The sequence below is a fragment of the Rhododendron vialii genome, chromosome 6a (assembly GCF_030253575.1).
Source record: "Rhododendron vialii isolate Sample 1 chromosome 6a, ASM3025357v1".
NCBI classification, from domain to species: Eukaryota; Viridiplantae; Streptophyta; class Magnoliopsida; order Ericales; family Ericaceae; genus Rhododendron; species Rhododendron vialii.
The window spans coordinates 22,453,451-22,597,629 of record NC_080562.1 but is presented as its reverse complement, the minus strand read 5'-3'; the positions used below and the strand labels follow the sequence as shown (position 1 = coordinate 22,597,629).

The 144,179-nt window shown below is 37.1% G+C and overlaps 5 protein-coding genes and 2 long non-coding RNA genes across 16 annotated transcripts in view; 4 read left to right on the top strand and 3 right to left on the bottom strand.

Annotated features, from left to right (window-relative positions):
* Positions 1 to 2,352, bottom strand: part of LOC131329429 (uncharacterized) — an 8,314-nt gene extending 5,962 nt beyond the window's left edge. Inside the window, exon 1 of the long non-coding RNA XR_009200763.1 lies at positions 1,801 to 2,352. This is a non-coding gene — a long non-coding RNA (uncharacterized LOC131329429). The remainder of the gene's footprint in view (positions 1 to 1,800) is intronic.
* A 33,706-nt stretch (positions 2,353 to 36,058) lies between these two features.
* On the top strand, positions 36,059 to 51,466 carry LOC131328793 (fatty-acid-binding protein 2). 8 transcript variants are annotated; one of them, XM_058361696.1, is made up of 11 exons: positions 36,059 to 36,344; positions 37,441 to 38,056; positions 38,278 to 38,500; positions 44,031 to 44,106; positions 44,197 to 44,299; positions 48,735 to 48,803; positions 50,228 to 50,264; positions 50,347 to 50,421; positions 50,511 to 50,562; positions 50,992 to 51,036; positions 51,135 to 51,466. In XM_058361696.1, the coding sequence occupies exons 2-11, from the start codon at positions 37,539 to 37,541 to the stop codon at positions 51,230 to 51,232; spliced, it is 1,296 nt and encodes a 431-aa protein (XP_058217679.1). In that variant the 5' UTR covers positions 36,059 to 36,344; positions 37,441 to 37,538; the 3' UTR covers positions 51,233 to 51,466. The 8 variants fall into 8 exon arrangements, 5 of the variants coding, with proteins under 5 accessions (XP_058217679.1, XP_058217681.1, XP_058217682.1 ...); XM_058361697.1 differs by having other exon boundaries at positions 36,143 to 36,344; positions 37,545 to 38,056; XM_058361698.1 differs by lacking the exon at positions 50,347 to 50,421 and having other exon boundaries at positions 36,092 to 36,344.
* LOC131328795 (uncharacterized) lies at positions 45,504 to 48,454 on the top strand. Its single transcript, XR_009200515.1, has 2 exons — positions 45,504 to 46,573; positions 46,626 to 48,454. It is a non-coding gene; the product is annotated as an uncharacterized LOC131328795 (long non-coding RNA).
* An 18,272-nt stretch (positions 51,467 to 69,738) lies between the features above and the next one.
* Positions 69,739 to 87,757, top strand: LOC131330318 (GDSL esterase/lipase At1g29670-like). The gene is made up of 4 exons (XM_058363856.1): positions 69,739 to 70,377; positions 72,155 to 72,403; positions 84,663 to 84,924; positions 87,335 to 87,757. The coding sequence occupies exons 1-4, from the start codon at positions 69,907 to 69,909 to the stop codon at positions 87,550 to 87,552; spliced, it is 1,200 nt and encodes a 399-aa protein (XP_058219839.1). The 5' UTR covers positions 69,739 to 69,906; the 3' UTR covers positions 87,553 to 87,757.
* Positions 87,758 to 94,800: 7,043 nt separating this feature from the next.
* Positions 94,801 to 96,913, bottom strand: LOC131329278 (uncharacterized). Of its 2 annotated transcripts, XM_058362373.1 has the most exons (6): positions 96,791 to 96,913; positions 96,597 to 96,692; positions 96,415 to 96,519; positions 96,228 to 96,322; positions 95,436 to 95,945; positions 94,801 to 95,110 (listed from the first exon to the last, which is right to left on the bottom strand). In XM_058362373.1, the coding sequence occupies exons 1-5, from the start codon at positions 96,848 to 96,850 to the stop codon at positions 95,828 to 95,830; spliced, it is 474 nt and encodes a 157-aa protein (XP_058218356.1). In that variant the 5' UTR covers positions 96,851 to 96,913; the 3' UTR covers positions 94,801 to 95,110; positions 95,436 to 95,827. The 2 variants fall into 2 exon arrangements, with proteins under 2 accessions (XP_058218356.1, XP_058218357.1); XM_058362374.1 differs by having other exon boundaries at positions 95,436 to 96,322; positions 96,411 to 96,519.
* A 7-nt stretch (positions 96,914 to 96,920) lies between these two features.
* Positions 96,921 to 97,740, bottom strand: LOC131329277 (uncharacterized). Of its 2 annotated transcripts, none has more exons than XR_009200699.1 (3): positions 97,468 to 97,731; positions 97,068 to 97,319; positions 96,921 to 96,984 (listed from the first exon to the last, which is right to left on the bottom strand). XR_009200699.1 is itself a non-coding variant. In XM_058362372.1 (3 exons), exons 1-3 carry the CDS (start codon positions 97,625 to 97,627, stop codon positions 96,942 to 96,944), a joined length of 405 nt encoding a protein of 134 aa, XP_058218355.1. In that variant the 5' UTR covers positions 97,628 to 97,740; the 3' UTR covers positions 96,921 to 96,941. The 2 variants fall into 2 exon arrangements, 1 of the variants encoding a protein (XP_058218355.1); XM_058362372.1 differs by having other exon boundaries at positions 97,118 to 97,319; positions 97,468 to 97,740.
* Positions 97,741 to 111,203: 13,463 nt separating this feature from the next.
* Positions 111,204 to 114,002, top strand: LOC131329839 (G-type lectin S-receptor-like serine/threonine-protein kinase At1g34300). Its single transcript, XM_058363236.1, has one exon. The coding sequence runs from the start codon at positions 111,317 to 111,319 to the stop codon at positions 113,780 to 113,782; it is 2,466 nt and encodes an 821-aa protein (XP_058219219.1). The 5' UTR covers positions 111,204 to 111,316; the 3' UTR covers positions 113,783 to 114,002.
* The last annotated feature ends 30,177 nt before the right edge of the window (positions 114,003 to 144,179 follow it).

Genomic DNA, 144,179 nt, shown 5'->3' with positions numbered 1-144,179 from the left:
AGCTTGTAATGACAGTTCAACCAATCTGGACAGCTGTTTGTACCGGATACTAACCAGAATTTAAGGAGGTACAACCGACACTGGCCGATAAGGCAGAGACACACCGTTTCCGCAACGAATATGGATGTGTCAGACTGAACTGTACGGGATTACTAAAGCCGAGTGTATCAAACCTACCCAACGTAGCTTCGTATTTGGACCCTCAAGGCCCGATCATTGTAGCAATTGAGCCAAGAGGAATGAGCTGTTTGTTCCAAAGCATGGGACAAAGTTTTGAGGGTACGATCCTACCTGACAACATGCATATACACATAAGAGCTGTGTTGACCACTTTTGGCAAGCTGTCCCGCACTGCCACTCTATGTGATGTTCCCTACCTGTAAGTGTTGCTACAAAGGAAATGCTAAGAAAATTTGTCAACAATTGGTGTTCAAACTTCAATGCATAATTAAACACCCAATTCCCAATCTAATGCTAGACCTACACAAATCAAACTCAATTAAGAAAATTCACAAACTATATCTACAAGATTGATAGAAAATCCCATGCTATCAATCCAATCAAACAAAAGAAAAAAAAAAGCCACACAATAACGGAATGCTGAAAACCCCCGGACAAAATGCAAAAATTCAAGCAGTATAAAAATCAAGTTGATATAAGAGCCTCTTGCAAACCATTGGCGAAACCCCACTCCATGGACTTAAGCTTCCCCTGCCGAATCAAGTGTTTGTCAAACGCGATTTGCCTAAGTAAAATTTGGAAACTAGTACCCAAGACCAAACAATATGGTTGCCTCACTCTCCCCTCTCCACCTCCAGTAGTCCCACAGGCCTACAGCAACTCTACCTACCATAAATCCCACAGAACCCACTTACAATCAAGCAAAGAAACTCCATTAGGCTTCTAGAATTTTGTTGCCCCTCCAATGTTCTTCCAAACAACAACCAAATTTCTCCATCCAAAGAAAATTCCAGAAGTGGAGATTGTCTGGCTCGCAAATAGCTTGTGTTGTTGTGCCTGCTGTGATACTGCTTCGTTGTACCCATCGCCCACTATTGGTTGTTAGAAATGAGGCTCGATACACAGTGCCCATGTAGAGGACTTTCTCACCACTAAAACATAATCGTTTGCAGTCACATCCCTATGAGAAGAAAAAGAACTTAACAGATATCATCTACCGGCAGAAATAGCAATCCTATACATGAAGATGGAAAAATGCTCATTACAACAGCCGAAGTTCTTCCGAAAGGGCGTAGGAAACACTAAACTATTTTTTTTTTTTTTGGGTAAGGTTAAACTATTAATTGTTCCTTTTACCTTTTCTGCCCCTTTTTTTTAACCTCCAATTTGCTGCAACCAAATTGCGTTGAATAGCACGATTTGCTTGTTGCCCAGGCAACATATTGAAGGAGCAAAGGGTTTAGGAGCTAAATCGATTATGATAGATAGACAAAATACAGACAAATCCAATAAATTCTTGAAACTCTATAGTTCATAATTTTAGACTACATCCATGACCCAACTAACCATAGATCCTTGCAACAGAAACCAGCATCCTGAAACCACACACAGCCCAATCAAGAAGCGCAATTACCAATAAAGAATCTGTAAGCATAAATACCATATTCTGAAATTTTCGGAGAAACTAAGCAATGGGTTCGAAAGAAACCGGGTTCATCCACATCACAAAACCACACAAACAGAGACAAAAAATAAAAAATAAATAAATAAATATCGATAGAAATCTAGGATTTTCAATAAATGGCTCAAATTAAATAGAGTGAGATCGTAGAAACTAACCCCTTTGTGTGTTATGTTATTCTGTCTGTACGAGGAAGAACTGATGCTGAGACGTCTGATGAGTGTGTGATTATTCCTCGCACTCGGAGATTGGAATAAAGCAGGATCTTCGAAAGGAAAGGAAAGGAAAGACTTGACCTCTCCTTTTTTTTAACAGTACTTTTTAAAACTGCTAACCCGAATATGAGGATCTATGATTTTGCATTACCAGAAGAAACGGAGAGAAACAACTCCGAGTAAAACAGAAAACGGGGGGTTCTATGCGGATTTGTGATCCGAAACCGTCCGATAATTATTAATAGTAAAAAAAATTAAAAAAAAGAGGGGGTCATCTTTGACATAAAACAGAAAATGGAGAGTTGTATGCGTGTAGATAGATTTTGTGATCCGAAATCGTCCGATGCATTGATAATTGATATTGATAAAATAAAATAAAATGAAGAAGCTCATTGGATATCTTTGACTGTAGTATCATGTCCGTGTCTCGGATAGTCGGATTTATGAATTTTGGTACCTGATATCGATCAAAGGAAAACGGTAGAGGTCTATTCCATTTTGAGAAGTTCTAAAAATTGTTCTATAAGAAAGTCTAACAAAAATAGCAGCAATGTTACACACATAGCAAAAGTGCACAGATTTTGTGCACAGATTTTTTGTGGGGCCTACTACGGGTCCCACACAAATAATCCAAGCCGTTCATTAAAGTAAAACATTTTTTTAAGGGCCCTCGCGTAAAATCAGCTCAATCCGATACTCATAGGTGCTCGATTCAATCATTTAACTTTTCATTCGAATTTCAGGATAATGAAAAGTTAGATGATTGAATCGAGCACTTATAGGTGTTGGATTAAGCTGATTTTTTGTCGAGGCCCTTGAAAAAATGTTTTACATTTAATGAACGGCTTGAATTATTTGTGTGGGACCCGTAGTGGGCCCCACAAAAAATCTGTGCACTTTTGCTATGTGTGTAGCATTTCTGCAAAAATAGTGTAAACAAAATTATTTTTACAAGCAATGAAATGTAATTTAAAAAGTAGAGAACGAAGAGGAATTCCAAAAAAAAAATTTCCCAACCAGGGGGAATTAGTTAGTTTGTAACGCTCCGAATTTTGGGAACGTTAAATAGACATTTTCATTGAAAAACTAAATAGAGTCTGGCTTGATATTACACCATAATCTTAACAAAAGTACTTTTATACACAAAACAAGGGGAAACTAGGGTTTCTATCTACTGTTCTGCTTCTTCCTCCATCCTGGCCAGCTCCTCGGTCCCAAAAGCTTCCAAGGTATAGAGTTCACCCAGTTCGTCTATAAGATCTGACACATTATACCGGCATCGCCACCAATATAATATGTCAGGGTCACCAAAGGTAACACCGTGAGCTACAAAAGCTCAATAAAATAACTCATACCCACTAACCCTTAACTTACGAACAAACGATCATAAATTCAATGATTTCCACATAGTTTATACATATTCGACAAAACATTAACAATGACACATCCACATTCATTATCCAAACTAACATTGGTGTCCATTATTTTCCGAGTTTCTCCTACGCGACTCATCGTAGACCGTGTCACCATTTTCCACATTTCATAACCATATCACATTTCCAAAATCGTTTTTAACGCACCCAACCTCAATTCCGTCGCGCCGGTCTCCCGAGTATCATCACAATAGTTCCGCAGCGCTGGGTTTCCATTGGCACACAAAACTTTGCATTGGCTCCTCTCCGCGAATAACCAAGCTACACACCTAACCTCGGTTCCGCCGCGCCGGTCTCCCGAGTATCCTCACAATGGTTCCACCGCGCCGGATTCCCATTGGCACACAAAACACACACCACACAATGGGCTACCATGTCCGGCCACATTGCGGTTTTTCAAAACATTTCTCCTTTCCAAAACACGTCTTTTCATTAACTACACCCTAGGTGTCATGTTTCTACTTTCTCAATTTCCGTGTCTCGTTTTCATGCAACGACTCCGCGGTAGGACTCATACATCATTCATTGTGATTTGAAACTAACTAGTAAGATCATCCAACTCTATGTTACTAATCATGCTTAAATCACCACTTAAAGCATAACGCCACATGTACAGACGCCTTTGGAGTGAAAATCACTTATGCTTTACAATAAGACAGTAATACAAATAATTCATAATACATGCTCATAACCATCCTAAAGATCAAAATACGAATACTTCTATCAATAATAAGATCTTATCTTTCGAAAATCGTTCTTTCTTCCTTTGTGGGAAATTCAAAACAACACATGTTTATTAGAGTAAAAGTCGATTATTCCAACATGTTCATACTTTCATTAGCGAGAATAAGTTATTGACTATCATGCATTTCAAACCTTATAGGTGATAGATAACCTTATATACGGAAAATCTACTTATTCTTCCAACATATGGTTCTACGTTATACATTGAGTTTAGTGGACTAGGGACTCTACCTTTCTTCTTGGCGGTAGTGGCGACTACGGAGAGAATGTGTTCGTCGGGGGAGTAACTTCCTACGGTTGGCTTCCGGTAGCTTCGAAAGAGAAAGGTTTCTCTCGAAACTACTTTGTGACTAAAACTACTCAACTTTATAGATCGAATGGTGGTTTTAGGATGAGTTTCTTGAAGAACTTAGGAAGAACTCCAAGAACACTCAAGAACAAGAAGAACACAAGACTTTCTAGAGAGAAGTTGGAGGATTGGAAGGTGTGAGTTAAATGGTGAATGGGGGGTGCTATTTATAGCAAAAACTTGAGCTCTCTCCCTCCCTCTCTTGGCCGGCCCTCTCTCTCTCCCATTCTCCCTCGGATTTGTTCCATTGACTTGTCATTTCAAGCCTTCAATCAATGTCATAGCCTTCCCTCACTTGTCAATCCAATTTTAGGTCAAATCCTAGGTTATCATGAAGGGTTTTTGTCTAGTCTTGTCCTAGGTTGATGTTGCTTGCAAGAAAGAACATAATCAAAGGTTAGGTTTGTACTTTGGAAGGCTAGAAATGGGTTGCAAAGTTGTCAATAGGCCTATGGCTAACAAGGGTAGCTTGTGGAAGTGTACAAAGTCACATGCACACCACACACACACACACACACACACACACACTCTCTCTCTCTCTCTCTCTCTCTCTCTTGTACTACACACACACACACACACACACACACACACACATATATATGTAGGGAGGTATTCCCGAGCAGATACATTTAGTTGCCAAACACGTGATGTTTAGGAACACGTGGTAAATACGACCAGACTTATCGCCGAGCAGTTCGGTGAACAGTGATATGAGAAGTCATGGCTATAAATAGACTGTTCGGTTATGATACAGCCGAACAGATGATGTAAAGAACCTAGCACGTGATACGAGTGATCACGGGTTGAAAGCAATGCAATCAATATCCAAATAAATGGTACGTGGGACCATAGTTTGAATATAGACAGGACAGCCATCATGTTAAACAAGTGTTCGGCAATATGGACCAGTGACATGAGAAGTCAATGGTCCAGAAAGGTTGTACGGGCTCAAGGACCAGTTACATATGAGGTAGTTGGTCCAAGCCGTCTGTTCGGCCATGAGACGGCCGAACAAAGGTAGAGCTCCAATCGAGAGTAGGAGCAGAGGGAATACTCTGGAAGATTCCAGAATAGTCATGTCCCATATAGGGATAAAGATCCCAAGAATATAGGATCTGAGAAAGATACCCAACAAGTATGGGATGTTCGGCTCTTAATGGAAAAGAATCCTAAAAGGACTCTTTTCCATAAACTGATAAAGGAAACGAGACTCCTTGATATCCTGGGTTTCCTATACGAGTTAGGAATCCTATGGCAATAAGGATGCTTGGACAGCAAGCATCCATAAATCTATAAATATGAGGAAAACCTAGAGGTGAAAGGTACGCAATATTGCATTATTATTGCTTTCCTACTGATAATTAGGGCTGAGTTTTCTAGTACGTGATACTAACAAAAGCATCGGAGGGCCTTTGCCACGAGAGGCAAAGGTGCACTCACCCCCTGTCTATTTTGCAGATTAGGGTTCAGACGTCGAGCTAGGGTTCCGGTGAAGAGGCACGAATAAGCCGTTGCGATCCAGTTGATTCGAAGTACCAATTGTTTTCATCCCCCTACAATATATATATATATATATATATATATATATATATATATATCTATATCTACATATATGGTTATCTATAAGTAAAATAAATAGTTTTAGGTCTAGGTAGTCTTGTAACGCCCCTAATTTTGGGAACGTTAAATAGATAATTTCATTGAAAATCTAAATAAAGTCTGGTTCATTATTACATCATAATTCCCATAATTACATAAAAGGGAGGGAACTAAGGTTCCTAACTACAGCTTCGTCTGCTCTTCCATCCTAGCCAGCTCTTCGGCTCTAACGGCCTCCAAGGTGTACAACTCACCCTGTTCATCTACAGAGTCTGACACATTATACCCGTTACCACCGGTATAATATGTCAGGGTCACCAAAGGTAATACCATGAGCTACAGGAGCTCAATAGAATAATCCAAATCCACTAACCTTTAACTCTCAAATAATAGATCATAAATTAACAATTTCCAAATAGAACATGCATAATTGACCAAAACAGCTAACAATGAAACATCCACATTCACTATTCACTATCGTTGGTGTCTATGATTTTTTTGAGTTTCTCCTACGCGACATTTCGTAGATCGTGTCACTGGTTTCACCTTTCATTTACCAAATCAATATTTCCAAAATCGTCATTTTACACACCCAATCTCGGTTCCGCCGCGCCGGTCTTCCGAGTATCCTCACAATGGTTCCGCCGCGCCGGGTTCCCATTGGCACACAAAAACATTGAATTTGGCATTAGCTCCTCCCCACGGATAACCAATTCACAATTCAAAACCTTCGGTTCCGCCGCTCCAGGTTCCCGAGTATCTTCACGATGGTTCCACCGCTCCGGGTTTCCATGTGGGTTTTTGAAAATCATTAAACCAATTGTGTTGGCTCCTCTCCGCGGATAACCAAACCACAATTCATTGATGAGCACCCAATATTGTAGATAGTTGGTGCGCTTAGTCCCGTTTTATGTTGCATTAATCTGCATTTATGTAGCTTTTATTAAGGTTTTGCACGTAAGGTTCGTTTGAGGATGTTTCAGGTTTTACGTCCTATCAAGGGTGATTTTGATGCCTTGGACATGCCTCGAGGGAGTCCGAGCTTCCAAGACCAAATGGCGAAGTGCCACCATTCTCTAATGAGCAAGATACGAAGCATCGGGTGAAGTTCGGAAGCGTCGGGTGCCAAGCCTTGTAGCTAGAAGCCAATTCTGGAGTTAAGCTTCAGGTATCCATACAACCGTTTTGGTTGTATCCATACGGTGGCCTTATATTTTGGACAGATTCTTCCGTATCCATACACCATTCTGGTTGTATCCATACAGTTCTTCTACGGAGCATTTCCAGCACAGGCGTAACAGCCCGGTATCCATACAACCGTTTTGGTTGTATGGATACAGTTGGCTTTCCGACAGATTTTTCTGCTTTTTGAACTTTCCATTTATGGAATAGTTGCTACTTTTGGAAAGTGCTAGGATATTTGTTATGAGAGAGGGGTTGGATTGTATAAATATCACACACTCTCTCTCTCATTAAGGACCTAGATACATTTTACTTTAAGTCTTTTAGTTCCATAATTTCCTCCATAGCTTTTCAAGCTTTTTAAGCTTTAATTTCTCAAGAACACATTAAGGTATTTAGGTTACGTTAATTTCTCGTGTATTAAAGTTGTTCGTATGCTTTGGATCCTTTATAAAATCAAGTTTATTTCTGGTTCTATTGGTTAAAAAATGTTTGTCAATTCTAGCATGCTTTCTAGTCTTCTTAATATGCATGAGTAGTTGATTAGGCTTGGCTACGGAGTGATTAACGCCATGTGACTTATGTTAATCTTACCTTTCTCAACTAAATACTTGAGGTTTGGTATGGAAAATGAGCGTGGTTCACTTTTTATGTAACAAAACTTGTCGATGTTAACCTCCGGTGATCATATGCTTGCACATATGGTTCCGTGAGCTATGTCTCGCCTCGTGTTTGCCAAGAGAATAAAAGAGCTCGCTTGTTCTTCATACTTAATTTCTAGTCTTTAATGGTTTCATAGCAAAATCTTCCGGTTGATAGCCTATGCCGTGCGATTCAACCGTGTTTTCGTTGAGAATGGTTAGTTGGCCTAAGTTACGGGCGTTATGAACTTCTACGCCTTGTCGCTTGTTTAATCTAGTTAAAACTCATTTCTAGTCTTTTTCATAAGAGCATTAATCACCATTCAAAGCAAAACCAAAAGTTGGCCGTCTAAACGCCGCAAACCCTTACATCTAAAAATCCTAGCAAGCTATAAAGACCATCTCTGTGGGAACGATTCCGGACTTCCGGATATTATGCTGACAATGACCTAGCCCTACGCTCGGGGTAATTCAACCTATTTCAACGGTTAGGTTGAGACGAAGCATTCATCCATTGGTTCCGCCGCTCCGGGTTCCCGAGTATACCACAATGGTTCCGCCGCTCCGGGTTCCCATTGGTTTTTCGAAAATACTTTACACGCGCACTCCTCACAATGGGCTACCAAGTCCGGCCACATTGCAATTTCCAAAATATTTCTCTTTTGCAAATCACATCATTCCATTAACCATACCCTAGGTGTCATGTTTCTACTTTCTCGATTTCTGTGTCTCGTTTTCATGCAACGACTCTGCGGTAGGACTTTTCACATACGTAATCATAAATCATTCATTGTAATCTTGAAACTAAATTAGCAAGATCATCCAACTAAATCATGCTCACACGCCACTTAAAGCATAACGTCGCCTTTGGAGTGAAAATCACTTATGCTTTACAACAAGACAAGTAATACAAGCAATTCATGTATACATGCTCATAACCATCCTAAAGATCAAAATACGAATACTTCCGTGTATTTCGATATACAAACAACATACAATATACATAGAGTAAGTAAGTAGAGGTATTCTACGTATACTTAGAGTAAGCGGTTCGAAGTATTCTACCATTCTTTTTGGCGGTAAGGCGGCTACGGAAAAGTAGGTTGACGATCGGGCGGAGTGACTTCTGTGGGGGCATGATTTCCTCGTGAACCTTCTGGTGTGGCCGCCTCCGTGTGTGGAGCCGTGAATGCTAATGCTGGTCTTGATGTACCTGCAGAACCGGAGGGGGTTGTTCCTCCGGGAGAGAGCTCCGACGAACAAGTCAGTAGGTGGAGAGAGAAGAAATAGTTTAGTAAAAATATGCTGATGGACAGAAGAAAGTGCTCTCCTTTTTTCGAGTCAGAGGATCCCTCTCTCAGTGGTAGTGCTTCCCTATTTATAGGCAAGGGGGTAGTGTGCTGAGCAAGTTGGCTTTACTTTCCACGCGTCGCATTCTGCTCGGTTGGCGCCTTGCAGCAGCGCCATTTAATGAACACCCTTCCCTAAGTCTTATAGAGTCACATGGGCCGATGTCAGAAAGGTCACATCGTTCAGAGATGTCACTTCGAATATCAGAAAAGACAACCTACTTATCAGTAGATATTTATGGAAGGTTCCATGATCGCTCGCACTTGGCGGGATCCACTTCGGTCATATGAAATTATCCGAACGTCTGGTGCCTTTGCCGAAGAGAAATTTAACCGAACAGGCGGATGTTCCTTTCCGTGCGTTTACTGAGTTCCCCGAGCGAACTCAAGTGTACGTTCGTTCGGATACAGGTTATCACGTTCGGAGAAATACTCGTGGCTCCATCTATCCTTCGGATAATTATTGGCATACCAGGCCGAATCCCAAACTTTATTTACAAATGAATTGAGATAGTTTAAATGACGGATCAAACAGTGTGTGAACCTTCATTCCTCCCTTCTGGACCTTATGAACCTCGCGGTCCTTCAGATATTTCGGCCCCCTACAATAGCCCCTCAACTCCTTCTTTGCTTGCTCGGAACCGAAGGAGGAGTTGAATAAAAATTTGGCCGAACATCAACAAAAATCCGTAGAGCGAATGACTAGTCGAACTGTTGAAGTTGAACGGACAAAAAATATTTGAAAAGCTTCGAGATGTGCGTGCAGCCTTTCATTAAATGCTTCTGTAACCGTCGATTTGAAATGATGCCAGGTGTCACGATTTCATTGGGTAATTGTACGGCACGCTTCAAACCTGCCACGTGTCCTTCATCGAGCGGCACATCAGTCTCCCGCCCAAATCCAACGGCCAAGGTGAGAGACCGCCTCGAATTCTGCACTCTGTATAAAAGGGGCAAGGGGAGGAGAGAGAAAATCACTTTCTCTCTCTCTCTCGATCGTGTCTCTGTTCAAGCACCGTTTCAGACCAAAAATCGCCAGAAATCTGCAGATTTGAAGGCTTTGATCACAGATTTCTCTTGATTTTTTCAGGTATTTCTTGAACCCTTCCATTTCTTGATGCATTTTGAGTGTTTTTCGAATGTTTTTGCCCCTGCTAGGTTGGTTTTTTCCCTTTCGTTTGCGCTGAAACTGTCGTCTGGTTACCCAGGTGTTCATGTGTTCTTCCGAACACAAGAACACCTTCAAATCGCGTTCTTCCGAACACGATGGTGCGTTTAAGTAGGGGTTATTCCCAAAGGAATGTCCGTTCAACAAGCTTAGCGAACCGTCGTAGCTTCTTAGTCACTGTACCTATTTAGGGCTCCCGAACTTGTCCCCGAATGGTGGGAATCGAACATAGGCACCATATTCGTTCGGGAGGTAACCGAGCAGACCTGAGGTCTCTCGGAATTACATAGAACACCGAACATAGGCACTTTAGATTGCTGACCATGCAAATCGCTAACGGTCTCATCCCATGCACTGATTTGTTTCTAGGTATGGAGTCTTCAAAGTCAACCTCTTCGACTGAATCATATCGGTCGGTGGATTCCGGAGCTTTGGATTTTGGTAGATTTGATCCAGAGCTAGCCGAAGCTATTAGAGACTTTGCCAGGAACTACCGAACGGGGTCAAGTGGCAGGGATCCCGAGGGAGTAGAGGGAATCGACTACCTCGCCAGGGTGACGCCCCTCCGAATAATGGGGCCGGACCCCGATATTATAGATATAGGTGAGTCGTCGTCCGAAAGGGAGCTTCCTCATGACGAAGTAGAAGAGGAAGAAGAGGCCGAAGGAGCTGACGAAGCCGAGTCGGGACGAGGGACTCCAATCGCTTCGTTAAGCCGAGTGAGTGAGGGAGTAGGATTTGTCGGGGAATCCTCGTCACATCCGCCGAAGGCGAAGAGGAAGATCGTCCCAATGGACCCCGATGTGATTCCTGACCGAACGGGGAAGGACCCCTGCCCTTACTTGGAATGCTTCCAAGATAAGAAGAGCCTGGACGTCTTTCGAGCCGTATACGATGTCCCCGAAGATGTCGTTATCACTCCTGTACAAGGCCCCCGAATTAGATTCAGTGACGAACACGTCACCGTTCCTTTGATGGCGATAACGGAAGGGGGCCTTCGGTTCCCGATGCATAGGGTATTAAGGGAAATCCTTCACCATTTTAACCTTACCCCATGCCAGCTGAGCGTCAACTCCTACCGCCTTATCCACTCGGTAATCATCCTTGCTGAGGTAAAGATGTTCCGACTAGAAGCCTTTCATTTTTTCGAAAATTATATGATGTCGAGAAATGTTCGGTATTCTCGGTACTATCTCTGCTCCCGGAGGAAGATGCCAAAAATCATTCCCGAGGGCATGTATGATTCGGAGAAGTGGGCCTCTGACTACGTCGAGGTTCGGGGAAATTTCCAATTCCCCGAACAGGAATATGGCCAATTTGAAATAGCCACACGAAGGGGAACACCGAGTAAGAACACTCGTCCTTTATTTCAGATGTTTATTCTTTCTGTTGCTCTTATTTCGTTTATCAAAAATTTGACTAACGATGTCACGCTTTTCTTCGGCAGACACCACCAAGCTGAACAAGGTACTGTTAAGGGCGGCAAAAGGTTACGGTCTTGCCGACTCCCTGCTCACTATCCCAGCCGAGGAGAGAGACGCCCCAACAATCCTCAAATATAAAGCTACATACGGCGGTCGGATCCGAAGAAAGATAGCCGACGAACCTGAGCAGTCCGAGGAAATCCCAGAAGAGCTACAACCGAGCATCGACAAACCTCTCCGAGGGACAATCCGACTACCAACCGAAGAAGAACCTTTCCTTGAAAAAGAAGATATGCCTCCAAAGAATATCAAGGAAGTTCTCCAGAAGAGACTGGAGGAAAAAGAGAGAGAGAAGGCCTAGCTTCGAAAGGCTGGAGCCTCGGGTGCTTCGGGCTCGGCCCCAAGCAAGAAAACCCCACCTCCCCCACCCTCCAAAAAATGACCACTGAGCGCCCCTCCTTCCCTGAAGGAACCACCCGCGAGCAAGAAAACAAGGGCGGCCCCGAAGGGAAATGGCCAGGAAGTGGAGATGCCAAAGGAAGCCTTGGCAGAGGGAGAAGGGAAGGCGCCTGCTTCTGACCTTGACATCCCATGGATGCCAAACTTCATCACCTCTGGCAAGAAACAAATTCTCAAATCGGACAGCCTAAGGGAGGACCCCTCCCTGGCTTACACTTTTCACTCGGGGCTAGCTCTGCCGAGGGATGTACAGAGTCCCCCCACTCTGAAAGCAGCCCTGAGTGAATATTACTATCACGTCGGAAGGGTAAGTAAATTTTTTTTTTTTTTGCAATGATTTTTCTGTACATTTGCTCTATTTCGTCGGAATAACCTTCATTTTGTTTTGCTTACAGGCCACCCAGTCCATAATGAGTACCCAACTTCATCTTACCGAACATGACAAGAAGGCAAGACTGATGAAGCAGTCGGTTGAGTACAACAAGGGCCTGGCCGAGGATTACAAGAAGGGCTTGGAGCAATCCGAGCTCGTGAGGCAAAGCCTCGAGGTCCAGGTTGCTAATCAGAACGACCTCATCAAAGGGCTGCAGGAGTCGACCGAGCAAACCAGAGCCGAAGGAAAAGATGAAGGGCTGGCTAAGGGGAGAGCCTTCGGGAGAGAAGAAATGAAAAAAGAGATAGAGAAGGAGATGTAGGGGCAGTACGAGAAAGGGTATGCCCAGGTCGAGGAAGATGTGGCCGATCAAATCATCGAAGTGCAAGATGAGATCAAGGAGGGCCAGCACAAAGAGAGCTTCATGCTCGGCTACAACAGGGGCTGCGACGACGCAGGCGTTGAGCCTGACGACGAAAGGAGGAGTCTGGTGGAAGTACCACTGCTCGCCCCTATCGAAGCTGTAGAAGAAGAGACAACAGCTAACGCTGCCGACTCGACCACCCTACCAGCCCCTGCCGACGCTGCAGCAGATTAAATTTGTTCTCGTTTTGTTTTATTATTTTTTTTGTTGAATATGGTTGGCTCCGAACAATTGGAACCCTGCCAACCATTGGATGTAACTAAGATATGTTGGAGAATTTCTTTTTGAATGATAATCGTCTATTCGTTCGGTATGGATGTTGTTTCCAAGTATATAAATATTTGCCGAGTCTTTTTATTCGGTAGATACATCACAACTCAGAAATTTTCAAAGTCTTTTCATTCGGAAGAATTGAATATGTGATTTTGAAGTTACTAAGAGATGAACTCAGGTTTACCCATATAGTAGCCCCCTGCCCTATTGTATTACTGGAGGAATAGAATAAGGCAGTAGGATGGGTAAACTGAGCCGAACAAGTTATCATGGGTTTCGAGAGTTTCACCCGAACAAACAAATTATCATGGGCTTCGAGAATTTCACCCGAACAAACAAATTAGCATGGGCTTCGAGAATTTCACCCGAGCAAAAGACGTAACCGGAGCTAGATGAAATACCCCATGTATAAGAACAAAAACAAAAATAAAGCAGAATAGTGAAGACGAATTTGTATTAAGTACATGCGGGTCAAAGAGCTTAATCGCCGATCAAGGAATGTAGATACATGAGATGTAATAAAAAATGGGGAATGCCAACACTAGCCATGGAATTTTCTTAGTTTTTGAGCATTCCATGGATTGACGATTGGCGTTCCATCCATCTCAGCAAGCTTGTAGACACCATGCCCGATCTTCTCTACCACTCGGTAAGGGCCTTCATAGGGATCCTTCAGCTTGGTCAACTTTGACGCTTCGGTAACCATCCGAAGGACTAAGTCCCCGACGTTGAATAGTCGAGCGCGAACATTGCGGTTGTAGCCCCTTGCAACTTCTTGCTGGTACGCGGCGTGCCGAAGGTTAGCATTGTCACGTAGTTCTTCGGCTAAGTCTAACTCGGCACCCACAAGAGCACTGTTATCTACAGGGTTAAAATTCTCCGTGCGGGCTGTAGGGATCATAGTAGATAAAAGGAGGACAGCCTCCATACCGTAGGCCATAACAAACGGAGTACGGCCGGTGGACCGCCGAGGTGTTGTTCGATAGGCCCACAAGACGTGTGGAAGCTCTTCCACCCATTTACCGAGCTTCCGATCCAGACGGCGTTTCAGCCCCCGAGTGATGGTCTTGTTTGATGCTTCGGCTTGTCCATTACCTTGAGGATAGGCCACCGAGGAATTATGGATGGTGATGTGGCGCTTCACATAAAAAGCTTTGAGGGCGGACGCAACAAATTGAGAGCCATTATCGGAGAGAATGGCGTACGGTATGCCGAACCTCGAGATGATGTGCTTCCAAATAAAGCGTTCCACATCGCCTGCGGTCGTCTTGATCATGGGAGAAGCTTTAACCCATTTGGTGAATAAATCCGTGGCAGTGAGCATATACTCAAATCCCCCGGGTGCCTTCGGCATCTTGCCAACTATGTCAAAAGCCCAAACCGCGAACGGCCATGGACTAGTGATCATTTTAAGGGGGAAGGCAGGCTGGTGGATGAGTGATGCTTGCTTTTGGCACCGAACACACTTCTTCACATATTCTTCGGATTCCTTCACCATCTTCGGCCACCAATAGCCTTGCGTCAGAGCACGCTGTGCAAGGGACCGTCCACCCGAATGAGCCCCACAGCTGCCCGAATGGAGTTCCTCCAGAACGGCTGGCACAAGATCGTCGTGGACGACACGCAGATCGGGGCCAGTAAAAGTTCGTCGATAGAGATTGTCGTTCGGTCCCAAGAAGAAATTGGCCGCTCGGCAACGGAGTTTGTACGCTTCGCGCTTGTTCCGCGGCAGTACCTGGTTCTTCAAGTAATCAATCACTGGATCCAGTTGGCTCGGTCCGAGGGTGATTGCCATGACCTGTTCACACGGCTGTTCGAAGCTAGGTTTGGGGACCTCGTCAAAGGTGATTGTGCGACTGCCCGAGGCCTTGTAAACCGATGCAAGACCTGCCAGGGCGTCAGCATGTGCATTATGCTCCCGTGCGATCCATTCCACTTCGACTCGGCCAAATCTTCCGAACAGAGACAACACGTGGCTTACGTAAGCATTCATACGTGGATCTTTGGCTTGATAATCATCGTTTAAATGACCCACAATGAGTTGAGAGTCACAAAAGACATGAACCGAATCTGCATCCAGCCGAAGAGCAAGTTGGAGGCCTGCAATCAAAGCTTCATATTCTGCCTCGTTGTTCGTCGCCATGTATCCAATCGAGACCACGCTTTCATGCACTGTTCCGCTTGGTGACACGAGGACAATGCCCACTCCAGCCCCGTGAATGTTGGAGGCTCCATCAACGGTTAGTCGCCAAGCATCGCCGGAGAAGAGCTTCCATTGTCGTTTGGGTTTCTTTCGCCCCTGGGAGTACCGAGCACGGAGTGGCTCCGCAGGACGGCTGGATGGCCCTTCCAAAACCTCTTCTTCCTGAATCCGAGCTTCTTCAGCAACGGTGGCCAAGGCATTGGCCTCGTATTGTAAGCCAGGAGTGAGTTCGGCAAAGAAGTCGGCCAAGGCCTGACCTTTGATAGATGTCCGAGGCTCAAATTGGATGTCGAAGTTAGCCAAGTCCTGAGAGAATTTCAAGATCCGGCTCGATGTGTCCGTCTTCCGAAGGACAGCTTTGAGAGGAAACTCAGTGAGGACCACAATCCTATGGGACTGAAAGTAAGGCAAGAGGCTCGTTTTAGCTGAAACGAGAGCCAATGCCAACTTCTCCATAGGCAGATACCTCGTCTGAGAGTCCGTCATCGTTTTGCTGGAATAGAAGATTAGTTGATGCTCCATGCCCTCTTTCCGAACAAGAACCGCGCTCGTTGCATGATCGGAAACAGCGAGGTAAAGATACAGGTCTTCATCCGGTAGGGGCTTTACGAGCAGAGGAGTGTGGGACAGGTATTGCTTTAAAGATTGCAAAGCCTGCTCACACTCTTCAGTCCATACGAATCCGCGTCGGCTTGTAGCGATAGCCTGGAAGAACGGTCGGCAGAGGTCTCCTGAACGCCGGATGAAGTGGTTTAAGGCCGCCACCATCCCTGTAAGCCATTGTACTTCTTTGATAGTAGTGGGAGCTCTGAGATTTTGCACAGCCTGGATTTGTGAGGGATCAGCTTCAATTCCTCGGCGGCTTACTATGTGACCGAGGAACTTCCCGGAACTAACGCCGAACGCACACTTTTCGGCGTTGAGGCGTAACTTACGCCGCTTTAGAACAGCAAAGACCTCTCCCAAATCCCGAAGGTGATCCCGAGCAAACGTACTTCTGCAAACCAGATCATCGATATAAGCTTCCACTGTTTTGCCGAGCATGCCGGGGAACATCCTCGTGATGGAGCGTTGGAAGGTTGCTCCAGCATTCTTCAGGTCGAACGGAACGACCTTATAGCAATAAGTGCCCCGAGGAGAAATAAAAGCCGTCTTCTCCTGATCTTTTGGGTCCAACGCTATTTGGTGATAGCCTCGATAGGCATCCATAAAGCTCAGGCGTTCGCACCCAGCTGTGGCATCCACCATCTGCTCAATCCGAGGAAGGGGAAACCTATCCATCGGACAAGCGTCGTTGAGATTTGTGTAGTCGACACAAACCCTTAGTTTCCCGTTTTTCTTTGGAACGACCACTGGATTGGCGAGCCAAGAGGGATATAGGACTTCCCATAGGACTTCCCGAATGACGCCGGCCTCCAACAGTTGAACCACTTCGGCCATGACAGCTTCGATATGCGCGGCGGACGAGCGTCGGACTCTCTGCACCACCGGCCGCCTACTTGGGTCAACATTTAGTGAGTGCATGGCGAACGAAGAATCCACACCTGGCATATCTTGTGGAGTCCATGCAAAAACCTCGATATTCCTCATCAGGAAGTCGTACATCTCCTCACGTTCGGCCACGCTCATAGAACTCCCAATTAAAAAATATCTTCCCTCGCCCCCAGGGATTGAGAAGCGTGTTAATTCCTCGGTAGACCTTCGTTCGGCAGGCACTCCAACGTCTTCGATTATGGGATCAGGAGCTGCTTCCACGCATTGTACCTCCAAACAGCTCTGTTTGTTCGTGACAGTGCTGATGTAGCATTTCTTTGACTGGATCTGGTCTCCTCGGAGGCTTTCTTGTTGACCATTCCAGCCAATAAATTTGACCACCTGGTGATAAGTAAAAGCGACTGCTTTCTTTTCGTGTAGCCAGGTTCGGCCGAGTATGACGTTGTAGGGGCTCGGGGAAGCGACCACCACAAATTCAATTTCGATAACCCGTCACCCCGCCCGCACAGGGAGGGTGATCAAGCCGAGCGGCCAAGCCGGGGCTCTAGTGAAGCTAACTAGTGGAGTGGACGTTGTCCAAAGTTGAGCGGGAGAGAGTCCGAGGCTCTGAAATGTCGAATAAAACAGTACGTCCGCCGAGCTTCCTTGGTTTATCAACACCCGTTGTACGGTTGACCTTTCAATGGCGACGGTAACGACGAGTGCATCTGTATGAGGGAGTTGTACCCCTTTCAAGTCGTCAGATGAGAAAGTAATAGCGCCGCTGAAGCTCGGATCCTCCCACTTTCGCTTGCCGGAAGCGCCAATGTTGCAAACGGATAAAGAGGAGACGGCTCTGTCAATTTCTAAACGAAGCTCGGCCGCCCTCCCTTCGGAAACCAAGCCCTGTATTACACTCACGAGATTGCCGATGAGAGGGGGAGGCGGTGGGAGTGGGTTCCGCCGAACGTCGATCCATTGATTTAGATGCCCAGCCGCTGCCAGCTCCTCTAGATACCTTTTAAAAGGTGGGCATTGCGTAGTGTAATGGTCACACTCCTTATGGTACGTGCACATCCCTGGTCCGCTCCCGACGGTGCCTAAGAGTACAGTTGGCCAAACAAAGAATGGCAATTTGCCAATGATGTTAAGGGGCTTGTAAATTGGTTCAGTGAATACCCTATGCTCGGCAATGTACTCGTCTGGCCGTGGCTCTTTTTTCGTTTGCTGCCAAGGTTGCGGTTGAGAATGTAGTGGAGGTCGACCCCTGTTGATCGGCTTGTTGGTTGTTTGGCCTGAGCTGTTCTGGCCTCCATGCCCCTGTCGAACGTTTGATACTTGTTTCTTTGGCACAGTGGTTTTGGCGGGCTCCGAAGCCTTTGGGGGATTTCGCTCGGCCATAGCTTCTTCATGAACGCAATCCTTTTCGATTATGGCCATGAGCTCTCCCATCGTCTTAGGTGGATTATGTGAGAGGTCACGGAACATTGCCGAGGTCGGATCCAAGCCGTTCATAAAAGATTCTACCGCAACTCCTTGATCACAGTCAGGAATAAAATTGTAGACTTCCCAGTATCGCTCGGTATAAAGCCGTAAGGTCTCACCGGCACCTCTCCGCATGTTCACCAGCATAGATAGTGTCTTCGGTTGTATGTTGCTGGTTACAAAGCGTTTACTGAATTCCAACTCCAGCTCGTTGAAGCAAGAGATAGATTTGGGTTTCAACTGGTTGTACCACAACATGATCGGCTCGCTGAGAGTGAGTGGGAAGATCTTACACATAAGGGCATCAGAAAAGTTGTGGAGGCTCATGGTCTGTCGGAAGCAACAAACGAATGCGACTGCATCCTCCTTCGCCTCGTAACGTTTAAGCTTCGGCAAGACAAACCTGTTCGGCGGCCGCTCCTGTTGAATAGCGTCCACGAAGGGGGAAGCCTTTGCCTTCCCGAGCTTCGAATTATCTTCTTGAACTGGAGTTGGCGTAACAATAGGGAGAGGAAGTTCTGTTACCAGCTCAGGAGTTTTTCTTCGTTCACGACGATGATGCCGGCGATGCTCCTCTTTCTCCTTCGGCTGCCGAGTGGCTAAAACCAAAGGCTCGTGCACCGTTACTCTCGATCCCGTCAAGCGAGCATGCCAAGGCTGAAAACCTAGGTCGATGGGTTGGTATACGGTTGGTAAGCCCATGAACTGATCGTACAAGACAATCGTATTATCGTGTTCCGAACGATTTCCTTTGCTGTCCATTCGGTGGCGACTACCAGAGTTAACCGAACGCCTTTCTTCATGGCGTTCGGATTCATGTCGTGATTGAACCGAATATTCCCTGTTGCTGCTGGTACGTGTGCGCCGAGGTGGATCATTTAAATCCACGGGTCTTTTCCCACTTCTTGGATTTATTTGTTGTTCGAAACGGAATTGTGCTCGGGCTGACGCGCCCCCTTTATTGGTGCCGGCAGTGGAGCACGCAACCGAGGATCGCGAGTTCTCGGTACGAATAACACTTGTCAACCGAGGTCTTAGATCCCCTTGGTCAAGACGTTCAAATACAGTTCGCCGCTCGGATCCTACGGGTTCGGCTGTTTGGGCTGGACGAGAAGGTCTGCTTCGTTTGCGGAGTCTGCTCGGTCGACTGGGCTCGGCTGGATGTCCGAGCACAGGAGTTGTAGTCATCCCGCCATCCCGTTCCTACAGCCGTTGTTATAGCATGGCAATAACCGCCGCCTGACGCTTTTGTTCGGCTAAGGCTAAATCCAACTCGGTTGGTGGAAAAGTTAGCTGGCGGGCCACATGGGGAACCGTCCGAGCCATGGCACGAGGCTCAAGGCCGATAGACCCATAACCCTCCAACCCAAGGGTAAAATTTTTTGGAGCCGAAGGGGAAATACGTTGAGCCATTCGTTCTGTTGAGACTCGAGGAACAGACAGCTTGAGCTGAAGATCGTTTCAAGCCCTCAACTGGTGTTAGGATCACGAAGAACACAAAGAACACCCCAGAACTTTAAGTCAATAAATATTATCCCCAGCAGAGTCGCCAATTGTGGGGGCGTGATTTCCTCGTGAACCTTCTGGTGTGGCCGCCTCCTTGTGTGGAGCCGTGAATGCTAACGCCGGTCTTGATGTACCTGCAGAACCGGAGGGGGTTGTTCCTCCGGAGAGAGCTCCGACGAACAAGTCAGTAGGTGGAGAGAGAAGAAATAGTTTAGTAAAAATATGCTGATGGACAGAAGAAAGTGCTCTCCTTTTTTCGAGTCAGGGGATCCCCCTCTCAGCGGTAGTGCTTCCCTATTTATAGGCAAGGGGGTAGTGTGCTGAGCAAGTTGGCTTTACTTTCCACGCGTCGCATTCTGCTCGGTTGGCGCCTTGCAGCAGCGCCATTTAATGAACACCCTTCCCTAAGTCTTACAGAGTCACATGGGCCGATGTCAGAAAGGTCACATCGTTCAGAGATGTCACTTCGAATATTAGAAAAGACAGCCTACTTATCAGTAGATATTTATGGAAGGTTCCATGATCGCTCGCACTTGGCGGGATCCACTTCGGTCATATGAAATTATCCGAACGTCTGGTGCCCTTGCCGAAGAGAAATTTAACCGAACAGGCGGATGTTCCTTTCCGTGCGTTTACTGAGTTCCCCGAGCGAACTCAAGTGTACGTTCGTTCGGATACAAGTTATCACGTTCGGAGAAATACTCGTGGCTCCATCTATCCTTCGGATAATTATTGGCATACCGGGCCGAATCCCAAACTTTATTTACAAATGAATTGAGATAGTTTAAATGACGGATCAAACAGTGTGTGAACCTTCATTCCTCCCTTCTGGACCTTATGAACCCCGCGGTCCTTCGGATATTTCGGCCCCCTACAACTTCCTACGGTAAGCTTCCGGTAGTTTCGGAAGAGAAAAGTTTCTCTCGAAACTACTTCGTGACTAGAACTTCTAAACTTTATGGATCGAAAGGGTGGTTTAAGAATGAGTTTCTTGAGAATCTTAGGAAGAACTCAAGAACACTCAAGAACAAGGAAGAACACAAAGATTTTCTAGAGAGAAGTTGGAGGATTTGAAGGTGTGAGTTGAATGGTGAATGGGGGGGGTGCTATTTATAGCCAAACTAACTTCTATTACCCAATGAATAAAATTTTCCCTAGCAAATATTGTCCAATGGTTAAAAGGGCAAATCATGATTGAAAGCCTTCCATGACTTGTCAAATCCAATCTTTAGGCATAAGGCTATAAAATCAAGTAGGATCTTAGGCTTTCTAGGTAAATCTAGGTGATCATAGTCTAGGTTGGCAAGTCTTACAAGTCTAGGGTAGGGTTTGATAGGCTAAGGCATAGCCTTCCATGTTTAGTCATTCATAGGTCTAGGTTGTAGTCAATTTCTAGGATGATTAAAGGTTACTTTGGAATCAAATCTGGGATGATTAGGGCTAGGATTCTATGTTAGAAATTGACTAGAAATGGGTTGACAAATAGAAAATAGACTTATGGCTACATAGGACTAAAAATGTAGCTTGTATAAGTGTACAAGTCAAGGACACACATGCACACACATCTCTCTCTCTCTCTCTCCCCTCCCTCTCTCGGCCTCTCTCTTTCTCTCACACACACACTATGTACGTAGGTATGTATATATATACATATATATAAGTGTATATATATGTATCTAGGAAAGTAACCCTAGAATAATTAGGCTTATGGCTATAACCCTAGGTTTGCATGCATGGCATGGCTAGGCTTGCTTCTTTTGGAAGCAAAATGATGGCTATGATTTGTCTTGTCCAAGTCATACACACATTGGCAAGTCAAATGTCTATTATCCAAGGGATAAGAATTTTCCTAGCATTTATTAACCAATGGTTAAAAAGATAATGATGATAGGTATGGCTTTGAATGACTAGTCATGGGGTATAATGATTACCTCTAATGGCCTAATGGTTCAATTAGGATTAGGAGGGGTTCACAAGGTTCAAAGATGGTCAAAAGGGTCCAATTAGGGTTAGGGAAAAGTAACTAGGTGAATTGGTAGTCCGGTTCCTCCAACTAGTCGGTTAAAAACTAATTCTACATGTCACGTAGGATTTCTAGTCAAAAAATATAATTTTAAAGGACTAAAATCTAAGTATGACGGATTATAGAAATTAAGAAGGAATTTTAAAAGTAATATCGAGTAATTAAAATAAAATTTAAATATTTAACAAAATTTTTATTCACCAAAAATCAGGGTCGTTACAAGTCTTAAGTCTATTTGGAAGAGAAAAAGTCATGGAGAGTTTTCAAGTGACTACTCAATGGAGGGAAATTTCCTAGAAAGTGTACTTATGCAAGTATAGGCTTATATAGGCATGCTAACATAGCTTATAAAGTACATATATACATGTATATAAGTGTGTGTATATATATGTATATATAATATATATATATATCGGGACGGTTCAAGGGACACCCAAAAAAATACCTAAAAAAACACCTCAAATCTCAATCTTATAGTTCCTGATCGAATTTTGATGATCCGAACCGTTCAATGTGTGCAGAATGTGATTTTAAGGGTGCCCGCGAGAAATTAGCAAAAAGAATGACCGGGAAAGGATTGATTTGAGCAGTTTTTATTTGAACCGTTCAATAAAAAACTGTTCAAAACTGTTCGGATCAAGCCCTTCTCGGTCATTTTTTTTGCTGATTTCTCATGGATACCCTTAAGATCACGTTCTGATCACATTGAGCGGCTCGGATTATCAAAATTTGATCGAAAACTATGAGGTGTTTTTTTAGGTGTTTTTTTTAGTGTCCCCGGAACCGCCCCGTATATATATATATGCATCTAGGAAAGTAACTCTAGGATAATTAGACTTAAGGCTATACCTTAGGCTTGCATGCATGGCTTGCATAAGGATTGCCACATTTGGAAGTAAAATGATGGCCATGACTTGTCTTGTCCAAGTCATACATTCATTGGCAAATCAAAAGTTCATTAACCAAGGGATAATAATTCCCCTAGCATTTATTAACCAATGGTTAAAGAAATAATAATGGTAGGTATGAGCTTGAATGACCATTCATGGGGTATAATGATTACCCCTAAAGGTCTAAGGGTTCAATTAGGTTTGGGAGGGGTTCATAAGGCTCAAAGATGGTCAAAAAGGTCCAATTAGAGTTAGAAAAATGTAACTAGGCGAATTGTTAGTCCGGTTCCTCCAACTAATCGGTTGAAAATTAACTTTACTAGCCTTATAGGGCTTTTAATCAAGAAATGAAATTTAAAGGACTAAATTCTAATTATGACGGATTATAGAAATTAAAAAGAAATATTAAAAGCAATATTAAGTAATTAAAAAGAAATTCTGATAAATAAATGAAATTTTTATTCATTAAAAATTCCGAGTCGTTACATAGTTAGTCTACATAAGGTCTAAAAACTGTCCATTGCACTGAACCCCAAATATCTCTAGTGAGGCTTGAATCCTAGCCCCACTTATGGGAGCACCACGAGGTAACTGCTGGACTTGAAGCCCATTGGATGACTCATTTTTGTATTTTCATTTTTTAATTATTGGTGTTTAGGTGAAGTTAGGTACTAATAATGAGTTTTTGGGTTTTGGATTTTAGACCAGAGAAGCCAAAAACAGAGGTTGAGGACCTCATTTTCTACTTTTCTTTTTTATTGGAAATGAAAAGACCAAATTGCACCTATAGAAGAGAAGTTGAGGGAAAATAGGTTAAGGTGGTTTGAGCATGTTTACTGTAGATCAGGAAATGCAGTAGTTGAAAGAGTGGATAGGATAGCTTTTGGTAGCAATGCTACGGAGAGGGGTAGGCCTCAATTGACATTAGATGTTGTTGTGTGCAAAGATATGAATATAATGGGTTTGTGTAAACATGTGGTCATTGACAGAGTTCAATGGAGGAAAATGATTCATTTAGCCGACTCCAAGTGATTAGGACATAAAGCTAGGTTTGATTTGGTTTATGAAAAGACCAAATTGCCCTGCCCTTAACCGTTTGTTTCTCTTGTTGTTCAAAACTTTAAGGTGAATTAAATCATGGATTATTTTGTATCTTATCGTTGGTTCTAATGTGACCTTATGTAACAATTTGATCCCCATCCTCTATGATTTTATTTTTAATTTTCATAAGAAAATAATGATTCAAAATATATGGTAAAAAATGATAGTTTTGTGAAGTGGATAGATCAAACGAAATTTTAATTAGCAAATATATAAAAAAAATGTCTAAAAATGGTTATTTATATACATGTGGTACAGTAATTAATAACCAAGAGCAACAACATGGTAAAAAAACTAACCCATAATTCATTTTGATGGTTATAATTTCAAATATTATTCTGATTGCAAAATGCATTTTGCTCATCTCCCAAACACATAACAGATTTAAGATACACTCTGATCATAATTTAAAAAGCCAAAAATTACAAAAAGTAAAAAATATTGGGCTCCCAAACACCCACTCTCTTAATGCATGTAACCTTGAAAAGTTGTGAGGTACAATTATGAGCAATATTATAAACACAAACATGTTAGCATAACAAAAAGATGCGCGGTTTAGAAAATTGCTTGGTTAAAGTAAAATGTGACAAAAAAACAAGACAAATGAAATACGAAAATTTAGAAGGCAAATTGGGAATTGTAAGGAAAACCAAATAAAGCAGGTGGGCAAAGTTTAGGAAAAAAATCAATCCAAGATAGAAATTTATATTTTTGGTCACAAACAAACCAATCATTATGATGGGTTTATGGCCAATTCCAACCGGCTCAGGCTTGTTACAATTCCTCAATTCACACTTAGCTTCCCCAAAAAGCTTTTTTTTCTTCCTTATTCAATATTTTTATCACATTTAAGAGTTTTGCGTTAAACTTTTGGGAATTGTTGTTTGTCTCGACGAGAAGAATCGAAAAAGTAAAAAACTTATGACTTTTATCTAAAATTTGCGTCAAACTTTTAGCACTTTGGGCTAAAAGTGCTAAATTTTGGATATTTTTAAAAAAAAAATTAGACAAAGGAAGTCGATAATGCCACAACTTCTTATTTTAGTGTCATGACCATTTTTGTTCATCAGTCAATTGTACCCTCGTTCTGTATTATAGCTCATTACCTACTTTTCATTCTCTCTTTCCCCTCTATTTTCTCAAAACCAGAATTAGAAATGCTCTCCCTCTAATGTACACTACCCACGAAGAACTCTCTCTCTCTCTCCCTCGCTCCTATTGTTATGTTGTTCGGTCAGTCCATATGCCGAATCCAACAAGGGGTGTGGAGATTCAATTTTATTTGATTGATTGATTAATTTGTGCATGTTGCTTATTGTTGAGGGATCGCAAAATTGTATCAATATGTAGATATTTGACTTTATGTCATTTCTGTTGGAAAAAATTTCGGCATAACATATAATTTCAGAGAACAATTTCATTAATATTGTAACAATTACATAGTCGAAGCAAAAATACAAATGCAGAGCAGAATAAAACAGTCGAGATACAAACTGAATTTCCAGAAAAAAAAAATAAACTGAGTCCTATGTGATACCACAGTCTCCTTAAGAAAGATTCGCCGCCTACCGTCGGTGTTGTAGGTTCTTGTTCGGCGTCTTCCTCCCAGGGTTGGCTCGGCTAAACCGCAAGCCGCCGGAATACCGCCGTCGACCGCCTTGGCGAACTGACTACCGCCTGCCTCTCTCTCTCAAGAACGAATTTCAGAGTGTGCTAGAATGTTGTGAGTTTGCTGGTGACTTCTCCAAAAACGTGAGCCTCCTTTTATAGGCAAATGATGTGACAATTGTAACTCCAGGATGATGAATGCAGCCATGAATTCTCCAATGAATTCTGTCAATCAAATCTGCCAATGAATAGGGAGGTTACGGGATTTGAATTCACCATCATGGGGGAGTTTCGGGGGTTACAGAATCCACACATCAATACTTCTATTGATTGTGGTACGTCCAGATACAACGAATCCGGCACATGCTCGGTTGCCTCGAGAGACCCTCCGATAGTCCCGATTTTATTCATCTGAAATTCTGTAAAATTTCCAACAATTTCTGCCCAATTGATTGTAAAGATTATTTTTTGATACTGTAGCAATCCAAAACATATCGTTGGATTACGATTTTTACACCAAAGGGGTGGACTTGCTTAACAATGAAAATAAGCCAACTATAAGTCAATTACTTTTATTTTTCTCTTTTGAAGTTCTATTTTAAAGGGTTTTGTGAATCATGTTTCGATGAAAGGATAATGTTATCAACCCTTTTCAGTTCCATATTCTTATGCTATTAGTTTGTAATTCTCTTTCAATTATGTTATTAAGGTTGTAAAGCTCTGTAGACTTGTGGTTACAACAGCTCATAATAGAGCTCGGGCTGCTTTAACTTATGTATGTAATTAGTTTGTTATTTGAGAATTGATTTTTGCACTCCTTTTTTATATCTACATTCTTTGTTTGTTTTTTAACAAAAAAAATACATACACTTTCAACACTAACAAACAAAAAGGGGAATGTGAATATTAAAAAAGGGAGTTTTTAAATATTCATCCTCAAACATTATCCCACGTAAGAATTCATCCGATACTTTTTAAATAATTATGTTTTCATCCCTTCAGATGGTAAATTACCTATCTTACCATTTTAATAAGATATTCATATCACTACAAGAAAAATCACAATAGCTGACGAAAAATATGGTGACGAAATTTAATTTTTACTATAGGTGACAAAACAATAAGATTTTCATCACCAAAAGTTACTATAGGTGACGAAAAACAAGATTTTCGTCAACAAAAGGGACTTTCCTCGACAACTTATAGGTGACGAGGTTGTCTTCGAAAGTCACTTTCTTGTCACCTATAATTTGTTTTCGTCACCTATAGTAACTTTTGGTGACCATTTTTTTTTTTTTTGGTCTCGTTAGCTATTGTGATTTTTCTTATAGTGTATATATTTATTTCTAAATTAGTGGGATTGTAATAATTACAATTGCCTAAAATCATGGGATCATTAATGGATAATAATGGGGGAAATTTTGAATTCTCAATTTTTTAAATCCTTAATGGGTATATTCAAAACCATTCTATCTCCTTAATTTCATGATTTTTTTTTCAAATTGGTCGTATCATATTTTAAACACTTATGTGAATATGATTCGACAAATTCACAAAAATTCATGAAAATGTGATTTTTTGTAAATTGGCCGTATCATATTTTAAACACTTACGTTAATATGATTCGACAAATTTCACAAAAATTCATTTTTTCATGAATGATTTCTACAAAATTGTCATGAAACATATTTTTAATATGATGCATAGTAAAATATTCCATGTTTTTCATGAAGACACCATGATTTATTTAATTTTGAATCCAAAAAATGGAATACACCATGAGCCATAATTTCATGGACTAAATGGAATACACCATGATTTAATCGAAAAAAAATGAATAAACCATGAATACATAAACCATGAAATCGTGGAGAAACTTTTATGGAGAAATTTTATACGACTGGAGAAACTTTTTCAGGGCGGATAGCTCGTCCACCGCTATTGATCTGCTCCATTCGATTTTGAACTTGAAAGAGATTCCACGACCAATTCTGATCATCACATACTCACAAAAATAAAACCATCGCATACCCATTAAAATTGTCCAAAACCAAAATCAGAAAGCAAGTGATTAGATGGAGATTATGGGATATGGAGGAGTACCAATGATCATTAGGACTTTTGGCTAGTCCGTGACCGTGCGTCTTGAAGCGAACCCGACTTGTTCTCATATACTCCATATCTTGTCCACTGATTCGAGAAACCAACCATATTCTTCTCTGCTTTGGTGGGTTCTTGCTACCATTTTTTGCAAATGAAAAGGAAAAACAGAGCAAGTAATGGAAATGGAAAGGGGGAGGATTTCCAAAAAAAAATTTGAAACCGATAACGGAAGGGTGAATGATACTAGGATTGTTACTTGTGTATAAATCTTCAATACACACCCCTTTAAGGTGCATATCATATGCACCTATTATGTGGTCCATATTGTGTCACCTCATAAAAAATTACCTGCTGAACCGGTCATTCATAACATTTTAGGTCTATCATAACTTTTATATCAAAAATTCGTAACTTTTGATTCATAAAATTTTTCTTACAAATCATAACCTTTTAGTGCATATCGTAACTTTTACGAATGAATCGTAACTTTTTAGCAACAGATTCATAACATTGCAATAGATTTAAAAATCAATTGTTCTGAATAACACAAATAATTGATTACATGATAGATTATATTTCTTTGTTGTTTCAATTACGTAATTGATTGGTATTGATAACACTTGTAATCGATTACATTATCAAATACGAGTATTAGTTATTTGTAATTCGGATGCTTGCACTAATTCACAAAACACTAGTAGTACGTCTATTGACCAAAAAATAAATAGCACGTCCTAAATATTGTTATCTTTTACACATAACCTAAAATGTATTGGTAAATTTATCTCGTCACCATCACTCTCTTGATCACCCATTAACTTTTTTGTTAGTGTTTCCTACGTATTAATACAGATGATTGACTTTGCTATTCCTTTCAGTTGGACCATTTATGTGAAAGTTCACTATGCAATTAAAGATATTGTGAAAAATATTAAACATCATAATATTTCAAAAAAAAATTAAAAAAATTGGCTACAAATATGAAACACTTTAAAAATCCTATAAAAAATGCCTTAACTTGACTTTTTATTACATTATGATAATGATATTATCTTTTTCCTTTAGTAATTATTGAGAACCTATTTTAAAGAAGTGAATTATTTTCACTTGAAATAATTTTAGCTTCAAAGTTTTAAAAAATAAAATTATTATTTTTAACATAAATTAATTATCAAAACTAAAATTGGACCTAATTTTTCTTTCAGCCCAAATTTATGGCCCAACTATTAATTCACAAGGTTTACCTGTTGCACTGGTAATAGGTTTTTTTGTTAGTAACCTATCATAACATTTTAAAGGGTCCAGATCATTTTTCAAGCATCTAATGGTAATTAAAAAGGGTGCATATGATACACACCCAAATAAGGGGTGTGTATCCAAAATAATAGAAGAGGACTTCCAAGTTTAGATTCTGGTCTCAAAATTCTGTGCCTATATGGTGCTGTTTTAATCGTAGGGATGGGAGGATTAAATTTTGGTTCCTTTTTTGATATATATATATATAGACACACACACACACACCACGGATTTTATAAGGGATCCCTTATTTTAATAAAATGCGGACATCCACTTTCTCGATCAAATTTTAAGGTCCCTGCTAAAAATTAGCAAAAAATATGACCAGAAAGTGCTTGTTTTGAACAGTTTTAAATTGAACCGTTCAATGAAAACTACTCAAATCAAGCACTTTCCAGTCATATTTTTTGCTGATTTCACGCGAGGACCTTAAAATCACGTTCTAATCTATAACGACCCTGATTTTTTGTAAATAAAAATTTCGTTAAATATTTAAATTTTATTTTAATTACTTGGATTGCTTTTGAAATTCCTTTTTAAATTCTAATAATCCGTTATAATTAGATTTGAGACTTATAAAATTATATCTTTTCGCACCAAACAATCTAGTCATTTTCTAAAGACAAGTATGCTTATAGAAACACTTGTATATTTTCTTAATGAGTAAAATAAAATCTTAAAATTATATTTTTTGGCTAGAAATCCTACTTGGCAGGTAAAATTAGCTTCAAACCAATTAGTTATAGAAACCTAACTATCAATTCACTTAGTTACTTTTCCCTAACCCTAGATGAGCCCTTTCAACCCTCTTGAAAGCTTATGAACCCTTCCCAAACCCTAATTGAACCCTTTAAGCCTAAAGTAGTCATCATTATGCTTCCAAAAGAAATAATCATGTTGCTTCCAAAGGAAGTAAACCTAGACTCACCATGTAAGCAAGCCTATATACTTAGATGTACACTTTCTAGGAAAAGCCTTACCCATTGGACAATAATTAATAGGAAAAATTTTATCCATTGAGTAATAGAATAAGTCTTGCCAAATCCAAGGGGTACATATATATTTGACTAGACAAGTCAAAACCAAATCTCATCATTTTGCTTCCAATAGAAGCAAACTTAGCCTTACTCTTCATCTTCATTGAAAGGTCACTTTCAAAAATATTCCTTATCATTATTTTCCTCTTTAACCTTTCGGTAATAATTTGTAGGGAAATTATTATTCTACGGGTAATAAAAATAAGACTTCCTAATATCTAGAAATGGTACTACCATAGGCTTGTCTAAAGGCAAGTTTATTCTTCCAAGCAACCATGTTCATGATTTGTCACTTCAATCCCATACCTATCACCTTTATTTCTCTGACCATTGGTTAGTAAATGTTAGGAAAATCTTTATCCCTTGGATAATGGAAGCTAGACATGCCAAAGAATACAAAAATTTGACAAGACAAAAGAGAGCCATAATTTTTGCTTCCCAAAGAAGCAACCTTAGCCTTGTCATGCATGTCAACCTTAGACTTATAGCCCTAAACCTAATAATTACCCTCCAAGACTTACTTTCCTAGATTCTCTCTCTCTCTCTCTCTCTCTCTCTCTCTCTCTCTCTCTCTCTATATATATATATATATATATATATATATATATATATATATATATCGATGCGGTTCCGGGGACACTAAAAAACCCCCTTAAAAATCCTTCAAATCTTTATCTCATAGTTTTCAATCAAATTTTGATGATCCGAGCCGCTCAATGTGTTCAAAACGTGATTTTAAGGGTGCACGCGAGAAACTAGCAAAAAAACTAACAGGGAAGGGCTTGATTTGAACAATTTTTTATTGGATCGTTCAATAAAGTTTAATAAAAAACTGTTTGGATGAAGCCAATCCCGGTCCTTTTTTTTTGCTGATTTCTCACGAGTGCCCTTAAAATCACGTTCTGATTACATTAAGCGGCCCGGATCATCAAAATTCGATCAGAAACTTGGGGGGATTTTTTTAAATGTCCCCGGAACCGCCCTATATATATATATATATATATATATATATATATATATATATATGCATTGTACTAGGGAGAGAGAGAGAGAGAGAGGGAGAGAGAGAAGTGTGTGTGTGCATGTGTTTTGTACACTCCATTAAGCTACCTCTTTTAACCAACTTCACACTCAAGCTTGACAACTCATTTCTAGGCTTCTTTAATCATACCTAGCCCAAGATTTTGATCTTTCTTATAAGCAACCCCTCCTATGACAAGACAATACCATACCTATCATAATTACCCTTTTAACCATTAGACAATAATTGTTAGGAAAAATTTTATTCATTGTGTAATAGAAGTTAGTTTTGCTATAAATAGGACCCCTCACTTGCCATTCAACTCACACTTTGAAACCTTTCAACTTCTCTCTCTAGAAAGTCTTGTATTCGTGCCTTGTTCTTGTTTGTTCTTCTTTGTTCTTCTTTGTTCTTGAGTTCTTCAAGAAAATCATCTTAGGCCGCCGTCAAACCGCCACTCGACCACCCTTTCGATCCATAAAATTTAAGTAATTTAGTCAAAATGTAGTTTGGAGAGAAACCTTTTTCCTTCAAAGCTACCGGAAGCTCACCGTAGGAAGTTACTCCGTCCGACATACTTACTTTTTTCATAGCCGTACCTACTGCCAAGAAGAACGGTAGATTTTTCCGTCCTCACTATCTTTAAGTATACGTAGAATATCTTTACTTACTTTCTCCAAGTATATATAAAGTTGTATATTACTTATACGTTTGAAATGCATGATAGTTAGTAAACTTATTTTGCTAATGGAAGTATGAGCATGTTGAATAAGGGTCATCATAGGGTTGGGCCGGGCTGGCCCAGCCCGCCAAGTCGCTGTCCAAGCTCGCCCATGGGCCTGGCCGACCGGGCTTTTTCTTTTTGGCGGGCCGGATTACCTACCATAAATTGAAGCCCAAGCCCAGCCCATGGGCTAGCCCAATTGGCCGGCCAGCGGGCCAAAAGCCGGGTGGGCTTAAATTTTCTTAGGCAAAACTAAACCAAGGGAAAAAAAGAAAGAATTTTGTGGGATTTTGGGCTTATAGGCGAGCCCGTTGACGGGCTTTTGGGCGGGTACCACGAGCGGGCTCACGGGCCGGGCCTACGGGCGGGCCGAGTAAAAATTCATAGGCTCAAGCCCGCCCATTACAAACTATGGGCTCGGGCTGGGCGGGCTTTGGGTGGGTCGCGGGCCTTTGGGCTAAATGATGACCCTTAATGTTGAATAACCGACTTTTACTTCAATAAACATATGTTGTTTTGAACTTCCCACAAAAGAGGAAAAAAACGGATTTTGAAAGATAGAAACTTATCGCTTGTTTAGAAATATTCGTATTTTGATCTTATGATGGTTTTGAGCATGTATACATAATTGTTAGAATTACTTGTTTTGTGGTGTGCTAAAGCATAAGTGATTTTCACTTCAAAGGCGTCCGTACATGTGGCGTTATGCTTTAAGTTATGATTTGAGCATGATAAGTAATATGGAGTTGGATGATCTTGCTAGTTGAGTTTCATGATTACAATGAATGATTTATGTTTACTTTTGTGAAAAGTCCTACTGCAGAGTCTATGCATGAAAACGTGACTCAAAAATCGAGAAAGTTAGAAACATGACACCTAGGGTGTGGTTAATGAAAAGGCGTGTTTTAAAAATCGCAATGTGGCTGGACGTGGTAGCCCAGCCCATTATGTGGTGTGTGTTTTGTGTGCCAATGGGAACCCGGTACGGCAGAACCATTGTGAAGATTCTCGGGAGACCGGAACGGCGGAACCGAGGTTGGGTGTGTGGCTTGGTTATCCACAGAGAAGAGCCAATGCAAAGTTTGTGTGTTAATGGAAACCCGATGCGGGGGAACCATTGTGAGGATACTTGGGAGACCGGAACGGCGGAACCGAGGGTGGATGTGTTAAAACGATTTTGGAAATGGTAACTCGATAAAGGAAAGGCGAAATCAATGACACGGTCTACGAAATGTCGTGTAGAAGAAACTCAGAAAATCAATGACACTAACGTTAGTTTGGATAAATGAATGTGGATGTGTCATAGTTAACTGTTTTGTCGAATATGCATGTATTACGTGGAAATTGTTAGTATTATGATCTACGGCTTGTAAATTAAGGGTTAGTGGGTATGGATTATTCTATTGAGCCTTTATAGCTCACGGTGTTACCTTTAGTGACCCTGACATATTATATTGGTGGCGACACTGGTATAATATGTCAGACCTCATAGATGAACAAGGTGAACTTTACACCTTGGAAACTTTTGGAGCAGAAGAGTTGGCTAGGATGGAGGAGCAGGCGGAACTGTAGTTAGGAACCTTAGTTTCCCTCCCTTTTTGTAATGAAAGTACTCTTATGGAGGTTGTGATGTAATAATGAGCCAGACTCTATTTTGAAGTTCCAATAAAATTGTCTATTTAACGTACCCAAAATTCGGGGCGTTACATAATCACATTAAAACAGTTTGGATTATCCAAATTTGATTGGGGTTCATGAGGTCTGCATTTTATTAAAATGCGGAATCCCTTCTAGGATCCTGACTATACACACACACACACACACACCCCACTGATCCAGTAAGGGATTTCACATTTTGTTAAAATGCGGATCTCCCCATTTTCGATCAAATTTCAATGATTCGAATCGTTCAATGTAATCAGAACGTGATTTTAAAAGTTCTCACGAGAAATCAGCAAAAAATATGACCGAAAAGTGCTTGATTTGAGCAGTTTCATTGAGCGGTTCAATAAAAAACTATTCATATCAAGCACTTCCCCGTCATATTTTTTTTTGATTTCACGCGGAGACCCTTAAAATCACGTTTTGAATCATCGAAATTTGATCAGAAAAGGAGGAGAGGTCTGTATTTTAGCAAAATAGGGGATCCTTCATAGGATAAAGATTGATATACATAACATATAATGTAGGGGCAGTTTTGGTATTATGAAAAAATAAGGATGAAATCATAAGTGAAAAAAAAGTACCGGATAAAAACTTACGAAGAATGACACATGAGGACGGTTCTTTAAGTTTTTTGAATATCAATCCTCTTGTTTAATGCTATGACTTTGTTCGTCTAAAAAAGTTTGTAATTAAAAAGTACTTTTGTAACCTAATTGAGTTTTCATTGCTTTAAGATGTTGTGGAATTTGTATTAGAGTATAATAAAATCAAGTTGTAGACGCACAACAATTTTTTTTGAAAAATACATAAGAAACGGAGTCAGATGATATTTTCACGCTACGAAATGAAAAAAATAAAAAATTATTTTCTGTTCTAATAAGGTTTTTATTTTTTAAGTAAGTATTTTTCGATTTCCGAGAGATTTTGAGAGTGCGATTAATAATACGAGGAGTTCAAAAATCACTCTATTGTTTTTTTATTTTGAAAAGAAAACCAAAAGGAAGTTTGGAGAACGAGAATCTGGAAAGATTTTTTGCATTTAAACCATATTAAAGCTCCGTTCCGCAATTCAAAATAAGTACTTATTTTTTAAGAAGGTAATTTCAAACTAAAAAATAATGTGTTTACGCAAATAATTTTCCTACCAATATGGATCTTGTTTGATAGATCCCATTAAAATCTTTTATACGGTGCAAAAAAAATTAAAAAATTATTTTTCATTTATATTATTTTTAATTTTGAAAATGTGAAATGAGAAATTATAATGCCACGATACTTTCTTCTAGTGCCATGAAATTTACTGTGCATTGACCATCATACCCGGTTTGCTTTCTACGTAGAACACTTTTTCCCATCAAATCCACCTCTCTCTCTCTCTCTCTCTCTCTCTCTCTCTCCCTTCCAAAGATCAAACTCCTTGCACGAATGCAGCTAGAATACTTCTTCCTTTTATTTAAAAAGAAAATCAAGAAATTCCTCAAACAACAGGCAGCAATGAAGACATCTAGAATACCTCTTCCGTTAATTTAGAAAGAAAGTCAGAACCACTTCCTAAAAAAACCAGAAAATACATAGAGCGAAGAATGAAGGGAAATTGCTTAACAGAACCTAGGTGTCGTTCCAACTCTACAGTAAAAAGAACTTTTGAAAAAAGAAGGTTTTTTAAGTTCAAATATAATAAAAATGAAAAATAATTTTTAAATTATTTTTGCACCGTTTAAAAGATTTCGATGAGATCTATCAAACAAAATTCATATTGGTAGAATAATTATTTGCGTAATTACATGATTTTTGAACTTGAAAAACCTTCTTATTTAAAAAATTCTTTTTACTATTCATCCGGAACACCCCACTAGTTCTCTCATTTTTCCCTCTTCTCATGCTACAATTTATTCTATTTCCAAGACCAGCAACTGCGATTTAAGACGTCCTCCACCACTGGAAAAAGTTCTTGATGACATATGATTGCCTACGGGAGAAGAGTTCGAATCTGGATGACTGGATCCAGGAATGGCCACAAAAGTAGGTGCGAATCGATCGAAGAAGTGGTGGAGGACGATTGAAAATTTTGAATCGATTGAATAAGGAAATTAACAAGCGCAGAGGGTTCAGGGATAAGAAGTGGGTTTGTGGGTTTGAGTGGAGTTTGACTGTAGGCCAACAGGAGAAAAGGAGAAAAGCCGAATGCAGTACATGGGGGCAAACTTGTCAGACCCAAAGAAGTGGTCGTGGCATTAAAAGAATTGGCCGTGGCATTAGGGTCATCCATGTGAAATAAATTATTTATTTTTTTAAAAAGATTTTTGGAATAAATTGTTTATTTTTTTAAAAAAATTTCTGGAACGAAGCCTAAAGATTTTTTGTTTGGGGCACGTTTCACTGAACTTTTTCCTGATTTCCCAAAGAAGTGGTCGTGGCATTAAAAGAATTGGTCGTGGCATTAGGGTCACCTATGTGAAATAAATTACTTATTTTTTTAAAAAGATTTTTGGAATAAATTGTTTATTTTTTTAAATTTTTTTTTGGAACGGAGCCTAAAGATTTTTTGTTTGGGGCATGTTTCCCCGAACTTTTTCCTGATTTTTTTCAATCTCTTTTCTCGTTAAAACACAGAGAAAAGGACAAAAGAGAAAGAAAAAAAGTGACTTTTTCCGAGAAAGCCGACTTTCCACCCCTAATCAAACAAACGAACAACCTTAACTACGTACCTTCTCCCAACCAAAAAGCATATTCGGTTCCTCCTCCTCCACCACCACCACCACCACAGCTCTCTCTCTCTCTCTCTCTCTCTCTCTCTCTCTCTCTCTCAATCATCAATGCAAAAGAAAAACGAAACCCAAGAAAAACGAAACCCACCTGTTTCACATGTAATTTGGAGAAAGCCGCAATTGAAACCCTAATTGGCAACCTCCATCGGAACCTCCCTCATTTCAGGTTAATTTCATCATGTTGTTTTCCCTCAATTGATTTATATATGTTCTGTGTATGTTACAGGGTTGAATAACGTGTTTGCTTTGTTCATTTCAATGTTCATTTCAATGTTCAATTTGTGTGTGTGTGTGTGTGGTATTTCTTTAGCTTTCTTGGAGAAATTGACCCAATAAAGAAAGCATGACTCCAGTTTTGGTAGTATTCGTTAATGAAACGTTGTATAGTCAATGACCCATGACTAGAATTTTTAACCCAATCAGTTGTAAGTATCATCTTTTAATGAGTCGAATTGGGTAAAGTTCCTTTTGATTTTCTTTTTCTTTGATGATTGAATACCGGATAGCTTTATTGGCACCATCTCAGTACGAGATTCGATGGGCTGCATATTTGCGGGGCCTTCAGCAGTGACGGACGAAGGAAGTTAATAAAGAGAGAGCGAAATGCAAAATTGTTGAGTTTGGAGGAATTATGGTAGGAAAAGTTTGATTTTTTGATAAAATAATTAGAATTTTGAAGGGGCCAAAAATCTGAATTGTAATGGAAAGACCAAATATACGAAGAAAATGTCGTGGCCCAAAATAGCCATGGCCCCTAGCTGCACCCCCTTGGGTCTGCCATAGCCTTCATGTGGGATTAGGATACCTTAGTATTATGTGCGTGCATAGTAATTTTGTGTTAAATAAGGATAGGAGAGTGAACCACCAAATTCCAAATCAGTACAAGCTCTCTCCCCTTTTAAGCCGGTCTTCATTTGAGTTCTGCACTAGTTGAAGTGTCCATTTTGCTTTAAGCCGGTTTTCATTTGAGTTCTGCACTAGTTGAAGTGTCCATTTTGCTTTCATTGTTCTTTGACGATTCATACTCTCGTAAATTTATTTGACCGTCTTGATCTCAAGGATTTTTTAATCTCATTGTGCTTGCAGAATTTTTGTCCTTTATAGTATCCTCGCACAAATTAGAGCTTCCATTTTTATGTGAGTTTTGTTTCTTTTCAATTATTTCTTGTAGCTTATTGTGTTCTTATAAAGATTTCCCTTGCAAGTATTTGAATTTTCAGTAGATAACTTAATATTATTCCCTATGGGTGATACTTGTGCAGGTTCATCATAGTTTTGTTTGATTCTTATCCCACCACAGAAACTTCCAATAGATAAGTGTGAAGTCTCTGAATTGGGAATAACCTGTACATAATTGGACATGCAGAATAATTGGTTATTTTTCATGGATCCTGACTGGGGGTCGCCGTACATAGTCACAGTAGATTCACTGGGGCCCCAAAAATTTGGCGGTCATTTGTGGTCTCAGTTTAGTTCATTTCTCGACAATTCCCTTTACCCCTCCAGATACTTGTTTGTCCCTGAAAGTCTTGCTCTTGGGGAAGCTTTTAACTGCATTTCGGCGGCTACGGGTTCCTTACTATTTTGGTTTTCCGGTGGGTCAAATTCCAACATAACTGGCAAACTATCGGGAAATTCACACGCTTCAGATCCTAGAAGCTGGAAATATCCTGCACAAGTAAAACACACCACTGCAAGTAGACATAACCTTGCGGGATTTTCCTTCGGTTCTAGTTCAAAAGGGAAATCTGGTACCCCAAAGATTTTTGGTAAGATCTTGAGTTTCACTAGGAGACAACTGCTCAATGCAGCCGAGGAGCTTTTGTCATTTGCGTTGGTGTCATTGCCCGCTGCTCTGGCACCGCCGTTCAACAATTTGTAAGTCATTGACACCTTCGCCCAACACTCATCTTTTACGGAAGAAGAGTCACACTAAATCGCGTCTATTTACATTTGAATTTTTGTTTATTTGGAAACTATTTTTACATCTATTGGAGAAGTTGGTTTATGTGCATCAGCAATTCTTTTACAGGGCTTGGTGTCTTTACTTTTGCATATGTCTTGCTATCTAAGTTTCTTTCCTTATGTATGGTTATCAGGTCTACAACAGCTGTAGGTGCTCCTTTGGTGAGTAATGATATGAGAGTACAGAGATGCATGAATGAAAGCCCCTGTGAGGTCGAGCGTCATGGATGTGCTGATCTTTCTTTGCCTGACTTGAACTGGACTAGGCATGCAGTTGAGCCCAGAACTGGGATCAAGTTTCCTAAATTATTGGACAACATTTTAGCTGGAGGGAAAAATGCCAACAAAATGTCAGAGGTCTACATTGAAAACTTCATACTTGTTTTGTACGTGTTATGGATTGTGTTCTTGCAAACATAGAATAGTATTGTTGACATTGCATGGGCACATTGATCTTCATTCTACATCTGCATAACTGCTACATATTTTCTCGTTTTCAGCAGTAAAGTAGGTGTTCATCCTTACCCTTTTCTGGAGGGAGAAAATTTTCGTGCCTATGCTGTCATTTCTTTAACTTGAAATGGCTAGGATAAAACAAGCTTGTAAGATTCTCTATTGAACCAATATACAATTATATGGTATAATTCGTAGGAAAAGTTGTGGCAAAAATAGCTAAATAGCTCAAGTACACCTACGAAGATGCCTAAATTTTCTGACGCAACGTTCTTTTTTTTCTTTCGAACAAATCTGATGCAACATTCAATCCCTTGGATAGCATAGAAAACATGTTACTTAACTAGAACTGTATAGACCAAGGGGTTTGGCCCAATGGCCGTGTTGCCCTCTTGTGGAGCGTGATGTCTAGGGTTCGACTCCTATGGTCAAGAGGTTGGCTCTTGGTGTAATTTAACAAATACTAACATCTTATCGTCTGACAAAAGAAACTAGAATTGTATGCAGATGCTTATTGACGGTAATGGTTTGAAACGCAGGCGGTTGAACCGTTGAACGAAGAAGCGGCTTGGGGGACGGGTCACTGCTTCAACCGCAGTCGAAATGAAATGTCATAGACTCAAAATTATGTCCCAAATTATTAATAAGGGTAAAATATGTACTTGCCCCTTAAACTATCACAATTTTGTTTACTTTGTCCTTTAACTATCAATTGCACATAACTTACCCCTTAATCTAACCAAACATTACTTACTAATGTTAATTCTCACATCCCATCCATATCTTGGACGAAAATCCACAACTGAGGGTAATAAGTCTTTCCCCTACCTATATATCTATCTATATCTATATCCCTTCTTCTCCCTCACCAGTCATCCTCCCAACTCCCATTCTCGACCTTGAACCTGATTTGCATCAAGGATAGTCAAGTTAACAAAAAAACACAACTTCTATCAGAAAGTGTTGTTTCCGTGAGACCACAAGAGGTTGGTTAAACTTTGAGTTGCATCAAGAGAGGCTGCATTTCAAAGCCAATGTAATCAACCAGCAAGGTGGAGGGGTTTCCACGTTGACCGAAGCCAAGCATATCAGTCTATCAGAACTCAGAAGTATTTTGGACTTGAATCAAACAACTCTTTCATTTTGTTTAAGATATCAACATAATGCCATGGATCTCTTTGGCAGATTTGTCTCAAACTGCAAAGAAACAGCCATACCCTTTGGCAGGATTCATGACAAGCATATTGGAGTTTTCCTTGAAAAAGTCTACAACAGGAAGCTTGTGCATTAAGGAGTTCGAGCATGGGAGTTAGGTCGATGACTGGTGAGGGAGAAGAAGGGATATAGATATAGATATATTGGTAGGGGAAAGATTTTTTTACCCTCAGTTGTGTTGTGGATTTTCTGTCCAAGACATGAATGGAATGTGGGAATTGGCCCTAGTAAGTAACGTTTGGTTAGTTTTAAGGGCAAGTGTGTGCAAATGATAGCTAAAGGACGAAGTAAACAAAATCGTGATAGTTTAAGGGGCAAAGTACAACAAAATCGTGATAGTTTAAGGGGCAAGCACAACAAAATCGTGATAGTTGAAGGGGCAAGTACATATTTTACCCTTATTAATAACTATGTCAGAAACAATTAACAAAGGAAAACTAACTAATAATAGGATATAAAATAATACCTGTATAAAAACTGTACATAAATCCCGCATCCTTTGAATTAAAAGATGAGGACATTGAGGAGTTAAAGCTATTCTTCATGAGAAATGCAGTCAACACTTTTGGAACAATCCCACATGGGCGAGACATGAACTTGAGGCAACCATGGGATGTATAGAAAGGTTAGAGTGCTGAATAATAATGAGCAGCAAATGCTTTGATAGTGACTGCCCGAGCCTGTGGTCCCATGCACTGTGCCAGCTGCTGTTTTAATGCAGTAGCAGTAAAGTGGCCAGGGGTTTAGTTCAAATTTTATCCTGTCGGGTTCAATCAACCCCTGACCTTTTTTTATGGGTTGTCAGTTGAACCGCTAAATATGAGCGATTTTTAAAAAAAAATAATCCAGTTTCCATAATGTGACCATTTTCTGGGTAATCCAGACCGGAGCAAGAGCTGGTCGACGGTTCAACCGGTCGAACCTGCTGGTCCGGTCCGGTTTTTAAAACATTGATTTACGGTCTTAGCTGCGTGCCATGTGGCTTGGTATTTTGAAGATAGAGACGCTAGTTGTGAGATCTATAGGGCAACACAATATGGTGCGGGGTTAATGCATGATTACATCGTAATTTTGCTTTGAGAAGTAAATTTATTTCAATGACTCATAAAATCCTGCTGACTTTTTACATGATTGCATTGCGATGTGCAGTTATTAGGCGAAAGCTACCGCACATGAGAAAATTGGGTTAGCTAAAATGTGGAATTTTTAACACTTATACTGTTAGTAACATACTGGAAAAGATTGCATTAGAGAGAATAGGTAAGCATACATCAATGACACTACTACTTTTTGAATGGAAACAATCATGGAGCTTTTGAGTAGAGTTTGATTACTTGGATTCCATTTTGTAGTATAATTTCCTACGTATGACTGTGTCTGTATATGGCTTTAAGGACTCGTTGATCCTTGTCAAGCTGCCTACGTCCTATGTATGAAGGGAAAATTCACTTTACTCCATTGTGGATTGGCCTCGGGGCCCTTCACCACCCTGTTATAGAAAAGTAGCTACTTTGCCTCCATGGATGTTTTTGATTTTTCATTTTACATCCCTACCTTCACAAATTCTATCCAAATTGATGGAAAGTGCAACACATGGACCCATTTTTTGACGCTTTCCATGAATAGAATTACAGTATTAAGTTTGTTATTTCGGAGGTGCTGACCCGGAGCGAGGCAGGGATGACTGACATATGGAATATGACGACGACAACAGCATGTTGTAGTAGATAACAGGGATTGATTGCAAGTCTGACTCCCAAGATGGAGAATTGTTTCCTAAACAAAACCACATTCACCGGTAGAAGAAGGTGCTTATGCCAAAAATGTAATGAGACGCTACTACAGAGATCAGTAGGTCCAGCTGTCAGTACCTTATATTACACAATGCCTTTGGCCAGTTATTCGGCCTAACCTCTTAGGCATTAGTGGACGGGAAAGGCGGTCCAACTGAGAACAAAGAGAAAGGGGGCAACCCCGACTCGATAGGGAGATCCTACAGAGCCAACAACTAGAGCAAAAGACCAACAGAAGAGTAAGAGAGAAACCTTGGAATTGTCTTCCCAAAGCCCTAAACAAGACGGGGAGTCAGAACTAGAAGACTTCTGAACATGAAAAGTTGAAAGTGCAACAAATAGGACATAAGACCCGTTTTGCTCACCAACATACCCCAAACCCATTCAGAATCCTAACCTTAATATTCCTAAAATTAAGCCCAACCCTCACCAGTCACCACCTAGCCATGCAGAAGCATTGGTCCCAGCTGCTACCTCCTCCTCCTGCCCATCCTGCTGTCTTGCCACCCCTTTCTTCCTCCCAACCACCATTGCTGTCCCTTCTCGATTGCTTCAGCCAAAACCCAAATATGATACGCAATCTATAGAAACAAAGACACTCTGTCAAGAGGAAGAAAGCTTAGTGTCAAACTTGCTACTAGAAAAAGCATTTTTCATATCCAATCCCCATCACATGAAAGTCCGATGGCCATGCCAGTCATCATTGACATTTAACACCCAAAGATCATCAATCTCCAAAACAGTCATCAATTTGTATTCTGTTAGGCCTCATTACCAATTCTATGCTTTTTCCACCATTCTAATAGCTGGGTGGGTGGGCAGGCTGGTTTTGTTTGATTGTGTACAGATACTGATAGTAATACGGGTATAAGACATAAAGCCAGAATTTAGGTTTATATTGTGTTTTCAAGTTAGATTTGATTGGCTTAATATGTTCTAAATCAACATAAAAAGAAGAAGAATTTCAATTTAATATTGAGTAAGTTGAAATTTCTGGATATATTAGATGGGAGGAATAAAAGTCAGAGAAGGAAACACAAGAACCATAGAGGGTAGTAAGGCCTTTTTAATGTATACTTTAAATGGAATTAGCGTGGCACTATATCTTGAAACCATAAGATGCCTGAATAGCTATTTTTATATGTTTAGGATTGAGGAAGGTAGCTCCTCTGAATATGAACTTCATGGAGGTAAATTGAATTTCGCCTCAGGTTGAAGGTAAAGGTAGTTGTCACCACAATGTTGCTTAAATTCATCTACAAATTTTATTGAACCAAAATACTGTCATTTACTTTTCTGAGATATCTCCAACTCTTTTACCTTCTGTTGGTAATACTCTCCTATAATGTATGAGCTACACGTGGGCTGGACAGAGGGCCTTATTAGGTCGAAGAACCACATTTTGTTACATTATTCCTTTGGACAAAAAAAGTAGGCCTTCACTTAAAAAGTGATATAAAACACCATTTTGCTTTGAAAATCCATTTTCTGAAATAACGTATGCTCCGTTTTTGACATGAGAGTAAACCAGGGCATTTGTGCAGCTAATAGTACAGAGTGCTTGACCAACTCTACTGCACAAATTGATTGACCTTCCCATCATTGTGGTGAGGTTTCAAAAATTCCTGGGGAAGCTCTAGTTTCACAAGGTCTTTCATGGAATCCAATGCAATGATTTGTGCAGCTGCCTCTTCCAAAACATATAGATGCACCTACCTTCAGCCATTTTTGTTTTGGAAAGGTCATCTGGGGCATCAAAAGTCACTTAAAATTGCAGCACAGTGGGCATTAGTAGCTATGTGGTCGGTAGAGGTGAATGGTGATGACTGAGGAAGCACCAATGATATTGTTGAGAGGCCTAATACAGTACATGAAACTCTCCATGAAAACACATTGGACGGTTAAAGTGATTCTAGACCGTCCAGTGTGTTTTCATGGAGTGTTTTATGTTTTTGTTTCATATATCCTATATTTTCTCTATTGTTGATGACCATATTGCTACTGATGCACACTTTTGAAGCCTATTGCTGCTCAAATCCCATCAAAGGCTCCTATTGTGCTGAAATCCTTGCAATATATACTGCAAAAGACATTGCAATCCTATAAGGTTTCTTATGAAATTTTGAAACAACACGACCAATCGACCATATTGGTGGGGTATGTCAATCGGCGTTAGAAGTTGGACAAACACTCTAAACTATTCGCCACCCAAAAGGCCAACCTTTTTCAGTTAGGTCGGGTCTACTCTCATGTCCAACCTGGAGAATACGTGATTTTAGCAAAAGGTTTGTTTAATTGGTATGCGTATGATGCCCTCCAATGTTGCCCAAGCTCAATTTTGGTTGTGTGGGCCCGCCATAGCCTCTGCTTGCCCATGTTCTTCTGTTTTAGTATCTCCTTGATTTGCTGTTTGATCTTTCTTCCAGGTCCTTGTTGGAACTGGATCCAGAACAATGAAAATTATCAAAATCAAGTCTTTGAAGGTCTATGCATTTGGTTTTTGTAAGTAATCATGGATTTCACTCAGTGTTGCCAGGTTTTGATGTATTTACCGCTTGTAAATCCTTACCTTACTGTTACCTCTCATTGCAGATGTTCATCCTTATGATGTCTGTGCGAAGTTGGGTCCAAAATATGCTTCAATTCTAGCTGGTGAAGTTAACAAATGCCATGATTTTTACAAGGATCTTCTGAGGTATTTGAACAATTGTTTTGTGATCATGTCAAGTATGCTTGGAAGAGAAGTGTGGGTGCGTTGGGAACTAAGAAAAACATTGGGGTATTTCCCACACCCGAAGGTACAGGTTATGTCTTGGCCGAGACATGGATATATCTATCATTGAAACTATGCTTCTCATCAAAATTCTAGTCCTCTTTTGCCGATCCTTTTTTCTGTGTGGGTGCTAGTAAACTTCCCCTGTAATTAATACTTGGTGTGTGGTTCTAACCTAAGAAGCATCGACACGGATATGGGATATAGACACGGACACGTGGACACGCCATTTCTCTGAAAATTAGGATACGGACACGTCAGGGACAGGTCAAATGTAATGTGTATTTGTATTATGGAGGTATGCTATGGTGTCATATAAATGTCGGAGACCTTTTAATGTGTCCTTAGCATGTTCGAAGAGTGTTTCCAACATGTCCTAGAGTATCCACAATGTGTTTAAATAAGAAAAATATAACAAAAATATTGGACTAGTATTTAGGCATGTCCAATACGTGTAATAAGAGTGTTGTGTTGTGTCTGTGACCGACACGTGTCGGACACGGATACGTGAAGCCGGTAGATGTGTCCGTGCTTCTTAGGTTCTAACTGAAGAGGGCTACAAGAGCTTGCATTAATTTATCCTGTGTTTCATCTCTGTCGTGGCTGGTTGGACTTACCTTATTTTCCTTTAACTGTCTACCATACATGTGGAATTTGTTACCATATCAAAATCAGGTTCAAATGTTACACTATTTTATATAAATGAGAAAATTTTGGAAGTTCTAAAAAAACTTATAATGGAATGGTGAGAGTGCAATCGCCTCTGAAAGGCTTTGACAGTAAGGCTAAATTAGGTTAGGTGTGAGTGATACCTGTTATGTATCAATTATTGATTTTTTGAAGTACCATATATACCTTTATTCTCTACCTATAGCCTACATGAGCAAACATGTGATAGCTTATTCTTGAGGTTCCAATTTTTGTTGTCTTTTGCTCAACAACGAAGTGACTGTAGCCTTTGGCATTAAGGTTGATACCAAATGAATATACTGCTGACAATGTTTTCAAAGCATAGACCATTGAACTATGATGGTTCAGCCACAGCTCATATTTTAAGCCGTGAACATGAAGATGATGTCATAATCTAAGCTCTACAAGTGGCATTGCCCTTCTTCACTCATGATATTGCTGGATTGATCAGCTTGGTCAGCCTTTACCTGACCAACTACCTAATACTACGCAGTCTCATGCTGCTCATCAAACAGCGCTTTTTCTGAAGCTATGCAACACTTTTTCTGTTTCAAAACTTTTTCTCCAAAACCGCTTCAGTTGTTTGTTTGTCAACCTCTCTGAAAATTTTGATGTCCCCCTTTTTTTGATCTATGCTTGCTATTTTCAGTTCCAAAATTGCGCCTAAAAACTCTTTTTGATTTCTCAACCTCTCAACTACAACAATTTTTGATGAACTGTTTCAATTTTTAGTTCTTTATACCATCTCGATCTTTGAACTGCTTTGATTTTGACTTGTGAGCAACAATGCGTTTGGTTGATGAGATTTGATGGGTGTGCACACCGTAGTGCTTGGTGTAGGGCAGGTTCCATTGGGGGATTTGGGAATGCTTGACAAACAGTTCCTCTACGTATTGTGTTGCTTACTGGTTGAGAGGAATAGGTGATGTTTCCAGGATGTGGAAAGTGCTTTTGTGTCTCTAAAAGGGTCAACATAAGCCTCTTTTTATATTCTCCGCTTAGGGAGACAATTTTTGCTTCTTTCATACAAGATTTCAATTCTCTTTTGTAAAAAAACAAATCTCAGATCATTGAATTTTCTACAAAAGCTTGGAATAGTAAAACAAATCCTATTGGGCACGATCATGCAAGAAGACTGTTTGGATGGAATGAAAGTGTGCTGTATTGTTTATAGTCTTAATTATTAACAAAACTTTAGGCATCTCTGTACCTAAGGTTGAATTGAAATCCCTGTTCCAACTCGAGAAATATTTTTAGTCATCCTAACAGAATATGAGAGTCATTATATATGAGCTACCACCGAACTTTAACAACCAAGATAAAGATAAAAGTAACCGTACGAATAACGAAGATAAAATCCTAAATTCTAGTTTCATCTGGAGAAAGGTCAGGCAGAAGTTGTCATTGTAGAACTATTGGTCACATAACAATCTAGATGAATGCTAAATAAAAAATGTAATAGAATCTTTCGCTGGGACTCCAAATGTCATCGCCCCCACGGCATTGGTTGGACTATCTTCGGACGCCGGTGCTGGAGACTCGTGAGAATTGGGCCTAGGCCATGGTGTCCCCACCTCTCTGTCTTAGGTTTTTAGCCTTCTAGTTCTTTCGAGCTCTCTATTTGAAGGGTATGCTCTTCTGGTTTTTGCGAATTTATCTTCTAGTTATTTTGCATAAGAAGAACAAACTAGGACTTAACTTATAAGTTAGTTAATCCGATCAAGAAAGCATACGAAGTTCGCAATAACATTACACCCAGAATGCAATCCATGGGTAAACTTTATAGCCCCTGTTCAAAAAATTTAGAAATGTCAAAGTACACTTTACTTCCGAATGGTTAGAAAACCAGTATAAAACTAGCATGACTCATATGTAACTTAAATAGTTGTAAAAAATTCTGTGCTTGGAGTAAAACTTGACTATGCCTTGTATAATTAGACTTGGCCCCCAAAGTCATGCTTATTTCCAACTTTAGCTGTTTTTTAAATGTATTCTACTCTTCATTGCTCTCTCTGAAAATAATAGCAACTCCCTGAGTACAGTAACAAGGCAGAACAGGGTGGAAAATAATGAGATGTTCTCATGGATTCTAATTTATGGATTTCTTGAATAAAAATCATTGGATACTTGTGCAATTGATAGCTTCTAAAAGGTTGATCTTCTTGGTGGAATGTTACATAATATGCTTGAAAAGGACAGTAGGGGCTCTCGGATAAAACTTACATTGTAAGTACAAATCTCCAAGCAGTAATATTCACAGTGCTGCCATTTGTAAGCATTCAGCTTTTGAAGGTTGTATTTAAACAGTTATTCAGCTTCTGAAATTGGAATTTTAAAGAATAAACTACGGAACTATGTTTACTGGGAGTATGATAGATTAGTCAATTAAAGATTAAACTACAGAACTATGTTTTACTGAGAGCATGATAGATTAGTCACTTAGTCAGAAGTAAGGTGTCTTTGACTCAACATCAAGACGTTGTCAAAGTGAATTTTCTGATTTAGTAGGTAGCCAATTATTCATTACCACATGCCCAGATATTTTTGGTTTTTATGTCTTGGCTTGTATCATTAGACTAGCCCTTCATGATCACAAGCGAAGGAAAACAATTTTGTTTCCAGTAAGAATTACATCTTCCCTACAGTAACTGGGATGAAGTAAGATACCTAAATGTTTGAATTTCCATACGAGAAGATGAATAGCTTTTGATGTTTTTCTTGTTGAGTAAATGATTCTTGGTGATTTAAGTATTTAACTAACTGGGAATGGTCCACGGTGTTTGAAGTTTATCCACACAAATCCGTGCCTTCTAACTGTTTGATTGTAGACTGAGAATATAAATGTTAGAAGGTGCGATATCTCAAGGAAGTCAACCAACAGTTAGAGCAGTTGAACACCTCGTCTCTTTGCTAGTTCTTAGCCTTGCAACTAGTCTGTTGCAACTTGCAAAGTTTCTATATTTGGAGATTTGACTCTCATGAAGGTCTCTTTGTGCCCTTTAACATTTCTATAGCAGGAATACTTAGTAGACTAGATAAATGGTGAGACAGAAAATAACATTAGATGCTTCCTTTTAATTTGATAATGCCTACAAAACAGTATTGGCTTTATTTTTCTTAAAATTAGCCTACAGATTTGAAACAACGAACTATGAAAGGACAATCAAGTTTGCTTGGCTTTGCCACTATATGAACAAAGTAGCTGCTTTCAAGCTTGAAGCTCTATTGGCACGCACTCGCACTTGGCAACCCTGTTCTTTTACAATTGCACGAGCAATGTCATGTGTAGGATGTCTTCTACTGTATGTTCTATTGTAAAGATACACCTAATACACAACAGTTATATTTTTTGGATTCCATATATTCTTTTCAGAGACATAGTTTGGATGTGACTAATGTATGTAGATGTGGTTGAACTGTCAAAAATATCGAGCTGAATATTATGGTTCTTCTGTACGGCAGGCAATATCTTTGGAACTATAGTTCTATGAACGTTCCTTTGCGGAATTTGACTGGATTTATTTTATTGTGGAAATGCCATAATCTTGGACTGTTTATTTGTGAAAAAGTCATCCTTCCGTTTCATCAATTGACATGGAAGGGTTAACACTCTTCTAATCTTCTATGGAATCTTTTCCCTGTTTAAGTCTTTGTTTGGATAATGCAGGGAGGATATCAGTATGACTGTTAGGCTTGTGGTTAATTGCAATGGGATGAAAATCAACACTGTAAGGGAGTAAGTAGTTCTTGTTCTTCTTCCAGATATTCTTTTGACTATTAAACCTCCTAATGAGCTTACTAATATGAATGTGCCATGAAAGTAATTCGATTCTATTTCCTTGATGCCATCTCTCTCTCAGTGTTTTATAATGTGGTGGTCTTCGTATTAACTACATTTGTATATGAAGATAAACAGAAGGAATGTAAATTTTAGCGAAGCCTTTTCTAGGCAAACCTTGAAGGGCGGACTTGGTTCAGCGGTAAAGCTGTCCCATTGTGGCCTGAAGGTCACGGGTTCGATTCTCGATAACAACCTCTCTTCTTGTAGGGGTGAGGCTAGATGCCTGAACCATCGGATATGTGCTATTTGGTTACTTGAATTTAAACTGGTAAAAAGACGCAGTTAACCCCACAAAGATGGAATTCTTGAGGACGTCCAAGGATTATATTTTCTTAATTGACCAGACGTACTGAAATCGGGATTTTTAATGTATTTTTTTCAGAATGTCTATATTGAACACCACATGCACACATACATGTGTGTGTCTGTGTTCAATATAGATATATATGTATATATTGATGTATATTCCCGATGCAGGGGCAACACCCATAGGTCCCACTGGTTTCAGTTGTACATGCTGAACCTTGGATTTTTGTATTTATACGTGATGTATTAGCTGTTCCAAATTACTACTAACAATAAATGAACCCTCTGATTTTTCTAATTGAACCTTGTACAATTGTGAAAATAGCAGATCAGGTTACAACTCTTGAAAGTTGTGAATTGGAGCTTTCGCTGTTCCTGGTTTTGCTCAGCTAGAGTCGGGGTTTGACTATGTAAGATGGAGAGATGATGCGTGATTTACATGCATGGGGTGGGAAAGTGATTGTTTGGTGGATTTGCCTTCACGCCTCCTGAGGTTTATCATGTGGTTTGAGCTGTTGGATTAGACGATTAATAATTAATGCTTGATCTCATGGTGAGGGGATAACAAATATGCCTACTCTGTCCTGTAGTACTAGTGATGAGTTGCAGGCTTCTGGAGTAATATTTGACTGTAGTGTTGGGAGCTCATTTATTTTCCTCATTTTGTTCATGACCTACGCGTGGTCCTCTAGTGAATCCAACGGTTTGAATTGGCTTGCTTGGGACAATCCCGATCACTTTGCAGAGGCCCATTAACATAGAGGCTCCTAATTTTTATTTGGAAAGACAAAAAGCATAGTATATTGGGAATATCTGATTACCTCTTGAACTCAACTCATCAAAGTTTTGCATCAACTCATGAGTCAATGTAGAATAGAGTAGCGTCATGAATGTAGGAGCAGTTTTAATTTCAGTCTAGTAAGGTCGCTTTTTGCTTGGCTTGGCTTTTGAACACTCACTTTTGAGAGAGGAGAGATGCGTGTGACATTCGTTTATTGTTTTATGTGGTACAGATCTTTTGAGAAATCTCTGCGAGCCCGATTGCTGAAGGTAAATTCATGTCCATTTGCTTCTTCTTCCATGACCCGTGTATAACTCTGTTATACTCCTGACATTTAATCTGATTCTTTAGACGAACCCAGACACCAACTTTAACTGCCTTGCAACATTTGGTTCTCTTTTCGCTCAAGATATCCCTTTACATGCTGTAATGTCATTTCTCTCTCAAATCAATTACTTTTCCGTTACTTTTGGGTGCCATGGAACTTCTTCTGACTTAAGTTTGATATTCTACAGGGTACAACAATAGATTTTCGGCAAACAGCTGATGGACATCTAATTACTGAAAGTGAGTGAGTAGCAACTGATAGCTTAAAATTTGATAAGCCAATGTAATGTGTGTGCGGGTCCGATTTTGTTCACCTTAGTGAGAGGGTGAACAATATCCTCAATTCCATTGGCAGAGAGGGTTTAGGCTATATGGGATCGATCCACTTTTTGGTTAGGACTTGGTTATTTTAGTGGGACCCCGCGCCCTCTCCACCAATGTGAGGATGGGTACTACTATTCACAATCTTTACACGAGGGTGGACAAAATCATTTTCTGTAGGACCCATCCTTCCTTGTTGTAGCTCTAGTTGATTCTTTATAGTTTATATATACATATGTTTTACTTCAGGAGGATGGACTCCAATTGCACCATTTTTTTTTTCAGTTTCCCCTGCTTTATTCTTGTGATTATCATGGCCAAACTTACGGTAGAATGTTATTTTTGCAGTTGGAGGTAACCAGATTGGAGCTGTTCATAGCAAGGAATTGTGTAGTACGTGAAATACTCCCAATTTCTTCTGTTGATCTTTTACTTTGGACGCACCTACGCTTTTCTGTGCAAGATTTCTGACATTTATGTTGAATTTCCAGCCGCTTTCTTTGATATGTACATTGGAGATGTTCCCGTTTCTGAGCAAGCGAAAGAAGAGATTGGTAGAAATGTTGCGAATATTGTAAGGAGGTGCTAAGCTGGTTCATTTTATGTCACCATCGTCCCTATTTTTTCTGGACAGGTGGTTGCTTTTGTTGTTTGAGTGTGTGATGCCGACTTCGCTACTATTTCCGAGTTCCAAAGCAGCACAAGAGTCATTGATATTATGTAGGGCCTTAATGGATTAGACAAATTTGACACTGGTCTCTCATTCGATATTGCTTTGCGGGTATTGCCAGTGGTTTTATAGCTGTATTTATAAATTTTACTAGCTCTGGATGTTTTCATTCTTTTGTCACGGACCCTTGAATTTGCTGCTGTCCAGAATCTCAAAATCAGGATAATATCCCCCAAAGAAAGTTGGAGCTAGCCTCCCAAACTTCTATAATTTCAAAAGCGAAAGGGTGAATTCTCATTAGATTTGCAATTTTCAAGTTTAAAATGATCAACTTACTAAAACAAATTTTTTTTTTTTTGCAATATGAATCTTGTTTGATAGATTTCGATGAGATCTTTTGAACGGTACAAAAAAATTGAAAATTTATTTTCGTAAATATGTTATTTGTAAGTTTGAAAAAGGTGGTAATAATGTCAAAACTGTTTTTGGTGGTGTCAAAATTTCAGCGCATAAAAGTTTTGTATACTGCACATGGTACAAGCCTTTTGTGCACTAGAGCTTTGGCACTACAAAAAATAGTTTTTTCATTATCATTTCTCTTTGAAAATTGCTAATAAGGCCATCTACAATGGTATAATAAAAAAATAGATAACAAAAAGTAGATACATTAGCTTTTGATTATTCATTTAAGAGGTTGTTAAGCTTAACATTTTAATGTTGAGATTCACAATGGTCATTTCTAAACAATAACCAAAATAAAAGATCCATTACAATTTTACTTTCTCTCATTTCTGTTTCCTGCTATTCATTTTCCTTCATTACATTTTTTTGGATAAAAATATATCGATTCCCTCCCTTAATTTTGTGAAAAAAAATTGGTGACTTCCTTTCCTCATATTATGAATTTTTTTGGATGACCGAGAGATATGAGCTTCATTTTTTGAGGGAAAAAAGAAAAACAATTTGTGTTTGAAGAGAAGAAGATATAGAGCAGGCGAAGAAGAAGAGAAGAAGAAAATATCAGTTGAAAAACACGTGTATACAAATTTTAGAACTAGTTAACTTATGTGGGGTGGGGTAAACAAATTTTGATTATTGAAAAAGGTTGCTAGTTTTGGTTATTCAAAACCCAAAATTTGATTATTTCTAAGGATGTTGCTAAATTTGAATATTCTATTGTGAGCCATCTTTTGCAAAAAACATTATTAACTTTAAAAATAATTAACTTTTAATTATACCACTGTGGATGACCTAAATACTTATTTTTTAAGAACTCTTAGCAGAACATGGCCATTTGTTAAATTTGAGTAACCAAAATTAATTTAGGGGCATTGGGCCAATATGACGTTTAAATCTTCTGGTAAAAAATCCTGCCCACTTAAGAAGGAGATTTTCTGGGTGTGAGAGTGGCTACTACCCAGAGCAACTCCAGCCCATTTTCAAAATTCCAAAATGAAAAATGAGCGTGACATATTGAGAAGAGATTGTGTAATTTATCTCATTTTTTTTTTTACTTTTTGTAATTTTTGGAAGTACTTTTATAGATTTAATCTCCATAATGAGAGTGTCTCCATATTTTGTACTTTCAAAAAGTACAAAAAGTGAAGAAAATGGAGAATTAATTACAAAATCTTTGCTCAATATGTAACATCAATTTTCCATTTTAGAGTTTTAGAGATGAATTGGAGTTACTTTAACATGACAAATGACTCCACAAGAGTGCCACAAGAAGGAGATTGGATCTCTAACATTGTTCTCATTACTCGCTACAACCTCATGCCACCTCCGACCACCGGCTGACAACCATCACCTTTTGTGCCGATCGTCGTCAATTATTTTCCGGTGATAAATTTTTGGCATTATTGTTTTAAGCAAACCAAGTCAACTTTTTTTTTACTTTATTTTCAAAAATATTTGGGTAAAAATAATTTTTTTTTGACTTTTCCTATTTATCTCGTCGAGATGAATCAATATGCTGTGTTTGGATTGTGTTTTGAAATTTTTTTTGAAAAATGATAGGGGTAATAAGTGGAGAGAGATAGAGAGAAAAATAGTGGAAGTATGGGGAATCTAGGAGGAATGTAGGGGGAATTTTTAAAAAAATTCTTTTTGAGAAGGAAAGAGAACATAATATATTAATTAGTCACAAAAATTTGGCGCAAAACTAACAAATGCGAAAAAAAATTTAATAAAAAAAAAGTGCACTTTTAGAAAAAGTGCAAAAAGTTGTTAGCGGAACGGGGCCTCTGTCTCGAAATCTGTATTGTTGGGGTCTTTAGTTCGTTTAGACAATAAGAGAAATCCGGCAAGCCTTAATATTCTGCACACGACCCGCACTTTTATCATATATATCAGTCTCAAAATTATTACACGAACACCAAGATATTTTAATTGGTGACTGGTGCGATAGGAGACCTAACTTCTAACTCTGCAAGGCATATAATAACAACAACAATAACAACACTCACGTAATTCTCATATGTGGGCATGTTAATTTGATGTCCGGATTGTTATTCTGCATCAATAGCACAAGGAAAAATGTGAGGTTATATGTTCCCAAGAATTAGTTAGTCCCACGTTTGTCGCTTGGGACTAAATAGGAAATTGTATTAGGGGAGGAACTATTTGCCCACTAGATACCCCATGCAAGCTAGGGACTATCCAATACCCCTGGGGGTGATTAATCCTGATCTTTAAGATTATCTCTCTCTTCATCTATGGTGATATAAAATGGTTCTCCGTTTTTTATCTCATTCTTTATTCCACCCACATATAAAACAAATTAGAACTAATCATGTACTACATATAATCCAATCTATTATCCCCGGGACTCACATGTCTCCTTTAACGCCATTATTAAACCCATCTTTTTCAATCCTTAGTAAAAAGTAATTTGACAATCAAACACAGACGAAGGAGGACTGAAGACATACATTTTTCTTGAACGGCGAAGAAAATTCCATTAATCATAAACATCAAAAGATGGAACGGATTGGCGACACACCTAATAGCGAAGCCAAGGAAGGACCATGGGATCACGTTCCCCCGGGTTTTCCGTTAATGCACTTATACCTCCACTAAATGTAGTATTTTAATTATGGCCTAAAAAATCATGCTAGAGCTCCTAGTAGTATAAAATTATTGACCCATCAACTCTCGTAAGTCTCAATAGTAACAAAAGTAGCCCCTAAAATAATTTTGCTTCAAAAATATTTCTCTAAAAATTCATTTATCCTCTAATATTTTTATTCTATAAGTCAATATTTTTGTATTCTCATATATATTCAAAAGTTAAATTTTCGTTTGCTCAATATTCATGTTGAATCCATTGCTTATGTTGTGTTCATAAAATATATGACTTTTGATTCCTAAAACATATGAAACAAGACCGCCAATAAAACTGACCTTGATTTGGGAAAATATTTTTAGGACCATGACTAATAAGCGTCCCTTTTGTACTACTAGTACATTTTTGGACTTGTCACTGGACACACCAAACGCAGTATATGCTCCAAAGATACATGAGTATTTCTATTTTGCAGTTTATCCGAGGATGCTGTCGAGCAGCTTCCTGCCGAGCGGGTGTAGAGCGGTCGATTCGGGCGTTCATCTCAGCACAGACGGCTCGGATCTAATCTGAATGCACACCAATCGCATACAAATTTGGACTGTCCATTGCTCGATTGAGTAGTGCTACATGTACCGACCTCCCCGGTACCGAAATCGTACCGCCGGCCGCCGGTGGGCCGTCTCCGGCCACCGGACGGCCGATCCGAGCCGTCCAAAAATTTTAAAAAAAAAAAACGAGGGGGCCTACGCGGGAATCAACGGCATCCGAGGTGTGTAAGGTGCTTGATCCGAGCACCCTTTTTTCGTGTATATATGTATATTCCCGCGAATATACATATATACACGAAAAAAGGGTGCTCGGATCAAGCACCTTACACACCTCGGATGCCGTTGATTCCCGCGTAGGCCCCCTCGTTTTTTTTTTTTAAAATTTTTGGACGGCTCGGATCGGCCGTCCGGTGGCCGGAGACGGCCCACCGGCGGCCGGCGGTACGATTTCGGTACCGGGAGGTCGGTACCAATATCATTTCTGTGCTCGATTAGGATCCGATTCACCGATTATCGAAATGAGCGGTTGGATCGGTCGCTTTGCACGGTTGCATCATTTTGCATGGGCTGCTTGGCAGCATCCCCATTCCAGCAAGAAAGAAGCTCTTAAAATGGCCCAAGTTGTTAGCTTCAAGAGGGGCTACTTTTCTAAACTTTGCCTTTAGATCATCAATGCATGTTTTCAGAGTAATTGTTGACCGAGACATGTGCACTACAAATTAGCGGCATAACTCTTTGTTCCTCTTTTGTAACAAATTAGTGGGGCATACAGAGCTTTGCTTGAGCTTCAGGTGGGATCCTCACAATTGGGCTGTGAGATATTGAGACTAGTCTTTCAAAATTAGTTGATATGCAAATAAGTTGGCCTTGTTTGGTAACCATTTCACTTTCAATTTTCTCTTCTTTTTTTTTTGAGAATTTTCAAAAATTGGACATGGAAGTATATTTGGTTGTCCAATTTCATTTCCAAAAAGTGAGGATGACTTTCAAAATTTTTGAAAATTGGAGAAGTAGCAAAATTGAGCTTCCACTTTTTTCAAAAGACATAAACTGATCACTGTAACTTTTTTTTTGCGCGCGGTGAGTGAAACTTCCTACCCACAAGGCCACGGTTCAACTCTTAGGTGCTGCATGGTTTCCACGTTCAAGGAGCGAAATGGGTTCATCTTTCTCAGAATAAAATAGTCTCTTCCATGATCAGTGGCGGATCCAGAATTTCTATACAGACAAGTCACTTTTCAAGCATTACTTTTTTTTTGATCGGCAAATTTTTTTGTCCAGCGTCCATAGGCAATCCATGGTGAGAAGAGATTGTCTCACCGACACCATAGGATACAGGAGACACTACAAACAGCATGAAAAAAATCAGTAAACCAATAAAAGACATGTTTTGCTTACCTGATTGAATCGAATTTTTAGACTCAAACGAGATGATGAGGGTTGAAGACTGATCGAGATGATGAAAGTTGAAGACTGATTGAGATGATGAGTTTCCGCCGTTTGGTGATTTGGGCGAGCACGATTCGTTTTAGAGAGAGAAGCCTGTGGTGGGACTTTAGGCTCCGTTCTGGAAAGGAAAATAAGTACTTATTTTTTAAGAAGGCAATTTCAAGCTCAAAAATCATATGCTTACGCAAATTATTTTCCTATCAATATGGATCTTGTTTGATAGATCTCATTGAGATCTTTAATACGGTGCAAAAAAAATTGAAAAATTATTTTTCATTTACATTATTTTTGAGTTTAAAAATGTGAAATAAGTACTTATTTTTTAAGAAGGTGTTCTGGAACGGAGCCTTAGTCCACGTTTGGGTTCCCTAAATTTAAAAAAAAAAACACACGAAAATTGCAGGTGGGTCACGTGACCCACCTGTGCTCAAGGTGTATACGCGCCTGCCCATTATCCCACATTCCCACCCCTCTCGATTTACACAGTCATTTATACACTATCAGATTGAAAACTCTCACTCTCTCTCTCTCCCGACTTTCGCTCCTCACCTTGCTCTTTAAAAGCCGATTTTTTTTTGACTTTTTGAACTTTATCTTCGATATTTTCAAAAATATTTGGGTAAAAGTCGTAATTTTTTACTTTTCTGATTCGTTTTGATGAGACGAATCAATAATTCACAAAAGTTAAGCGCAAAACTAATAAAAAAAATTGAATAGGGAAAAAACAAGAAAAACCCAAAAATCCCAAAAAGTCCTTGTCGAACTTTAGACTGAGAAACTCTCTCTCTCTCTCTCTCGTTTAGGAGTTAGTGGAGAAATTAGCAAGAAAGAGAACTCTGCAGGTTTTACTTTTTTCATCAAAAAAAAAAAAAAACATGTTTACGTATTTTGTTTATTTTTTTAATAACAAGTTGACCCAAACATGTTTTTGCTTCCACTTTTTTTTTAGGAAAAATAGAAACTGGTTTTAGCAAATAGAAAATATGATACAGAAAAATAGCAATGTTACCAAACATAGCCATAACAATGTTGTGCAATTTTGTTCTGATGATCTAGATTCTAAAAAGTCCATGATATCTCTCGCTAGTTGCTACCTAGCCCGTTTTCGTGATTGTATTTTTTTTGATAGGCAATAAAATTTTATTAAAAACTTGACAAATGGTACATCGAGTAGGAGAAAGATGGAGGAAAATTCAACCAAGGATTACATGGAAAAGAAACAAACCCTAAAAAGTTGAGGATCTTTAGCCTTGCCACCCACCGTAAAACACCGATCAGATAGCAACACCCTGAAACGCCAACCAACCACCTCCGATCACCACCCTGCCGCCCAGGCCAACCCAATTGGAGACATCCCAGTGAAACAAACAGCCAGCCCCACTGCCGCGGGAGCTCACCCAAGCCGTTGGGCGATAGCCGAGGTACCCAACAGTAAACCTCGGCAGGAGCCACGCCGCCCACAACCTTGAATCCCTTGCCGTTAGGCGAAAATTGGGGCCTCAGGTGGATAAAGCCCGACCGGAGTATGTTTCAACCTTATATATGCTCTTGAACACTTATTCGTAGGGGTGCGGATGCTAGATAGTAAGTTTCTTCTTCGTCTGATTTGATACACACCGTCTTTCATTTTGTTGGATTCTTTTGAAACTTTTTAACTTATTTACAATAGGAATTTGATAATGCCAAAACCCTTTTTGTCTCTTCCAAAACTTAAGATTTTTCTTTTATTGCATAACTTAATTGCCCTCCACTGCACCACTTCCTTTACAAAAATGCCCCTTCAAATCTCATAAGTGCAAAATTGAAAAAAAAATTATATTGTGAAAACAGCGACAATGGTGAGGTGGGTTTGCTGAAAAATTTTATGATCGCAAGCAGTTTGCGCTCCACTGCACCGTGTTTTCAAGCAAAATTAATTATGATCCGAAATTAAACTAACTCTTATAAGTGCAAAGCAAAGCAACCCATCTAACAATCATGTTTTCAATAGATATGTTAGGGGAATGCCAAGAGAAACCCCAACCAAGCTCTGTACGCCTCTCATTTGAAGCTTTGATGGGTTTAGAGTAGGAGAATTAAAAAGAATGATAAAATAATCCTATGAAATTTCATCGTGTGAACCTTGAGTAGGCTGACAAGAGTAAAATCTATTGATGGGTTTTCAAACCACTGTCGAGGTGCAGTTATTTGAATTAAGTCATGGGATTTCATTGTGTAAAACAATTGGTGTAATGAAGGGTAATTAAGTTATGCAATCAAAAGTAAACCTTGAGTTTTGGAAGGAGCAAAAAGAGTTTTGGCAGGAATAAAAATGATTTTGGCATTATCAGCTCCCTTGCGGTAATGTCAATATTGCATTTGTCAATTTTATTTTACTTTTAAGATGGCACCACCACGTCCAATTTCTTTATGGGACACCTGTAACAACTCGAATTTTTATTGAATAAAAATTTCGTTAAATATTGAAATTTCTTTTTAAATTACTTAGTATTGCTTTTAAAATTCCTTTTTAATTCCTATAATCGGTCATAATTAGATTTAAGCCCTTAAAAATTATATTTCTTGACTAGAAATCCTACATGGCAAGTAGAATTAGTTTTCAACCTATTAGTTGGAGAAACCAAACTACCAATTCACCTAGTTACATTTCCCTTACCCTAATTGGACTTTTTGACCATCTTTGAGCCTTATGAACTCTCCTAACCCTAATTAAACCATTAGGCCATTAGAGATAATCATCATATCCCATGACTAATCATTCAAAGCCATACCTATTATCATTATCCCTTTTAACCATTGGTTAATAAATGCTAGGAAAATTTTTATCCCTTGGATAATGGACATTTGACTTACCAATGTGTATATAACTTTGACAAGACAAGTCATGGCCATCATTTAGCTTCCAAAAGAAGCAACATTAGCCATGCCATGCATGCAAACCTAGAGTTATAGTCTTAAGCCTAATTATTCCAGGGTTACTTTCCTAGATACATATATATACTTATATATATGTATATATGTGCCTCATAAGCTATGTTAAGCATGCCTATATGAGCCTATACATGCATAGATACACTTTCTAGGAAACTATTATCCAATGAACAACACAATATACTTGAAAGCCTTAACCCCTCATCATTTCTCTTTTCTAACCTTAGCAAGTCTATTTGGCACCTAAGTGTACTCATATATAACCATAAATGTAGATGTGTGTGTGTGTGTGTGTATAGCACTAGAGAGAGGGAGAGGGAGAGAGAGAGAAAGAAAAGCCGAGAGAGAGAGAGAGAGAGAGAGAGAGAGAGAGAGAGAGAGAGAGAGAGAGGGATGGAGTGAGGTGTGTGTTGTGTTTTGTACACTTGCACAAGCTACCTATAGCCCATAAGCCTAATATCTATTTGACTATCCATTCTAGGTTGCTTTAAACACAATCTAGCCTTATCATTATGTTCATTCTTGCAAGACAATCTTTCCTAGGACATGACAAGCCAAAAAGCCCTTCATAATCACCTAGGATATAGCACAAAAGTTGGATTGACAAGTGAGGGAAGGCTAGGATTTTGATTAAATGCTTGAAATGACAAGTCAATAGAGCAAAATCCATGGGATAAAAAGAGGGAGAAGGAGCCGGCTAAGGAGGAGAGAGGGAGAGCCAAACTTTGCTATAAATAGCACCCCCCACTCACCATTTATCTCACACCTTTAAAATCATTCAATTTCTCTCTCTAGAATTCTTTCATTATTCTTTGTTCTTCTTGTTCTTGAGTTCTTCCTAACATCTTCAAGAAATTCATCCTAAACCACCCTTTCGATCCATAAAATTTAGTAGTTTTAGTCACAAACTAGTTTCGAGAGAAACCTTTCTCTTTCGAAGCTACCGGAAGCCTACCGTAGGAAGTTATTCCGCCCGATCGTCAACTTACTTTCCGTAGTCATCACTATCGCCAAGAAGAAATGTAGAGTCCCTTTGTCCACTAAACTCGTCGTATAACATAGAACTGTATGTTGGAAAGTATAACGTAGAATCTTCTTATACCCTATCTTAGGGTATATAAGGTTATCTATCACTTAAAGGGTTTGAAATGCATGATAGTTAGTAAACTATTTTTTTGCTAATGGAAGTATGAGCATATTGGAATAATCGACTTTTACTCTAATAAACATATGTTGTATTGAATTTCCCACAAAGGAAGAAAGAACGGTTTTCGAAAGATAAAGACTTTACCATTGATAGAAGTATTCGTATTTTGATCTGTAAGATGGTTATAAGCATGTATACATGAATTGCTTGTATTACTTGTCTTGTTGTAAAGTATAAGTGATTTTCACTCCAAAGGCGTCCGTACATGTGGCGTTATGCTTTAAGTAGGGATTTAAGCATGATTAGTAATATAGAGTTAGATGATCTTACTAGTTTTGTTTCAAGATTTCAATAAATGATTTATGATCACGTATGTCCCACCGCGGAATCGTTGCATGAGAACGAGATACAGAAATCGAAAAAGTAGAAACATGACACCTAGGGTGTGGTAATGAAAATGTGTGTTTTGAAAATGTGAAATGTTTTGAAAACCGTAATGTGGCCGGACGTGGTAGCCCATTGTATGGTGTGTGTTTTGTGTGCCAATGGGAACCCGGTGCGGCGGAACCATTGTGAGGATACTCGGGAGATCGGAACGGCGGAACCGAGGATGGGTGTCTGGCTTGGTTATCCGTGGAGAGGAGCCAATGCAAAGTTTGTGTGCCAATGGGAACCCGGTGCGACGAAACCATTGTGAGGATACTCGGGAGACCGGAACGGCGGAACCGAAATGGGGTGTGTTAAAATGGCAATTTTGAAAAGGTGATATGGTTAATGAAAGGTGAAACCAGTGACACGGTCTACGAAATGACGCGTAGGAGAAACTCAGAAATCATAGACACCAACGATAGTGAATAGTGAATGTGGATGTGTTATTATTTACTGTTGATATGCATGAATTTGCCCCAAATGTTTGTAAATTAAGGGTTAGTGAGCATAGGTTATTCTATTGAACTTTTGTAGCTCATGGTATTACCTTTGGTGACCTTGACATATCATATTGGTGGCGATGCTGGTATAATATGTCAGACCTTATAGATGAACAGGGTGAACTCTATACTTTGGAAGCTTTTGGAGCCGAGGAGCTAGCAAGGATGGAGGAACAAACGGAGTAGTAGATAGAACCCTAGTCCCCCCTTGTTTTGTTGAATAAAAGTACCTTGTTAAGATTGTGATGTAATATCGAGCCAGTCTCTATTTAATTTTTCAATGAAAATTTCTATTTAACATTCCCAAAATTAGGGGCTTTACAACACCTCTCATCTTCATTTCATTTGCTGCATTTTTGTTGCACTTTTTACCCTTCAAGTCTTTTAAGAACATCACCATTGCCTATTTTAATAATAGTAACTTAAAGAGTGTAAACTCATCAATCCATTACTTTCGAATAGGGACAATTTTTTGAGGATAACAATTGTCAAATTAGTTCTGATACATTTTTATGGTGATAGTTAAAAAAAAAATAATAATTCCGGTGAAGTTACGGATAAGGGTGTATGGTGAACTCTAAAATTGGTATACGATGATGAGGAAGTCATATGTAGAAACATGATTATGAAAGCTTAAGATGACGAAAGGGACAAGGTTCAGGCTACCCAGCAGGATGACAGATTCTTTGGTGTTATTGGTTCGGTTGGGTTTTGGAGTGTTTCCTTTAGGGGTTCTATCTTGGTTGGTTTCTTGCCAACCTAGGATTGTTTTTCTTCTCTTTTTGGGTCCTCGCGGCATGTGATTGTCGAAGATAGGAGGTGCCTTCTTGTGGTTTGTCCTTCCTATGGTTTAGTGCCTTGTGCTTTGATCCTTTGTAATTGATATTCAAAAATCAATAAAATTCTTTTTCATTGTTAAAGAAAATTTGGTACGCATTTTTCGAGGTTAGATACCCGTGCATATATTTTAGAAGTGGTAAAATTTTTGTGACTAAACTCCCAAAATCTTCTTTTTCAAAAAGAAGGTAATTTCAAACTCAAATATAACGAAAATGAACAATAAATTTTCAATTTTTTTGCACCGTTTAAAAAATCTCAATAAAATCTATCAAATAAGGTCGATATTGGTAGAAAAATTATTTGCATAAACACATAATTTTTGACTTTGAAATTACCTTCTTTTTCTTAAACTTCCTTTTTTTAAAAAGTGGAACGGCCTACAACCTGTGTTCATGAGGCTTCTCCAAGTGTACTGGGAGGGTGTGAATTCTTCAACCTGAGTGGTACCAAGTGTTTTTTTTGGGGAAATCACGGAACAGTGGCCCTTGGGGCAAATAAGTCTCAACCAATGGACTAGTTTTCACAGAATTCTAAAAATATGAAACGGAAAAAAATATTTCATTATACATGGAAAGGGTCATGTAAAAAGACTAATATACCCAAAATCCTAAGCCTCTTCTTCTCTCCCTCAGTACGAAGCCAACTGCTGCTGCATCTTCCTCTCTCTCGAGAAGAAATGTTCAGAGCAGAGAGAAAACAAAAACCCTTGTGCTAAAAAATGTGAATCACTCCAATTACCAAAAAAAAATGTGAATAATTTTGAACGTGGTTAAAAACAAATGGGAAATTGCCTGCGGGAGAGCTCGAGGATGCGAGCCTTTTGGCTTGAGAGTCATCAGAGCAACCCAAAACTGCTAGTATTCCACAAATGGCTACACACAAATTTTTCGTCTTTCCTAATTGATTTGCGCAAAAAAGGAAAAAAATATAATCGAAATTGCGCAGAAAAGAGAAGAAACATAAAGTCAAGGTCATTTCCATTGCCGTTGGTGGTGGGTTACGGAGTTAAGAATCAGAAATGTCGGATCTCTGTATGTATATGTTTGTGGGTAATATATATATATTTCTATTATAAAACAGAAGGGTGTAGGAACAAGTTGCTGGAATGGCTTAGATTCATTTGATCCAAAGGCTTCCTCCCACTTTCCGGTTAAATGCCCATGGTTTTCACCTAAATCGCACAACTGTCATCTCCTTCCAACCGAAATGCGTAGTGCCGTAGGCACGGGTTAATACTAGTATATATATATATATATATAGAGAGAGAGAGAGAGTGACTGTAGCATGGGGAACTCACAGGGAAAGAGAGCTGTAAGGATGAGATTGGAGTGTGGGGCCTTGATTAAGTGGCGGAGCTTTCAAGGTGGGTGTGGGTAATTTTTTTAGTGCCAATAGAGTAGTGTTCACGTGGTCTTTACTAATACCCAATGTAGTCCGTTATAAAAAAAAATATGGCTTGGTCGATGTTAACGGAAATATTGGCCTTTACTAATACCCAATGTAGTCTGTTATAATTAATGACTTACTTTTTTATACGTCAAATAATAGTCAATGATGTCTTGAAAAGTATTTTTCAATATCAATCAGGGATATTTTTCTCTTGATAAATTATAAATTCCATGTATTGGGAATTAATATTCTCCTTCTCCTGACTTATGATTTCCAAAAAGGTAGTCCATCAACTGGGATTTATTTGCCCCAAGAGCCACTGTTCAGTGATTTCCCCCTCTCTTTTTTTCTCCTCCATGATAGAAGAGAATATATATGAAGTACAAAATACAAATTCGCGACAATGTATTAATTGTGAGAAACTGGCGCAAAAGGAACAAGTGCTAAAAAAAAATTAATAAAGACAAAATGTTAACTTTTAGAAAAAGTTAAAGTGGAACAGGATAAGTTGTTCCTTATGTGGACCTAAATTGCCCCTTGTAGGTCCAAATTCAATCATTCTCAGGTGCTATTTCAAAAAAATAAGGTGCAATTTAGGTTCAATAAAGGACAATTGAGGTCCATACAAGAGGCAACTTAGTTCCATACAATGAGCAACTTAGGTTATTCACAGTGGTATAATAAAAATGGATAACTAAAAATTGACACATCAACTTTTGATTATTCATTTAAGAGGTTGCCAAGTTTAATAATGTTAAGGTCCACAATGATCACTTCTCGTCCATAACCAAAATAAGGGGTTAACTACAATTTCATTCTCTCTCCCCCTCTATTTCCCTCTATTCACTTCTCCCCATTATGTTTTTTAGGAAAAAATATATCGATTTACTCCCTTAATTTTATGGAAAAAATCGGTAACTTCCTTCCCTCCTATTATGATTTTTTTTGGATGATCGAGAGATATGAGTTTTACTTTTGGAAGAAAAAAAGAGAAATAGTTTGTGAGTGAAAAGAAGATAATAATAAGAAAATACCAGTTGAAACACGCGTGTATACAAATTTTGAAGCCAATTAACTTATCTGGGGTGGGGTCAAAAAAATTTGATTATTGAAAAAGATTGTTAATTTTGGTTATCCAAAATCTAAAATTTGATTATTTCTAAGGATGTAGCTAACTTTAAATATACCATTGTAAATCATCTTTTGTACCAATATTATTAACTTTAAAAATAATTGGCTTTTTATTATACCATTGTGGATGGCCTTAGGTCTAAACCCAGATTCGACAACAAACCGACTCCATGTATGAGAAATTAATTTTTGTCTGTTTCATGTATGGAGAATTTATTTTCGTCCGTTTCATGTATGGAAAATTTCTTTTTGTCTATTTCATTTTTATGCAATTTCATAAAAATTTGTCCATCACTTGGGAAGTTTTTACCCCACCTCTCACTGAAACCCAATTCCCCCTGTTTTAATTCGTGGGATGATTCCGACAGTTAAAAGGACATGCTATTAATTATGTAAACTTTTCTAGGTAAGGTATTAATGGTGCTCCATTCCACAGCATCAATGATGGAAGGACTGAAAAACATTTTTGTCTAATTTTGGGGGGGTCTACATATTTTAAAGTTGCGAATTTGTAGTGCTTTATTTGCATTTAAAGGTAGCTAGAGTTAACAGTTAGGACTTTTTAGAAATTGTCATTTAAAAAAAATCGTGTTCATGTGTTTTGCGCCAATTCTATTAGCTATAGTTTATTGAGTCGTCTCAATAAAAAGTGCAAAAAGTGACACTTTATAGTTTAAAAGTGGATAATTTTTAAAACAATTGGGTAAAAATATTTTTTTTTGGATTTTCTAATTTCTCTTGTCGAGATAAATCAATAATTCACCAAAATTTGGAACAAACCTAACAAACGCAAAAAAAAATTAAATAAAGACGAAACTCACTTTTTGCTTAGTAGAACTCAACCTAAGTTTAGTAGTTCACCTTGTTGATGTTAATTGAAATTTTAAAAGCAATACCAAGACATTTTTTAGCTTGCTATCTCAAGCTTAAAAAAGAAGAAGAATGAATAACAAGTCTCTGCACCGACTAAGAGCCCGTTCCAGAACATCTTCTTAAAAAATAAGTACTTATTTCACATTTTCAAACTCAAAAATAATGTAAACGAAAAATAAATTTTTAATTTTTTATGCACCGTATTAAAGATTTCATTGAGATCTCTTAAACAAGATCCATATTGCATATTTTTAGATTTCAATAAACCCATTATTTTTGAGCTTGAAATTACCTTCTTAAAAAATAAGTACTTATTTGGCTTTCTGGAACGGGGCCTAAGTGTTATTATAGTAGAATCTTAAATTCAAACAATTAATGTCTTGTTCTCTTTGCTTTTTAAAAAAAAAATTTAAAAAAAATTTCCTAAATTTTTTTTACTTTCAATATTTCTCTCCATCTCTCTCCGGTAATTATGCATACTATTTTTCAAAAATAATTACAAATCTAAATCCAAACACAGTATAAATTAAGAAAAATGATTTTGCTACTATTTTTTTAGCTGTCTAAATTAAACTCATCTTACTTAGAATTTTTCAATACAAGTTAGATGACTTGAAATGATGTGACAAGTCTGGCAATTGCCAAATGATGTGCCCACTTAATTTTTTCTTCACTCTGTATGGGCTCTGCATAACTGCTGGTACGCTTGATCTGTGACCGTCGTACTCGTCTGTTAGCTATCGGTGACGGTCGTACTCGTCTGTTTCCATAGTAAGGTCCCTTTGAAAGGCTGATGAAGGTGCTTGAAATAACGAGACAAAAAGCCATCACATTGGTACTCTACCCCCCCCCCCTCCAAAAAGCCATCACATTGGTACACACCCCCCCCCCCCCCCCCATTAACCACAACTACCACCGCGTGGCCCGCAAGCTTGAACTACCACCGCGTGGCCCGCAAGCTCGGTAATTGACTGAGCCCTGCTATGGGTACACCAAATACATCAAGGCTCTGTTTATTTAGAAGTAAAAATATTTTTGATAAAATATTTTAGCACAATTATTATTTTTCCTTATCTGGCTTAAAAAATTGGAGGAAAATATTTTTCAGGTAAAACATTTTGCACCGACGGAGCGAAATTGTTTTCCTTTAATTTTGGCCGTAAGTCATTTTTGCATTTCACCCTTGATGGTTTGATATTTTCCAAAACCATGTAGTTCATTCCCTTCTTCTTCCAAATTATGTTAGATCCAAAACGAGAGAGAGAGAGAGAGAGAGAGAGAGAGAGAGAGAGAGAGAGAGAGAGAGAGAGAGAGATTACTCGATTTAAATATTTCTAAACTAGTAATCTGTAATTGTTTTGGAAAATATTTTTCATATGCCAACCAAACACAAAAAAATAAAAGTTTAAAGTTTATTTTTTGAAAAAATGTTTTACATGAAAAATATTTTACATCAAAACAAAAAGAGCCCAAATGTAAACCGTGTTTTGGGGGACTCACTCCGGGGGCCATATGAATGATCGGAGTCGCTTAATTTTTTAAACATATTTTTAAGGGTTTTTGAAAAAAATAAGCTCCGTCGAATATCGGTAAGGATTGTATCAATTATTTGCTCATGTTCTTTTTAGCAAATTGAACGTAGAATTGATCAAGTCTTTACTAATATCTGACGAAACTAATTTTTTACAAAATTTTTTAAAATAATATTTTGAGCAAATTGAGTAGCTTTGACCATTTATGTGCGACTTCAAAATGGGTCCTACAACATGCAATGTCTATTTGGTGTACACCAAATGATGTACCCATATTATATCGAAAAAGCTATGGGAGGCACGCGAGGTCCACTCTGGGTCCCGTACGGATAATCTAAGCCGTTCAGTGATTTTAAAATAGTTTTTTGAGTCGGCTCATAAAAAATTAGCTCAACACGATAAGTGTAGGTGTTTGATCCAATTTTTCAAAATTTTCATTCAGATTATAGGTTGGATATTCTAAGTTTTTCATTTAGATTGTAGGATCCTATAATCTAAATGAAATATTACAAGATTGAATCAAACACTTCCACTTATTGTATTGAGCTATTTTTTTAAGGGCTCACTTGATTTTTTTTTTAAATTATTGAACAGTTCGAATTATTGGTGTGAGACCCAAAGTGAGCCCCACTTTGGTTCACAGATCGTCGGTCCCCATAGAAGGGCTCTAGTTTTATTGAATTTACCTATATGTAAAGTCTATGGTACACATAGTTAAGCACAAATTGTGCACAAATAGTCCGAGCCATTGAATAATTTCAAATATTTTGGTTATCCAAAATTCAAAATTTGATTAGCTATTGAATAATTAAATTTGGTTATTTGAAAAAGGTTGCTAGTTTTGGTTATTCAAAGTTCAAAATTTGATTATTTATAAGGAGGTTGCTAAATTGAATTATACTATTATGAGCCATCATATTATTTTGCACCAATATTGTTAACTTTAGAAACCTATTACTTTTATTTTTAGATAATCAAAACTAACAACATTTTTTAATAACCAAATTTAAAACAAGAATATCCGATCAAACAAAAAATTATGAGATGAATTGGTAATTAATTAATAATCCGAATATGCAAAAATCCTGTACTCGAACCTCGATCTGCATGCCTATCTGATGAACATGTTTTGGCCTCATAAAAGTAAAGCCTAGCTAGCTAGTCACATTTGAAGGGGGTAGGAATTAATGCGTATTACAGATATAGAACAAAGTTATCATTACTTAAGAATGGCATCAACAATAAATTTGTCAAAACTTGACACTTTAGTTTCACACAAGAATATTGGAGATGGTAGCTAGAGAAAGTATTGAATTTGAAAAGTAAATAAATAATGATTGGACAAAAAGTGAAACAATACTCCTTCCGTTCTTTTTCAAGCGTTCATATTTGACTTTCACGCAATTTTAGGAATCAATATAATTGTACTTCCAAAATATTAATTTTCATACTTAACCTTTATAAGGACATCATCATTACATTTTACTCATCAACTTTTCAAAAATGAATCTACTTTCAGGGGCAAAATAAAAAATGTATCAATTTTTACTCACTAACTTTACAATAGGACACTTATTTAGGGATAACCCAAAATATAATATATGACACTTAAAAAGAACGGAGGGAGTATTTAAAATAGAGATGAAAAATAGAGATGTAGAAACTTATAATTGGAGTTTATAAAAAAAGTAAAACCCTTATAAAAATACATTTTGATGACAAAAAAATATTATTTGATCCTTGCAAATAAAATAATATATTTAGTGTTTTTGGAGCATTGTCACCTGGTGTTTCAATCCCTTTTTCCACCACGCATTGAGGTGGATCCAAGTGGTAAAATGGAGATATATGAGTAGAAATTTGTTATTGAAGTTTATATAAATAGTACTCCTTCCGTTCCAAAATGATTGTCCGGTCCGCAAAACGAAGTGATAAAAATAATGCAATTTTTTCAAGAAAAAATTCAAACTTTTTTCACAAATTAAAAATACTCATTGATATCTAGTAAGTTGTTAAAAACTTTTGATTTTTTCTTGCAAAAATTGTATTATTTTTAACACTCCGTTTTGCGGACCGGACAAACATTTTGGGACGGAAGGAGTAAACTCTTGTAAACATGCATTTTGTTTATAAATATTATTTGGATCTAGCGAATTAATTAAAAAATTAATTTGTGCATCTGGAACATTGACACATGGTGCCTCAAAGCTTTTTTCCGCCACACAATGAGGCTGACAATGGGCCTCCGACACTACGTGTTAGTACCCAGTAATCAGGAAAAGTTAATTTATGGTCGTGGCAGAGCTCCAACACCTTTTTTTTCACCACACATTCTTATGGGAGTACATTACTAAGTATATGCACCTCACCTGAATGTGTGGTGGAAAATGGTGTTGGTACCAAGAGCATGAATAATTACTCAATAATCTCCCCAATCAAGATTTAGAGGGTATTGAGCTGAAAATAGTTTCTATTGTCCCAAAAAAAAGAAAGGAGAGAGATCTAACAATTGGAAATGCTGTAGCCCTTGGTGCGTTTTCTTCCGGTTATAAAAAACAAAAAAAGCTATTGGAAATGCAAGTCCGATTCCGTTGTTGTTTTGTTTTGGGTGCCGGGCGTGTGTGGACCTGTAGTGATTATGGTGATTGGCTTCTTTTTTCCTATAAATACAAACAACCAACCAACCAACCAACCCTCTCAACCCACACCGGCCGTGTTTGCAAATCACCCCCAAAATTAAGTAGTAACATAAACATGCCTAAAAGAGCCTCTCCAAATCTTCTCCTTTTATGCTTATTCTCCCTCCTAGCTTATGGTTTCCTTCAACTGAGCTGCTGCTACTGCAGTAGTAGTAGTAGTAGTAGTACTACTACTACTACCAGAGAAGTAGTAGTAGTAAAAAGATCAGAAGATGAGAATCATAATAATAAGATCAAAGGAATGTTTGTGTTTGGAAGCTCTTTGGTTGACAATGGGAACAACAACTTCCTCCAAGTATCAATGGCTAAGGCTGATTACTCTCCATATGGGATAGACTTCCCTCTGGGCCCTTCTGGTAGATTTACTAATGGCAAGAATGTAATTGACCTTCTTGGTGACAAGCTTAAGCTTGGTTACTATATTCCACCTTTTACTAATCCTTCCACTAAGGGGACTAAGGTTGTTCATGGTGTCAACTATGCTTCTGGTGGTTCTGGCATTCTTGATGATACTGGCTCTCTTGCTGTAAGTTCGACTACGTACTCTCTCTCTCTCTCTCTCTAACCGATCGAGTCGAGTCCATTAATTAATTGTTTGTTCAAGATTCTTGTTGAACACTTCACCGACTTTTAACACTCTGTTTAGAACTGTGATAAGGAAAGACAGAGAAAGTAATAAGGAAGAAATTTCATTTCATTTTCTATTTTTCTTCACTTATTATCCAAAAAACTCTCTCAAAACTTAAATCAAACAAACCATTAGATTTTCGAACTTTGAAATTTCAAAATCTTGTTGTTCATAATTTGCCCATGCACTTACGAAATCCATCCTGGTTCCGTCCCTTATCTCTACCAAACAATTTTAAATGAGCCGGTCACCTGTGTCAAGCTAGAGACGGTTTCTTGAGTAATATTGCAGACAACATAGTTTCATAGTCATCCACTGATTTGTATAAATGCGTGTTGAGACCTTAATAAGTACGTTACGTGGTGCTCTAAATAAGTGAACTGCGTGAGTGTGTCTGAGAGTGACATTGAAAAGTGTTAAAGCATGCTCCCCAAAACAAAACCCCAACTGAATTAATTATTTTAGGAATAAATCTACAACTGCACTGACTGCGATAGTGTTCCAGTTTCTTCAAATAAGTACTTATTTTGAAATAAGTATTTATTTTTTGAATTAAATGTGATGTATTATGAGAGAATAATTTGTCTCGTAAAACACAAATAAGGCTCCGTTCCAGAATACCTTTTTAAAAAATAAGTACTTATTTGATATTTTTAAACTCAAAAACAATGTAAATGAAAAATAATTTTTTAATTTTTTTTACACCGTATTAAAGATCTCAATAATATCTATCAAACAAGATCCATATTGATAGGAAAATAATTTGCGAAAGCATGATTTTTGAACTTGAAATTGCCTTTTTACAAAAATAAAGACTTATTTTCTTTTTCGAAACGGGCCTAAATTCTTATTTTTTAAGAAGAGAATGTGGAACGGGCAGTTGGATTTGGTCATAAAATAAGTAATTGTTATTGATCAGTGTAACGTGACACTGTACTACCTCCAAGATCACTCTGAATAATTACTCGGTGTAAGGTGACGTTGTAGTACTCAAGGACGTAGCTAGAGGGGAGCATCTCCTGCAATTTTAAAAAATCCAACTTTTACATTGGGATTCATTGTGTATATTCGTTTTATGCAAAAATTCTGGCTCCGTCTATGATAGTTACCAATTTTCCACAAAAAACATTAACATTTGATAGTTTACAACCGAATTTAGGTATTTTAACCCCAAAATAAATAATCTCTTAAATTGCTCCAATTTGCTTCAAATGCATAGACATTTTAAGCGTTCTCTCTTTTTTTTTTGAGTGTTGATAGTGATGCGAATGAAATTATCATACATAGTTTTACAAATGTCTTTGTCTTTGTAAAAATCTATGTCAATAGCAGAGCTGATTTTTTTTCATAGGCGTCGGTAGCCTCATTAGAAATTTTTTTTTTCCTATAAAAAGCACATGAAAATGCAAAAAAGTTGTAGTGTAGCTTTTAAATTTAAACGTTGATCTACCCCTCTTGTTTTATTCCTAGCCACGATATCTTTTATGAAAATGGGTAAGCCTAATTTAGGCAGACACAAATTTTCTTCCACAATCTTCTTCCAAATTTTCCATTCTATTAAAAGTGCATACTGCATATAATAATAATAAAGAAGGGAAAGTCTTGTTTTCAATTTCCAATTAACATCAATTTCTTCTTAATCAAGCAGACTCATAAGGTTGGTTTGATTTATCAGGGCCAAGTGATCAGTTTAAGCCAACAGATGAGAAATTTCGAGGAAGTGACGTTGCCTGATTTGAATGCACAGCTGGGTTGCAGCAGCAGAGAATCACTGCCCAATTATCTGTTTGTGGTGGGAAGTGGAGGGAACGACTACTCATTCAACTACTTTCTGAGAAAATCCAGCAGCAGCAGCAGCAGCAATTACACCTCTATTGAAGCTTTCACTTCGAATCTTATCACTAAACTCTCTGGTCAACTAAAGGTACCCCCTTTGTTTTTTTTTTTGATCCTCAAAGGTACGCCCTTTCAATCAATGGCTTTTCTCAGGGCTCACTTATTGCTGCTTCACTTCTGCTTTCTCCCTTTTTCTTTGGTAGTACAACACTTATGGCTAGCTCTTCACTTGGAACAACGCATAAAGTTGACATTAAGATGCTAACACTTTTTTGCTTTTTTGTGTTTTTACAGTATTAGATAATTTATTTTATGAGAAAAAAAAAGTGATATAAACAAAAAAGAAACTGACAAAATCAATTCCCTATATATTCAAATCAAACTATATAATTAGGTGGAGTTCCACTAAGAGTTTTTAAAAAATCAATACTTATTTCACAATTATGAAAAGGGAAATAAGAACCATAATCCACTAAGACAAAATAATTACTTATTTTGGATTTGGGTTATTAGAGCTAAATACCAAAATGCCATTTATCGCAACATTGAATAGGGAAATGAGCACCCTTGTTCCACTAAGGCAAAATAAGTACTTATTTTGAATTTGGGTTATTTGAGCTAATGACCAAAATGTTCTTTACTTCAACATGTAAATATTTCAACGTAGGTTATCTACTTTTACTACACACATTCCAATGACCAAAATATTTGCGAAAAGTATAATAACACATGTGTTTCTTGGACCAATCCGTCAATTTTTTTTATTGTTTTGCCAGCACCAGCCATTTTTTTTTTTTGACAACACCAACAATAATACTATTTTTTTCTTGTGGCCAACAGTAGCAAGTAAAAAGAGAAACACTAACTCCAACAAACTACAATCACTACATTTTTCCTACCTCTAAAATTTGTCTAAACCTTTTACCACTAGTTTTATTGGTACAAATTGCCTAACATTTTCCATGTTTTTCTTGTACTTTTTTTGGGTGCACGTTTCACATACTTCATAGATAGAAGTTTCTATGCATCTGCACGTTCATCCTCTTGGAAAACTACTTTAATCTTTTTACACAAAGAACAATACGCATGCACCATTGACATTATAATGCCATTTAACTTTGATCGAAAAAGAAAACCCTAATGAAAATAAAAGACGAAAGTCCTAGTTTTGTTGGGCTGGATCACTTTCCAAATACCTATTTCACACTTCGTTACCCAAAAGAACAATAGAAAAAAAAAATCTGCCCAAATTTTTGCAATAAACATAATAGCAACACACATTTGCAGTTATCCCTTTTCTTGGATATTGATGTGTCTTTTACACATTTTTCACTGTCTAGTGGACAATTGTTCACACTTTTTTTGATACATTATGCACTCAACAGATTGTGAAAGCCAACTTTGTTAACCGTTTCCACTTTAAGTTCTTTGTCGTCGTTGTGGTGGTTGTTCATCATGTCATTCTCAATCTCTTTTCATCTTCATCATTTTTCCTTCACGAAAATAGTGCGCCTTCAATGTTCTCCTGTTCAGCGAATTGTGGACGAATGTCTGGCAGATCCTCGTGAATGTGCCCTTCGTCCTTCTCAGTTGCTTGGAAAACTTTTCATCGTCAAGAGAATTGCGTCTGATGAAGTTGTGTATGGCCATGAAAGCTATAACAAACCTCCTTTAATCCTGCGATTTCTAATTTGATAGAATCTTCATCGTCCGCCACCGATTTTTCCATACCCCAAATGCCCGCTCAATGACAGAACGAAGCAACTAGTGCCACCTATTAAAGTGTTCATATTCGTCAAACTGTCGTCTTCTTCTACGCTTGAAGTCCTCTAGGTGGTACTTGTACCCTGTCACGTTTTCGGTTTTCAACATAATTAAGTAATACATTTCAATAAAAGAGAAACCTCGCATATCATATACGTTACCCAAAGGAGTTTCCCACCTGTTTAATTTACAAACAAGTCCTTAAGTTTTGATATTTACAACTTTAGTCAAAAAAAAATTCAATAGTAATTATTTACAAAACCATCTTTAATAAAATGAGATCTTCACCACGATGACGAAATAACCAGTGATGTCAGCTTCCAAAAGTCTTTTACTATCAAGCACACAATGCATGCAATCTTTTGCCCAGTGTCTGAACCTGAAAAGAAAGATTTAGTTGAGCTATACTAGCTCAGTAGAGAATTCTAAGCTCAAGCTATATGTAGTTTGAATGAATCATACACCAAGAATGAATAAGTATGGACAGATACGCCTATAGTACAAGTGACTACCAATAAGCTGCAAATTATCGCTTAAGAGTCCTAGACTTCACATCAATGTCACTAGCCGTTTACTTCTTTAACTAGTTATATTATTAAACTCACGTCATTCCACATTTGTCTATAATCAAATCAAAACATCTTATTATTCTTCATACGGTAGTACAATCTTTCTCGTGTCCACATTGATCTTCATTAAATCTCTCTATTGCAATACCTTTCTTTTCCTTTAATCCGATATTTTCCATCAATAATCACTAGGGTCACCTTGGGTCTAGTTCCCTCGAGCGCATGGTCACCCCGAGTCTTTTTCCTTAATAATAATAATCAGTTGGGGTCACATCGGGTCTAGTTCCCTCGAGCGCAGGGTCACCCCGAGTCTTTTCCTCCAATAATATGAATCAGTTGGGTCACCTCGGGTCTAGTTCCCTCGAGCGCAGGGTCACCCCGAGTCTTTTCCCTCAATAACGACCACTTGGGTCACCTTTCACACTTTTCACAATCGACATCATTTCATAATCAATTTCATCATCCCTTTGACGGTTATACCACTGAATTTTAATTAATCATTACGTGACTCCACAAATGTACATGTTCATGCCTTTTCACTAGTTTACCCATTCGCATCTGACATAGTGTATCAAGCCCGTACGTATAATCCTACCAATCCACCACGTTGATTACATCTCAAACCGTTCTTAACTATCATCCATATCAAGACTTTGACTAATTAATTAATACACGCCTTTTCCTTTTAGTGCACCATAATCCCACACGTCCTCACCGTACCTCTTAAGTACATTTTCCGTACCTTCACAAGCCACATATTAACCCACGACTAGACTCTACGATGCCCGATTATCTAGTTTCTATACTCGGAGTCCGTAAAAGCATGTACTAAAGGAATCTAAGAATTTTACGAGTCAAGGGAGAGAACGGATTGCAATACTACTCGTCGAATCCCTAGACATGTTCACTCTAGTCCATTGAATGCCACTCTAAGTGAGAAACGAGTAATACTCACCAAAACACTTGGAAGGATGCGTAAACAAACCCATTAGAGTCAATGAAAAGCTTCAACATGCGAGTTGAAAGATATAGGGAAGCAGCTGAAAGATACTGCAGCAGCTCAAAGATACTGCAGCACAATCTCCTACCGGTAGGCAAGCAAGTCCTACCGGTAGAAACTGAAGACAGTAAGGCCAACATTACGGTAGAACTAGACCTACCGGTAGGTGAACAAGTCCTACCGGTAGAAACTGAAGACAGGAAGGCCGACATCCCAAATTTATGCTTGAACTGAAGACATCTACCGGACCTACCGGTAGGTGAACGAGTCCTACCGGTAGAAACTGAAGACAGGAAGGCCGACATCCCAAATTTATGCTTGGCCTACCGGTAGGTAAGGAATTCCTACCGGTAGAAGTAGATACGTTGAGCAGCTTTCGAGCTGTTGCTATACGTTTGAGCTGGTTGACGAAATTTCTCAATCGTTCTACCGGTAGGTGAAAAGTGCCTACCGGTAGGGAATCGATTTTTTGGTAAAGTAACAACGTTCTACCGGTAGAAAGAACGGGCCTACCGGTAGGAATCCAGGAAGAACAGACAATTCTGACAGCAACTACGAATTTTCAATCCAAACTTAAACACGACATTACAAGCACGATTCATGCACCAAATCACTCATAAAACATATAAAGAGAGGTAGAATTCCATACCTCAAGTCGAGAAGCGAAACCCACGCAAGCTGAGCAAGCTCTAGCTTTCCAAACTTTGAAATAAACTGAATACTCCTCTTCCGAGCAAGACCCACAAGATTCAAGGTTGGAGTCGCGTATAGAAGCCAAAATGGAGGTGGGTTTGTATGGGTTTTGCACCAATTTGGTGGGCTTTGGTGGAGAGGTTGGGAGAGAGAGATGAGAGCCGGAGAGAGACGAGAGAATTAGAGAGAGAGACAGCCGAGAGAAAAATGAAAAGGGGAAAGTGTTCCCTGGAAATAATAGAGGTGTGGGAAATAATCCCATGCCCTCACACCACACACTCACACATGCACCTCTCATCTATTTACCTTTATATCCTTCTACAAATACGTCATTCCATATATCCACACCGTTTATCTCGACAAGCCGTACAATTATATAAAAAAAATATAGGCCTAAAATACGGGTCTCTACATACCCTTTGTAGGGTGTCATGTATCTTTTTACATTATGATAGCCACTGTCTACCAAATAGTATTTCCCTGAGAATAATAATTTTAGACATAAATACAACTACATTATACAACACTCTATGCTCTTAATTGAACTAACTAAATGCCTACAACAACATTACCTTCTGGTGGATGTGGAAACTTATCCTTGCCTCGACCATAAACACATTCTCTGAATATTTTGTAATCATGCATCGATCCCTCCCACTCTAGCGAGGCAAATGTGAAACATAAATCAAAGTCGTACACGACTATTATGTTCATAATGTGTCCCCCCTTACGTTCTCAAAAGTTTTTCACATCTTTCGGATCAGGATTGCAAAATACATGAGTACCATCCAGAGCCCCAATGCAATCTTGTGAATGATTTACTTAATACATTAGTTTACACACCCAAGTCAAATACCCTCAAGTCAAATACAATGTATGAAAATATTTTTATTTTCTATTTAACGATTTAAGGCAAATTTTGGCATACGCTATACGCTTCGTATTTTGAAATGTCAGTACTGATGTCCACATCCCAAGTAAGGATGTGGGTTATTGTCATGCCTCCACGGGATTATTTTGTGTGACATCATAGTCATCATCCAATCTAGGACTTTGTCGATTTGCCTTGAACAACTAGCCTGCCCACGGTTGAATACATCTTGCACCTGTTTTATAGTCATACCACTCAATATGCATAAGAACATTCCAAGGCTCTCAATAACGCCGATCGCACATTTTCGTATAGTGTGGTAGCTGTATTTCGTAATCATATCATCGCATAGCTTCACAAAAATGTCATTTGTCATGAAAAAGTTTTGAGGACATTTTATAGGATTCTGGATACTTAATATTAACAACACCTAATCATCACCATTGTCTTTCCACACAAGGTACGATATCCTCTCTTTTTTGGGAGGTATTCATTGGCGTGCTCCTTAATAAGCAGGTCTATGAACTCCAAGTCTTTCTGAAATACGGCGTGTGCGATTACTTCGTTAACAACCTCATCATCTGAATCCTCATCAAATAAACTTTCTTCATTATCCGTGGAATACGCCTCGTCTATGTCCATTTGTGAAGCTGAAGGTGTATCCCAATTGAAACTTTTGTATCTGGTTCCACCATATTGACTCCCAAATTAAGTCCCTTTATTACAAAACTCACCTTATTCATTTAATGTACTCTCGTGGGCGTTCCACCATATCGACCCCAAATTCAGTCTCTTCATTAGAAACCAATTAACCACATGCATTTGATGTACTCCCCGTATGCTGTTCCACCTTTTTGATCGCCCGATTCTGTCTCGTCAAGCGACAAACCATCCCATGCATTTGACAGTGTGAAGTAGTTAGAGGGTTGTTGTGCAAATGTATGAGTACCTGCTCTTAACCAAACCCCCAGGTTTGCGTTGGTGTAGTCTTGCAACGACACACGTTCAATCCCTTAAGCTAACATGTCTGCATAGTTCACAGTGTTGTAAGGAAAATCCCCGTAAGACAAAAATTGGAAGGCATGCTCGAATATTTTAACATTACTATACGAATATCCGTACTGGTAATTTGGGACATCTCCACAACTGCCAAAGAATTGTGAGATACAGTATCAATTTTGTTATTGTTACTGAAGTAGTCTGATAATTTGGGACATCTCCATAACGACCGAAGACTAGATTTCCTCAACCATTTGCCTTCAATTGCTTGTGTTTTCACGTCCCGTGGGTAATACTCAAAAAATTATGAAAAACGGCATGTCCTTTTAACCGGTCTAAAGCAAGGCATGACAAGCCGATTGTTTGTCATCGAGCATGGCAAGGCAAAGCATGACACGATTCTATCGAGCAAAAACTAGATTTTCTCGGCCGTTTGCCTTCAATTGCTCGTGATTTCACGTCCCATGGGCAATGCTCAAAAAAAGGCCGAAAATAGCATGCCTTTTGAGCCGGTCTAGCCAAGCATGGCAAGTCGATTGCTTGTCACTGGGCATGGCACGACTCTATCGATCAAAAACTAGATTTCCTTGACCGTTTTCCTTTAATTGCTCGTGCTTTCACTTCCTCTGGGTAATGCTAAGAAAAAGACCAAAAATGGCATGCTCTTTTAATCGGTCTAGCCAAGGCATGGCAAGCCGATTGCTTGTCACCGGGCATTGCAAAGTATGTCACGACTCTATCGAGCAAAAACTAGATTTCCTTGGTTGTTTGGTTTCTATAGCTCTTGCTTTCGCATCCTATGGGTGATGCTAAAAAAAATACCAAAAATGACATGCTCTTTTAACCAGTGTAGCCAAGGTATTGCAAGCCGATTGCATGTTACCGGACAAGGCCCTTGACAAGACTCTATCGAGCAAAAATTAGATTTCCTTGGATGTTTGGCTTCAATTGCTCTTGCTTTCGCGTCCGGTTGGTGATGCTCAAAAGAAAGACTAAAAATGGCTCTTTTAACAGGTCTAGCCAAGGCATGGCAAGCTGATTGCTTGTCACCTGGCATGGCAAGGCATGACACAACTCTATCAAGCATAAGCGTGATTTCCTCGGCCATTTGGCTTCAATTTGCTTTTCCTTTTGCGTCTGGTGGGTAATGCATGAAGAAAAGACTGGAAATGGCTCTTTTAACTTGCCTAGCTAAGGCATGGAAAATGGATTGCTTATCACTGGGTAAGGCAAGGCATGGCACAGCTCTATCAAGCAAAAACTATATTTCCTCCCCCGTTTGGCTTTACTTGATTGTGCTTTCACATGCTGTGGGTAATGCTTGAAAAAAGATCAAAAAATGGTATGCTCTTTCAAGTTTCAATCAGTCTAGCCAATGCATGGCTAGCAGAGTGCTTGTCATTGGCCAAGGCTGGCATGTCACGACTTTATGAAGCAAAAATTAGATTTCCTTGGTCGTTTGGCTTCAATTACTCTTGCTTTTGCGTCCGGTGGGTAGTGCTAAAAAAAAGATCGTAAACAGCACTTTTAACTGGTCTAGCCAAGGCATGGCAAGCCGATTGTTTGTCCCTGGGCAAGGCAAGACATGGCACAACTCTATCAAGCAAAATTTAGATTTCCTCCCTACTATTTCAAGAACCGATTGCTTGTCCCAGGGTAAGGCAAGGCAAGGCATAACACAACTCTATCGAGCAAAAACTAGATTTCCTCCCTACTACTTTAGTAACAACAAAAATGATACCATACCCAACTTCTTTGGTGGTTATGGGGATGTCCTTAACTACTAGTACAGATATTCGTATAACAATGTTAAAATTTTGAGTACGCCTGCCAACTATCGTCTTACGGGGATTTTTCTTACAACACTATAAACTATGCAGACATGTTAGCTCAAAGGATTGAACGTGTGTCGGTGCAAGACTGCACCAACTCGTCCAATGCGAACTCGGGTGTTTGGTCAGGAGCAGGTACTCATATATTTGCACAACAACCATCTAACTACTTCACGCCGTCAAATGCATGGGATGGGCTTTCGCTTGACGGGACAAAATTAGGCTGTTAAAAAGGTGGAACAAGATACGGGAGTAGAACAAATGCATGTGGTTGGTTTTCTAATGAACGGGACTAAATTTAGGGGTTGATATGGTGGAACAACCCATGGGAGTACATCAAATGAATGTGGTGGATTTTTTAATGAAGGGACTCAATTTGGGGGTCAATATGGTGGAACAAGATACTAAAGTCCAATTGGGATACACTTCAGCTCCACAAATGGACACGAACGAGGTGTATGCCATGGATAATGAAGAAAGTTTATTCGATGAGGATTCAAATGATCAGGTTGTTGACGAAGTAATCGCACGTGCCGTATTTCAAAAAGATTTTGAGGTCATAGACCTACTTTTTAAGGGGCACGCCGATGACCTCCCAAAAAGAGTGGATACAGCACCTTAGGTCAAAACACAAAGGTGATCATTGGGTGTTATCAATATTAAGTTCCCAGAATCCTAGAAAGAGTCCTGAAAATTTTTTCATGACAGAGAACGTTTTCGAGAAGTTATGCGACGTTACGATTACGAAATACGGCTTTCACTCAATACAAAGAAGTGCGATCGATTTTATTGAGAGCCTTGAAATGTTCTTATGCATATTGCGTGACATGACCATAAAACAAGTGCAGGAGTTATTCAATCGTGGGCATGCTAGTTGTTCCAGGCATATCAACAAAGTTCTAGATTGTATGATGACTATGGCGTTACATAAAATAACGCCATGGAGGCATGACAATGACCTACATCTTTAGTTGGGATGTAGATCTCAGTACCGACATTTCAAGGTACGAAGCATATTAAAAAAATTTCCTTAAATTGTTAAATAGAAGAGAAAAACATTTCCATACATTGTATTTGACTTTGAGGGTAAAAACTAATGTGTTACATAAATCATTCACAGGATTGTATTGGGGTTCTCAATGGTACTCATGTATTTTGCAATCCTGATCCGAAGGATGCGAAAAAATTATGGGGACATAAGGGAGGGCACACTATAAACATAATAGTCGTGTGCGACTTTGATTTATGCTTCACATTTGTCTTGCCGGGGTGGGAGGGATTGATACATGATTACAAAATATTCAAGGAATGTGCTTATGGTCGAGGCAAGGATAAATTTTCACACCTACCGGAAGGTAATGCTGTTGTAGGCATTTAATTACTTCAATTTAAGAACGTTGTACGAAACAATTGTATTGATATTTGAAATTATTATTCTCAAAGAAATACTACTTGGTGGACGGAAGCTATCTTAATGAAAAGGGATACATGGCACCCTACAAGGATATAAGTACCACCTAGAGGACTTTAGGCGCAGAAGACGACGACAGTTGAACGACTACAAACACTTTAATCGGTGGCACTCGTCACTTCGTTCAGTCCTTGAGCGGCCATTTGGGGTATGAAAAAATTAGTGACGGATGATGAAGATTTCGTCAAATTGTAAGTTGTGGGATCAAGGAGGTTTGTTATGGCTTCCATGGCCATACATAACTTCATCAGACATGATTCTTTTGACGATGAAGTGTTTTCAAAAGCAACTGAGAAGGATGAAGGGTACGTTCACGAGGATCAGCCAGACATTCATCCCCAATTTGTTGAGCAGGAGAACGTTGAAGACGCACTATTTTCGTGAAGGAAAAATGATGAGCAGATGGGAAATTTTCATAATAGAATAATGATGAAGATGGAAAGGTACTGAGAAGGGCATGATGAATAACTACCACAACTGTGACGAAGAACTTAAGGTGAGAACGGTTAACGAAATTGGCCTTCACAATTTGTCTAGTACATAACGTATTGAAAGAAAGTGTGAATAGTCCACCAGGCGGTAGAAAATGTGTAAAAGACACATCGATGCCTGAGAAGAGTGAATTGATAATTGCAAATGTGTGTTGCTATGTTTATTGCAACAATTTGGGCATAATTTTTTTTTGTTCTTTTGGGTAACAATATGTGAAATAGGTATTTGGAAAGCGATCGAGTCCAACAAAACTAGGCCTTCAATCTTTTATTTTCCTTAGGGTTTTGTTTTCGATCAAAGTTAAATGGCATTGTAATGTCAATGCTACATGCATATTGTTCTTTGTGTAAACAGATTGAAGTAGTTTTTCAAGAGGATGGAGGTATATATCTTCATAGGAACTTCTATCTACGAAGTATGGGATATGTACACATAAAGAACAAGAGAAAGATGCAGAATGTTAGGCAATTTGCACTAGGAAAACTAACGGTGAAAGGTTTAGATGAATTTTAGATGTAGGAAAAAGGAAGTGATTGTAGTTTGTTGGAGCTAGCGTTTCTCATTTTTTGTTTGCTATTGTTGGCCACAAGGGAGAAAAAATTGTTGGTATTGTCAAAAATAAATAAATGGCTAGCGTTGGCAAAACAATAAAAAAATTTAGGCAATGCTCAGTGAAGATTTTTTTTTTTCCCCAAGAAATACATGTGTTATTAAACTTTTCACAAATATTGTGATCATTGGAATGCGTGTAGCAGCAGTAGATGACCAACGTTGAAATGTTTACCTGTTGGGATAAAGGGCGTTTTGGTCGTTAACTCAAATAACGCAAACCCAAAATAAGTACTTATTTTGCCTTTGTGGAACATGGGTATGTATTTCCCTACCCAATGTTGGGGTAAATGGCATTTTGGTCATTAGCTCAAATAACTCAAACCCCAAATAAGTACTTATTTTGCCTTACTGGAACAAGGATTCTTATTTTCCTTCCCAAAATTTGGAAATAAGTACTTATTTTTTAATAATCCTTAGTGGAACTCCACCTTGATCTGAATAGTTTTTTTTTTTTCCTTTCTATTTTTGGAATTGAGTTTGATCTGAATAGTTCTTTATATATACTCATCGAGTAATAATTGATACCCATACAAAATCATATTGCTCGAATTTCAGCAGTCCCATGTTTAGAATGTGTTTTTCTTAAAAATTACTTCCTCCGTCCCAAATTTTTGGTCCTCTACGGTTTTATGTGTAATTTTCAATGGCTCATATCTCTCGATGTATATTGTTTAAAATATGCAATATGGATCTTGTTTGATAGATTTCAATTATTTTTATAAAATAATGTTTTCAAAAACATAAAAAATAATACACATTGAGAGATATAAGCAATTAAAAATTACACGTAAAACTATATAGGACTAAGAATCTGGGACGGAGTGAGTATTCAAGAAAAACACTTGTTGCTCCTTTTATGTTAAACTTGGGGTCGTAATGGGCTCATAGCAGGACACTGCAGGACAGTAGTCCCTTTCATGTTGGAAACAATAACAAGAAGCCTTGTCCTTGTTATGTCTTGGACTACAATTGTGACTTGACCAGATTGGCTTCTCCCATTTAATTTTTCTTCGGGCTGATCCGAATGCCTGAATGGTGAAGGCAGAGAGTATGTACTGGAACATGGAATCCCCTATTCTCAATATTTCTGCTCCTTTCCCAATAATTTCATGGTTTTGCCATCATATCTCGAACCCTCTTTGCACACTCTTTGGCCGGGTATGATTATATAATTGAATTACATATAGAAAGGGACTATATATTCAGTGTCATTATAGGATATAGAATAGGAAAATTCTAACACCACATCCATTTACACACCCAATCACACACCCACACTCACAACAAGGGTGGGGCCCACACACACTGGGTGTGTAGTGTGTGCTGGCTCCACCCTTGTTGTGAGTGTGGATGTGTAATTGGGTGTGTAAATGAGTGTGGTAGTAGAATGATTGTATAGAATGCCATGAGAGCGTGCGTGATCGATGCAGATACTATCTCAGTGAAGCCCACAAGGAGCACTGCACCCACATTACATTGCTCAAACCGGGGGACCCCTTTTCATTATCCTAATAATGTTAGCTTGCAAAGGGCTCATGGATCACTCATCCTTATTTGACAGGAGACTTCACCCAGTGCCAAAAACGACAATGCTAAAAAAAAAAAATTAAAATTTGGCTATGAGAAATGGTTGTTAAAAAATTGAATTGGAAAATAAATTTCAGATATTTTGGAATAAATCAAAGATAAAACAGTCCAAGGATGGTATTCCTTGTGTTTCCAATTTTCTTCCAATATTATGCCAAAAAATAATGGAAAAATAATTTTCACACTCTCATTTTTCCCTCACGCAATCCTTTTCTTGTCACTATTCACATGACATTACTAAATTACCCTCATTTATGCATTCACTATGTACGTATGAAGGGCAATTTGATACTTTCACATGAATAACGACAAATAAAGAGTGCAAGTGAATAAAACGGGAGTGTGAAAATCATTTTTTCAGAATAATTTCAATAAATATTTGTGAAACTATTTTTTCCTTCCAATATTAGCCTTTCATGTATGTTTCAAAGTAGGACACTACATTCTCACTTGACAGAGATTGTATGATATGGGAGGCCGAAAGTTTGTGCTGATGTCACTGAACCCAATTGGTTGCACCCCAATGGCTAAAGCAATGCACCTGAGGGAGAAGAATAACAAGGGTTGTAACCAAAAACTGAACCAAGCTGCTCACCTCTTCAACACCCATTTGAAGTCATTGGTAGATGTCATCAAGCCACGAATGCCCGCTTCCAACCTTGTTTATGTCAATTCATACAAAGTCATCAGGGACATCATCAGAAATCCTAGTTTCACAGGTATGTATGCTAGTCTTCCATTACCCATACATTAAAATGATAGAACCGCTGAGAAAGAATTAGAGGCTTTTATTTTTATTTTTTATATCCCCTAAATTATGCACATTTTTTCTACTTAGTCCCTAAATTATCAATTTGACGATTTCATCCTCTCAACTATCATATCGTTACCTACTTAGTCTAATAGATAACGGAAGTTAGGAATTTGGATGGAAAATGCCATCTAAGACCTGTTTGGGACCCTGTAGAGCAGATATTTGATTATGAGAGCTCTAGAAAGAAAAATTAATTATAACCTTTTAACATAAAATGATCAGAAGAATAAGATCTTCACACCGGTTCACATGGATTGAAAATTAGAGCGCTTAATTTTTAACCATATTTTTAATATATAAACAGTCTAAATTCTATATAAAGAACTCAGTTTTTTTTAAAAAAAATGTATGTATTAGTCTCTATAAAATGCCACGTAATATTCTAATATTCGAACTTTGTAAATAAATTAATTGCTCTAATTTTCAATCTGTTTGAACCGATGCGAAGTCTTATTTTTCTGATCATTTTATCCTAAAGGGTCATAATTAATTTTTATCTCTAAGGCTGTCATAATCAAGTATCTATTTTACAGAGTCCCTAATAGGACATTACGTGACAATTTCTATCCAAATTTCTAATTTCCGTTATCTATTGGACTAAGTAGGTAACAGTATGATAGTTGAGGGGATGAAATTATCAAATTGATAATTTAGAGAATAAGTAGAAAAAAGATGCATAGTTTAGGGGATGAAAAGAAAAAAAAACTAAAAGAATTAAATAATTTATGAAGTCGTTCCTTCTCACAAGAAATAATTAACCAGTTAAAAGAGGTTGAGAAATCAACAATCAGAGCCGTTGACCAAAATTTTGGAGACGTCAAAGTTATTGAAAATTAGCTCTTTGAAACTGGTAATGCTTTGGTAACCAAATTTGAGTATCATTTAGTTATTTAACGGGTCTCAACTTTCAAGTCTTCTTCAATGTGCGAAACCAAATTTTTGGTACCTGACATGGTTGAATAAATATGTTGGCCCTGTGGTGACAGGCAGTCCCGACGCATGTTGATGTTTTGTTGATATATCACAGTACTTTTGGTTTCAAGAAATGATTTCTCAATTGTGGATTGTTGATAATAACACAAAGTTCTTTCTTTGGGCTGGGTATTGATATTTATAGCCCCATTGCCCAGATTGTGTGGGGTTAGGTTTATAATCATGTAGGTAGGTAAATAGAATGGGTCAGGTGGGAACAACTCTTGAAACTGAGCTCAGCTTGGCCCGTATATATGTTGATAATAAAAAAAAAAGTATTTTGTGCACTTATATATCATGGCATAGGAAATTAAATTATGATAATATTTTTGTAAATCAGAACTTATCATAACGCAAGTGATAATTTTAAAATCCTATAGTTTTAAGTTAAACCACTTATTTTAGACAAACATAATATGATAGAGCTTATTATAGTTCAGTGTTGGGCCATCTTCTATAGGAGCGTAAGTCTTCAAAAGTTCATACAATTGAATTAAAAGCACAACATTGGAAAATAATAATTTTTTTGCTTGGGCTTCAAAATACTTGCACATAATCAAGCTAAGCCCAACTATAATTCTGAGTTGCATGCTTTGCAAAATCAAACCCGATCAAAGGAATGGTTAGCTAACCAGTGAATCGAAATTGATCGTCTTAAGGTCAATACGTGGGATCAACTAGAAAACAAATCACATTGATTCAATATAATTGGAGTAACAATTTATTTACGTACAATCAAGCAGGCATAGAGCAAGTATTATTTATAGACTTACCACATAAGTATCACAACTACATGGAGGCAATTAAGGTGCGTGGGTGGTAGTGGAAATCTGGAAGAGGGAAAGTTATATTTATATTGGATGTTGGGATTGTAACTTTGAGAGTTAGAATGGGTACAACACACTGGCCACACCCATTTTGACATGATTTTATACTATTACTAGAGTGTTTTTTTTTTCCACGAGTGTATACCATTTGAGTTCATTTTATTGATATGTTTTCGTGTTTCTTTTTATATTTTTCCTAAGTAATATTTTGTAAATGTTTTAAATATATATGTGTGTGTCTGTGTATGTATGTATGTATAAGTTATAATGAAGAATTTGATATCGTACCCGGTAATATACACTAGTAGCCAAAACGGCACCGTCTCCGATAAGGTATTTAGAACCTTGCTATGGTGAGTTTAATAGGTAACATAGGCCAACCAGCACGATAGAATAAAAGACAAGCGTATTATTCTTTCTGGATTTTTGGTAAAATTGTCTAGGTAACATGTGTGTTGCTTGCATCATTGCTTGAATTAGGCTTCATACATTGAAAAAATTAATCATGTTTTTCAGGTTTTAGTGATTCTAGCAATCCATGTTGTGAAGTGGCAACAACTGGGGTTTTGTGCAAGAGAGGAGGCTCAACCTGTACAAATAGAACCCATAATGTGTTCTTTGATGGGTTGCATCCAACTGAAGCAGTGAATGAACTCATAGCAAGAAATGCTTATGCTTCCAATCTGGAAAATGAAGTTTATCCAATTAATATTAAAGAGCTTGTTAGAATGTAGATGATGTACGTGGGTGGAGGACCAAGAACATTGGAATATGCAAGTTAAGTGTGTGTATGTTATTAATTAACAATATATATTTCTTAGATCTGTTAAGGTTTGTCAATGTATTTTCTTTGTTAGAACTCTCTCCGGACATCGATCAATGTTATTACTGTCTTGATGGTTTGGCTTCTTTAACAAATTAATTAATTAACCTTGTGTATTAGCTTTTGTTTCTGTTTGATAATTAATTTAATTCTTTTTGTTTGCGTTTGTCAATGGGTGTAATTAGTTGCTCAGATAAATTTATGGTTTGCATTCGATCTCTTTTTGTAAAAAATATTTATTTGGATGTATTTTCATTCTCATTTGGTTGATGTTAAACTATTTGTTCGGCGTGTGTGCCGTGTGCGTGAAATATTTTCCATATCTTCAACCAAATGGTGCACTTCACTATATGAAAATGACTTTTGGTCATTGAAAACATTTGCAATCCTACCAGCTGATTGAGAGACTAATCACCTTATACAGTATATATATAGTGCACGTACACTTTCTTAAAAAAATGACAAATTTGAGATGCAAGGTTTTGGGCCTTTTGGCTAAAATTCTGAAAGATCAAAGGAATGGTTAACAGTTTATAATCCCGAGTGGCAAGCTTCAAAGTTGTTTTAGGTTATGCACACAAGTAGATCTCTTGCATCTTTATTCTCGTTGAACATTATGCACTAGTACACTACTACAAAATGGTATAAAGATCACGGTCCAAAAACTAAAAAGATCTTACTTTTTGTAAAAGCGTAATAAAATGTTATGGACTATAGTTTTAATCTCAGTTATACGAAAAAACTGAGATGGAAAGATTTTTTAATCTCAGTAATTTAAAAAGTGCGATTGTAACTTCAAGAATAGATCTCATTCTCAAAAAACTGAGATTATATATGAAAGAATATATCTCGTTTCGAAAAAAACTGAGATGAAAAGATTTTTTAATCTCAATAATCTAAAAGTGAGATTGTAACTTAAAGAATAGATCTCGTTTTTGAAAAACTGAGATAAAAAGAACCTTAATCTCAATTATCTAGAAACTGAGATCGTAAGTTAGAGAATACATCACATTTTTTTTTTGGACGTGAGATGAAAGCTCTTATATAGGAAAAGTTGAAAGTCGCTTACCCCTTAATTGACTACGCGCATAATACCTCTAAATAAATGTCACTCTCAACCATTCTACAAAAAAATATTTCGTCAAAAAATGGGGTACTTTCGGCAATGAAAATATATTTCGTCACCAAATGGATATCTTTGGTGATGAAATTTATGAAGGTTGCGTTTCGTCGCCAAATGTATTTCGAGTACAACTCTATGCTCAAAACTCCATTAATTGAGATAATTCAAATTGGGTTTGAACAATAATACAAAGGGCTACAACTTTCATGTTTATTAAAATTTCTAATTTTAATATTTGAAGGTTCAAAATGATGTTCGAAATATATTTTAATGTTAAACGCATATGTTATATATTGAAAAGTGTGCGTGGTGCAGTTGGTTGAAGCTTCTATGCAAAACTCAAAAGACTTAGGTTCAAAACCCAGCAGGATAAATAAAGGGGGATTTTTTTCTTTAGGAAAACGCCACTTTCAATCTCGGTTTTTTCAAAAACTGAGATTACTCTCTAAACAACCACGGTTTTATAATGAAACTGAGATGTGAAGCTATTAAAGGTCACGGTTTTGTCTTTTTTAATAACAGTTTTTATGTTTTTAGTCACGGTATTAATGAGTTTTAATCACGGTTTTTATCCTGTGGTTAAAAGATAGAGACTTTTAGTTACACCTTGATAGACCACGGTTTTGAATGCGAGATTAAAAGTGAAAGATCACCCTAAATAACCGAGGTCCTTATCTATTTTTGTAGTAGTGGTAGTAATTTTTTTTTTAACATTGGTCAATAGTCAGTCATGATTTGGTGGATATGTTCCCCAATTATGGGCTAATGTAGTAATGTTATTATTAGTGTTATAAAAATGAGAGAAGAATAGCTTCGTTTGTCCCAATAATAGTGATTTTGATTCTTGCCGCGCGTCTTATATGAATATTCTAACTCTTATTCGATCGTTTTAGTGACTGCTTAATATCTTCCTTTCCTTTGGTTTGCGTTCAATTGGATGTCGTACGTCAATGTTACACGTCTTGTTTCCATTTTGTTGTGTTGAATTAGGCCCCGTTCCGGAAACCTTCTTAAAAAATAAGTACTTATTTTGCCACTTCTTATTCAAAAATAAGAAAGGTCATTCCACAAAACCCAAATAAAAAGTTCCTTTCACATTTTCAAACTCAAAAATCATGTAAATGAATAAAAAAAAAGTCTTTTTTTTTGCACCGTATTAAAGATCTCAATGAGATCTATCAAACAAGATCCATAGTGATAAGAAAATTATTTGCGTAAACACATGATTTTTGAGCTTGAAGTTGCCTTATACAAAAAATAAGACTGTTGTTATGATAATGGGCGCCGGCGGAGGGAAATTGTACCGGTGGCAGCGCCGGGCCGTCTCCGGCCACCGGACGGCCGATCCCAGCCGTCCAAAAATTCTTAAAAAAAAAACCGAGGGGGCTAGCGCGGGAATCAACGGCATCCGAGGTGTGTAGGGTGCTTGATCCGAGCACCCATTTTCCGTGTATATGTGATGATCATATATACACGAAAAAAGGGGTGCTCAGATCAAGCACCCTACACACCTCAGATGCCGTTAATTCCCGCGTTAGCCCCCTCGATTTTTTTTTTAAAAATTTTTGGACGGCTCGGATCGGCCGTCCGGTGGCCGGAGATGGCCCGGCGCAACCGCTAATACGATTTCCCTCTCCGGCGCCCATTGGTTCCTATATAAATTCTGAAAAATAAGCACCTCCTTATTTTTTGGGGAACAAGCCTTCTTATTCAACAAAAAATAAGTTCTTATTTGGGTTGTGGAACACAACCTTAGTTTTATACCAAACAGTTTGATGTGTTTACCGGGATTTATATTCTTATTATGGTATTGCATTTTCTATCTAATCTCTGCATACATTCTACTTGCAAGAAGAAAAAATTAAGGGAAAGCTTCTGGGAGGATGTGTTTAATTAACTCACTGGTTTAGCTGTTCGAGGAGTATCTGAAGCTTTATTTTGGAAACCATAAACTGGAGTAGATTGTGTTCAAAACTGGAAACTACAAGTACTGGATTGCGTGGAGATTCGAGCAATTTGTGAATGCTCATGAGTTGTGCATGCTTTTTTTTGAACGGCAAAAATAGATTTCATTAATCATCGAAATTATTACAATGACTAATAGGACAAGGAGACAACAAAATAATTGTCCAGTTCGAAACCCAATCCATGATTGACAAGAAACCAATCAAAAACACCTCTTAGGACAAAGCCCACACCTATTGGGCCGAACCCGACACCCTATGGGTCTCAAAATGCCCAGGTTACAAACAAATACAACACAAGAAATTAAACTCCAAAGGCGTCTCATCCTCCTGCCACAATCGCCATCAACTACGCTGCCACAGCCATCCACGACCATCTGTAAGAGACGAGCGCTGCCACACCATCACCGGAACCCAGGGAACAAGCCCCTGTTTCTGCCCCGAAAGAAGGCTCGTCCACCCCTCCACACCCTTCACTGCAGCTGCCATCACCATCACCACCACCACCAGCCCTTGTCGTCGCCGCCAAATGCCACAAACCCGCCGCCCAAAAAAACCCTAAGCCACCAAAAAAACACCTCTGCCTCCCTTCAGTCAGCCAACACCTACAACAAAAAACTAAACGAAAACAGAAAGAACTCCACTACAGCCCCGTCGCCACCTACTGTCACCTCCACCATAGCCGACTGCCCAACGATCCAGCAGAACCACCGAAATGCAGATCTGCAAGAAACGAACCAAATTAACGACCGCCACAAGGACATCACCTAGCCGTTAGGCCCAAAACCGACACCCCCAGATGTGAATCCCGGCAGCAATAAACCCCTCGCGGCCCGCCACCACCACCCACTGCCGTGCCTAGCCGTAGGCACAGAATCAGAGTCCCCCAGATGTGGGTTCCGGAGGCAAAACGATGGGGGATGAGGACGAAAACGACAGAACGAGCGGGCAGAGACGAGAAGAGAAACAGTTCTGCGAGGTTAGGGAAAGAAGGAAAAACGAGGAGGAGGAGGAGCCCGGGGGAGGATGGGAGAGGCCACCTCCCCCCCCCCCCGGCGGCAGATCTGAAAGGGGAAAACGAGTAACGTCGTCACGTCATGCAGGTAAAATTCAAACGTTAGCTTTCCTAAGTGGCAGTTAACGAGTTGGGCATGCTTGATTTCAAGTTTGCACGTACTTCCAGATGCATTTGAAAAGTTATCATCGCCATGTTTGACTTGACAAGCATGAATTTGCAACACTTGCTTTAGATCAGGGCCGGCTCTGCCTCTTGCAAGGATTACTCTAGCCGCACACACTTACTATAAAGGAGAAACTCCTAGGGCCAAGCATTGGTATGCAGTCACCCACTACGGGTAGGCATATACCGATTGCCCCGGTCACCAAATGGACTTGATGGCTATGAATTTAAAGTGCAGTGCTTGGGTCATGTGCCTTTGCAACCTTCTAACTCGAACGTGCAGTCTGTGAGTGCTACGTACCTTGAAAGTAAGGCAGAGAAGTAAAGCATTACGTACGGCACAACGGACATAAAAAACAAGTCGACTGCCGTTGTATGTAGTAAAGGAGAGAGTATAAAGACTTGGTTGTTGAGGTTTCTTAGATCGGAAAGAGGGAGGAATAACGTATTATGACACAATGGGAGCTAGAGGTTATATATCAGAAGTTTCTATAAATAAAGAAATGGAGAAGGAGAAGCTAGCCAACAATTGCGCTTATCAAAATTCCTTCCGGGATTGGGCTTCAACTTGTAGCATGATAAACATGCCTCCAGAATTTAATTTGTTTGTTGTTTGTTTAGTCTACTTGAAAAATACTACTCTATATATAGCTAACAAAATTTTAGAAATATGCAGTTCTCTTCCCCTTTCCTTTCCGCGTCTGCACACTTCTACTTCCATTCAACTTTTCTATTTCTTCGTCTCAGAAAAGGAGAACGTGCGTACTCTAAATCTCTATCTTTGTATATGTATAAATTGTTTTCTATTGTTTATAGGAATTCTAAAACTAAGATATACAAGATCAGCTCTGAGTGAGAGGACGAATATAGATTGACTCTACCACGTATTGCATATATACTTATGCCCCATTCGGCCTTCACTTGCTTTTAATTTTTTTTGTCTTATTCTCGTTTTTCCTAGATTTTGAGTCAATAGTTTTTGTTATTTATTCGACGAGAGAAATATAAAAATAAAACTCTATAATAAAAACTTAAAAGAATTTACTCTTGATAAAAAGAAATTAAAAGTAGACATATTATTAGGTTCCATATTCATATTTTCAAGTTCGGTTTAATAAGAAAATATAAGTAAGTTAGACCCAACCCCATATGATTAGAGGATCGGTCCACGTGGATAATCACGCTAAGATACTTATGTGCGGTTGTTTTTCTTTCGCCTCCCAAATTAATCATTAAAACTAGTGATGCACCTGTATGCTAAGAATAAATACCCATGCCTAGTACATGAAATTTTAATTTTCTTACAAGTACTCCATTCATCCCATATTGCTTATCTAGTTTTTGTATATTTATTTTTATTATTTTCAAAAATAAAAAGATGCCAGTTAGTATTTTTATTGGTGAAAAGAAAATATTGGAATTAATATTATAGCTTTTTGTTGGGAATATTGCAATTTTTTCTAGTTAAAAATAACTTTTAAAGTGATTAATCAGTATGGGGGCAGACGGAGTATCTTGTAATTTCAAATAGCAAGTTGATTTTTTTGAATGAAATGTTAAACTTGATTGGGCTTGATTTTTAAAGAAAATATTTTTTTGATAGCATACACCGAATGGAGTGGACAATGAGTTAATATCTGGTTAGTTGTGGTTGGATCTTTGATCTTTCCAACGAAAACACAGAAGATAAAATGCCTACATAAATTTATAATATTGATAATACCATCACTGGATTCCCAAGTTAAGTATGCATGTGTAAAGTCAAATTAGCATACACAAATTATTGCATACAAACTGATGTTGAAAGTTTTTAGTTTACTATTGACATATTCTTGAGTTGAATATATATATATATATATATATATATATATATATATATATATAAAAGTTAGGTTCCGGTGAAGGATCTCGCATTTTATTAAAATGCGGGACTCCCCTTCCTGATTGAATTTTGATGATCCAAGCCGCTCAAAGTGCTCAGAACGTGATTTTAAAGGTCCCCGCGAGAAATCAGCAAAAAAAATGACCGAGAAGGGCTTCATCCGAGTAGTTTTCATTGAACGATTCAAAAAAAAACTGTTCGGATGAAGCCCTTCCCGATCATTTTTTTTTGCTGATTTCTCGCAGAGACCCTTAAAATCACGTTCTGCACACATTGAACGGTTCAAATTTTCAAAATTTGATCGCGAAATAAAAGTCCCGCATTTTAACAAAGTGAGGGACCCCTCACTTGATCCATGGTGTGTGTGTGTGTGTATATATATATATCTTCGGGATGTGGACATGAATTACCCTCCCTACACTACAAAAAATTACACTTTTTGTGATCAAGAATTTAGTCACCGGAAGTCCATATCTGGTCACCAAATGTCTTCGATGACTAACTTTTATCTGGTCACATCTAGTCGCGAAACCCTGGTCACTGAAAGTCTTTCGTGAGTAATAACTAATCTGGTCACTAAAACATATGTTCGGTGACTAAACTTTAGTCTCTGTTGGTATCCAACAACGACCAATTAAGTTTGCCACGGAAAACGTCTGGTCACTGAAGACTATTTTTAGTGACCAGTTACTGGTCACTGATAGATTATTTTTAATTTTTAATCGCCTACAATTTGGTCACCTAAAGCTGTTTTCCGTGACCAAATTAGTCGGTCACCAATGGGTTTTCTCAGTGACCAGTAGATTGGTCAGTAAAAGGTTTTCTCAGTGACCAATTTTTTGCTCTAATTTGGTCACGAAATGTGTACTTCCCTTTCATTCATTTTAATTTATACAAAGCTCAATAATTTTTTCTTCTCATAGAAAATCCCCTGTAACTTACTGCAACTACTTGTTCCTCCAAATAGCACCTCCAAAATGCCCAGCCATTGAAGGATGAAAATTACAATCTATGCTTTAACCATCATATATATAAAATCCAAAATCATAACCATTGCCATAATACACAATATTCAACTATGCCTAACCATAGTGCAATAACCATCACAGTATTATACATATACCCTCGAAATAACCTAAATCTTTGTAATATAATATATAAGGTTCTTCTCCAAATAGTCGCATTCCCAACCAAAAGCATCTACACGCCAAAAAGTAATACTCGAGCTGTGAAGTTCATCGTGATCTCGTCGTCCAAACAAAAAGCATCAATGTGCCAAAAAAGTATACTCGAGCTGTGGGGAAGTTCACCATTATCCATCTGTACACAGAAAAGAAAGAAAGAATGCAATTCAATTTCCATAAAGAAAAGCAAGTACTCCATATCAAGCAAGGATGAATTTTAATTTTCTATAACTTTATGATTAGGTTTTCTAGATCTCTCTATCCTTGGGTTCAAAATAGATGGCATTGGCTCGTATAAGTTCGTCTCGATACTATTGAGTTCCAATGTCATCCACAGATAGTTCAGTGTTAATATTACCACTCAAACAGCCTTTCACTATCTTTTTATCATTGTTGGGTGCAAAGTTGTTTTCATGTGTCCTATAACCAGTGAGAAGTGGAAGAGATGGGAAAAAACTTACCAATGTGCCCTCCTACAACCAGTAGAAGTGGAAGAGATGTGCCCTCCATGATTGATACGTACGTTGACCAACTGCTTTTGTATTTTCCTGCCATATAAGTACAAGATCTTCCTTATTTTTCTGCACCACCTCTTGCTGTCTCCTCTGTTTCTCACTCTCTCTCCCAGTAGAAGTGGAAGTGATGAAGTGCCCTCCACGATGGGTAGGTGAACTATGTGCTTTTGTCTTTTCCTCCAACAGAAGTAGACGATCAGCCATCTTCTTCTGCCCTGCCTCGTACTCTCTCCTTTCTTCCTCACGTTGTCTCTTCTTTTCCTCACTCTCTTTCCTCTCTTGGTCACGCTCCTTCCTCTTCTGCTCACGCTCTCTCTTCTCCTCCTCACGCTCCATCTCTATTTTCTCCATATTTGCTTTATAATTCTGCAGTTCTTCATCTCGTGCCTATGATGCGATATCAGTTTTCGAAGAAGAGGAAGTGGGCTTTGAGCCGACCCCAAATCCAAGTATGTACTTGTAATAACCTAGCTCCTCAAGCACCACTAATTAAAACAACCTACCCTCAAACCAATTATATCCTCAAACAAGAAACATATCTACGTTAACAATTAGCACCAGCTCTGTACTCACACTCCTACAAAATGAACACTTATATTTTCATCAAGCTAATATATTCTCATCCCAAATGACTGTCTTTATAGGTACTTGCTCTATTGAACTAAAATTGAGTCAACTTACTAATAAAACACTTATTTGCCAATGAAGCATGTATACAAAATGCAAGTATTAGAGTACCTCTTCCTCTTCCCAAGAACATCTCCAGACATCCCCTTGGGTGTCCACTGTACACCGGACTGAGAAGATTCTTCTCGTTGGCTAAGCATCTTTGACTGCCATTGTAGATTGTAATAGAAATAATTATTATCTCAACCTGACATGAAAATGATTTATAAAAATGTGAAATATTAATTGGAAGACCTACGTGGTTTGCACCGCAAATATCATCGATCCAAGTATTATCCTTCTTGGTATTCATTTTCTCATAGAATTCTGGAAATTCAAGGTTTGCATATCCATTATCCTCCAGCTGTGAAATTGAACTTGCATTAGCATAAGATCATCATTTAATAACAAAAATTGTATATTGAGTGCAGAAGGTATCACCGGTGTAGTCATCCCTGCAACAAATGATCGAGACCCCGAACAATGACCACCGAGACCCAGCTGTCCCCTATTTTTTATTTCGGCTGCTGTCTTCCTCTATAAATAAACAAAGAGAAAAAGAAAAAGTAACATCAAATAATTGTTACATAAGAATTTTAAGAACAAAATTTAAACTTAAATATTTAATATCTTACCTTGTGCTTGTCGGTGGTCCATACATCATCGATCAAGTGACGCCAATCCTTTGGAGCCATGTTCTCATATGGACTACTATAAATGTCCTCACCATCTTCCAAAAGTTGTCGGTAATGAAGCTTCACGTGATTGCATGCACAGCTTTCTGAGCTACTTGGTTGTTATGATAATCATCTGAGATTTTGATCTTGTCCTAAAAGCAAAGTAAGTAAAGTTGTTACATCATTTGATAACGAGAATTTTATTTGTAAGTAAAAAGATAAGCAAAGTAATTACAAGAACAACTTGTATGATAGCGGATTGAATAGCCTCAGAAATATCCCCACCACGTCAGCGTATTCTTAATTGGAGCCATCCTTCTAATATACACACCCAATAGCATGGATGCATTGGGGGCATTAACACCACATAAAGTGTTCCACTTTTCTAGCACCGATACAGGAAGCTTATTCCCACCATTCTGAGCAACCAATTTATCAACTCCTTTCCCAAGAGTCTTACCACGCACGCGGTTGGATAATGGCCTGCCTGTTAATAGTTATGAATTATCAAAAAAAGACAAAGATCTGCACGTTAACAATTATCAAATGATGTAACTATTAAGAGTTATGAATTACATTAGTTGACAAGCATTTTAATAATTACTTAAGAACCAGCATGTTCAATCTTAATTTACCTACACCTCTAGACTGCTCCAAAGAAGTATTATCACCCAAAGCATCAGAATTATGCGGTAGAACATCCTCGGAAAGAGAAGGTTCAACAGTCACACTTGGGCTTGATTGTGCTGGTGAAGGCATACCAAATCTCCTACCCACTTTTTGACTTGGAGGCATGATTCTATGTATAACTGTAGAACAAACAATGAATGACAACTTATTAATTAGTTAGAAATATATTGTAAGCAATATTGGGATGCGGGAAATGGATTGTAAACAAAGACGTAGAACATAACAATGTAAACTACGTAGTTTTGAGGGACTTTATCAAGAGTCAGGGACTTTATGTTTCATCCCAATCTAAACTACGTAGTTTTGAGGTTGTTAAACTTTCAGTGACTAACAATTTGGTCCCCAAACGTTTCCAAATATTTCAAGTCCCGCGCCCAAAAATTTTAGGGAATTATTTGGCGCAAATTTGGCCATCTTCAGTGACTAAATTTTGTTTGGTCTCTGTAAGTACACAGTCCATGACTAAAAAGTGGTCACTATATTGTTTCTGTGACAAACGAAAATTTTAGTCACTGATAAACCAATCTATCGTGAATAAAATAAATTTAGTCACTGATGTATCAATTTTTTGTAACTAAAAACTTTTTAGTCACCGAAAGTAGTCACTAAAAGTGTATTTTCTTGTAGTGCCATTTGATGGTTACATGACATCACATGCATCTGAACTTTCCACAACCATCTCTTGATCCAGTTTTTCAATAAATTTGATTTACATTTCTAGTCTTGGCTCCTTGATTGACATCTTGAACAAATATTCCCCGAGTCTAGATTTAATTTATTGAGAAGCATCTAATTAGCATGTAAACCTCTTTATGTCATTCTGTAGTATCTCTAATTGGCTTGCTTATACGTGAAGAGTTAACATGGACTATTGTAAATACCATATTATACAGTATATATAGGTGCGTGAATTAGTGCCTTATTATCAACACACACTTTAATCATTGTGATTTTGCTATGATTAGTTTTTGTCATGAAAATGGACCAAAAAACTAAAAAAACAAAAAAAAATGTGAGCATACTCTCTTCAAACACAAGACTGGAAATCAAACGTCTCACATCTCAACAAAATGCATCAAATGAAAATTATGAACATATTTAGTTAAATAATTTGTAAATGATGACTACGTTTTCCTGGAATTCAATCACGAAATATGAATTTGACATTCAATTACTAAGCTTTTTCCTTTGACAGTTGAGATGAGATCTTCTTTCTTCTTACACATGGCAAATCCAAATTCCTTCATAGCTTTCCATGATCAACATACTCTAAAGAGATTTATAAAGTTCACGGTGTTTAGAAATCATACGAAGATGCAACAATCAAATGCATTAATTCATTGAAATAAGATAGCTACATTAGTATTTTATTTTCTTCTTGCACAAATGATCAAGTTTACATAGCTGGACTCTAATAATTTTTTTTAGTAATTTACGTGTAATGCATAAAGACCTAATTCACAACATATACTGAGTATTGAAGTATATATTGATTGACTTACTTGAGTTGTTGTTTAAACTCACAGAAAAATGCAATTATCGTAACGCAATATTAGGGTTTTTTTTTATCGGTAACAAAATTTTATTAAAACTTGACAAAGGGTACATCGAGGGAAAGACCAAATACTTGCCTCAAAGACCAAATTTTATTAAAACGCAATATCAACTCTTTGCACCTACAAATAAAGAAAAGTACCAAAACAAACGAAGCAGAGAGGCAAAACAATAACGGTGCATACTTCACATGATGCTAGTTCCTAGTAAGAATATTCTCTACATTAACAATTAACAAAACCCAAGAACAAACTCTAAACAAAGTGGGAAAATGCTTAGCTAAACAAGTTTTCTCGCATGATCAATTTTATGGTGCTTTATCTCACACTATACTACGTACAGTCTGAAATATAAGTGCTCTTAGCTAATTTATCAAAAGGCTGCTTACTGCCACAACCTCGCTCTCAAATATACGGTTGGAACACCCCAAGCGAAGGGTTAGGTCGTCGATAGCATAATAACCGGAAAGTCCGCGATCGTACCCACAGAGAATCAAAAACAACTTATTCGGAATGTAGGTTTTATATGGTGGATTGCAGCATTTAAGACGACCAACTTGGTTTTACTTTAAACAGTGGAAAACTAAGGCAAAAGATTAGAAAAGAGCTTTATGAACTAAAAGAGGCAAGTCTAGGGATCGTCCATCCCTTGAGAAAGGCCGTTACCGGTTCTCGAATATAACTCAAACGAGAGCCACGACCGCGCGCTCTCGCTCGGAGGATTTAGCTTTAACGACTATGTTTATAGAAAGATGTGATTAAACAAAATTAAATCAACCTATTTTCGCTAATGTATTTAACACGTAGGAGGCCACGAGCCTTCAATATGTCGCTTGCCAAGACCGCTTAACTAAATGACATATCAAGGAGTTAACACCCCTCGCTTAGACCAAAATGGCTAGGTTAGTTCCATTCCGAAAACCATGATTTTAAGCTCGAGGGTTCGAGAACAAAATAACAACCTAAGTCATTGGAAAAGAGTAGCCCAAGACTTAGCCAAGAAACTACTCACACATATTGAAAAGACTAGAAATCATGTTAAATATTGAAAACATGTTTAACCGATAGAAACAGAAATAAACTGATTTATATGAAGATCCAACTAGTAGCTACAACATTAATAAACGAGAAATTAACATAAAACAAATACTTACTTGAGTTCTTAAGGAAATAACTTGGAAAACTTGAAAGACTAACAATGGAAAAACCTAGAGAGAAAACTAGAAACTTAAGCCTAAAATTACATATGTGAGAGAGAAAGACTTCCAACCGATTTATACAAACAAATCCCTCTCTACAAAATATCCTAAAAACATTCCAAAAGTAGCAACTATTCCATAAATGAAAGGTCCAAAAAGTAACAAATATCTAGCCGAAAGCTCATGGTATCGATACGGATTAACCAAAGTATCGATACCACGCTGCTAAGTTGAAATGTCAATTTTCCCCGTAGTGCTCCCGTATCGATACGGCCTTAATCCGTATCGATACAACAATCACTGCCTTCCCATGAAGCCAATGCGTATTGATACAGAATAAGGCTGTATCGATACAGGCTGTATCAATACAGGGAGGTTATCTTCAGTTCTTCAGGCCAGCCTCAGCAGACAGCTCCTAGCACTTCCACAACATCTTATTTTCATTCTCTAAACTTAAGTAAAGACTACATTTTAAACCTTTCTTTTACCTTTTCTTTACTTTAATTTATTTAATGAAAATAAGAAAGTACCCCCCATTTGAAAACAATGGTATTACCTAGGGGTGTTAGTCGGTCCGTTCGGTTCGGTTCGGTTCGGGGTGGATTTGCCGGAGACCGATCGGGTTCGGGGTATGTAAGGCCGGGACCGATCCCGACCGGTATTAATGTCGGTTCGGTTCGGTTCGGTTCGGGGTGAGTTCGGGGATTTCGGGGCATTCAGGGCATTCGGTCCACCCGATTAATGGGCCTTTTGGGCCATTTGGGCCCATTTCCAACGACTGTTGGGCCTTTTCCCACTTTTTTTGGGGCCATTTTCAGCCATTTTCACCTATTTTTATATGGGTCTTTTTTGGGCATTTTTTCCACCTTGTTTTGGGCCATTTTTTCAAAACCAAACAATCCATCTATTGACATACATGAGAGAATAACCAAGGCTCCTCCAATGTTCTCTCTGTGAAGGAAAAAAAAAATATAGAACCTTTCCAAATCAAATAGTCCAGTGGTCCACCTTCTAACAGTCCAGGAAAGACAAAAAATACAAAGTTCAGAGAGTTTCAGTCACCCTTACACTCACAGGAGCTTAAAGCCTTCAACCGGAGGTCCAGAACCAACAACTTAGTACCAAACTACCAGTTAAACCTACAACTACAATAATCCTCAATAAAACAGTTAATACCAAATGCTCCTTTTACACTTAGCAGCCCCTCAGTAAAACAGATAATACATTCATCCAAATGCCCAAATACTAACAGTTCAGGGAAAAAAAAACGAAGTTCAGACTGCAGAGAATTCCCAAAAAACTGAGATAGAGTCACCATTCCATACAACATCTTAAAGCCTTCAACCCTTCCAAAAAGTTATCCATAGCCCTACATTGTCACAAAGCAACAAAATTAAGCCACTAAAAACTAGTCAATGACATACAAATTCCAAAAAAATGTAAACATTAGTTACATTACACATTTGTGTACCCATGATACACCCATGATGGAACTCCTCAATCCAAGCACCAACCTCTTAGTCCTTATCACTTGATTCCAAGACAACTAAAAACATAAAAGAAAAACAAAGAAAACATACAAGTAAGACATTCAACATAAAACATATTTAAGGACCATAAAATACTTGTTAGTAAAAACTAAAAGTAAAAGTAGTACCCGAATCTAATGCCTCCAATTCATCAAGTTGTTCTCTTATATTGATCTTGGTTGGTTTTCTAATCCATTGTTGTGTGCAAATTAGAGCTTCCACGGTTTTTGGAGAGAGAGAACTTTGATAAGGATCAATGACACGTCCGCCCGTGCTAAAAGCGGATTCGGAGGCAACCGTGGATACGGGAATTGCTAGCACATCTCGTGCCATTTGAGAGACAATTGGATACTTCGAAGAGTTTAACTTCCACCAACGAAGTACATCAAAGTTGTCACAATCATCCTCACTAGTTTCCGCAAGATACTTTTCCAATTCCGTTTTGCTTGCCATGTTGCCCTCCTTTTGTTTGTGCATCTTAAATTGAGATTTCAAAGATTTATGATTACCAAAGTCTGTTTCAAGTCCGTCCAAATCTACGGCGTCCGATGATCCCCCAACCTCTTTGTTACGCACATTTGTGTACCCATTATGCTTCACATACCATCCAAATAAACGAGTAATTTCACTTTTTAACTTATCCATGAACTGACCAACTATTGCCTTATCATAGCCCAAGGTATTTTGCAAGCAATACTCAAAAAATGCAACTTTGCATCGAGGATCAAGAACAACCACAAACATCATCATTTGATTAATCTTATCAAAATCACCCCAATACTTGTCAAACTTGATACGCATACTCATTGCCAAATCATACAAATCACTATCCTCGTTTTCACACAACTTCATAATGTCTTGTTGAATCAACACCATTTCATCAAAAAAAACATTGCAAGTGACGTACAAAGAACCCGAAAATTTCAAAGTTGCAACGTAAAACACTCGAAGAAACTTTACGTACAACTTAATCTTTTCCCAATCACTTGAACTTGGAGGCCCAACATACTCCTTCCACCCTTCCCCCCCCCTTTCTTCTTTATCTTTTCAATTTTAATTACCCTATTTATACCCTTAAAACTATCAACATCATCAAAATCCTCGTCCATCTCCTCCTTTCTTATATTTAATTTAAAGTTCGGATCATCACACAATCGATCAAAGGCCTTTTGATAAATTAAAGCTCTCTCCAACATGAAATATGTATAGTTCCACCGAGTAGACACATCCAAACAAGGTTTAAGCCTACGCACAATTTTCTCCTTCTCAACACATGACCAAAACTTCGCCATTCTAGATGGGGAAGACTGATGCAAAATGAAATGAAAAGATTATATATTATTTAAAAAAAAGAATATAAAGTTCCTTATTTTTGTTTTTATTTATTTTGTTAGGAATCTTGCAATTATAGAAATAAGTGTTTACATTATTTAGTTTTTCAATTTAGTTTATTTAGTTTCCTTTTAAGAGTTATTTGATTAAGAAGACTTGATTCTAACTTTGGTAGTTTCCTTTTTCTTTATTTCCTAGTGTGTAGGGTTTCTCCTACTATAAATTAAGTTGTAAGCCTTAGGGCTATTCAGTTTTTGATGATTAATGAAATTAAAAAGAGTGTTCTCTTTTATGCCAAATTCTTTGGTATTCTACGGAATCAACAAAGTGTTTGATGCCTTTATTCCTGGGTATTCTTTGACTAAACAGGTTTAGAGAAGGATTTCGATCTCCGGGTATTCGTTACGAATCAACGGATTTCGAACTCAATTTAGTAGTTTTGTGTTTCATTAGCTTCCGCTGCATCAAAGACCTCACATATCTCACCATATTGCGCACCCTCGCAATCGGGACATCAATCTCTTGCAATCCCTCATGTACGATTAGATTTAAGATGTGTGCCGAATATCTCACATGCAAGAACTCGTGATTTAAAATGGTGGTCTTTCTATCTTTGGTCTTTCTCTCCAAGTATCTAATCAAAAGATTGTTTGAGGATGCATTATCAACCGTAATGGTTAGAAACTTGTCAATTCCCCAATCCAATAAGCATTCTTCAACCATTCTACCAAGAGTATCACCTTTGTGATTAGGAACAACACAAAAATTCAGAATTTTCTTTTGGTACCTCCAATTCTCATCAATAAAATGACCCGTAAGACACATATAATTCAGATTTTGGACTGAAGTCCAAGTGTCCGTTGTAAGACAAACCCTTTGATTCTTGAGTGTGTGTTTCAATGTTTTTTTCTCGTCCTCATACATGGCCATAATTTGTTTTGCCATCGCAAGCCTACGAGGAGGATTCCACATTGGTTGAACAACACTTATAAAATCTCTAAATCCTTCACCCTCAACAAATGAAAAATGCAACTCATCAATTATTATCATCCTCGCTAGTGCTCTTTTACAAGTGTCAACACTAAAAGCCACAGGCACAAGGTTAGCACTTGTTTCACCATTGTTTTCTTTCCTTTGAAAACTAAGGAGTTTTTGCCTAGAACCCGTAAATTTCTTACTTGGTGGATATTTGGTACACTGATACGCTAGATGATGAGTTAGAGATTTAGTACCATTTAACTTCGAGTGACAAGCATAATCTGTCCCACTCCAATTACATGCAGCCCTAGGTTTTGGATGACCTTCCGGTGTAATAAGTGTAAAATGCTTCCAACATGGAGCCCTTTTTTTCATACCAACAACCTTCTTTTTTTCAGACTCGTTATTAATTTCAGGCATGAGATCATCATTTACTTCAGCATTTTGAGGGATATCAAACTCAACACCTTCATCCATAATGTCATCATCCATATCATCCATCTAACACAGCAGAAAAATAAAACCAACATAATCACAATCTGATTTTCATATTGTTCGTGCACTAATCTGATTTTCAGTTCATCACCTCATGTTCATGCGAAAATTAAGCAATATGTAAATTGTAAACACTAAACCCATTAAACTCGTGAACTATATTCAACAAAAATCTAATTTTCAAGCCAATTTAGGATTTTGAGATTGAATACCTCATGCTCATGGTCAGACATTTCGCCGGCGTTGTCAAAATATCTGTGACGCGATTCTGATAGAGATTTCTCCCCTTCCTCACGCTAGCCTCTCTACATACACATAAATGAGATAAAGATAAACCACATTCACTTACACACACTAATTAAGCAATGAAATTCTAAAATTAAAAAAAATAACAGTAAGAACCAGAAGTTAACAATTCAAAATTTTGTTTGATTATGTAATTGTTGCTGGCATAGATTGCTAATAACTTGAATAGGTTCTATTATGAGTCTATGATACAAATCCTTCCTTATAGCATTACATGAGAACAGCTCCTGTTCCCTATGCCATCCTCCCCGTTTGCCCATTAGTCAGTAAGCCATAGAAAGCAATATTGTAAACAAATCCAAATACATACACTTAACATCATTAAAAGCAAATAGGAAGAGCTTACCTTCTCGTTCACTTCACAAAACTTCAATCTCTTGGTGAAAATGGAATTCCTGTTGCTGACCGTAAACTAGTGCGAACCAATCTACATGAATCGCAACATATGAAATAGTTCAGAAGTTGAAAAATGAAAACAGTGAATAAATTAGATCAAACAAACAGATGACCAAGCCAATGCTAGAGTTTCTAGAAAGGGTGTAAACAAAATTACCCATATATCAATGTAATCCAGTTTTTCCTTCGCAAATGAAACTAATTCTTTACATCATCCCCCTGTCTAACATCACATTTCGTCCCCTGTGGAAGGAAGAACAGAATCAGAAGGTTCAGAACTAAGGTAAGAGAAACAGATTGACCCTCCCGAAGGAAATTACCAGAGACAAAAAAGAGAGGAAAGAATGTCAAAATCAAAGAAGTGGCATCTTACAATGAAACCGCAAACAATAACTAACAGAAGATTAAGTCATGATGGAGGTACCCACACATGCAGCTCCCCAAATTCCCCTCTTAAGTTCTGAAGAGCAGATTCGACCCGTTCGGCTGCAAAAAAACCATTTCGTCAAATATTTCCCGCACTGTCAGTAACTCAATTTCTATTCTGATGCAGAACCTCAGCTAACAAGGTTGGTATCACAACTGATGCAGTTAGGCCTCTAAGATGTTCAATTTAAACTGCAGGGTTTTGGAGGGTATAAGTGATTTAATTGTTTAGGTGAATGAGCACTTCAAGGGGCAAACTAAAGAATAACTACATTATAAAGATCAATTAATTCCGTTAACTGAAAAAAATTCTTGTTCCATCATAGAGAATGAATAAATCACACACTCAAGCACCTTCATATCATACTAAAACACAAGAACAGCTTGTCAAGAAACACATGCACGGTCGCTTATAAAGAAATGCATGCACAGCTGATCTGGTGCATACATACTTTGGGAACTAGTTTGGAAATCAATAACAAAGACATATTATGCACAATGCGACAGCACCAATCTCTTACATGCCGCAAAATAACTCAACTAACAAATGCAAAAATAATTTGAATAAAAACAAAAAAAAAATCACTCTCAACTTTTTAATCTAAACCTAGCCCAAGCCAACTACTAATCAAACCAAGCCAAAATGCAAAGAACCGAACTCGGGCATACATATGTGAAATGGAAAAATTTTGCTCAAGCAAAACAGCTTCCCTTTACATAACAGTTCTTGAGCAAAGCAGCTTACCTTCACAAATTTTGCTCGGGCATACCTATGTGAAATGGAAGTATGTCTGCTATCTATTCCAAATGAATTGCAATGCAATGGAAACAAAATGGAATTTAGCACTACAAATAATTTGTTGCACATAGCCATACTAAATAGAGTCAATACCCATAACTTCAGTACATCCGTAGATTACATATCCTTAAGTCGTACTTGCTAACCTTTACATAATAATTTATACGTATCAACACCTATTCACCCATTAGTATCTTGTAAGCCCTATTCCAAAAGCCCTATACTAAATAGAGTCACTCCCCATGGTACAGTAGACAAACTTTTTTCAGCTAACATCATCCAAAAGGTCAATGTATGAAATATACGTAACGATTAAGTTCAACATTTTTAATCCTGGAAACCTTCCCTTTAAAATTTACATTGATGTCGAAATACACAGCAGAAGCCATAACTTGAAAAAAAGACAACAAAAATTGATTTCAAAATCCCAAATAGAAACCCCTAATCATAGTGTAAACCAGAGCTCTAATTAAAAAACACAAAAATTGATTTCAAAATCCCAAACGAAACCCCCTAATCATAGTGTAAACCAGAGCTCTAAAAAACAACAAATTCCATAGAAAAAAATCACTGAATCTAGGCCTTTGTATTTGAGTCATCAACAAATCCAAGGGGTTTCAACACACAGAAGCCATAGAAGCACAAATGAACCCTAAAAAGTAAAAAGGAGTAAAGGACTACCATCACGAATTGAGCTGAAAACACAGGAGAACGAAAGAAACGAACCTGATTAGAGAAAAGAGGACCTCACTCGCAACAACATTCGGCCTGCAATTACCAAATTGGCTCTCTCGATTTCGGCCAACAACTCCCAGATCTTGATGAAGAGAAGATGGAGGCCGGAGCTTCTTTTTTCCTTAACAAAAGATGAAGATGGAGGCGAGGGCGGCGCTGAACTAGTGGAGGAAATCGGTGTAGACTATAGATCGTGGAGGACCGGAGGTTAGAGAGAAGGAAGAGAGCTGAGGTCTGAGGGAATGGCTGCGCGTCTGAACTTTGGAGTGGGGACTGGGGAGAGTAAAGGATAGATAGGGTAGGGTTTGGGAGTGAACGCTCAAGATTAAAACATCAACTGGATTGACGGTCAAGATTAAAATGATTTATATAAATGTATATAATATATATGGTTCGGTCGGTTAGGTTGGTTCGGGACGAATAGATTTCCAGAAAACCGAGACCGAACCGAACCTAGGTTCGGTCGGTTCGGTCCACCCCGAACCTCCAAAAAATGCCCCTGAACCGACCGAAGACTGAACCGATTGGTCGGTTTTTTTCGGTCTGGTCGGGTTCGTAACAGCCCCAGTATTACCAGAATTTCAAGATTCCAATTAAATTAAAATGTCAACCCCCTACTTTTAGTGTAAAATGGAAAACTGCACATTTTTCGCAAGAGAAAATGGCTCAAAACATGACCTTGCTCTTCAAATAAAACTTTGTAACTTTGTAGTTACTCTTAGAAAAATTCAAGGATCAATTACCGCCATTTTTAATGTCGAAAATCGATACTTTTTCGAAAAGTCATTTTTCCATACTTAGATAGATTTTAAGGGGCCGACAGGGTCTTCGGGTACTTGAAAGCACTTGAGCCATCCATGGAGTCAAAACACGCCTTATTTGCACGGTTTGCCTGAAAACACTAAAAACACACCTTACGTGCAATATTGAATAAAAGCTAGATAAATACAAGTTAAAACAATATAAAACGGGACTAGTCGCACCAGATATATACAAAATTGGGTGCTCATCAAAGGTGATCCATAGTTTTGCTTCATACTAAAGTGACTGTCTAAACAAAGCTTTTAGCTAAAACAAACTAAAATTAATTACAGTATGTATAACCATTTTTGCAGTTAAGCAGAGCACATGTCAATTTGTCAACTGAGAACACTTGTAAATAGTGAGTGTGATTGTTTCTCCATAACTCATTGTCTCACATTTATCAAGTACTAACTCAACTTCATTAAAGAACATTAGCTGATAATCAGTGGCAAATATGGTATTGTTGATTAAGAATATTACTCTAGCAATAAGGAGCTGGGCACAGCTCAAGTGATGGTTGTTTAAAACATCCTTTCCAAGATCAACTTCAAAAATGTACAAGCCATAGGAAAGTCTTCTTTCAAGATTTCAAGGTGATGTGATAGACAACCTAATGCAATGTTATCATATGACCATCTTTTAAAATGTCAAAGAATTTTATTACAAAGTTTCCATTTAAAAATAGAGGCAACAAAGTCCAAGGTACAATATTCGGTGCTGACATTGAAGTGCTTGAAAAAACTCTAAAAGTATGTGTACCTCACATTTTCTATAAACAATGCAATGTCTATCATCTCGAAGAAAAAAAAATAGATTTGTGGAAATGGATGATTTATGCAAGAATTGCAACGGATGAAACTAAGATGGATGCATTTCCAATTAGGACCCTCAAATGAGCTAACTTACCTTGCAATTTATTAGTAAATTGTAAATTAACCCCTCTAGTTTACTAAATTACAAATTTACCACAAGTGCTTAATAAATTACAATCTAACCCCAATAGTTCTACAATAACGATCTGAATTAAAAGAACAATAAACAACAAGGATACCCTTACGTGTTACTTTAGTTATTTATCTTCTGATTCTATTTCACTTGTCATTTAATTTGCTTGTGCTTATTGATTGAATTTTTGTACTATCGAGAACTTAGGTTCACAAGGGAGGTGTGTGGATTTAGAAAAAATATGTAGAACGTTAATGAAAGAAGTAAAGTAATGATGAGTTAGGAGGCAACCATCCAGGACCTTGTTTGTTCTTAAGGGTGGTTTGCAAGGACCTAGTATTGGTAAGGGCAACCTAGTGGACCCTTTATTAAGGGCAGCCTACGAGACCATGTGATATGCATTGCAAAATCTCAAATATGACAAGCTTAGGTGAGTCGGCTGTAGAGCAAGGGTGTTTTGGTTAATTAATGAAGTGCAAGGGGTGGTTACGCTATATGTTTTTGTTAATGAAGAGTAAGGGTTGGTTACATTTCTGTCATAAGGAAGTGGATTCTTTTTCGGCCCCCTTGTAATGTGTAAACACCGAATTTTGGCCCACCTATTATTTCACCTATTCCTGCAGTCAAGATAGTCAGCTCGATCCTGACACGCTGATGTAAGCTATGCTAAAGAAGAGTGCACAGCACTCAGTAAAGATAAAACGATGCTAAACACATTAGGTTTTCTGACAGTAAGACATGCGGTCATTCTATTCGACAAGCATCCTAAAATATCTGCATGTGCATAGCCTGGTCGTAAGGCATGTCATTCCTGGACGAGCGCAATTCCCTCTTCGCTCAACTATCAAAAAATAAATCTTGGTAACTCCAATCTTGTCCAACCGGCCAGCATATCTCCCGTAACATCCAATCTTAAATCAGCATAGACAGAATTGTTCATTTTAGAGTTTCTAAGCAACTTGTTCAAATCTCGTCAAAATTCAAGGACGTTCCACCATTGGATCTTCACCAGACTTTGCTAGCACCTTGTAAAATGGCTGATTTTTACTCTAAAATCTGTGGATGAACCAAATCCCTCCCGAACCTCACCAAACATCACGCGCATAATGAATACATAGTATCTTGAGGCCTTCAGGAAAATTTCTTGCAAAATGGAGTTCGTTTACTATTTTTAAGCACATTGCGCCTCGCAAAACGGACAGTATTTTGTTCACATACTTGGATCAAGTTTCTTCAATCAAGCCGTACACAAAATAATCCTCTTGATTACAAAATTTCCAGTAAAATTTCAGGTCAATCGATGTTTGTTTGGTTTTCCAATCGCATGTATCGCTAGAAATCAAACAAGAATTGTACAATCATTTTCCCAATGATCTTGAGATGATCTAAAAAACAGAGGTCGCCACGATGTTCGAAACACCTTAAAACCCAAGGATGACATTCCGAACGGATTTACATTGAACTTCCTGGCGTGTGTACGATAATGAAGCAGAACGCTGCTTGCGTTGCTTAACGACCAAGGCTCTCCAGCTTCTCTTATGAAAAGCCCAAGGTTCATATCTATGGAGCCAGGCTCTGAACGTATAAAATACCCCGTTTCACCTGCATTTCATTACACACCTTAACGTCTCCAACTTCACTCTAGCTTTTCAAGCTCAAAAATTGCAGCGAAGCATGCAGAAATCCCGAGAAAAACCCTTCGAGTCCAAAACCTCGGAAAAACCCAGAGTTATCACGTTTTAAGTATTTATTTTTCAAGAAGGCAATTTCAAGTTCAAAAATAATATATTTATGCAAATAATTTTTCTAGCAATATAAATCTTATTTGATAAATCTCATTGAAATCTTTTGAACGTTAAAAAAAAATAAAAAATATATTTTTTATTTATATTATTTTTAAATTTAAAAATATGAAATAAGTACTTATTTTAAGAAAGTACTGTAGAACAGGCTCTAAGTCACTCGCAACATTAAAAAAAAAAAAAAAAACTCACTCAGAAACGGAGAGAAATTAATATATGTGCTCAGTTTTGTTCAATGGCGTCAAGTAATTTTGACTCTACCCCACGATTCAACTCTCTCTCTCTCTCTCTCTCTCTCTCTCTCTCTCACTTTATATGTTCTGAGTGTTTGAAAAAACCAGCAATCTGTTTTGCTACAGGTCAAAAAGTCCTTCACCAACCCCACTTTGTCTTCTCCTCCTCAACTCCATCCTCAAAACCCATTTCGCACCCCCACACATACTAGTATTATACTCCTACGAGAGAGAGAGAGAGAGAGAGAGAGAGAGAGAGAGAATGAAACCCCCATTATTCTTGTTCATCTCTCTCTTCTTGTTCGTCTACATTACTATCCAAGCAGCAGCAGACATTTCACCAGGCTCAGCCCTCTACGCCTCAAACCCAAACCAGTCCTGGACCTCCCCCAACAACACCTTCTCCCTCCGCTTCATATCCTCCGCCTCCTCCGCCGCCTACTTCGCCGCCGTCACTTACTCCGGCGGTATCCCCGTCTGGACGGCCGGCCCCGCCGACTCCTCCGCCTCCCTCAGCTTCCTCCCCGACGGCAACCTCCGCCTCCTCAACGGCTCCTCCGGCAACCTCGTCTGGCAGTCCGGCACCGCCGGTCTCGGCGTCTCCTCCGCCGCCCTCGACGACTCAGGTAACCTCCGCCTCCTCAACGGCACCGTTTCCATCTGGTCCACCTTCGATAACCCAACCGACACCATCGTGCCATCTCAGAATTTAACAGTTAATAATGTCTTGCGATCTGGGTTGTACTCTTTTGCCCTTTTAAGGTCTGGGAATTTAACCTTAACGTGGAACGACTCGATTTTGTATTGGAATTTGGGTTTCAATTCGTCTACTATTACGAATTTGACATCGCCCAGTTTAGGGCTTCAGTCAATTGGGATTTTATTAGTTGCTGATTCGAACATATCTAGCCCTGTGATTGTTGCTTACAGCAGTGATTACGCTGAAGGGAGTGACATACTTAGGTTTTTGAAACTGGACAGTGATGGAAATTTGAGGATTTATAGCTCGGCTAGGGGTAGTGGAACTCAAACTGAGGGATGGGCGGCTGTTAGTGATCAGTGTCAGGTTTTTGGGTATTGTGGGGATCTGGGTATTTGTAGTTACAACGATTCGAGTCCGATTTGTGGGTGCCCTTCGGAGAATTTCGATCCGATCGATCCCAAGGATAGTAAGAAAGGGTGTAAGAGGAAGGTGGAGATTGAGAATTGTCCCGGGAGTGCGACTATGTTGGAAATAGATCATGCGATGTTCTTGACGTATCCTCCAGAGCTGTCTTCCGAGGTTTTCTTCGTTGGTATGTCCGCGTGTAGGTTGAATTGTCTTGTGAGTGGCTCTTGTGTTGCCTCCACCTCGTTATCAGATGGGACGGGGTTGTGTTACTTGAAAAACCCAAATTTCATAAGCGGGTATCAGTCGGCTGCTCTTCCGAGCACTTCGTATGTCAAGGTGTGTGGCCCCATAGTCCCAAACCCTTCTGTGTCTTCGTTGAGTGTTGAACATTCCATTGGTTCGAGGTTGAAGGGTTGGATTGTTGCTGTTGTGATTATAGGTACGATATTGGGTTTGGTCACGCTGGAGGGAGGTTTGTGGTGGTGGTGCTGTAGAAATAGCACCAAATTTGGTGGTTTGCCGGCTCAATATGCTCTTCTTGAGTATGCCTCTGGGGCTCCGGTCCAGTTCTCGTATAAAGAACTACAACGAGCCACAAAAGGTTTCAAGGAGAAGCTTGGAGTCGGAGGATTTGGGGCAGTTTATAGAGGTGTTCTTGTGAATAGAACTGTTGTTGCGGTGAAACAACTAGAGGGAATTGAGCAGGGGGAGAAGCAGTTTAGGATGGAGGTTGCAACTATAAGTAGCACCCACCATTTAAATCTGGTGAGGTTGATAGGGTTTTGCTCTGAAGGACGTCACAGGCTTCTGGTATATGAGTTCATGAGAAACGGATCCCTTGATAATTTCCTCTTTACAGTTGAAGAACAAAGTGGGAAATTCTTGAATTGGGAGTACAGGTTTAAGATAGCCCTAGGGACTGCAAGGGGTATGACCTACCTTCATGAGGAGTGTCGAGACTGCATCGTGCACTGCGACATAAAGCCAGAAAACATTCTTTTAGATGAGAATTACAACGCCAAAGTCTCAGATTTTGGCCTTGCAAAACTCATAAATTCGAAAGACCATAGATATCGGACATTGACAAGTGTCAGGGGGACTAGAGGGTATCTGGCTCCCGAATGGCTTGCGAACCTCCCGATAACATCAAAATCGGATGTTTACGGTTTTGGTATGGTTTTGTTAGAGATAGTGAGCGGTAGAAGGAATTTTGAAGTATCCGAAGAAACAAGTAGGGAAAAGTTTTCTATTTGGGCATACCGAGAATTCGAAAAGGGAAACTTGAAGGGAATCGTTGATAAAAGACTTACAGATTTTGAAATGCATATGGAGCAAGTGGTTAGGGCAATCCAGGTGAGTTTTTGGTGCATACAGGAGCAACCATCACAGCGGCCAATGATGGGAAAAGTGGTTCAGATGTTAGAAGGGGTTACCGAAGTTGAAAAGCCACCAGTCCCTAAGGCCGTGCCTGAAGGGTCAGTTGGTGAGGCCAGCTTCAACGGAAACAGTAGTGTCAGTGGTCTCTCTGCATTTCGATCTTCTGCCCCAGCTCAGTCTTTGTCACTGCCGCGCCGAATTTTGACTTTGGAGAGGACTTCTTCTTCTGTTTCGTATTAGAAAAAGTGACTTTGAAGGTATAAAATTGGAAGGTGTTAAGGTGATGAAAAGGCTTTGTTTAGAAGTATACTTTTGCAAAGTTCTGATAGTGTTCTTGTCATTTTGATTCTCATGTTGTGTATGTTTGGAGTTTGTCTGTCATCGCAGTTAAGATCTTTGTGCATGTCCACTCTTTATTGCAGAGGAGGAATTGTAATTAATGACATGCATTCTTGTTTGATTGCGCTTCTTTTTCCTACAAAAATAAATTTCGCCTGGTCATTTCTGAAGTGCTCCTGAAACACTCGAAGGGATCTAATCTAGCATGGTTCAAATAGTAGTATTTTGATCTATAGATCTGTGACCAAATTTTCTGAACCCTTTGGTACTATTTCATTTGATAAACAATATACAACCCGATTTCATCCTTATCTCCGATCTAATAAATGGCATAGAAGTTCCCTTGTTGGATCCAACCTTCAATTCAAATGTCCCTTTGCCAGCATTTCCAATCCAAGGCTTCAAATTATAGAAGTCAACTTTTTCTGAAGGCTCAATGGTATTTTAACATCTCCAAATTTGACTTCAAACCTACCTCTCCTATCCTAATCTCAAATTTTATTTTACTTATAAAAAATGGAATTTGAAACGGCTGGTGCTTTTATTAGTAACGATTAAAAAAATTTGAACCAAAAGAAATTTGGCATATGGAGTCTTGGCTTCAAATTTGGCAGGTAAAGGGGGGTGTATTCAAATTCGCTCCCACATGTGGATTTGGACGAGCAAAAGGCAGTTGGGTTGGGCTGAAAGCTGCTGCCAAAATGGACCGTTTCCCCTCCACGTCGCTTTTGAAGGCATGGGTTGGAATTGCTCTTATTGACTAATGTCAAAGCACAACTATGGGGCATTTTTAGGTTGATCGGCTAGCAAAATTGTTAAATTAGACCCCAAAAAGACCTAGAAAATTTGATGGCTAAATCAAGTCAGTATTGGTAATGTTGGTTTTTAGGGAAAATCAATGGGCAACTGAGTTCATAATTTCTGGTTGAGGATTCTTTTGCTGCCACTAGGTATTGGTAGGTTCAATGAACAAAGCAAAACCCAAACATAGAATAATTTCACAAAACCCAAACCCAAACCCAAACCCAAACATAGAATAATTTCACAAAACCCAAACATGTTGATTTCCATTTCATCGGATACAAGTCCAATGTCCTAATCACAACTTGCACCAACAATCTTCAAATAATATATGTTGCTTTCCGTCTCTTAATCATAGCTTGTTGGACCAGACTCCAGAGAGAGAGAGAGAGATTCATTGTTTATCATGGTGCTGAAGTCAGATTATTATGTTTCTTGAATTCATAAAGGAATTAATTAATTGGTGGGCCTCTTAACTATGAGGCACTCTATAAATTCGTAAATTTAAAAAAGAGAAACGTACCAATACGGTTAGTTTATTTACAGAAAAGCTACGTGCACAGCTGCTATGCACGTAGCACTGCTCGTTTATTTATTTGAGAGAACGTCTACTGTGCGCAAGGGCATAATATATGCAACTTATTTTATAACCCTTAGATTGAAGAAAACAGATCCTGACCCTTGAATACTTTATTGGCTTTTAATCATTTTTACTGGCAACCGGTTCATCTCTCTCTCATCTCACCTGTCTCTCTCACGTCAGCTTCGCCTTTCTCTCACGTCATTTTGGACGGCAACAAAGAAATTTTGCGTTTATTTGGTTCTATGGTTCTCTCAAGGCTTTTATTGAAAACTCTAGAGTCAAATATTAATTATGAATATTTATAATAACATGATTAAAAAATAAGATTTTCGCACCGGTTCAAACGGATTAAAAATTAGAACACTTAATTTTTGAACTATATAAATAGTCTAAAAAAATAAAGTGTTTCAATTTTCAATCCATTTGAACCGGTGTAAAGATCTTATTTTTCTGATCATTTTATCCTAAAAGGACATAATTAATATTTAGCTTTAGAGCTTTCAATGAGGGCCCTGAGAGAACCACATAACCAAATAAACATAAAGTTTCAGTGTTGCTGTCCAAATAGTCTTAAAAAATTAAGTGCTCCAATTTTCAATCCGTTTAAACCGGTGCGAAGATTTTATTTTTTTAATTATTTTATCCTAAAAGATCATAATTAATATTTAGCTATAATACTTTCAATGAGAGCTCTAAGTGAACCATAGAACTATAGAACCAAATAAACATAAAGTTTCTTTGTTGCTGTCATAAAGTTTCTTCGTTGCTGTCACCTCGTAAGCTCGTAAGGACTCAGACAGGCGGAGTTGTATTATTTGCTCATTCAATCATATAGAGTTGCTCCATCCTATACATTATATTGCACTTTGAAATAAACATTATATTGCACTTTGAAATAAACGGATTGCCCTTTGTAATAAAATAAATAAATAGAGTTGCTCCTTCTTGTATATATTACACTTTTTACGAAACGGATTGCTCCTTGTATTACTAAATAATTAAACAGATGAGCTTAAATTATACTTTCTATGAATCGGATTGCTCCTTGTATTAGAAAAATGAATACTTAAAAAAAAAAAGGGTATTTTTTCATTTCCTCGTTCAACCAAATAGAGTTGCTCCTTGTATATTTTGTTGCACTTTCTATGACATGGATTGCTCATGGTATTACAAAAAGAATACTAAAAAATATGGGTATTTTTATCCTTTGCTCCTTCATTCAAATAGAGTTGCTCCTTTTGTCACGTCATGTTGCAATTTCAATTCAAAGAATTGCTCCTTGTATTACATGGCATTGTGATGTATAACTGGAACTTTAATTTACATATTCAGAAATGAATACATTAAGCCAAAACTACTTTATGTACATTTGTGGCCTTATTTATGAGTTCTTGTGAGTTTGTATACCATTATGTTGTGGTTCACTGAAAGCCAAAACTACCAAAAAGGCTATAAAAAGGATATGAAAAAAATGACATGAAAGTAAAAAGGCTATGGGAGTAGCCTTTATGGGTTTTTTTTCTTTCTTAATGAGTTTTTGTGGTTCAATTTATGTGTTCTAATTAATGGTTAAAAATTCATATGAGTATATATGGACTTGGTTATGAGATTTTGTGGTTAGGAATATGCAAAGATCTCATATGAGAATTTTTTTATGAGATCTTGTCACGCCCTTGATTTTTAACATAAATAAATATTCCATTTCAATAAAAGATCCTTGCATATCGTAGATAATACCCAAAAGAGTTTCCACCCGTTTATCTTTACAAAACAGTCCCCAAGTTTAAGGAATTACAACATTGGCACTCCGGCCCAAATATGCTTAGTACAAGTACGAATAAGTCATTGAGTTACAAACGATCAGTCAAAAAGAATTTCTGGAATAATTAGTTACAAGCTCATCTTTGTCAAAAGAAAGATTATTACAAGATGATTAAGTAACTAAATGATGTTAGCTTCCAAAAGTCTTTACATCCAAGCATACAATGCATGAAAGTTACCATCCAGCATTTGAACTTGAAAAGAAAGATTGGGTTGAGCTACACTAGTCCAGTAGAAAAATCTTTACTAATTCTATGTGCAAATACGATGACAAGTGCAAATGAAGAAGATATGTGGATATAGTTTAACTCGTAGATATGCTAACGTCGTTACGATATTTCCAAGACATGCCATCACTACAATATGCCCTATAGATCACAAAATATTAACGACTCCAACAAACTCGACACGACTCATTATCACCAATCTCCATCGCCTGTATTTCCACCCCTTGCGTTACAGTATAACACCATGAGGGTCACCATATTACCACCCCTTGCGTTACAGAGAACCCTATCAACTTGGATCACGTATTACCACCCCTTGCATTACGAGATCAACTAGAGTCTCCGTATTATCATCACTTGCGTTACGAGACTCCCTATCCCAACTTCCAACCCAAACGACTACTTTCTTACTCAATATGCAAACTATGACTTTTTCATGATCACATTCATACATGAAACATCATACATGATGCCAACAATGTCACCATTATGACACAAATACTCTCAAGTAATCAATCAATCAACATGTTACATTTTAACGCGGTTTTAATCAAGTAAAAATCATATTTGTTCCTTACTAACGGAAGGCCAATGGATCAAGGATAACATCGATCAATCAAGGAAAGTCAATTGAACAAACTTGAGAAAGGTTAGGAGGTGTCAAAAAGGTACTAGAAGTGTTCGGGGTTCAAAACAGTCGAATTGGAGCAACATGGGCAAAACTGCCGATAAAACTAAGGAGTATCAATACAAACATTATTGTATCGATACGGCAGAGTTTGGAGTATCGATACAAAAATTATTGTATCGATACGGGAACGTTATGGCAGATTCTAAAGCTACTGGAATGCAAATTTCTTCAGTGTATCAATACGCAAGTACTTGTATCGATACTGGGACATTACGAGGGGCGATTTTGTGCAGAAAACTCAATGCCAACACAACGAAACAACCAACGATTCAAGGGACGATTTCTACACCTAATCAACGTAGAAACACATAAAAGAGGCAAGAAATCCCCACCTCGATTCAAGGCGTGAAACCCAAGAGATTCGAACTAGCCCTAGCTCCAAACTTTTGAAATCAACCGAGATCTTCTTCCCGAGCCTCACCCAACGCAATACGAGCCCAAAATCACGTAGAGGAGGTGACATGAAGGTGGATCCTTGAGGTTTTTGAGTAAGGTTTTGTGAGAGAGCAAGAGAGAGAGGTAGAGCTGAGAGGGAGAGTGAGAATTGGCTGGAGAGAGAAAGAGAGATATGGGAGAAATGTTATCTCCTACACACACAACTACCCTATATATACTCCTATATCTTTTAATCACACACACACCCCCTCAAGTTTCCATTCTACCATTTCAATCCTCAATCCAATTAACCACCCAATAAACCATATTCTCTCATTTACACTTAATAAGCATTTTCAATAATTAAAAAAATATCCTGGTCTCTACAGATCTACTAGTCTAAGTTCACTTGTATTGGCTCTAAATATGAAATTTTGTGGTGTCAATTACTGATTCGCAAATTGCTACTTTTAAGTTTACAACTTGTAACTAATTTTTGTGGCTAATTTTATGAGATTTTGTGGTTCTATATTATTTTACAGAAATGATATTGGTACCGACGGGGTCGGTACCGAAATCGTAGGGACGGCCACGCCGGGCCGTCTTCGGCCACCGGACAATATACATATATACACGAAAAAAGGGTGCTTGGATCAAGCACCTTACACACCTCGGATGCCGTTGATTCCCGCGTAAGCCCCTTCGTTTTTTTTTTTAGAATTTTTGGACGGCTCAGATCGGCCGTCCGGTGGCCGGAGACGGCCCGACGCGGCCGTCCCTACGATTTCGGTACCGACCCCGTCGGTACCTGTAGTATCACTCATTATTTTATTTAGGTGACCTATTAAGTGACCGGTTGAACCGGTCACTTTTTGACTAGGTGGCGCGATCTGGACCATTGATTTGGTCAAACATGCATACCATGTGCACATTCATAAATTTAACCACATAAACTAATAAAAAGAGCCACAAAATCTCATATAAAGGGCTACAAAATCTCATATACAAGGTTGTGTACCGTAGATTTTTCCTATTTGAGTAAAGAAGTTTCAACATGCTTATGGGGGAGGAGTGATTGTGGGTGCCCAGAGGCGGAGGTAGTATGGGGGGCGGGGTGGCACGTGCCACCCCTAGTTCAAAAATACGAACCCAATAAAAAAAATTCTACACATAACAATGTTAAATAACATTGAAACAAAAAAGTTTGCACAAGAAGATACTTTGGCAAAGCGGTAAGCTGCGTAAATTTGAATCCGTACAGTTGTGGTTCAAATCCCCTTAGCTCTATTATAAATTTTCATGATTTTAATTGAATTCTAGCCATTGAATTACTATTTGATTTGATTTTAAAAAAACCCTGCTCGCTCTTTCTCTCTGTCTCAATTTTGGCCTAAATTCCTACAAGATTTGTAATTTTTTCTACTAGTTTCAAAGGAACATGGCCCATTTAGACATTAAAATTTTTACTTGACTTATTCAAACACATATTTTCTTCATAGACTAACGTGGTAGTTGTTACGACTAGGTATTTACAAGTATCCGGAAAAAAAATAGTACTTTGTACAAATATTGTAAAAATGGCAATTTAAAGAATAGTCGCTTCGCTTCAAGGAAAGTTAGTATCGTAATATCTTGCATTTGCATAATTTGCATACCATAAGAGAGTTGAAGCAAGTATTTATTTGTTTTTCTTAAAAAAACCCATGACAGAACCTAATTATATTACCTTACACTAATTTTTTTTCATATTTCTTCCGCACAACATGTAGCTAAATTTTTATTGAACAGTGCCACCTCCGTGTCCGAATCCTGGCTCCGCCACTGGGGGTGCCTGCACCATTTCTGTGTTTAGAGAGAGAGAGAGATGACTATAATCCCTAGTTTTGGAAGAACTCTAGTTTGGGAAGAATAGGAGTACGTTTTTGGTCGAAATGTTGGTTTGCAATAAGTATCATTGTAGGTATCATTTTTTACGAAATTTGTCATGTTCGTAAATTGATCATGTTTTATCCATCTACCACGTTCAAAATTTACACTATCATGTTTACTGTCATTAAAAGGTAAGAATCTCATTGAATTTTCAATTACGATTCGATAATAGTATGCACTGCTCAGCCATATTAGTCTATATATGCAACAGAGCCTTTTTGTAATGTGTCATGTTTGGCAAAAAGACTACAAGTATGAAATTAGCCCACAAAACCAACGAGTATATAAAAAATCAAAGAAGTAAAAGTAATGGTATCTACTTTTCGAAAGGGAATCTACTTTTTAGGATCAAAATAATAAATGTTTCAACTTTTATCCACTAACTTTACAAAAAGACACTGGGACAGTCCAAAATAGGACACTTAAAAAGGGACGGAGAGATTATATTGTTAAGGAAAAATAAGAGAAATTTGTAAAATAAAATTCATATTTATATTAAAGAAGAGGGCTAAGACCATCAAGAAGTCATACCATTACTCTTGATAGAGAAGTGCGAGAGAGAAGTTTGTTTTTCAAATGGTTAAGCCTTAATATCCAAACTAAAACATATTTTAACCATATATTTTGCCAACAAAAATAACCAAAAGTACAAATAAAATCAACCATGGAGTTAGCATGAGAAAAAAAGAGAACAAATTTTATATATTTCTTTTAAAAAATCAAATTAGCTTTTAAAAAATCAAATTAGCATAGGAACTTGTATAATCAGTAACATATAGTTAGAAAGACTACAACTATGAAATTGGCTCACGGAAATAGCTAATATACAAAAAATCAAAGAAATAAACTAATTGTAGAATCACTATATTTTTAAGAGAACAACAAAAACTACCAAAATAAGAAACATATTAATGTCAATGAAGAGGCATAAGACCAATGGCATGTCACAACATTACGGTCGATAGAGAAGTACGAGAGAGAAGTTTGTTTTTTGAATGGTAAAGCTTGATATCCAAAACTAAAACATCTTTCAACCGATATATTTTGACAAAATAACACCCGAAAATAAAAATAAAATCAACCATGAAATTAGCATAAAAAACAAGAGAAACATATTTTATATCATTTCAAAAATCAAATTAGCGGAGGAACTTGTATAATCAGTGACTTATATTGGCAAAAATACTACGACTACGAAATAACTCACAGAAAAAGTTATTATACAGAAATCAAATAAGTAAAACTTATTGTATCATCACAATATTGTTAAGGAAAACAACAAAATTTGCAAAATAGAAAACATATTTATACCAACGAAGAGTGTTAAGACCAGTGGCAAGTTATAACGTTACGGTTAATAAAGAAATACAACAAAGAAGTCCGTTTTTGAAATAGTCAAGCCTTGATATCCAAAATCAAAAAATATTATAACCGATATATTTTGGCAACAACAATGACAACCAAAAATGAAAATGAAATTAACCATGAAGTTATCATAAGAAACAGGAAAATGTATTTTATATATTGCCTTTGAAAAAATAAAGTACCATAGAAAACTATATAATCAGAGACTTATATAGGCAAAAGACTACAAGTATGAAATTATTCTACTAAATCAATGTATAGAAAATCAAATAAGTAAAAGTATTATAGAATCACAATTTTGTCAAGGAAAAACAGAGAAATTTGCAAAGAGAAAATCATATTTATATCAAAGAAGAGGGCTAAGAACATCAGCAAGTCATACCATTACTCTTGACAGAGAAATGCAAGAGAGAAGTCCATTAATCAAATGGTAAAGCTTTAATATCCAAAACTAAAACATATTTTAACCGATTTATTTTGGCAACAAAAATAACAAAATTAAAATGAAATCAACTATAACGTTAGCATAAGGAAAAGGAGAACATATTTTATATTTCTCATTTGAAAAAGCAAATTAGTAGAGGAACTTGTATAATAAGTGACTTACATATGCAAAAAAAAATTACAAGTACGAAAATAACTCACAGAAAAACTTATTTTACAGAAAATTAAAGAAGTAAAAATAATTGTAGAATCATTATATTATTAAGAAAAACAATAGAAATTTGCAAAATAAGAAACATATTTATACCGACAAAGAGGGCTAAGACCGTTGGTAGGTCATAACATTACGGTTAATAGAGAAATGGTCAAACCTTGATATCCAAAACCAAAATATCATTTAACTGATATACTTTTGCAATAATAACAATCGAAAATAAAAATGAAATCAACCATGAAGTTAGCATAAGAAAGAGGAAAATGTATTTTATATTTCTCCTTTCAAAAAACAAAGTACCATAGAAAACTACATAATCAATGACTTATATAGACAAAAAGACTACAAGTTGTAGACACCCTATTTTGGGCTTTCCAGATTAATTTATTTACGATATTTGATTCCCCGATGATGAAACAGATTAAGAACACCCCGAGAATATTAGTGTGATTGAGCTTTGAGCGGTTAAAACCCTTTAAAAATCCTTTAAACCTGAACCAAAAAGCCTCAGTCAAACCCTACCTGCATACGTTGGTACCACACCAGCGTGAGCTGGTCCACTTGCCACGTGTCAATCATCGATCAGTTTTGACCATTGACCAGGCTTGGACCTACGCATGCAAGTCAACTACCTGCGTACGCCGGTCGACTACATGCATACGCCGGTCAAACCTAGTCCTATCACCTTTATTCAGCCATGATCACAGGACTTTTGGGGCACCCCTATACACTGTTTATTCATCTGAGAAGCAGTCTCAGGGCAAGGGATGTCCCCTCCCCTCTCACAAGCCACTAATCACCTTTTCCCTTTCATTTAATGAGAGGGAGACTTACACTCCAAGTCAACTAGCCACCTCTTAGTTGGTTACACCCCTCTCCACTCCTATATATATCCCATTCTCTTCACCCTTGCAAAGGGTTACCAAGTTCCAAGTTTATAAGTCCCAAGCCTCTTGTTCATCTTTTCTTTGCCAAAGGAAGATATAAACAAACATCACATGTTCCCTCCATAGAGCAATACCACACCATTCTCCATCCATCACTCAAGCTCAAACACCTTCCAAACTCAAAAACCAAAGGTATAACACATTGGTAATACTATCTGTTCTGATCCCTGAGGGGGACTGGCAGGGTCAAGGCTGGTAATCAATACCGGTCTTGGCCCTAAAGCTGGTAATGTTTCAAAAACCGTTTTGACTAGAACTGGTGCACGCCGGTCACAAGCACACGTACGTCAGTCCTTAGCAGTACGTGCAGAACTATTAGTTGTATTTTGATATGCATACCTGCTGCTATGAAATACCTCTGAGGTATTTCTGATCATGTCTCAGAACCCAGAAAGTGCAAAACCAAGCACTGGTTAAAGGAGTCAAACCTGCGTGCTGTAGTGGTTTACCCACGCACGCAGGTCATTCCCTGACCTTTGCATGGTAACTAAGCCTTGGCCTTTGTTTTGTCCCCACACTGTTTATGGGGTGTTTTATTTATTTTGTGGCTTTGTAGCCCATTTAAACTGATTATAACTGTCTATTACCTGCATATAATACTGCTTGGTTTGTCCTGGGTGTGCACTAGTCATTTTCAAAGCCTAGAGGGTTGAAAATAAGAAATGTGGGATTAGGTTTACTGGCATACGCATGTGTTGGTGTGGCGTACGCAAGTAGGGTCAGCATGCAGTGACTTGATCAGTGCATGCTGATTCTTTCTTGCGTATTTCATTCCAAGGCAGTGTCTTCCAGTCTGTTTAAAACTCTCACAACAATCTGTTTTCATCCTATACTAATTGTTTCAATAAAGTGAGCATGTCATTTTATCACATCCTGCCAATGTGTTACAGTTTTAATCTCCTTTAACTGTTCCCCCGCCTTAATTGGCTAAAAATCAATTAATGAGAGAGAATCAAATGTTTTGCAAATGCTTGAGTAGAGACCTATCTCCGGATTGGGCGAGAGGGTGCCTTAAAACCCTTCCCCTCTCATAACCTGGCTCCCGAACCTCATATATCAAGGTGACGACGGACCAGTCTACGTCTTTTCAAAATTAAACAACGTAGCAAACGTTTTAAGTTCGGTTCCTTGGGTGGCATACCATAAAAATTCAAGTGGCGACTCTGAATTGAGCATTTCACCACGCTTTTTCAAAAAGAGCGCACTCGATTTTATACAAATTTTAGGGGCATGTGCCCACACAAGTATGAAATTAGTCTACAAAATAAGCGAATATAAAGAAAATCAAAGAAGTAAAATTAGTTAGAGAATCGCAATTTTGTTAAGAAAAAACAAAAGAAATTTGCAAAGTAAAATCATATGTGTATTAAAGAAGAGGGTTATGACTATTGGCAAGTCATACCATTACTCTTGATAGAGAAATGCGGGAGAGAAGTCTGTTAATCAAAGAGACTAATAGTATGAAAATCACTCACAGAAAAAACTATTATATAGAAAATCAAAGAAGTAAAAACAATTGTAAAATCACTATATTACTAATGAAACAACACAAATTTGCAAAAAGAGAAAACATATTTCTATCAAAAAAAGAGGGCCAAGACCATTGGCATGTCATAAAGCTGCGATTGAAAGAAATACTAGAAAATACCGTTTTTCGAATGGTCAAGCCTTGAAATAAAAAACTAAAACATCTTTTAACCAATATATTTTGGCAACAATAACTAAAAATAAAAATAAAATCAACCATGAAGTTAGCATAAGAAATAGTAGAATATATTTTTCATATATCTTTCGAAAAATGAAAGTAATGAGCAAAACTACATAACAAATGGCTTATAAAGGCTAAATAACTTTAAATGTGAAATTAGCCCAAAAAATAAGCTAATATAAAGAAAATTAATGTAGTAAAAGTAATTGTAGAGTCACTATATTGTTAAGAAAAAATAAGAGAAATTTACAAAATAGTAATTATATTTATATCAAAAAAAGGAGCTAAGACCATCGGCATGTCATACCGTTATTGTTGATAGAGAAATGCGAGAGAGAATTTTGTTTTTCAAATTGTCAAGGTTTGAAATTCAAAACTAAAATATATTTTAATAGATATATTTGCCAACCAAAACAACTGAAAGTACAAATAAAATAAACCATGAAATAGCATATGTAAAATGTGAACAAATTTTATATATTTCTTTTAAGAAATCGAATTACTGGAGGAACCTATATAATCAGTAACATGTAGGCAAAAAGACTACAGCTACGAAAGGACTAAAAGAAATTGCTAATCTACAAAAAATCAAAGAAGTAAAAGTAATTGTAGAATCACTAAAATAGAAATAATATTTATATTAACAAAGAGGGCTAAGACCAATGGCATGTCATATAACGTTACGCATGCTAGAAAAGTACAAAAGAGAAGTCCGCTTATCGAATCGTCAAGTCATGATATCTAAAACTAAAATATTGTTCAACCAATATATTTTGACAACAATAACAACTGAAAATAAAAATCAAATCAACAATGACATTTCCATAAAAAATAAGAGAATATATTTGATATATATCTTGTTTGAAAAATAAAATTAACGAATGAACTTCTATAATCAGTGAGTTATATAGGTAGAAAGACTACAAGTACGAAAATAACTAATAGAAAATCAAAGAAGTAAAAACAATTATAGAATCACTATAGTGTTAAGGATAAAAAATAAAAAATTGTAAAATAAAAAATATATTTTTACCAACAAGGAGGACTAAGACCATCGGCATGTTATAACGCTACGGTTGATTGAGAAATACGAGAGAGAAATCAGTTTTTGATATAATCAAGCCTTGATATCTAAAACCAAAATATCTTTTAACATATATATTTTGGCAACAATAACTATCGAAAATAAAAATGTGACAAACCATGAAGTTAACAAAAAACTAGGAAAACGTATTTTATATATCCTTTGAAAAAATATAGTACCGTAAAAATTATATAATCAGTGACTTATACAAGCAAAAACACTACAAGTATGAAATTAGTCTACAAGAAAAACGAATATACAGAAAATCAAATAAGTAAAATTATAAAATCACTATTTTGTTGACGAAAAACAAAAGAAATTTGTAAAATTAAAATCTTATTTATATCAAAGAAGATGGCTAAGACCATCGACAAGTCATACCCATTACTCTTGATAGAGAAATGCGAGAGATAAGTCCGTTTTTAAATGATCAAATCTTGATATAAAAAATTAAATACATTTCAACCGATTTATTTTGACAACAAAAACAAAAAATAAAATCAAACATGAAGTTAATATTTAAAAGGAATGAAAAATATTATATATATATATATATATACACACACACACACACACACACACACACACACACACACACTTACACTTTCAATAATCAAAGTAGTGGCAAAAATTATATAATTAGTAAATTGTATAGGCTAAAAGACTATTAGTACGAAAATAACTCACAAAAAAATTGTTATACATAGAATAAAAAAGTAAAAGCAATTGTAGAATCACTATATTATTAAAGAAGAACAACAGAAATTTGTTAAAATAGAAAACATATTTATATCAAAGAATAGGGCGAAGACCATTGAAATATCATAAAATTAAGATTGAAAGAGACTAGAGAAGATTGTTTTTCGAATGGTGATATCCAAAACTGAAACATCTTTTAATCGACATATTTTGTCAACAATAACCGAAAATAAAAATAAAATCAACCATGAAATTAGCATAAGAAATAGTAGAATATATTTTACGTATATTTTTTGAAAAATGAAAGTAGCAAAAAAAACTGCATAATCAATGACTTGTAAAAGCTAAATAACTTCAAATGTGAAATTAGCCCAAAAAATAAGCGAATATAAAGAAAATCAAGTAAAAGTAATTGTAGAATCATTATATTGTTAAAAATAAAAGAAATTTGCAAAATAGTAATCATATTTATATCAAAGAAAGGAGCTAAGACCATCTGCAAGTCATTCTGTTATTGTTAATAGAGAAATGCAAGAGAGAAGTCTGTTTTTCAAATTGTCAAGGCTTGAAATCCAAAACTAAAATATATTTTAACAGATACATTTGTCAATAAAAATAACCGAAAGTACAAATAAAATCAATTATGAAATAGCATATGTAAAAGGGGAACAAATTTTATATATTTCCTTTAAGAAATTAAATTACGGGAGGAACCTATGTAATTAGTAATATGTAGGCAAAAAGATTACAACTACGAAAAGGACTAAAAAAAATAGCTAATCTACAAAAGATCAAAGAAGTAAAAGTACATGTAGAATAACTAAAATATAAATAATATTTATATCAACGAAAAGGGCTAAGACTAATGGCGTGTCATATAACGTTACGCATGTTAGAAAAGTACAAGAGAGAAATTCGCTTACCGAATTGTCAAGCCTTGATATCTAAAACTAAAATATTTTTCAACCAAAGGCTTGTCATATAACGTTACGCATGCTAGAAAAGTACAAATGAGAAGTCCGTTTACCGAATTGTCAAGCCCTGATATTCAAAATTAAAATATTTTTCAACCAATATATTTTGACAACAATAACAATCAAAAACAAAAATCAAATCAACCATGACGTTTTCATAAAAAACAAGAGAATAGATTTCATATATATCTCGTAATTAGTAAGTTATATAGGCAGAAAGGCTACGAGTACTAAAATAACTAACAGAAAAGTTATAATTCAGAAAATCAAAGAAGTAAAAATAATTGTAGAATCACTATAGTGTTAATGAAAAAAATAAAAATTTGTAAAATAAAAAATATATTTTTACCAGCAAGCAGGGCTAAAACCATCGGCAGGTTATAATATTACCGTTGACAGAGAAATACGATAGAGAAATCAATTTTCTATATAGTCAAATATTGATATTCAAAACAAAATATCTTCTAACCTATATATTTTGGCAACAATAACTATCGAAAATAAAAATATAACAAACTCAAAAGTTAGCAAAAGAACTAAGAAAACGTATTTTATATATCGTTTGAAAAAATAACGTACCGTAAAGTTTTATATAATCGGTGACTTATATAGGCAAAAACACTACAAGTATGAAATTAGCCTACAAGAAAAACGAATATAAAGAAAATCAAATAACGAAAAATATAATTGTAAAATCACTATTTTGTTGAGGAAAAACAAGAGAAAATTGTAAAATTAAAATCTTATTTATATCAAAGAAGAGGGCAAAGACCATCGATAAGTCATACCCATTATTCTTAATAGTGAAATGCGAGAAAAAAGTCTGTTTTTTAAATGGTTAAGTCTTGATATCAAAAACTAAGTACATTTCAACCGATTTATTTTGACAACGAAAATAAAAAATAAAATCAAACATGAAGTTAATATTTGAAAGGAATTAAAAATTTATTTTATATATCTCCTTTCAAAAATAGTAGCGACAAAAATTTATAATCGGTAAATTATATAGGCAAAAAGACTACTATTACGAAAATAACTCACATAAAAAAATATTATATATAAAATAAAAAAGTAAAAGCAATTGTAGAATCACTATATTATTAAGGAAGAATAATAGAAATTTGCAAAAATAGAAAAAAATATTTATATCAAAGAAGACGGCATGTCATAAATTTAAGATTGAGAAAGACTAGAGAAGACTGTTTTTCGAATTGTGATATCCAAAACTAAAACATCGTTTAATCGACATATTTTGGAGACAATAACTGAAAATAAAAATAAAATCAACCATGAAATTAGCATAAGAAATAGTAAAATATATTTTACGTATATTTTTGAAAAATTAAAGTAGTAAAAAATTGCATAATCAATGGCTTCTAAAAGCTAAATAACTTCAAATGTGAAATTAGCCCAAAAATTAAGCGAATATAAAGAAGATCTTGGAAAAGTAGTTGTAGAATCACTATATTGTTAAGGAAAAATAAGAGAAATTAGCAAAATAGTAATCATGTTTATATCAAAGAAATGAGCTAAGACCATCGGCAAGTCATACCGTTATTGTTGATAAAGAAATGTGAGAGAGAAGTCTGTTTTCCAAAAATTCCAAGGCCAGAAATCCAAAACTAAAATATATTTTAACGGATATATCTGCCAATAATTCAACCGAAAGTACAAATAACATCAACCAAGAAATAGCGTATGTAAAAGGTGAACAAATTTTATATACTTTTTTGAGAAATGAAATTACTGGAGGAACCTATATAATCAGTAACATGTAGGCAAAAGACTATAACTACGAAAAGGATTAAAAGAAATTGCTAATCTACAAAAAATCAAAGAAGTAACGTAATTGTAGAATCACTAAAATATAAATAATATTTATATCAACGAAAATGGCTAAGACTAATGACATATACTAAAACATTACACATGCTAGAAAAATACAAGAGAAAAGTCCTTTTACCGAATTATCAAGCCTTAATATCCAAAACTAAAATATTTTTCACCCAATATATTTTGACAACAATAACAACTGAAAATAATAATCAAATTAACCATGACGTTTCCATAAAAAATAAGAGAATATAATTCATATTTATCTCGTTTGAAAATAAAATTGACGGAAAAACTTCTATAATCAGTGAGTTGTATTGGTAGAAAGGCTACAAGTACGAAAATAACTAACAAAAAAAGTTATAATACAGAAAATCAAAGTACTAAAAGCAATTGTAGATTCACTATAGTGTAAGGGAAAAAAAACAAAAAATTGAAAAATGTAAAATATATTTTTACCAATAAGGAAGACTAAGACTATCGGCAGGTTATAACGTTACGATTCAAAGAGAAATACAAGAGAAAAATCAATTTTTGTTATAGTCAAGCCTTGATATCCAAAACCAAAATATCTTTTAACCTATATATTGTACGAACAATAACTATCGAAAATAAAAATGTTATAAACTAAGAAGTTAGAAAAAGAATTAGGAAAACGTATTTTATATATCCTTTGAAAAAATAACGAACCGTAAAAAATTATATAATCAATGACTTATATAGGAAAAAACACTACAAGTATGAAATTAGCCTACGAGAAAATCGAATATACAGAAAATCGAATAAGTAAAAATATAATTATAAAATCACTATTTTTGTTTGAGGAAAAACAAGAGAAATTTGTAAAATTAAAATCTTATTTATATCAAAGAAGTGGGCAAAGACCATCAGTAAGTCATACTCATTACTCTTGATAGAGAAATGTGACAGAAAATTCTGTTTCTTAAATGTTCAAGTCTTGATATCAAATACTAAATACATTTTAACCGATTTATTTTCACAACCAAAAAATAAAATAAAATGAAACATGAATTAACATTTAAAAGGAATGAAAAATATATTTTATATATCTCCTTTCAAAAATCAAAGTAGCGACAAAAATTATATAATCGGTAAATTATATAGGTAAAAGGACTACTAGTATGAAAATAACTCACATAAAAAATTATTATACATAGAATTAAAAAGTAAAAGCAATTGTAGAATCATTATATTATTAAGGAAGAACAACAAAAATTTACAAAAATAGAAAACATATTTACATCAAAGAAGAGGGCGAATACCATTGGCATGTCATAAAATTAAGTTTGGGAGAGACTAGAGAAGACTTTTTTTTCCAATGGTGATATCCAAAACTAAAACATCTTTTAATTGACATATTTTGGCAACAATAACGGAAAATAAAAATAAAATCAACCATGAAATTACCATAAGAAATAGTAGAACATATTTAACGTATATTTTTTGACGGATGAAAGTAGAAAAAAGGCTACATAATCAATAGTTTGTAAAGACTAAATAACAAGTACGAAATTAGCCCACAAAATAAGCGAATATAAAGAAAATCAAGTAAAATTAATTATAGAATCACTATATTGTTAAGGAAAAATAAGAGATATTTGCAAAAATAGTAATCATCTTTGTATCAAATAAATGAGCTAAGACCATCAACAAATCATACCGTTATTGTTGATAGAGAAATGCGAGAGAGAAGTCTGTTTTCCAAAAATTCCAAGGCCAGAAATCCAAAACTAAAATATATTTTAACGGATATATTTGCCAATAATTCAACCGAAAGTACAAATAAAATCAACCAAGAAATAACGTATGTAAAAGGTGAACAAATTTTATATACTTTTTTGTGAAATCAAATTACTAGAGGAACTTATATAATCAGTAACATGTAGGCAAAAAGACTATAACTACGAAAAGAATTAAAAGAAATTGCTAATCTACAAAAAATCAAAAAAGTAACTTAATTGTAGAATCACTAAAATATAAATAATATTTATATCAACGAAGATGGCTAAGTCCAATGACATATACTAAAACATTACACATGCTAGAAAAATGTAAGAGAGAAGTCTTTTTACCGAATTGTTAAGCTTTGATATCTAAAACTAAAATATTTTTCACCCAATATATTTTGACAACAATAACAACCGAAAATAAAAATCAAAATAACCATGACGTTTTCATAAAAAACAAGAGAATATGATTCATATTTATCTTGTTTGAAAAATAAAATTAACGGAGAAACTTCTATAATCAATGAGTTTTATTGGCAGAAAGGCTACAAGTACGAAAATAACTAATAGAAAAAGTTATAATATAGAAAATCAAAGAACTAAAAGCAATTGTAGATTCACTATAGTGTAAAGGAAAAAAATAATAATTTATAAAATGTAAAATATATTTTTACCAACAAGGATGATTATGACCATCGGCAGTTTATAACATTACGATTCAAAGAGAAATACAAGAGAAAAATCAATTTTTGTTATAGTCAAGCCTTGATATCCAAAATCAAAATATCTTTTAACCTATATATTGTGCCATTAATAACTATCGAAAATAAAAATGTTATAAACTATGAAGTTAGAAAAAGAATTAGGAAAACGTATTTTATATATCCTTTGAAAAAATAAAGAACCGTAAAAAGTTATATAATCAGTGACTTATATTGGAAAAAACTCTGCAAGTATGAAATTATCCTACGATAAAAATCGAATATACAGAAAATCAAATAAGTAAAAATATAATTGTAAAATCACTATTTTGTTGAGGAAAAACAAGATAAATTTGTAAAATTAAAATCTTATTCATATCAAAGAATAGGGCAAAGACCATGTGCACGATGTGTTTCATGTATTTATGATGAGAAAGTACGAACCAGATCCGTCACATGTGTTAGAATGGTTCGAACTCGAATTGGAAGCTGACACATCTTATGGAGAAGAGCCGATATGTATCCTGGATATGCGTGATCAAGTGTTGAGGGGTAAGATGATACCACTAGTGCGAGTGTTGTGGAAGAGTCAGGGTAGCGAGGAGTCGACGTGGGAATGAGAAGATGAAGTTAGGAAGAAGTATTCACACCTATTTCTATAATAAGTCGATGTGAGTGTTTGAATATCAAAATTTCATGTTATTTGACTTGTTTCATAATGTTGAGGATCATGATAGTTATATACATTCATGATGCACATGTTAGGTGGCATGACTTGATTATTTAAATTTTGAGGACAAAATTCCTTTAAGGAGGGTAGGGTGTAGAGACCCGTAAATTCGTGAAAGTTATTTAAATGATTTTCAAAGAAATAAAAGGATGGAATTGAGAATTGGAGTTAATGGGTGAAAGTGTTGCATTTGAGGGGTGAGAGTGTGAAATGTGCCTAGTGTGTATATAACACATGTGTTAGTGTGTGTATAGGGAATAAATTTCCCCATTTCCTCACTCCCTCTCTCCCGTCCATCTCTCTATCTCTCGGCTCCCTCACTCTCTCTTACTCCCACTCAAAATTTCTCACACTCAACTTAAAATACATCCAAAGTAGCCTTCAATCTTCCATTTCTTCGCACATTGTAGCCCATATTACGTTGGTTTAGGCTCAACGGAGGTGTATTTCATTTGGTTTCAAGGTTTGAGGCTAGGGTTTGGAGGATCTTTCGATTTTGTTCTTCAATCTTGAGGTAGGGAGTTTTAACTCTCAACATATGTTTATGACTTGTTTCTTGTAGCTTGATTCTTGCCATTGATCGTTGTTGATGTTGTTGATGTTAAACCCATGAAAATTTGCTCGAAATGAACTGTTATCGATACCTTTAGTGTTGTTATCGATACCTTTGTGTTCCAAAACCCAAAAATTCACTTGTTATCGATACTCATTGTCTTAGTTATCGATACCCTTGCATTTGGAGCACTTCTTAACCCAAAGGTATCGATACCTTTTGCCTTTGTATCGATACCTGTTACTTATCTCTAGCTTTTACTATTTGACTTCATTTTTCACCGTTTTGGTCTCCAATCACTTCAAAACTTACCCAAACACCTCCCAAATGACCCTTAACTGGATTACTCGTGTTTAATAACTTCATCGGATGTTTAGCATAACTTTAATGCTCGTTTGGATATGATTTCACAAAATACTTTATGTATGAAAGTCGGGTTTGAATGATATGAACATGGCGATAAAAGGATTTTGAAACTTTACGGACAACACGAGAACATTTCAGGACTCATCGAGGGGTGAGTGTTTGGCAGAGGACATTGGGGTCCTTTAATTGGCCCAACATGAGCTATATGCTCGTATTTGATACTTAAGGACATCCCAAATGGGTAAAGTGCCTGGCAGATGACATTGAGGTCCTTTAATTGGCCCAATTATAGCTTCGGCTCATGACACACGTACGAGACACGTCTTGACATGTGGTGTTTTCAAAGTTTGTTCAGTAAGACACATGATTGGTTTTGAGAATGAAAGGTTTGAATCGGATTACTATTGTTGTCCTTTCCATTAGTTTTGGTTGCCATCTTTCATCCTATGACCGTTCCTGCATTTCATCTGCATATATTGTTTGATTAGAGCTTTCTACTGGGCTACTGTAGCTCAAATCTTACATTATCTTTCAGGTACTAACCCAGGGCAATAGCTTCATGTTTGGAGTGCATGGATGTGGACATTCTTTTGAAAGCTAAAATTGAAGGGTTACTTAGCCATCTTTGTAAATCTATTTTTTGAAGATGTTTTTGTAACACTATTTGTAAATCTTTTGATTAAGGAATATTGTAAGTTCTTAACTCTCTTCTGACATTCGGTAATTATGTTGATTTGGGCCTTGGAGCCAAAGATGTAATCTTTTGAAAACAAAAAGGTTAAATTATTTTGGGCTATCGTATGGATTAATGTGAGGTTTTCTTTATGAAAATCCTTTATATTTATGTTGAAAATCAAGGGCGTGACAAGAGCTAAGACCATCGACAAGTCATACTATTATTGTTGATAGAGAAATACGAGAGAGAAGTCTGTTTTTTCCAAATTGTCAAAGCTTGAAATCCAAAACTAAAATATATTTTAACGGATATATTTGCCAACAAAAAACAACCGAAAGTACAAATAAAATCAACCATGAAATAGCATATGTAAAAGGTGAACAAATTATATATATTTCTTTTAAGAAATCAAATTACTGAAGGAACCTGTATAATAAGTAGCATATAGGCAAAAAGACTACAACTACGAAAATGACTAAAAGAAATTGCTAATTTACAAAAAAGTAAAGAAAGTAAAAGTAATTGTAGAATTACTAAAATAGAAGTAGAATTACTAAAATAGAAGAAATATTTATATCAACGAAGAGGACTAGCATAATCAATGACTTGTAAAGGCTAAATAACAAGTACGAAATTAGCCCAAAAAATAAGCAAATATAAAGAAAATCAAGTAAAAGTAATTTTAGAATCAATATATTGTTAAAGAAAAATAAGAGTAATTTGCAAAATAGTAATCATATTTATATCAAAGAAAGGAGCTAAGACCATCGGCAAGTCATACTGTTATTGTTGATAGAGAAAGGCAAAAGAGAAGTCTGTTTTCCAAATTGTCAAGGCTTGAAATCCAAAACTAAAATATATTTTAACGGATATATTTACCAACAAAAACAAATGAAAGTACAAATAAAATCAACCATGAAATAGCATATATAAAAGGTGAACAAATTTTATATATTTCTTATAAAAAATTAAATTACCGGAGGAACCTGTATAATAAGTAATATATAGGCAAAAAGACTACAATTACGAAAATGACTCAAAGAAATAGATCTACAAAAAATCAAAGAAGTAAAAGTAATTATAGAATCTAAAATCTAAAATATATTTATATGAATGAAAAGAGCTAAGACCAATGTTATGTCATAACGTTACACATGTTAGAGAAACATGAGTGAGAAGTCCATTTACCGAATTGTCAAGCCTTGATATCCAAAACTAAAATAAATTTTGATCGATAAATTTTAGCAACATAAAATAGTCGAAAATGTAAATGAAATCAACCATGAAATTAACATAAGAAAAATGAGAACATATTTCATACATCTGTTATGAAAAATCAAATTAGCAGAGGATTTTTTATAATTGGTATCTTATATAGGGAAAAAGACTACAGTATGAACATAGCTCACAGAAAATGCTATTATAAATGGACACTTATTGATCTACAACACTATATAGAATACTAGAATCTAAAAAAGGAACGGAGGGTGTATATTTATTTTAAAAAATCAAATTAGCGGAGGAACCTGTATAATCAGTGACATATAGGTCTAGGCAAAAAGACTACAACAACAAAAATAACTCATAAAAAAACTACTATACAAAAAATCAAAGAAAAGTAAAAGTAATTGTAAACAACAGAAATTACCAAAATAGAAAATATATTAATATCAATAAAGAGCGCTAAAACCTACACGTCATAACGCTTACTAGCAAACTACAAGAGAGAAGTCCGTTTTTCTAATGGTCAAACGTTGATATTCAAAACTAGAACATTTTTCAACTGATATATTTTGACAACAATAACCATCGAAAATAAAAATGAAATCAACCATCAAGTTAGCATAAAAAACACGATAATATATTTTCAAATTTTAACCGATATATTTTGCCAACAAAACAACCAAAAGTGAAAATAAAATCAACTATGAAATTAGTATAAAGAAAATGAGAACACATTTTATACATCTCTTATGAAAAATCAAATTAGAGGAGGAACTCGTATAATCAGTGTCTTATATAAGCAAATAATAATAATAATACAAGTACAAAAAATGACTCACAGAAAAGTTATTATAAATGGATATTTATTAAGAGACAACATTATATAGAATACTAGGCTCTAAAAAAGGAATGGAATGAGTATTTATCTTTTAAAAAATCAAATTAGTGGAGGAACCTGTTTAATTAGTGTCATATAAATATAGGCAAAAATACTACAATGATGAAAATAACTTATAGAAAAAGCTACTATATAAAAAACAAAGAAAAGTAAAATTAATTGTAGAATCACATTATTGTTAAGTAAACAACAAAAATTACCAAAATAAAAAATATATTACTATCAACGAAGAACGCGAAGACCAATTGCATGTCATAACGTTACACTTAATAGCGAAGTAAGAGAGAGAAATCCATTTTCCGAAGGGTCAAGCCTTGATATCCGAAACTAAAACATCTTTCAACCGATATATTTTAACAACAACAACCATCGGAAAAAAAAAAACGAAATCAACCATCAAATTAGCATAAAAAATAGGATAATATATTTCATATATCTCATTTGAAAAATCAAAATAGAGTAAAACTGTATAATCAATGACTTAGGTTTGGCGAAAAACTACTAGTATGAAATAACAAGCAAAACTAACGAATACACAGAAAATCAAAGAAGTTAAAGCAATTGTAAAATCATTATATTGTCAATAAAAAAATTAAAAATAGAAAACATATTTATATCCAAGAAGAGGGGTAATACCATCACCAAGTCATAACTTTAGTCTTATAGATAAATGCGTGGGCAAAGTCTGTTTTCCAAATGGTTAAGTCTTGATATCTAAAACTAAAACAAATTTTAACCGATATATTTTGGCAACAAAAACAACCAAAAATGAAAATAAAATCAACCATGAAATTAGCATAAGAAAAATGAGAACATATTTTATACATCTCATATGAAAAATCAATTAGCAGAGAAACTTCTATAATCGATGTCTTATATTGGCAAAAAGACTACAAATACGAAAATAACTCACACAAAAAGTTATTATAAATGGACACTTATTAAGGGACATCATATAGAATACTAGACTCTAAACCTAAGTAAGGATGGAGTATATTTCTTTTAAAAAATCAAATAAGCGGAGGAACCAATTTAATCAATGACATATAGGTATAGGCAAAAAGGCTACAACAACGAAAATAACTCATAGAAAAAGCTACTATACAAAAAATCAAAGAAAATTAAAAGTAATTGTAGAATGACTATATTATACAATGTACACATAGGTAGAGGCAAGGAGACAAAGGAAGGGGATGAGCGGGTTTACCGGAAAAGAACTGGGGCTAGGGTCTCTAGGTGATTAGTATACAAGTATGTTTTTGTAGGGTAATCGACTAGGAACCCATATATAAGGACCTCATTGATCCCGATCGGATTTCGATGATCCGAGCCGCTCAATGTGAGCATAACGTGATTTTAAGGGTGCCCACGAGAAATCGTCAAAAAAAAATGACCAGAAAGGGCTTGATTTGAGCAGTTTTTTTTGAACCGTTTAATAAAAAACTGTTTGGAACTGTTTGGATGAAGCTCTTCTCGATTATTTTTTTTGACAATTTCTCGCGAGGATCCTTAAAATCACGTTCTAATCACATTGAGCGACTTGGATCATCGAAATTCGATCGGGATCAATGAGGTCCTTATATATGGGTTCCTAGTCGATTACCCTACAAAAACATACTTGTATACTAATCACCTAGAGACCCTAGCTCCAGTTCTTTTCCGGTAAACCCTCTCCTCCCCTCCCTTTGTCTCTTTGCCTCTACCTACGTGTACATTGTATAATATAGTGATTCTACAATTACTTTTACTTTTCTTTGATTTTTTGTATAGTAGCTTTTTCTATGTTTAATGGGGAGGTCCGTATATAAGGTCTTTATCTAAAGGTCCTTACCTGAAGATATATATATATATATATATATATATATATATATATATATATATATATATATATAGCAACGTACAATACATATATTTATATTACAATTACAATACATGTAGCCGGTAGTATATACATATATATTATGTATACTTAATAGCTAAATAGGTAAAATTGGTGCATAACACTTATTCATGCACCCACACAATTGTACGTGTACAAATTTAAGGATATATCATAAATAAATAAAAACGCAGCTACATGAAAAGAATTGTTCTAAAATTAGGGCCATTACAGTACAAGTGGGAATTCGGCCTATTAGTGAAAAACTTAAACATTCCATACCATACGACCTCAAAATCGAAAGATTTGATCCGATAACATCTGTAGAAGTGCAAGAGATTAGATGTGGAGAAAGAGAGAGAGGGCAGGGGGGGAGGGAGAGGGAGGAGCGTGTGGATCTAAACTACTGTATGGTAATGGTAGGACTACACTACTGACTGAGATTGAAAGAACCGAAACAGCAGTTAACAAGTCCAACTATGATGTCCCAGAACAGTTTTGGGCATCAATACCCCAAATGCTTTTGGCCATTGGATCGGTCCTATGGTTTTCAACCATTGATTTTAGCAATACTTAAACTTGCCATTCATGTGGTGGTCCATCATTACCAAAGTCTCACCCATAGATTTTGAGTCCAAAATAGCCTTGTACTACTATTACACCCTATAGTTCTTCCGTTCTGTAATTGTAACACGAATAAACCAAATTGGTCACACTTAAAATGCTGGCTCAAATTTTTGAAAGATCAAGCAATCAAATTTTTCTAATTCAGCAATTCTTAGTCAAGGTCCTATTTCTTGCTCACAGAATCACTACACAAACGTTATTAATTAGCAAGATCAAATCCATCATACCACTATAAATGAAGTTTTGTTTTTGTACCTTCAATTGATCTTGCCAATCCTTCAAGCTTGGACACAAATGAGTTATGGAGCTCTCCAGACCAATTTGGAAACACCAAAAGACTAAGCAGCAGGTCCTGTTCAGGTAGCAGACACTAACCATGTAGCCAAACTTGAGAATCCAAAAAAGAAATTATAAACATACCTCAGCAGCCAAATATATAAATTATACTAGTGTAACGTTTCCGTGTGTTCATTGGATTAATTGTTAGTCGGGAAGTGTTATTGGTTTTTTTAGTGATGACAGTAGAGAAATAACAAGAGCTTCTTGAAACACAAATCAATCCTAATGTAATCTATTTATATGACTGCACATGAACTATTCCATCATATAAATTCACAGTTGAGTTCAAACTGTTATAGATCATGTGCTTTACATACCAAAAGTCAAGTATTCCATTGTTCATTGATAACATCCAAATTGAACCAAATCATCTACATATACATACAAAAAGCCATTCTTTTGGATCCTCGTTTCACTCTTTTGCCACTTGAAGTATTGGAAGAAGAAACCGATATTGGCTAATCCTAAGTAAGTAGCACGACAAAAAGCTTCCACATATTTGAGTGAAGTTTTCAAAAAGGTACAAGGAAGTCCAATAGCTAGTACACCCAAAAGAGACTTGATGTCCTTAGTATATGTGCGTTCACGTCTAGCGTCATCAAAAACCAAGACACTCAGCCTAAGCTACCAATCAAGAGTGAAAGATCAGAGTGTCATAGCACCTCAAATTGTGTGCAGCAACATAAGAATACCAGCCTTGGTTAACGAGAAATCCACTAATTTACTGTATTTCCCAAATCCTTCGCCTGTTCTGTTGATCTACAGTAAACCTGTGGTTCTTGATGAATCTTTCTTGCCTTAAAAACATCATTTCTCAGAGAAGGAAAGTCACAACAAGGTTGTTGAAGGGGACTATGAGAGTTAACCTCAATGTGAAACACTGGGGCTTGCAACTTAGAATAAGTGGCTAATCTATACAGAATGTGTTGCCGAATAAGGAATCACGCAAGTTGAATAGGATTTGAGAAACCAAACTTCTAGAAGAGATGAAATGGAACTGAAAGTCCCTAATAAATCACATTTTAAACAACACCCATGATTGCAAATGAACTAAAAGCAATTAAACATATGGAAGAAAAAGCTTACCGATATGCAAATGATCTGGGATCTCAACGTGAACCATGCTAACATCAATAACTAATAACGGGCAGTTGACTAAAATCAAGTATAGAAAGTAAACTGGTGTAGTTGGGAATGTGTCTTGCACTGCTCCACGTATGAGATAGGCCTGGACTGCAAGTTTAGAAAGTGACTGACAGACTGGCTGAGGGGAAGGCAAGTGTCAAGGGACTTGGAAAGAAGTGTATACTGATGTGTGCGCGCATGGGTGCTATGTGCCATTCCTTCTGGACAATTGCATCTATCAAAACAAAGCAATTATAATATAAAAAGAACCATGCTCGATAAGATAAATTACACTAGAATCAATTCTGAAGTTCCCCATAGAATAGTTGTCGTCAGCTACCGCTATTAACAGAACATCCAGAGAACAAGCACACAGGAAACTTGTGAAAAAGAGTCACTGATTTACTTTCTACAATATGGCCACCAATGCTTTTTCACCTGTATAGTTTTAGAGGTCAGGCTTCCTTCCCGATGATCCTTGCAAACTTCCATTCATGCAACCATCTGTGATTGTGTGGACAATTGAGATTTATAACCTTGCATGCAACTAAGAGATACGAAAAAAGAAATGCTTACCATGACCAGTTCAATGAAAATGAGGTAAAACATTAATAATGAGTTAATGAATCATATTTTTACTGTTTCAAAAAGAAATGAGACATATGGCTTCCCCTGATTTTGCTTCAAATGCTATAGGTGAATCAGGCCCTATAAGCCTACCAATAGCTGTTGCATCCTCAGTAGGTCAAGCGGTCCTTCTGCATAGACCTGCTAACGAAACCCCAAGCATGAAAAAAGAAGATTACAACCCAAGGATGGGGAGATCTAAGATAATTACAAACACAAAAATTAATGATCCAATTCAATGGAATGATTGCATCTATGGAAATAATTGCATTATACTGCAAAGTCTGTGACTTTACACACCACAAGTCTATAGCATCCACCCCATGAACTACTTTCCACCCAGTTGACAAAATTGAATAAAGATGCAGTTCCTCCATAGCAAGCATGGTTAGGTCAACACCTTGAATATCAGTACTTCCAGACTCCTGCTTGTTTCCCATGATAACATAGAGGTAATAAAAATGTCTCTCACTACCTTGAGTGGCCATTCGTTTTAGTTTGGGAGAACCCTTTAACTGATGAGTGTAATAATATGATTACTCAACAATTGAGAGCGGCCAGGGCCACCCTACCCCCCATTTTTTTTCTCTGTTATCATGAAAGATGTGCTTGATTTCTATTGCTTGAGAAGTGCATTAGCAAGTTCAAGAAAGACATATTTAATGTCTATACTATGACTCAGTTTCGGCATCTCGAGAAAGATTAATCTTTTCAATCTTTTTTTTTTTTGTGCGCTCTTGATTGCCTTTTTTGAAGTCAGTTACTAATAGGGGGATACACATACATAAAAGCACAATCAATAAGTAAATGAATTAAGTGGAGGCAAAAGAAAATTCCACATACCATCGGATATGTATCCAGAGAGAGGTTATAGTTGTCCTTGGAGGCTTAGATGTGTTTCTGAGTCTTGGACCCCTAAAATAGTTTCAATTTTCTCCACAATCAGATCGTTTCAATTAGCATAAATCTTTGCATGAACAGACACCACCTTCGAAGTAACGAAAGCGATATGCATCCCGTACTATAATGGCCCGGTTTGAGATTTCGAAACAAATTATGACAATCATTACAGATGCGAAGATTCTTAATTACACGTATGGGTAGTGCATTAGACAAGCTTAGGAGTCCAAAAGCAATAGCCAACTTTTCACCGTGTGTGTACCCAGTTCAAATATTCCTCCTTCCTCCAAGATTCACCCATAACCTAAGCAAGGTGTATAACAAGAACCAATTTCACAATTCCTCATTCTTCTATTCCGCTATCGTTTTTTTTTATTTATTTCAAGGCATGGCTACTTCGAAACCCTAGAAATTGGTGATCCTACAACGATTACTACATACATCCATATCAACGTACTCACTATGGAGAGATCAAGTACAGAAGAATAATGACTTCAAGGGACGGAGGAAAATACCTTTTCGAGCCGACGAGAGAGAGAAACCCAGTACTAGCGTCGACATCCATATTGCCGGCAACGCAACGGAGTTCATAGAATCGTCTCCTTCGTTTCCACACCAAAAAAAAAATCTTGATTTGGGAACGATTGAGAGAGAGTTTTTGAGAAAGAGATGGTTGGTAGATTTAACTTTCTTTTTTGATTGATAGCTTTTATTTTGGTTGATGATGAAAAGAGGTGAACTTGTGGACTGAATAGATGAAAAAATCAAAATGCCTCACCGTAGATTTGATGCAATTTTGTTGCTAGTTGGGCAACAAATCTTCTCTCCGCAGGATTAGGTAAGCCCAAGTTGGCAGCTTCCTGAATTGTTGATAAGAATTCTCTCCTCACTTTTTCTGAGAGAACAAGGCAATTTGGTCCATGGAAAATAATAAAGTCCACAGCCTAAAAACAAAAGATAGCTTTACAAGCAGTGAGTTCACATCCGAAGTCAGATAATCAGAGTGGACCCTAGAAGGAAATTCAACATTTAAGAACGGAAAAAAATGCAAATATTTTTGGTGAGCTAATTCAACAAAGGAGATTCCATTCAATCAAATGTCCAATAATTCCATTAGGAGCTGATAAAAGTGAATCACTAAATGAACTCTTGGCAGGGCATGAAACAAATCTTGCATCTCAAGTTTAAACATAATGCCTCGGATTCTCTAGTTAAATGCAATGTCTAGTGTGGAATAGCTATCTAGTTGTAGATAATAAGAACGTCAATAGCTATGTAGTAGTACATAATATAACCATAGATAATTATACCGAATGCCTTTCTCAGTCATCACTATCTGATAGTATTATATAGCAAACTTGGAATCATAGTTGTCCAACAAAGTTAAAAGTGTTAAAACTATTTCAAGCAATTAAAGAAGCTTACCCACCTAAACTTGAAATTATGACTAAGGCAAATAAAATCACAACAATAACCTCATAGAACCACACATATCATCGACAAAGGGGATCATGCTCAACAAATCTTATTAGACCATCCAAAATAAAAATGACAAAAAACAAAACTATTTCCTTTTCTACCGTCACAATGACAACTAAAATTTTAGAGCCAAAAAAGTTGTATACAACAGAGCACAAGTATGACACGCGTTGGGGTGATCCCTTTGACACTACATTGCGAAGGAAGAAAATAAGTGAAAATTTACACCAAACTGACCTTCAATTCCGGAAGGTTTCCAGAACATCCAATGAGAGGGCTTCAACGAAAAAAGAAGAAGAAGGAAGAATGAAGTTCGAGCTCTAAATAATTAAGTAATGCTCATGTTCTGTTGGGTCACATCCTATTGCCTCAACGTCACAAACCTTCGACCCTTGCAATGCAGTCATACATTTGCTTAGAAGGAACCAAACACAAGTTGCATTTTTGCTTTTCCAATCTTAAAAGAGAAAGGGAAGAAAAGCAATCAATTGACAAAGGCATACCTTTAGGGGGAATGCTGCTACATCTCCAATAGCAAAAATTTCGAGAATCCTAGTTTGGAATTGACCATCAACCTGAAAATCGAGCTTTTGATTAAAAAATTCTCTAGATGATGATATAAGCATGTCTCACATCCGAAACTTGTGTACAAGACTCCATATACACCTTGAAAATAGATGATCAAAATGTTGTTTACACGCTATTTTCGGCATTGAACCTCAGGTCTGGAC

Excerpts from the sequence above, each read along its gene's own strand:
- LOC131329278 (XM_058362373.1), bottom strand. The coding sequence starts at position 96,850 with ATGGCTCCAAAGGATTGGCGTCACTTGATCGATGATGTATGGACCACC. Across the intron at positions 96,520-96,596 it reads TTGCAGGGATGACTACACCG|CTGGAGGATAATGGATATGC; the intron begins GTGATACCTTCT and ends TCAATTTCACAG. Across the intron at positions 95,946-96,227 it reads GTTCTTGGGAAGAGGAAGAG|TACATACTTGGATTTGGGGT; the intron begins GTACTCTAATAC and ends GGTTATTACAAG.
- LOC131328793 (XM_058361696.1), top strand. The coding sequence starts at position 37,539 with ATGCAGAATAATTGGTTATTTTTCATGGATCCTGACTGGGGGTCGCCG. Across the intron at positions 44,107-44,196 it reads GGTCTATGCATTTGGTTTTT|ATGTTCATCCTTATGATGTC; the intron begins GTAAGTAATCAT and ends CTCTCATTGCAG. Across the intron at positions 48,804-50,227 it reads AAAATCAACACTGTAAGGGA|ATCTTTTGAGAAATCTCTGC; the intron begins GTAAGTAGTTCT and ends TATGTGGTACAG.
- LOC131329277 (XM_058362372.1), bottom strand. The coding sequence starts at position 97,627 with ATGCCTCCAAGTCAAAAAGTGGGTAGGAGATTTGGTATGCCTTCACCA. Across the intron at positions 97,320-97,467 it reads GGAGCAGTCTAGAGGTGTAG|GCAGGCCATTATCCAACCGC; the intron begins GTAAATTAAGAT and ends AACTATTAACAG. Across the intron at positions 96,985-97,117 it reads ATTAAGAATACGCTGACGTG|GACAAGATCAAAATCTCAGA; the intron begins GTGGGGATATTT and ends CTTTGCTTTTAG.
- LOC131330318 (XM_058363856.1), top strand. The coding sequence starts at position 69,907 with ATGCCTAAAAGAGCCTCTCCAAATCTTCTCCTTTTATGCTTATTCTCC. Across the intron at positions 70,378-72,154 it reads ATGATACTGGCTCTCTTGCT|GGCCAAGTGATCAGTTTAAG; the intron begins GTAAGTTCGACT and ends TTGATTTATCAG. Across the intron at positions 72,404-84,662 it reads AACTCTCTGGTCAACTAAAG|AGATTGTATGATATGGGAGG; the intron begins GTACCCCCTTTG and ends CTCACTTGACAG.
- LOC131329839 (XM_058363236.1), top strand. The coding sequence starts at position 111,317 with ATGAAACCCCCATTATTCTTGTTCATCTCTCTCTTCTTGTTCGTCTAC.